We start from the raw sequence: 127925 nt of genomic DNA, 5'->3' as shown, positions 1-127925 counted from the left end.
TTCTCACTTACCAACATAAATATGTAAATTCAGTCTTAAACACCAGATGGCCTAGAAGACTGAATTTATAAATTTCTGTTGCCATCTCCCGTTGGTGATTTACGTTCTGAATTCATATATTTAAGAGGATTAACTGATTTTATAAATTAAATCATAGACTAACAGGGTAGCACAGTGATTGGAATGCAGTATTGTGGGCAAACTCTGCCCATTGGCAGCAGTTCGATCCTGACCGGCTCAAGTTGGACTCAGCCTTCCATCCTTCCGAGATTGGTCAAATGAGGACCCAGATTGTTGGGAGAAATATGCTGACTCTGTAAACTGCTCAGTATATAAATCTAAGTGGCATTGCTATTGCTAACCAAACAGACTTGATTCATACGAGAGTTTTCCTCACCTCCTCCTTAGCTGTGTGAATTCCTGGGTTTGTAATCAGCCTGATTAAGCCAATTGTGTTGGACCTATTTAATATATATACATATATATATCAGGAACTCATGCCAGTCTTTTGAGGAACCTGTTCCTAAATTCTCGTTCCAACTTGCAAGGTTATTCTAAGTGGCAACCGTCCAATCGCGGTGAACTGAGCTGCAGAGGGCCTGAGGAACGCTATTTCAAATTTTCTCCACCAGATATTTCAAGGAAGAAAACACTTGGTTTGGCTCTGCAACCCAACAAGACAGACACAGACTTCAGAGGATAATTAGAAATGCAGAAAAAACAATGGCTACCAACCTGCCTTCCACTGAGGACCTGTATACTGCATGAGTCAAAAAGAGGGCTGTGAAAATATCTACATACCCCTCACATCCTGGACATAAATTGTTTTAACTCTTACCCTCAAAACGACGCTATAGAGCACTGCACACCAGAACAACTAGACACAAGAACAGTTTTCCCCCGAACGCCATCACTCTGCTAAACAAATACTCCCTCAACACTGTCAAACTATTCATTAAGTCTGCACTACTATTAATCTCATCGTTCTTATCAGCCATCTCCGTCCATTTATGACTGTATGGCTGTAACTTTGTTGCTTGTATCCTTATGATTTATATTGACTGTTTCCTAATATGATTTGATTGCTTATTTGTACCCTGTGACTATCATTAAGTGTTGTATCTTATGATTCTTAATGAATGTATCTTGTCTTTTTATGTACACTGAGAGCGTATGCACAAAAGACAAATTCCTTGTGTGTCCAATCACACTTGGCCAATAAAAAATTCTATTCTATTCTATTGAGGTGGCTGAGCCAGCTTATAACTTCATTTTGCCAGAAATCCTGGCAGTTAATCCCGTGTTTTTGTACTAGGCTCAGGTGTACCTTCGACACCCATGACTGAAATGACTGAAATCCCTCTCGGATTAGCTATTACTATCACTCATTTCCTCCCACTTATGTCTGTATGACTGTAACTTCTTGCTTGTATCCTTACAATTTATATTGATAGTTTCCTAGTATGATTTGATTGCTTATTTGTACCTTATGACTATCATTAAGTGTTGTACCTTATGATTCTTAACGAATGTATCTTGTCTTTTTATGTACACTGAGCATATCCACCAAAGACAAATTCCTTGTGTGTCCAATCACACTTGGCCAATAAAGAATTCTAATCTAATCTAATCTAATCTAATCTAATCTAATCTAATCTAATCTAATCTAATCTAATCTAATCTAATCTTATCTTATCTTATCTTATCTTATCTTATCTTATCTTATCTTATCACAGTCTTCCAATATTTGAGGGGCTGCCACAAAGAAGAGGAAATCAAGCTGTTCTCCAAAGCCCCTGAGGGCAGGACAAGAATGGACGGAAACGAATCAAGGAGAGAAACAACTTAGAACTGAGGAGAAATTTCCTGACAGAACAAATCAGTGGAACTTCTAAAACTTGCCTTTTAGAAGTTGTGGGTGCTTTAATACTGGAGGCTTTTGAGAAGTCATTTCTCTGAAATGATACAGGGTCTCCTGTTTGAGCAGGGGGTCGGACTAGAAGACCTCTAAGGTCCCTTCCAGCTCTACTACTCTATTCTGATTGTAGGTAGAAGACTACCTCCATCTTCCGGTTAGCATTTTGCAAAGGGTAGGCTAAAGACTTCCATCCCTTTTGGAAATGATATCCCCGTTGCCTTTATTTTCTGCACCTCTCTGGGTTTTTACAAGGGATTGCAAAATGTTTGCAGCAGGAAGCGTGCCCGGCGTATAGCAAGTTCCATTGCTACTATTATTTGTCCACACAATTCTTTACAGGCGATTCACTCCCACAAAGGCCTCAAGCTCGGAGCTTTATTTCCAACCAATCAAGCAGTTTCCTAGGGCAAACAATGATTTTTTTTTAAAAAAACGAGAAAGGCGCATAACCAAAGAATCAATATTGCGTCATGGATAAGAAATCTCCTTGGGTCGTGCCAAGAACTATAAGGGAACGTGGATCCCCTTAAAAGTGCAGTGTCTCAAAAACCTCCTGCATTTTGTCTTATGGAGCACATGTCGCTTGTTCTTGCGATGATGATGACGATGATGATGATGATTGCGGTGTTCTGAAAGGGAACAGAGAAAAAATAAAATAAATTAGTGCATCTTTTAGTCGGTCAATTGAAGACTGAACGGTAGAAGATAATCCTCCACTTAGGACCGCAATTGAGTCGTATATTTCCGTTGCTAAGCGAGACCGTTGATAAGGGAGCTTTGTCCCATTTTACGACCTTTCTCGCCACCGTTGTTAAGCGAACCACTGCAACTGTTAAGTTAGTAACGCGGTTGTTAAGGGAATCTGATTTCCCCATTGACTTTGCTTGTTGTGGCACCGCCAGCTGTCAGCAGAGCTGGCGGTAGACTTGGATGATGAGGAAGTTGCGGAGGAACTTGGGCCAGTGCTGGAGTCTGGAGGAGGCTCCGATGGATGCTCTCCATCTGACGCAGAGATAGAGCCAGTCGGTCTACGACGGTCGCAGTGTCCTGGGGGTCACATGATCCCTTTTTGTGACCTTCTCACCAGGAAAGTCAACGGGAAAGCCAAATTCACTTAACAACCGTGTTATTAATTTATCAGCTGCAGTGATTCACTTAACAAACGTGGCAAGAAAGGTCGTAAAACGAGGCAAAACTCACTTAACCGATGTCTCGCTTAGCCACAGCAATTTTGGGTTCAATTGTTGATATTACTATCTGTACCATGTTTCCCAGTGGTGAAATCTAAAATTTGTTACTACCGGTTCTGTGGGCGTGGCTTGGTGGTGGTGGTGGTGGTGGTGGGGAAATGTGATTGGGTGGGCGTGGCCAATTTTTTTTTAAAGTTTTAAAACCATTTTTTCGACAACCTCTTCGGCGAAGAGGTTGTAAAAAAGTGCTTTCAAAAGGCTCTGATGATCCCAGCTGAGTTGCCTGATCGGCAGAGAATTTTTTTCTTTTAAATGCCTCTGACGATCAGGCAACTCAGCTTGGATCGTCTGAGGCATTTAAAAGAAAAAAAGCTTCTGATGATCGCGTGGTTCAGCTGGGCATGGGGGGGGCAGGGATTTTTGCTACCGGTTCTCCGAACCACCCGCCTCCATCGCTACCGGATCGGGCGATCCGGTCCGAACTGGGAGCATTTCATCCCTGATGTTTCCCCGAAAATAAGACCCTGTCTTATATTTTTTTGAACCCTGAAATAAGCGCTTGGCCTTATTTTCAGGGAGGTCTTATTATTTTTGGGGCACATGGAGCGAGACGGGGCTCCTCTTGCCGTCTTACCTGATTTCCAGCTCTGTCTCCCTAACCCTAAACAGAGGAAATGGCGGGGACTGGCTGTGCCTGTGGTTAAATATTTTCAGGGAGGGCTTATTTTCAGGGGGGCGGTTTATTTTAGCGCTTATGCTCAAAAGCCTGATTGGGCGTATTATCAGGGGATGTCTTATTTTCAGGGAAGCAGTATCCTGCACAATGAAAAGTGATTTTAATCGGCGGACAAAATTAAAACGAGCCAGTATTCTAGAAAAGTCCCAATGGGTGGTTTCTGATTTCTTCCTTTCATCCACGCCTAAGAAGATGCTACACCCATGGACCCATCTTCCTTTACCTTCCACACGAGTTACACCCAGGAGCATTTTCTTACCTGACAAACTACGTAAGCTGAATCCATCACAGGGACAGGCATGTTCATGTTTCTTTGGATGTTGGCGTTCATTTAAATCTAAAAGCAATTAGGAACCATCATTAGAAGGACGTCGGGGGTGGTGCGGTGGCGGTAGAGCTCTCACCTCACAATCAGGAGGCTGTGAGTTCGATCCTAGGTAGAGGCAGATCTTTCTCTCTCTGGGCACAATGAGAATATATCTGCTGAATAAAAACTCTGCATCGGCAATAAGAAGGGCATTTTTTTTTATTTTTTTTTTTTAATTTGATTTATATGCCGCCCTTCTCCGAAGACTCAGGGCGGCTTACAATGTGCTCAGCAATTTGGCCAGTAAAACGCTCTGCTAGCTCCATTCAGTTGCCCAGACTCTTACCTCCCAAGGGATTATGGAATCGTTAAAAGAAGATGATTAGAAAGATGTCAGGAAGAGAAAACATTGAGGTTCCTCATCCTGACCCACAGGTCCCCCCCTTGAAGAAATGCAACCCTCAAACGAGAAACCATGATTAACAACATAGCTTGTTTGCTTTTGAGCAACAGGCACCTAAGAACAGAGAGAGAAAAAACCCAGAGACAACCCATGAACAAACAACCACACAATCTTGGCGCCGGAAGAACCTAAAGCAGTGATGATTAACCTTTTTGGTGCCGAGTGCCCAAAGCATGCGCGTGCCCAAATGCATGTGCGCGTGCCCAAACCCCTGTCACCATACATGCTCCCTGGCCTCCCCACGTATGTTCCCTGTCCCCCCCATCCCCCGTTTTGGCTTCCAGGTTGGTGCAAGAGGCTTTCCAGTGTTCTGTCCCCGTCTCACACACACACACAAACAGACAGCCAGGGGTTAAATAAACTGGCAGACAACAAATTCTTTCGATAAAAGGATTGGCAGCAACCCAGTAGCTGCTTGCCAAGAACTTTACTCATAAACAAGATACACACAGTTCAAGAATTGTCAAGTCCAGTCCATAATTAAATCCAAGGCAGATAACCTTGTTTCCAAAGATGCAATGTGACTCGATAGTAGTTAGTTTTGTCCGTCACAGAGTCTGAATGGCCACCTCACTCCCTTATATCCCCTGTGGGGTGTGGTCCAGTGACTCAGCTTAATCTCTGGCATGCCTCTTCTTCTGTTGAGTGCGCTTGTCTCTCCGACGCTGGCGTGGATCCAGCCAAGACTTATCCCCTTCACTGTCCGACTGTGAGGAGATACTTGGCTCCTGGTCAATCTCTTCTCCTACGGGAGACACCTGAGGCATTGCCAGAGAGGAGGGTCCTGGAGAGGAAGGCCTGGCCAACTCCTCTCCTTCATGTTCGGAGCCTTCTCCCTCTGATAAGTCGGCCTCGGGGGTCGGAGCCACAACATCCAGGCCCAAAACAGGGCGTGCACCCCCAAAATGCAATGCAAGCGCCCCCATGAATTCACACCCGGTGCATGCGTCCTACCCCCATGTATGTACGCGTGCACCCCCGCATATGCCCCGTCCCACGCGCATGCACGGCAGAGGCCCGAAGAGCAGCTGGCTGGCGAGAAGCGCGCGTGCTTCAGTGGTGGGTTGCCCCCGGTTCGGACCGGTTCTATAGAACCGGTAATAAAACCGGTGGAAGGATCCGCCCCCTGACCCTGACATTGTCAGAAGTTTCTGCGCATGCGCAGAAGCAAGACACATGCGCGAGTGAAATGAGTTGCACATGGGCAATCCTGTTGCGAACCAGTAGTAAAGGTAAATAGAACCCGAATCCTGGCGTGCATGTGCGGTGCAGCTGGGCTGGGGCAACGGCTGGCGTGCCCACAGAGAGGGGTCTGCATGCCACCTGTAGCACGCGTGTCATAGGTTCGCCATCACAGACCTAAAGTAATCCCTCAGGCGAATTTTCTCCCAACTCTCCCATGGAGATCCAGAGATGAGACTCACCTGGACAAGGACAGGACGGATGCCACAACTTGCTTCGTTTCGACCTGCTCAGCAAACTCTCTTTTCCTTCGCCGTAGCTTCCACCTGGACGCCCCCCCCCCCCCAAAAGGAGAAAGACGGGATCAGGTTGGAAGGGGCTATGAGGGATGAAAGCAGCCACCAAATGTGGTTCAAGAAGCTATCGTGGACTTGGCGATCTTGGAGAAAGGATGACCAACTCTCCCCGCTCCCTTCAACCGAGGTAGGGGAGGTGGGTGCCCTTCTTTGTGTGTGTGGGGGGGTGATCTTCCCAGTTCGTCCCTCTTTCTTTCACACCATCCCACTGGGAACAGGTGAGAAAAAGAAAAGGAGGAGAACTATGGAGGAGTGCACCCCAAAATCTTTTATTTCCAGCTACCTAATTAAAAAATTATCATCCACCAAAAAAGTGTGATTTTTGGGGGAGGGGGTTCCCCCTTCCTTCCTTCCTCCCTCCCTCCCTCCCTCCCTCCCTCCCACCTTCTCTTTCTTTCTCCCCTCCCCTCCCCTTCCTTCCTCCCTCCCTCCCTCCCTCCCTCCCTCCCTCCTTCTCTTTCTTTCTCCCCTCCCCTTCCTTCCTCCCTTTCCACCTTCCCTCCCTCCCTCCCTCCCTCCTGCCTTCTCTTTCTTTCTCCCCTCCCCTCCCTCCCTCCGTTCCTTCCTTCCTTCCTTCCTTCCTCACTCCCTTCCACCCTCCCTCCTTCCCTCCCTCCCTCCTTCTTTCTTTCTCTCCTTCCTTCCTCCCTTTCTTTCTCTCCTTCCTTCCCTCCCTCCCACCTTCTCTTTCTTTCTCCCCTCCCCTCCCCTTCCTTCCTCCCTCCCTCCCGCCTTCTCTTTCTTTCTCCCCTCCCCTCCTCTTCCTTCCTCCCTCCCTCCCTCCCTTCCTCCCTTCCCCCCTTCCCTCCCTCCCTCCCTCCCACCTTCTTTCTTTCTCCCCTCCCCTCCCTCCCTCCCTCCTTCCGTTCCTTTCTTGATCCCTCCCTCCTTTCCTCCCTCCCTCCTTCTCTTTCTTTCTCTCCTTCCTTCCCTCCCTCCCTCCCACCTTCTCTTTCTTTCTCCCCTCCCCTCCCTTCCTCCCTCCCTCCCTCCCACCTTCTCTTTCTTTCTCCCCTCCCCTCCCCTCCCCTCCCCTCCCCTCCCCTCTTCCTTCCTTCCTTCCTTCCTTCCTTCCTTCCTTCCTTCCTTCCTTCCTTCCTTCCTTCCCTCCTTCCTTCCTTCCTTCCTGATCCTTGGTTCAAGATCCTTGAGAAGACTTATGTAGCCTTCTCACATAGGTTGAACCAGCTCCACTACAAACTCAATGACTGTACGATACATTAAACTTAAGGAGTGGTTATTTTTTTCCTGGGCGTTGTATGATTCTGAGTACCATGACTTAATAACATTTAGTGCAGGGGTGAGTTTCTACCGGTTCGCCCCAGTTCAGGCTGTTTACCCGCCTGGACGTCATCCAGCATAGCTGGCTGGAGAATTCTGGGGGTTGAAGTCCACAAGTCTTAAAGCTGCCAAGTGTGAAGACCTCTGCCCTACACCGTTTCTGCCCTTCCTCTCCTTTCTTCTCATCCAACAATCTAATAACCCTCTCCAAACCCTCTTACCTGTTTCTGAGCGACAAAGCAAGCCAACAGAGAGCGCTAACATCAGAAAGATGAAGAATCGGTCCATTTTGAGAGCAACGTCCTTGGCGTTCTCGATCAATGGCCGCTGCTTCCGCTAATAACTTTTCGTACTTGAACCAATCAACTTGTATTATATATTTTTTTTTGTTTGCATTTTTTCTCTCTCCTCCCAGCTAGGTAATATTTCTGGGAAAGGTTTCTGTAAAAGTAAGAAATCATATCGTGGGCAATCCCCAAGCCATTGTGCAAACTTTGTTTTTCCCTTCCTGTAATTCTACCTTAATATTTACTGATTTAGAGAGCTGCCAGATAATTTCCTTCTGCAGCGATGAGAGACCGAGAGAACAAAAAAAAAAAAAAAATTAAATCGATGTGGTTTTTGGAGAGTTGTGGTTGGCAAGGATCCAAATGCACAGGTATTAGAATAGGTGGGCCCTTGCTCAACGGTAAGATAGGTAGTCCCTGACTTACAATCAGTGGTGGGTTTCACATTTTTTTACTACCTACACTGTGGGTGTGGCTTGATGGGCGTGGCAGGGGAAGGATACTGTAAGATCTCCATTCCCACCCCACTCCAGGGAAAGGATACTGTAAAATCTCCATTTCCTCCTGATCAGCTGGGACTTGGGAGGCAGAGAATAGATGGGGGCAGGGCAGCGGTGGGATTCAAATAATTTAACAACCGGTTCTCTGCCCTAATGATTTTTTCCAACAACTGGTTCACCAAACTGTTCAGAAAGCTAACAACCGGTTCTCTCGAAGTGGTGCGAACCGGCTGAATCCCACCACTGCTTACAACAGTTTTACTGACTGTTAACGAATAGCTCACTTAGCAACAGAAATGTTAGCCTCAGTTTTGGTGATAAATTGAGGGACTACATGTAACAGAATAACAGAGTTATGAGGGACCTTACAGGTCATCTAATCCAACCCCGTGCTCAAGCAGGAGGCCTTATACCCGTGATGGTGAACCTATGGCATGCGTGCCACAGGTGGCATGTGAGCTCAGTTCCGCCAGTTGATTTTTGGGCCTTCTGGGCCACTTGGAAGTAGGGAAACAGGCTGTTTCCTGCCTCCAGACGGCCTGCAGGGGTGGGGAAGGACCGTTTTTTTGCTCTCCCCAGGCTCCAGAGCCTCTCTAGAAGCCTGGGGAGGGTGAAAATGGTCTTCCCCACCCCCTAGAGGCCCTCTGGAGGCAGGAAGTGGCCTGTTTGCCAACTTCCGGAAGTCGGCAAACAGGCTGTTTCCGGACTCCGGGGGATTGGGGAAGGCCTTTTTTGCCCTCCCCAGGCTCCTAGAGAGGCTCTGGAGCCTGGGGAGGTCTCATGTCAAAAGCGTGGGGAGCGTGGGGCGCATAGAATTATGGGTGTGGGCACGCGCAGGCTTGACCACCCCCCCCACGCTTCCCCCGTCTTTTGGCACACGATGGCAAAAAGGTTAGCCATCACCATTTTTTTTAAATTTGATTTATATGCCGCCCTTCTCCGGAGACTCAGGGCGGCTTACAGCGCGTTAAGCAATAGCCTTCATACTTTTGTATATTTTTATACAAAGTCAGCTTATTGTCCCCACAAACTGGGTCCTCAATTTACCTACCTTTGAAAGGATGGAAGGCTGAGTCAACCTTGAGCCTGGCGAGATTCGAACTTACAGTAATTGCAGACAGCTGGTGTTAAATTACAATGCATTAATCTGCAGAGCTATCATTTCCACTTGCTGTCCAGCCTCTCTTTGAAAGCCTCTAATGATGAAGCACCCACAACTTCTGGAGGCAAGTTGTTCCACTGGTTAATTGTTCTCACTGTCAGAAATAAATTTTCCTTAATTCTAGGTTGAATCTCTCCTTGATTAGTTTCCCACCCGTTGTTTCTTGTCTGGCCTTCAGGTGCTTTGGAAAATAAGTTGACCTCCCACTCCTCCTCTCTGTGGCAGCCCCTCAAATATTGGAGGACAGGACCAGAAGCAACAGGTAGAAGCTTTATTCAAGGGGGGAATCTAAACTAGACAGAAGGAGAAATGTCCTGAAAGCGAGAGCAATTAATCAGTGGAAGTGCCTGCCTCCTGGGCTGCTCCTTTGGCTGGAGGTTTTAAAAGAAATGATTGGACAGCCATTTGTCCGGGATAAAATAAAAACTGCTGCCCCGAATAGAGGGTTAGACTAGAAGATCTCCAAGGTCCCTTCCAGGTCTAGGTATTCTATGGATGCCAAAGGAGAAGGTCAGGTCAAATTTGTCAGATGCCAATCTGATCCAACGGAAGATGCGTGGCCCATTTCCAAGGTAAGTTGGCCCTTCAACCTCATCATGGAAAGGAATTCAATGCAGGAGTTAAAACATGAAATATTTGATGGAGCTGTAAGCAACCAATAGAAACAGTCAAATCTCTTTCAACACCGGATGATTTTATGGGCATGTCCATTCAGTTTTTCTTGAGAGCCGTTTATTATCCTAAATCCCCAGGATTTACTGCTAAAGTCTCACCCAATACAAGCTAAACCCTATTGAGCTTCTAAAGAATGCTTGCCCCAGTTTAGACAAGTTGAGAGAAGCCAGGTGTTTCTCAACCTTGGAAGCTTGAAGAGGGGTGGACTTCAACTCCCAGAATCCCCCAGCCACCAAAAAAGTGTGATTTTTGGGGGGAGAGGGCTGTCCAGTATAGTTTCCCCCCTTCCTTCCTTCCTCCCTCCCTCCCTCCTTCTCTTTCTTTCTCTCCTTCCTTCCTTCCTCCCTCCTTCTCTTTCTTTCTCTCCTTCCTTCCTCCCTCCCTCCTTCTTTCTTTCTCTCCTTTCTTCCTTTCTTCCTTCCTCCCTCCCTCCCTCCCTCCTTCTCTTTCTTTCTCTCCTTCCTTTCTTCCTTCCTTCCTTCCTTCCTTCCTTCCTTTCCTTCCCTTCCCTTCCCTTCCCTTCCCTTCCCTTCCCTTTCCTTTCCTTTCCTTCTCTCCCTCCCGCCTTCTCTTTCTTTCTCCCCTCCCCTCCCCTCTCCTTCCTTCCTTCCTTCCTTCCTTCCTTCCTTCCTTCCTTCCTTCCTTCCTTCCTTCCTGATTTTTTTTAAAAAATTATAATCTACCAAAAAAGTGTGATTTTTGGGGGGAGAAGGCTGCCCATTATAGTTCCCCCTTCCTTCCTTCCTTCCTCCCTCCCTCCCTCCCTCCCTCCCTCCCTCCCTCCTTCTCTTTCTTTCTCTTTCCTTCCTTCCTTCCTTCCCTCCCTCCCGCCTTCTCTTTCTTTTTCCCCTCCCTCCCTTCTTTCTCTTTCTTTCTTTCTTTCTTTCTTTCTTTCTTTCTTTCTTTCTTTCTTTCTTTCTTTCTTTCTTTTTTTCTCCCCCCCTTGGGTTTTCCCCCAGTTAAAAATAAAGCTTTTTCTCCCTGTCCATGCAAATCCATCATGTGGTCCAATCAGGTCCCGGTCCAAGGGTCACTAGGTCTCAGATCCCACGTCCTTGCACCTGGTGGGAAAGTCCTTGGTTCTCAGAGGAAAGAATTTTATTTTGGCTATGATCCTCCAGCTATCTCTACCTCCCCTCCCACCCCCATTCCCACAGCTCGACTCATCTCTGCTGTGGCAGCCTTGAAGGTGCCAGGGGGGAAATGGCTTCAGGGCTGACACTAAGAAACATGCATCGTATTTTTAAAATTTATTTTATGTGCTGCCTTTATTATAAACAACACAAGGCAGTGTATGTAACATATGTAATGTTCCTTCCTCTTCCTCTTTTCCTCACAAGAACATCTCTGTGAAATAGATTGGGCTGGAATGGAGGGACTGGCCCAAAGTCACCCAGCTAGCTTTCATGCCTAAGGCAGGACTAGAACTCACAGTTTCTTGGTGATTGGCCCAAAGTCACCCAGCCAGCTTTCATGCCTAAAGTGAAACTAGAATTTATCAATTTCCTGGTGATCGTCCCAAAGTCACCCAGCTGGCTTTCATGCCTAAGGCAGGACTAGAACTCCCCCTCTCTTAGTTATTGACCCAAAGTCACCCAGCTGGCTTTCATGCCTAAGGCAGGACTAGAACTCCCCCTCTCTTAGTTATTGACCCAAAGTCACCCAGCTGGCTTTCATGCCTAAAGTGAAACTAGAATTCATCAATCTCCTGGTGATCGTCCCAAAGTCACCCAGTTCGCTTTTGGCAGGGGCAGGATGTTCTTTTGTGCAACGTGACCAGACGTCCCGCTTTTGGCGGTACAGTCCCGATTTTTAACAATTTGTCCCGCGTCCCGCGGCGTTTTAAAAAAGTCCCGATTTTTGGAAAGAATGCACGACAAGCTAGGGAACGGCGGGAGAACGGGAAGGGAATACACAGTTTTCGGCGGCCATGTGGCTATTTAGCCAGGATAACTTACGTTGAAATTTAAAAAAATATATTACAATACTATTTTTGCGTTCTATGAAAATTTTTGTTGCTCCATATAGACCAAATTTTTATTCAAGAACCCTTTTATTCAAGAACCACCACACAATGGTGTTCCGCTTTACCAATGTTAAAATCTGGTCACCTTACTTTTGTGGGGAAACTGAATGGGCCAAAGCAGAAGTGGCCTCTTGAACAAAAAAAACCCCCACACACTTTCCTCAAAATGAATGCACCCTTGTACACACTCAAACACAAGTGGAATTTGAGCAGTAGTAGGGACGTGACAGTTGGTTCAGGGCGGGGGTGTTGAAAGGGTTGATATCGGATGACTGTACACACAGCCTATTGTGCACGAAGCTCTTAAGACTGGTCCCCCTTTCTCTCTTTTTTTCATCCTCAGTCAGCTCGTTTGGCAAAGAGGGACTGCAAACTTAAAATTGTTGAGCACATTGTAAGCCGCCCTGAGTCTTTGGAGAAGGGCGGCATATAAATCAAATTAAAAAAAAAAAAATACCGTCCGTTTTCACTGGCCTAATCAACTGATCGCAGCTATGGCAACACAAGATTTGCCATAGCTACTTTTGCTTTTCAAAATATATCATTGCACAATGCGGCATATGTTTTTGTGGCTTCAGACCCAGAATATCCTTAAGGAAAAAGAACAACAACAACAAAAAAATCCAAGCACTAAAAACAAACGAACTGAAAATCTGGAGAAAGCCTTAAAAAAAAAAAAACACTAGAAGGGGGCTCAGATACGCTACATATTTTTCACATTACAAAGCTATTGATAGCTGCTGCTACGATTACTGGGATTCAGTACGGTCTCAGTTTGTGTGTGTGTGTCTGTGTGTCTGTGTGACTTTAAAACAGAGCAAATAAACCCACTCCCTCCTTCTGTTAAGTTTGTCTCTGCCAGAAGCCCCACATTTTTGTTCTGAGGTGACACAGCGATGCCAGGTTTTATTTCCCCAGTAAAAGGAAGCTGAAGAAGAGAGCGTTCATATAATTATTATTATTATTATTTTTAAAAGTCAAGCTATTCTCCAAAACACCTGAAGGAAGGACAAGAAGCAATGGACGGAAAATTAATCAAGGAGAGAAGCAACTTAGAACGAAGGAGAAATTTCCTGACAGTTAGAACAATTAACCAGTGGAACAACTTTGCCTCCAGAAGTTGTGAATGCTCCAACACTGGAAGTTTTTAAGAAGAGGTTGGATAACCATTTTGTCTGAAGTGGTGTAGGGTTTCCTGCCTGAGCTGGGGGTTGGACTAGAAGACCTCCAAGGTCCCTTCCAACTCTGTTATTCTATTCTATTCTATTCTATTCTATTCTATTCTATTCTATTCTATTCTAATTTTCTATTTTATTTTCTATTTTCTATTTTCTATTTTCTATTTTCTATTTTCTATTCTATTCTACTCTATTTTTATTCTATTCTATTCTATTCTATTCTATTCTATTCTATTCTATTCTAATTTTCTATTTTCTATTTTATTTTCTATTCTATTCTACTCTATTTTTATTCTATTCTAATTTTCTATTATTTTCTATTTTCTATTCTATTCTATTCTATTCTATTCTATTCTATTCTATTCTATTCTATTCTATTCTATTCTATTCTATTCTATTCTATTCTATCATCAGGAGACCGTGAGTTCTACTCCCACCTTTAGAGATGAAAGCTGGCTGATGGACTTTGGGCCAATCACTCTCTCTCTCTCTCCTCAGATTTACACAGGGTCCTAAAAAGGGAGTTTTAGTACGACTTACTTTGAACTGAAAAGAAAAAATGAAACTCTAAGAAAGGAAGTTTTTTTTAAAAAGCTGCAGGTCCAGGTTTGGCCACTAGGTGGCAGACTAACATCACATACAAAAATATGCCGATTATTTCAATATTTCTATGTAGTCCCGTTTGTTTAAAGTGACACTTAATTCCTAATCCCCAAACATTTCTCTTCTGTCCATGAATTTAGAGACCTGTGACGGAGCTGAAAATCCATCAGGATCTGCACAGAAAACTTAGGAGGGTTCGTCCCCAACCTTGGCCAAGACAGTTTGGTTCAAATCCAGATATTTCTATCAAAACTATCAATGGTTATGACAATTTATCAGTAGTCCTCGACTTTCAAGAGTTTGTTTAGTGACCGTTCAAAGTTACAACGGCCCTGGAAAAAAAAAAAAGACTTGTGGCCATTTTTCACACGACCGTTGCAGCATCCCCCATGTTCACGGTGATCAAAATTCAGATACTTGGCAACTGTCTCATATTTATGATGGCTGCAGTGTCTCGGAGTCATACGATCCCCTTTTGCAACCTTCTCCTGAGCAAAGTCAGGTTCACTTCATAACTGCGTGGCTAACTTAGCCCCTGCGATGATTAGCTTAACAATTTGTGGCAAGAACAATCGTAAAACGGGCCACAAAACTCACTTTAACAAATGTCTCGCTTAGCAACGTAAAATTGAGGACGACCTGTATTGTAAAAGCTAGAGAGAGTGGGACCGATTCTACATATAATAAGCAGAGACTTTTGTTTTGTTCATAAGGGACATGGTGGCTCAGGGACTAAGACGCTGAGCTTGTCGATCGAAAGGTCGGCAGTTCAGCGGTTCGAATCCCTAGTGCTCCCATTCCTTGTCCCAGCTTCTGCCAACTAGCAGTTCGAAAGCACGTAAAAAATGCAAGTAGGAAAATAGGGACCACCTTCGGTGGGAAGGTAACAGCGTTCTGTGCGTCTTTGGCGTTTAGTCATGCCGGCCACATGACCATAGAGATGTCTTTGGACAGCGCTGGCTCTTCGGCTTTGAAACGGAGATGAGCACCGCCCCCTAGAGTCGGGAAAAAAACTAGCACATACTGTATGTGCAAGGGGAACCTTTATCTTTACCTTTTACCTCTGTTTTGTTCGAAGAATGCAACCTGCACTCCAAATTTATATTATTATTATTATTATTATTATTATTATTATTATTATTATTATTATTATTATTATTATTATTATTATTATTCAAATTTCTATACCGCCCTTCTCCTTTCGGACTCAGGGCGGTGAACAGCCAAAATAAAACATTTATACATAAAGTGCGATTAAAAAATAGATTTAAAATAATTAAATTTGGCCCATAGTTTAAAATTTATCAATTTAAAATCCATATCAAAATTTAAAATCAACCATAAAATCATAATCATATATATTGTCCTCACCCTTTTCTCTTGGGACCCATGAGGTCTAGAAACTTGCCGGTTTGGATTGTCCCTTTAAAAAAAAAAAATCACCTTGCATTCCATATAGGTGAGACGCTACACAATCAGTGAGTAGACTGCCTGTTCTCCCATGGCACCCCTCCATAATTGTCCAGAGGAGTGGCACTTTATTAGCTGTTATTCAGAGGGCCATGAAATACTCCCAGTTGCTAAAACAATTCCGTAAATGGAGAGAGGACTCTATTGAGTTGGTTTCTAACGACGGGATCGGCTTACCCCGTGTGGGTCTCCGGCTTGTTTGATGACAGGGAAGTTACTTTGCAATTATGTTCTATATCAAGTGAATTGGAAACATCAACCCGGTTGAATTCAGATGCAAAATGGATTTAGAAAAACGTCTTTGTGTGGCTGTCTGAGAATTTACCTGGACTTGAGCTGCGCAAAGCGAGCTTTGGTCATAAATGCTAGAAATTGGTGGGACCATTACTCCTTATTTTGAAACAGGAAACACTTTCCCACAAATGGCCTACGGCAGTGATGGCTAACCTTTTTGCCATCGCGTGCCAAAAGCTGGGGGAGTACGGGGTGGTTGCGCGCGTGTGTGCCCACACCCATAATTCTATGTGCCCTGCCCCCCCCATGCATGCGTGCACGACCCACCCATGCTCCCCCTGCTTTTGGCATGTGATGGCACAGTGGGCCCGGTAGTCCCGTTTTTTTGCCCTCCCCAGGCTCCAGAGGCTTTGTAGGAGCCTGGGGAGGGCAAAAACAGCCTTCCCCACCTCCCTGGAGAAGAGAAAGAGAAGAGACAAGAAAGAGAAAAGGAGAGGAGAGAGAAGAGACGAGAAAGAAAAGAAGAGAAAGAGAAGAGACAAGAAAGAGAAAAGGAGAGGAGAGAGAAGAGACGAGAAAGAAAAGAAGAGAAAGAGAGAGACAAGAAAGAGAAAAGGAGAGGAGAGAGAAGAGACGAGAAAGAAAAGAAGAGAAAGAGAAGAGACAAGAAAGAGAAAAGGAGAGAGAAGAGAAGAGAGGTTAAAGAGAAAAGAGGAGAGAGGAAAGAAAAGAGACGACAAAGAAAAGTTGAGGAGGTGAGGGAAAGAGAAAAGGAGAAGAGAGAAGAGAGAAGAGAAAGAGGAGACGACAAAGAAAAGGAGAGGAGGAGAAGAGAAAAGAAAAGAGAAAGAGAAGAGACAACAAGGAGAAAAAGAAGAGAAGAGAGAACAGAAGAGAAGGGAAGGGAAGAGACGACAAAGAAAAGGAGGGGAGGGGAAGGGAAGGGAACAGCAAGAGAAGAGAAGAGAAGAGAAGAGAAGAGAAGAGAAGAGAAGAGAAAGAGAAAGAGAAAGAGAAAGAGAAACGAAGAGAGAAAGAAAAGAGAAGAGAAGATTTGCTGTTGAATTAGCCTTAGGAAGGAACAAGTGAAGGAGAAAAAGGAATTTATGTGCTTGCTTTTTCCACACACGTTGCTTCACGCACAAGGTCAGGTTAATGCATAATCAGCTACCCCTTGCAACCTGTTGCCTCCCAGTCTGGAATGAGGCCACTCTGCTCTTGTAGCCAAAACGGTTCAAAAGTTCTGAGGTTAACTTCTTCTCTGCAGGCCAATGGTTTGAAAAAGACACAACACCAAAGGAAGAGGGATGGGGAAGGAGAAGGAAAAAAAAGCAAGGCCCCCCCCCCCCCGGTGGGAAATGGCCAAGCAAAGTGCCCATGGCGTTGCTTAGAAAAAAATAATAATAAAAGAATGCGATTGCTACCCGTTGTAAGTTGTCTCTGTTCTAAAGTTCCCTTAAAGTCCTCTTCCTCAACAAATAGGGGTGGAGGTGTTTCATTTTTTAACTACCATTTTAACACACAACCAACAATGCTTTTGTTGTTGGCCCGAATTCATAGGAATTATAAAGGGGTGGCCTGCCTTAGCCAAACATCGTAAATCTCTTCCTCGCCCTGAAATCCTCTCTTAAAAGCTGTGTCAGAGTTACTTCCCAGATTTAACTAGATAAGGTGAGGTGTCATCAGGGTGTTTTTGACTCCTAGCAACCACATCAGTAGATTTTTCCCCTGGAGCATCAGTTCCCTCCGTCCCCTAACTTGGTTCTTTAACAGATTAACAGAGTTGGAAGGGACCTTGTAGGTCATTTGCTGGACCACCTTCTGCCACCAGTAGCCTCCCACCGGCCAGTACGCTCCCACAGAGAGGGACTCCTTAGGGTGCCGTCAGCTAGGCAGTGTCGGCTGGCGACCCCCAGGGGGAGGGCCTTCTCTGTGGCAGCACCTGCCCTCTGGAACGATTTGCCCCCGGAGATACGGAGGATATCAGATCTCCGGGCTTTTCGCCGTGCCCTAAAAACTTTTCTCTTCCATCAAGCAGGGCTGGCGTGAAACCCCCGCACCCCCGTTTTTGAGATATTAAATTTTTAATTGTTTAATGGGTTTTAGTCGTAAGGTTATTAATTTTTGGCCAAAGTTTTTAAATTTTGTATTGGATGTTTTTTACTTGGCTGTGCACCGCCCTGAGTCCACCAGGAGAAGGGCGGTATATAAATTTAAATAAAATAAATAAAATAAATCTAGTCCAACCTGCCAGCCAAGCAGGAGATCCTACACCATGGGTATCAAACTCGGTTTCATTGAGGGCCACATCAAGGTTGTGTTTGACCTCTGGGGCCCAGGGTGGGCATGGCCAGCTCAAAGTCACTCGTGTTGGAGGCGCCTGTGGTGGCCTGAGCACTCTGCCAGTGAAAATGGGCTCCCAAGCTCCATTTTCAGCTGCAATGGCCTCCTGCAACCCTCTGCCAGTGAAAATTGTGAAGAACTGGGCTGTGGCACAAAGGCAACACAGCCAGAAAACCGATATGAGTCCCTTTATTGGCATCAATTTTGCCCCCAACGTCCCGTTTATTCTCCAGCCTGGAGAAAAGCTCTCCCACAAACCTGCAACAGCTTCTGTCTGCAGATACTCCAGTCCAAATGCTGTACGCAGAATGACTGCAATCGATCACTCCAGCAGGGCAAGATAATGAGTCCCGGAAGCCAGAAATAATTCCAGCAAGCCAAGATAAGCACACAGAAGCACGGCAGTAATTCAAGCAGTCAGGAGGAATGCCAGGAATGCAGGCCACAACTCTCAACACTAGAAGAATTCAGTGTTTGTTCCCGACAAACACCCTTCCCAACTGCCTCTCCTTTAAACTCCATCCCCAGGTGTGCCTTGTGAAGGGAATCGGGGTCCTTTCCTTCCTCGTAAGCCACGCAACCCACGTTGCTCTCTTCTGCGTACTTCCCTGAGTGCCCTAGGATGAGGAGGGGGTGGGCCTTGGTCTTCATCTGAACCCCTTCTCTCTTGTCCTACCTCTCCCCTGCTCTGCCTAGCCTGACTTTGCCCTTCCCCAGTTTCCCCCACAGCCAACGGAGCCACTCTCCCGCTCTCTGTCAGCTGTTTGTCTTCCGTCTCAGATTCAGACTCCGACGGGGGCATGACAGAAAATGGAGTCCGGGAGGGCCTCCTGTAGCCCTCCCAAGCTCCGTTTTCGCTGGCAGAGGCACTGCGGGCTAGTCCTTTGCTGCTTCCAGGGTAGCCCCATGGGCCACATCTAAGCACCCCATGGACCAGATCCAGCTCCCAGGGCCAGATCTAAGCAGCCTGCAGGCCGGATCTGGCCCCGAGTCCTTGAGTTTGACACCTCTGCCCTACACCACTTTTGACAGATAGCAGTCCAGTCTCTTCTTGAAAGCTTCCAGCAATGAAGCTTTCCCTTGGCTACCGTGACCGAGTCTTTCCTTGCTGAGTTGTCTTCTTCTCTTGCCTTCCGTGCGCCTTTGGCGTTGAGTCATGCCGGCCACATGACCATGGAGACGTCTTCGGACAGCGCTGGCTCTTCGGCTTTGAAACGGAGATGAGCACTGCTCCCTAGAGTCGGGGAAAAAAACTAGCACATACTGTATGTGCGAGGGGAACCTTTATCTTTACCTTTTACCTTTGTTTTGTTCGAAGAATGCAACCTGCACTCCAAATATATATATTGTCCTCACCCTTTTCTCTTGGGACCCATGAGGACTAGCACCTATGTGCGAGGGGAACCTTTACCTTATGACAAATTCAGCACTCAGGAGACAGAAATTTTGGGGGCCATTCCTGTTCTTCTAAAACACCTCTCTTTTTGTGCCTCGTTTTGGGGGAATTGGGGTGGGTGGTCCCTTAAAAAAGCACACATACCCGCAAACGCCCCCACCAAAGCCGACCCCTAAGCCCGAAGCCTGCCCACCCTCTCTTTAAATAGATCCTTCCAACACGACAGATGAATGGGGCCTGAGGTCAGCTAGCACTTTCTAAAATTACCTCCTTCTCTCCTCCTTTACATTCAACGCGGAGGCCGCCTTCGGAGTTAAACTATTTTAGAAATCCAAAGTGTGCTGCCCACCCGCCAACCCCCAAACTGGGAGGATAGGGGGGGGGGAAAGAAATATGCATATGCTTCCTTGTCCCAATTTATCGAGGAGAGCTCCCATTTGCCTCATCCTCCCTCTCTCTGCTTGCTTTGATTGCCTTGCCTTGCCAATGCTTAACGTTAATGGTTCCCTAATGGCGAGTTCAGATTCCTTGGCTGTGTGTCTGTGCGTGGAAGGGGTCCATCCAGAAATTAAATTTCCGAGTGGGAGGCATGGCCACCGTTATTTGCGAAAGCCCCGCGTGCCATTGCCCGCCGCGGCGCCAAAAGCAACCTGCTGCTTTGCACATCGAGATGATGTTTTCAAACCGTGGGAGATTTATGTCAAGACAGTCTTTCCTTGCCTAGCAATGCTGGGGACAGAAATATCCCTGTTTCTATCACTTTTTCTGCACTGGGGCGTGAGTCACGCAAAGGCCCTGTCGGCTGCATTGGACTACAACTGCCATCGTCCCCAGCCAGCAACATTTTCTCCAACTTCAGGCAGGTGTGGAAAAATGTCAGAAAAGTTGCCTAGAGCCAATCTCCCTAAAAGGGGGGGGGGGAATCAATCAGAAGAGAGCTGAAAGCAGTGGTGGGTTTCAAAATTTTTTACTACCGGTTCTGTGGGTGTGGCTTGATGGGCGTGACAGGGGAAGGATACTGCAAAATCTTCATTCCCACCCCACTCCAGGGGAAGGATACTGCAAAATCTTCATTCCCACCCCACTCCAGGGGAAGGATACTGCAAAATCTCCATTCCCACCCCACTCCAGGGGAAGGATACTGCAAAAGTCCCCATTTCCTCCTGATCAGCTGGGAGTCGAGAGGCAGAGAATAGATGGAGGCGGTGAGTTCTAGTCCCACCTTAGGCATGAAAGCTGTCTGGGTGGCTTTAGGCCAATCACCAGGAGATGGTGAGTTCTAGTCCCACCAACTGGGCGACTTTGGGCCAGTCCTTCTCTCTCAATTGTTGTTGTGTGGGGAAAATAGGAGAGAGGGAGGTGTGTTGGATATATTCGCTGCCTTGAATTATTTGTAAACAGAACGAAGACGGGATACAAATAACGAAATAAGCAAAATGTACAAGGATCACAAACATTCTGTGTACTATACGGACTGCAGAGAAACCGCTTAATTATACACTGCAGGATAATTATGGAGTGCCGTATAAGTGTTTAGGTATGTAAGGAGTTACTGTTATCTGAAAGAACTGTGGTTTGTTAAATAGCCCTGTCAAAACTTGTGCCTGCCTTAGGACTGTCTCCCACCACCCACCCTCAAAAAGATTTGTGACTTACCAAGTTGAATGCAAGCCAATATATACACATTAACATTTCTGGTCACTTGGTAACCTCAGATAGCAATTTCCTCCTTGCAATGGTTTTTTTTGCAGCCGCCCCATGCATGCAATCCAAAGAGAGGAAGAGGCTATGAATTTTGGGGGGGAAGAATCTGCTCTCCCCGCAATCTGAGGGGTCCTTGATGCTCTCTGAGCTCAGTTGTTTTCCTACAGATGTTTCATGACCCAACTAGATAACATCACCAGTGCTAGAAGGGAGTGGGGTTTGCGGAGAGGACGACGACTGTGGGGTCCTTGATGCTTTCTGAGCTTGGTTGTTTTCTTGCAGATGTTTCATTACTAGTGACACGGATGACGTTATCCAGCTGGGTCATGAGACGTCTGCAGGAAAACCACCAAGCTCAAGAGAGCACCAAGGACCCCACAGTCCTCCTCCTCCTCTCCGCAAACCCCACTCCTGTCTAGCACTGATGACGTTACCTAGTTGGGTCATAAAATGTCTGCAGGAAAACATCCAAGCTCAGAGAGCACCCAGGAGCCCTCATTTCAATCCTAAATTGCAAATATTCTCCTTTATTGCCCCTCCCCCCCCAATCTACAAGGCAACAAACTGGATGTGAATATTTGTTGGTTCCCCCGCAACAGAGACAGGGCTGGGATTCAGCCGGTTCGGACTGGTTTGGGCGAATCGGATGCTAATTTTACATCTGTTTCGCCGAACCAGTAGTTGCAAGGACTGGCTGACCCCGCTCACCCCTCCCCTCCCGGGAGTCTCCACGCGGCCCGTTTTGGATGACAGGTAAGTGCAGGGGCCACGTGGAGGTTCTGTGAGGGCAAAGAACGGGCCTACCGGAAGTACTAGAAGTTCAGAAACGGGCCCATTTCCGGCCTCCGGAGCCCGGGGGAGGCTGTTTTCGCTCTCCCGGAGGCTCAAAAAATGCCTCCGGAACCTGGGGAGGGCAAAAACACCCCCACCACTGTGGTGCAGGAGGCCGACTAGGTCCACCCACCATGGCCACGCCTACCCAACAACTGGGCAGAGAACCCCTTGCTAAAATGTTTGAATCCCACCCCTGAACAAAGAGCAGTTCTGATTTTTTCTTTTTAAGGGCTGACGATATACAAACTCGCCTCTTCTTTTCCCCTCCGTTTTATTTTTTTTATTTAAATTAAAAAAAGATATCCAGACACATCCATCGAAAATCAGCTTCAAGCCACGGGGAAACCACCCGCCAAGCCAAACACGACAATTTACATGAGGTCTCTCGATCTTCCTTCTCAGATTCCGCTTTTTCCAGAAAAGATAGGATGACAGATGATGGTTTCATTTGGAGACCGGGGAAGGTTACATGCGACGTCCTTATTCCCAAAACACTGTGCCATTGTCCTCTTGCTCCAAAGCTTCGTTGTGCGATCACAAGCTGCGCGGCCACACCTGACAATTAATTGTGCGAGGCTCCGGTTGTGTGAGATGCTATCGTGCCAGGTAGGGGGAGGCTGGCGGGTTTTATTTTTTTGATCAAAGGAAAGAAACAGGGAAGGGGAAAGGGAGGGGAGCCCTAAACTGGCTATCCTAACGTCGAGCAGTGGATATTTAAAATAAATTTTTCTTCTCTCCTGTTCCAGACCTTAAATGGCCTGCATTTGGAGGCAAGGCAGACCGGTTAATTCTAATACCATGAAGTGGAAGCAAGGCAGACCGTTTAACTGTTAAGTTGCTTCCCCGCCCCCCTCCCCACCAAAATGAAGAGACACCCTTGGCTAAACACACCTTTTCTCCATGCTTGGATGCCTTCAACGAGGCAGCCTTCCTTTTCTGCCTAGCTCAAGCATTTTTCTGCAGCGGGGGAGTTCATCTGACATTTGGGCCCTGCATTTTTCAATTCTTCTACGCTGGCAGGTCATTGAAAAGCTTCTTCTTCTCATCGTAGCTCCGTGCAGTATCCCAAACTGTCCTAACAAGCTGTCGATCTGAAGAGCTGGGACCAGCCCAAAAGAGATGGGACTGCCAAGCTTTTTCCGCAGAAAGTTCATCCAAAGTTCTGGAATTGTCAACAAAGACATTTTCATCTGGTGCTCAAGAGTTATGGAAAACCTCACCGGGGTAATAACTAAATCTCTGTCTGCCTGGGGCTCACTTTTTTCCTTCCCTCCTGCCCAGCAAATGCCAGTTTGCAGGAGAAAAATAAATAAATAAACCTGGGAAAAAAATATTTTTCAAACAGGAACCTCATTGCTCCCGTCACTATCTGGCTCCTGATCGTTCTTCGTTTGTTTGTCTCTTCTAATTGGTGTAGCCGATCTGGAGAAAACAAGGAACAGTTCCAGAAGGAAAATCACAATGCCCTTTTGTCGTCACCGCCTCCCACCGCAACCTCCGGGGACAGAGGCCCAACTGATCTACCTATTGATTTAAAAAAAAAAAATGCCAAGAGATATTTGAGGATCTAGAAGCGGCAGGAATCTATCTGGGGGAAAAAAAATCAGCTCCTCTGGCTTCTGAAAAAACAGCGAGGACCAGCAAGCACGTCATATGCTTTTCTGAAGAAACGAGACCTTTTTGTTTTTTTAAAATTATTTTTCACGTGGCACGAAAAAGCCCAGGAGGGTTAGGAGCCACAGCTGGCTTGCAAACACCAAACTCAAATTGCAAAACAAAACAAAAGAACCGTTTGGCACCACTCAGGAATCGCAGCGAGGATGAGAATGGGAGGGGAAGGCAGAGAACCCAAAATACAACTTCTTGTTTTGCTTCCTGCCCTGTTTGAGGAGGGGGAATGAAATAGCCTCCCCACTGCCCGCACGGAAGTCTTAACATGATAAAAAAAATGTACGTGTTGGCTCTCGCACGAGGCTGCCAACCCTTTCATTACATCCTGGAGAGAAACTCCGCTGTTGTTGCTGTTTTGCATCCAACTTGAGAGGCTGGGCGGCATCTGGACAGTAAACGATCATGTGGGAAGAGGTTTCTTGCCCTTCCTTTCTTGGGAGAAGATCATTTTTATCCTCCCTTCTTCCCCATCAAAGCTCGCCACCAGAATCCAGCCGAAAGAGGAAGGAAGCCGAAGGAGGGGGGGGGAAGCTCCTGGGTTAAATAACCTCCCCCCCCTCCAGACAAAGATCAAGCCGCAATCATTTTTTCTTGATTTCAGAATAAATGATACCGCTGTCCAAAGGCCGGGGGGATTTTGAGAGTGGTTGAGAAGCAGTTTTTGTGTTGAAAGCTAGTGTTGAATATTGTATGTCTTCTTCACCCTGTAAAAGAGGAAGGCGGAGGGAAGGGGGAAGAGACGGAGAGATTAGAACACAGGACATAGAACAATAGGAGAAACGGACAACATGCGCTCTCTCTCTTTCTCAATCCTCAGGGTGGAAATCTGTGCAAAATTGGCCCCTTCCCTTTGCATCGTCAGCTCTCCACTGAAGGAAGAAACGAGAAACAGGAATAGCAACGGCGACACAACAACATGTGCCTTTGGAGACAGATACCAAACAAGGCATGCAAACGTTAATTCAGCATTTTCACAGCAAACCTCGTTCTTCCCTTCCAAACGGCAAATGATTCGGGAAGCACGAGAAGTCCGTTTTAAAATACGCACACACACACAAAAAAAAAAATCACAAAAACAAAACCGCATGTAATTTGTCAAGCTGTGATTTAAATACTCATGCTTTTCTATTTTAATTCTTTTTTGCATCTTGCTCCTGTTTTCTCTAGAGGTTTTTATGGTCGTTCTGCTTGGATTCTGCTTATTTAAAGCATCACTACCCCCAAGAGTTGTGCCCAGTTAAAAGGTACTGGAGCACAAAAAGAAAGCGGCAACTCTTCCTGAATTTGTAGAGGCCCAGAAAACTGGCACTACAAATATCTATATACCCTGTTTCCCCTAAAATAAGACAGCCACTGATAATAAGCCCGATCGGGCTTTTGAGTGCATGCGCTAAAATAAGCCCCCCCCTGAAAATAACCCCTCCCCGAAAATATTAAAATGCATGTCCAGCCGGTCCCCGCCATTTCCTCTGGTTAGGGTTAGGGAGACAGAGCTGGAAATCAGGTAAGACGGCAAGAGGAGCCCCGTCTTGCTCCACCCGCCCCAAAATAATAAGACCTCCCCGAAAATAAGGCCAAGCACTTATTTCGGGGTTCAAAAAAAAATATAAGACAGGGTCTTATTTTCGGGGAAACACGGTAGTTTCCTAACAGTTTTTTTCCCCAACAGCTTTGGAAATTCTCTAATTATCTGCAAGGGTTTTATTTGAATCTGGTTTTCTTAAAACTCTTCTTGGATCTCTGTGGCCAACAACTGACTATATTACAGAAATATTTAACTTACCCAAACTTACCCAAGAGTAAAAAAAAAAAAGGACCCTCTTGATTGTCTCAACTGGGACTATACTTTACTCACCTTGTATTCAGTACTGCTCAGGTTCCTGAGTCTTTAGAATCCATTAAGGTTATGATGACCCAGGAAATAATTGATATTGATAAAATAATAATAATGACAATAATACAATGCACCTTAGTAGCAACTCCGTCTACAGGATACAGCAAGTTCTTATTTGGCTTGGGTTCTTTTAGTTTTCAAATAATCTGGACATATGTACAGGCAGTCACGACTGGCCAGCATGACTAAATGCCAAAGGCGCACAGAACGCTGTTCCCTTCCCACCAAAGGTGGTCCCTATTTTTCTACTTGCATTTTTTAACGTGCTTTCGAACTGCTAGGTTGGCAGAAGCTGGGACAAGTAATGGGAGCTCACCCCGTTACGCAGCGCTAGGGATTTGAACCCCTGAACTGCCGACCTTTCGATCGACAAGCTCAGCGCCTTAGCGACTGAGCCACCACGTCCCCCTTCTAAAGTTAGAGCCTCAACGTTTCCAGTTTTCTAACTCGACCTTCTTTCCACCTTGAAATCTGGACACGATAGAAATGAGAAGGGTTCCATTCTTACCAGTTTGGACTTGGTATCAGTGGCCTGGTCTGAAATGACAGAGACAGAGAGGATAGAGAGAGAGAGAGAGAAAAAAAAATCAGGGAACTGGAACAAACACAATTGCATCCATGCCCTTATGAGAGACACACAGAGGCGTGGACTCTGTCTGAAACCACATATGCTGGCGAGGAAGTCCCTCCCGATTTAAGAGATGTGGCAGGGCATGGAGAAAGTACCAAGTTTCTTCTCTCCGTGCCAAGGTCATCTCCAACTGAATTCATTTTTCTCCCCCTAGATCAGAGGTCCTCAGACTTGGCAGCTTTAAGACTTGTGGACCTCAACTGCCAGAATTCTCCAGCCAGCATAGCTGGCTGGAGAATTCTGGCAGTTGAAGTCCACAAGTCTTAAAGCTGCCAAGTCTGAGGACCCCTGCTCTAGATTATTATCTCCAACTAAAGGCCAGGAGAAGGAAGAATGCTAAGATGGTCAAAGTCCCTTCCGGTGGTGTTCTTGAAGGCACTCTAAGCTTGGTGGTTTCAGTGTAGAGTTGGGTCATGAAACAAGAAAGTCATCAAGCTCAGAGGGCACCAAGAAGTCCACTGTTCAATCCCAAGCAAACGGATTCACTTCTGTTGAATGGTCCTTCCATTCTTAAAAGAACTTCAGGAAAGCCCAGATGGTGGAAGATCAGCAGAAGTCCATTGTTGATTTGACAAAAGGGACTGGAGAGTTCTAGAATGGGGATCTTCTCACCTCTCCCATGGTTCAACCCACCTATCTTCCCCTTCCTACCTGAGTCCAGGTCCGGACCATCCAAGCCAATGCAGGGGTAGACAACGGAGGTCAACAGCTTCCCACCCCCACATGCCTTCTTCAGGCTTGTATCCAGGTAGCAGAAGCTCAACGGAGATGAAGAACCATTTCTCCAAATGACCATCCTGCCTAATCTCACCACTTCTGGGGAGCTGTGGGGTTTTATCCCTCCACCCCCCCACGAAATTATCATGTAATATAGCAGCAGAAATCCCAAATGATTCGGGCTTTGAGGGCAAGTGAGGACAGAAGGAGAACCAAAGATGGACAGATGGGAGAAGAAGAGAGGTGAACCCCAACAAAAGCAGTAGCTTTTTCCAGAAACCAAGATGCCAGGAGTAAAGTCAGAGAAGAATTCTCCCCTTGTAAACAGGAGCCAGAGCAGCTGGGAAAAAGCCCACCCCGTACCTAAAGAGCATGCAGGAAATTCCCAGGATGCATTTGGGCTGTCGATGGAGACACCTACTCTCCTACGCTCTGGCTCTAAAGCAGTACTTCCTCAACCCACCGATATTTTAAGACGCGTGGACTCCAACTCCCAGAATCCCCCAGTCATGCAGGAATTTCCCCAGGATGCATTAGGGCTGTGGATGGAGAAACCTGTTTTCCTACACTCCAACTCTACAGCAATGTTTCTCAACCCACTGATATTTTAAGACGTGTGGACTCCAACTCCCAGAATCCCCCAGTCATGCAGGAATTTCCCCAGGATGCATTAGGGCTGTGGATGGAGAAACCTGTTTTCCTACACTCCAACTCTACAGCAATGTTTCTCAACCCACCGATATTTTAAGACGCGTGGACTTCAACTCCCAGAATCCCCCAGTCATGCAGGAATTTCCCCAGGATGCATTAGGGCTGTGGATGGAGAAACCTGCTCTCCGGCTCTCAAGCAGTGTTTCTCAACTGCTGGCATTTTAAGAGGTGTGGGACTTCAATTCCCAGAATTCCCCAGCCAGTCAGGTTGGCTGGGGAATTCTGGGAGTTGAAGTCCACACCTCTTAAAATGCCAAGGGTTGAGAAACACTGCTCTAAAGAGTGCGGGAAATTCTCCTCCACCTTTTCTCCAGCGTTAGTGAGGCTCCCCTAAATTGTGAGGCGACGTGTTAGTAGCGGGGAGACCGTATCACAAATACAGACATGCGCCACACAGATCCTGGCCCGGCCCAAGGGCTGATACTTACTGTGGCCGGGTGCCGAGGGTATGTTTCCATTGGATGCGTGCTGTTCCTTCTTCCTAAATAAACAGCAGACACGTGTGACCCCAAACAAAGCGGGGATCTGTTTCCCGACACCGCCAGACAGTTATTTATAATCCTGCACTACTAACCCCCCAACCCCTTCTTAGAAATTCACCCGGGGTTTCCCTTCCTTGCTGTTTATCTGGCCAGAGTCAGTAGCTTTCATTTTTTTTAAGTTTTCTATTTTTACGGCATCTGTATTTGCAGAGGAAGCTCTGCATGGAAGGAGTCCAAAAAAAAAAAATAATCAAGATAATAGTAGTGGGATTGTGATGAAAGACCGATGTTTTGGTATACGGGCATGCCTCTGCCATCTTTGCCAGTTTGATTTATTTACTTATTTATTTAAATTTCTATACCGCCCTACTCCCGAAGGACTCAGGGCGGTGAACAGCCCCAGGATAAAACACATAAATACAAAAAATTTAAAATAGAATAAAAACGAATTAAATAATTTGGCTGAATTTAAAATAACCCCATAATTTAAAAACGAATTAAAATTTACATTTAAAAAGGGGAGAAGATTTAGGCTTGATGAAATAAAAAAGTCTTAAGCGCAAGACGGAAGGTGCGCTGATCCGGGATCCTCCGTATCTCCGGGGGAAGCCCGTTCCAGATCGTAGGTGCCCCCACAGAGAAGGCTCTCCCCCTGGGGGCCGCCAGTCAACATTGTTTGGCCGACGGCACCCGGAGGAGCCCCTCTCTATGGGAGCGTACTGGCCGGTGGGAGACTATTGGTGGTAGCAGGTGGTCCTGTAGATAACCAGGTCCTAAACCATGATGCTTTCCTGCAGATGCTGCTGCTAAGGGGATTCAGGCTGCAGAACTCAAAGACTTGGTTCACTCCATGGGAAGACGCTGTAAGGCTGTAATTCATGCTAAAGGTTATCCAGCTAAGTATGAACTGACCTGGTGATCATTTTTGCATATCTTAAGTTTTTTCTACGTGTTTTACTTTTCTTCTTTATACTGTAACTGCTGTTCTAATAGCAAATCCTTCATAAAAGTTATTGCATTACATTCTTGATTAAATTATCTTTCCATTGATATATCATTTTAGGGTACTACTCAAAAAAATAAAAAAAAGTGGTATTATTAGCTAGTTTTAGAAAATACACTTTCCCCAAAAGGTTTCCACAATTTTGGCCACTACTTAACAGAGAAAGGGCATTTTTTTTTTCCAGAGAAATTTCTCTGACATTGGTTTGAGAAATTGGTTTTCAAACATTGGTTTTACAAACCAATATGTAAGGGCTGGCTGTGAGGGCTGGGAATTCTGGAAGTTGTAGTTACAGTGTGCTGTAACTACAATCCCCAGAATTCCCAGCCCTCACAGCCAGCCCTTACATACTGCATCTGCATGGCATAAGATCAGTGTGAGTAAAACGTTTGGTCGCTATTTCCTTGCTAATACCCCAAATTGTGCCCTCCCGTATATTTCTCCCCTAATTTGACCCTTTTCTCCCCAATTAGGATCTTTCAAATATTATAATTACAAATATATATATATATATATATATATATATATATATATATATATATATATATATATATATATAAAAGATTTATAAATTCTATGCAAACTGCCCTCCTCCCCAGAAATCCAATGTCTTAATATTTTATAATAGTTAAGACATTAGGAAAGACTCCGGTCTTTCCCAAAGATGAACTGGGACTACAGCTCCCAGTATCCCCAGCCAGCACACCTGTTGGCTCATCCATGGGGATTATAGCTCCACGTACCTGCAAGGTTCAGATATTGAAATACATCCGGCTGAGGTTAGTCTGTTCTTATGGCCCATTGTGCTCCGGTCTATGAGAATTATTAGATTCAGCAATGGGCACTGAATCTAATCCCAGATCTACTGGGATGTGGATACCTGCTCTGTTCCTTAGGGGATCCCATTCTGAATCTAGAGTAAGCCTGGTTAGAGCTGGTGTGCCTGCCATTTGCCCCCTTAAGGGCTTCCATAAGGTTGTACCAGGATAGATTCTGATCCAAGGTGAAGAAGGAGGAAAGAAAACAACAATTGGTGAAATTGGTGCCATGAGCCCCTTAGAGTGCAAGTCCAAAGTTAAGTGAAGCCAGGCACCCAAGAGGAGGAAGGACCTAGAGAAGTTCAAGAAGATTGGGAACGCCGACTCGGTGGGAGACTTACCAACAGGAAACCTTGGTCCACAGGATATAGACAACGATCACGCAAAGCACCACTCCGGCCACAGAACCGATAGTTGTCCCAGCAATGGCTGCAACCGACATACGGGGCTGTATGGCACTCTCGTCTGTCAGAGAAGACATGTGAAGGTTGGAGAGCACAAAGCCATGGACATGATTTCTCTATTTTGTTGAGTAAATCAATGGGGGAAGGGCGGGTAGATTTCAGTGGAAGTCCCACTCTGTGCCTGGGACCTTCTGAACACGAAGCTAAGATGGGAATCTAACAGAATAACAGAGTTGGAAGAGATCCTTGGAGGTCTTCTAATCCAACCCTCTGCTCAAGCACTAGATCCTATACCGTTTCAAGCAAATGGTTGTCCCATCTCTTCTTAAAAACCTCCAGTGATGGAGTAGCTACAACTTCTAGAGGCTGGTTAATTGTTCTCGCTGTCATGAAAATTTCAATGGAGCTGTAGCCTTGAAGAATAGACCTTTCTCTAGTAACCGTACATTGTTTCCCAAGCTTGGCCATTTTTAGGATATGGACTTCAACTGCAAGAATTCTTATCGGTGGCCATGCTGGCAGTGGAATTCTGAGAAGTCCACCTATCCAGAAATGATCAAGGTTGGGAAACACTGCCTTGGTGGGAGAAAGGATAACATAAAAGCTTTGGATGCTAACACAACCCTTGTTGTGGCTCTGTTATCTGAGCCTGTGTCATCGGCAGGAGAGGACTCCGAGAGTGAAGGAGAGGAGTTGGCAAGACCTCCCTCTCCAGGACCCTCCTCTCTGGCAATGCCTTCGGTGTCCGCCGAAGGTCAAGAGATAGGCCCGGGGCCAAGCATGTCCACGCAGCCACAGGTGGACAGTAATGAGGGAGATGAGTCTTGGCTGGATCCTCGGCAGCGTCGCAGAGATAAGCGCGCACAATAGAAGAAGAGGCGTGCCAGAGATTAAGCTGAGTCACTGGACCACACCCCACAGGGTATAAAAGGGGGTGAGGTGGCCATTCAGACTCTGTGACGGACAAAACTAACTACTATCGAGTCACATTGCATCTTTGGAAACAACATTATCTGCCTTGGATTTAATTACGGACTGGACTTGACAATTCTTGAACTGTGTGTATCTTGTTTATGAATAAAGTTCTTGGCAAGCAGCTACTGGGTTGCTGCCAATCCTCTTATCGAAAGAATTGGTTGTCTGCCAGTTTATTTAACCGCCGGCTGTCTGTTTGTGTGCGTGTGTGAGACGGGGACAGAACAACCCTGTACACACACACAAAAATACCCAGCTTGTCACCTCCACTTTCCACACCCGATTTAGCTTCTGAACACTGACATACAAGGAGAAGTTGTGACACTGCAGGAGATAACGTGAGAATGATGGCTTTTGCCATACTTGCTCAAAACCATCCCAGTGAACACTTTGGTGCAGTGGAGAAAGAATTTCCATGACTACCTTATTTAAAAGTTGACTGTCATTCTAGATTCACAAATTCTTATCAATTGGTAGTGCTAAAACAACACAACGGAGATTTCCACGGTGCAAGCGGAAAAGCATTTAATATCTATATGCTATTGAAACTCTCTTTCCTGTTAAGCTTTAACTGGGCATCGCAGGACAAAAACCAAGCCACCTCAAATAAGCTAACTTACAGAATGCATCCAAACTCCGGAACCCATGACTCTTACGGTATTAACATTTTATAAAATATTTTATAACATTCAATGATCACCAAATAATTTTAATGACAAAATGTGGGAGAAGGAGTGGCAGAACCAAGGGGCGGGTGGAGTCAAGAGAGCAATCAGCCTAGTGTCCCTACGCAGCCACAAATGGACTAATCCAGGGTTCTGCAACCTTAAGCGCTCAAAGAGCCATTTGGACCCGTTTCCCACAGAAAAGAAAACACCGGGAGCCACAAAACCTGGGTGGGTGTGGCCAATTCGATGTCACTCACTTCCACCAGTCACATGACCCCCCCTGGCCACGCCTACCCAGCTGGTCATTAGGGCAGAGAACCAGTTGTTAAAAAACACCGGGAACCACAAAACCCTTTTGACATTTCTCTCTTTCCCCCCTCCATTCCCGCCCCCTCTCTGTATCTCTTTATGTCCCTTTTTCTCCCACTCTCTCTGTATCTCTTTATGTCCCTTTTTCTCCCTCTCTCTCTGTATCTCTATGTCCCTTTTTCTCCCACTCTCTCTGTATCTCGCTGTCTCTGCCCTGGCCGCTTCTCCATCTCCTGCCGTCACCCTTATCTTCTCAGGCCAGGTGAGGAGTAACTGGGAGGGGAGGGCGAGGGGCGGGGCCAGCCAGTGGTGGGATCACCCGACAGGGAGCCACAGCAGAGGGCCCAAAGAGCTGCATGTGGCTCCAGAGCCACAGGTTGCTGACCCCTGGACTAATCTAACTCTTTTTTTTTTTTTTAATTTGATTTATATGCCGCCCTTCTCCGGAGACTCAGGGCGGCTTACAATGTGCTCAGCAATATTGAATTTGAATTTCTTTGACTCTTATCTGATGCCAAGATAAACCGTTAGTTAAGAATATTTCTGGGCATACACTTAAAACATCCGTTTAATTGGACCTTCACATCTGGGTCTGATATTTCACATCTGACATATAATACAATACGTCATAAAATATTTCCTGGTCTGATGCTGTGCTGTACAATTCAACAGGAGCTATTTTGCAGAGAAATATATCTCTGAACGTATCACAACTATTCCAGGGAAGATCATACATCAGAAGTTCTGTCACGGTTGCAGATATTAAAGAAACTAGTAATGAAATATGTCTGAAAGAATAAATTAGCAGGTCACGTGTTTTCTAGTCTCTTTTAACATTATCCCCACAACAGCAATCCTGTGAAGGAAGTTTGACCAAGAGAGAAAATGGCCTAAAATCACCAAATGTTCAGGTTCAAGGTGGACTTGAAACTTGGTTCTTATCTTAACCCCCATTTGGGCAGGGGGTTGGACTAGAAGATCTTCAAGGACCCTTCCAACTCTGTTGTGCTGTTATTAACCAGGTTAAAAACCTTGCTGAGCATTTCAAGATCATCCGAGATTGGCTGGGTGCTATCACTCCCCTCGTCTGTTTGTTTGTTTTTTCCCTTGAAAACGTTTCGCTTTTCCTCTAAGAACCGAAGAAGCTTCTGGAATGAGAAGCAAAAGGTCCTCAAGGAAAAACGAAGGAAGTCTAGTTGCCTCTTGAAAAAGCACCTTTGGGACAACCACGGACGTGGATGAACTGAGAATAAGACGTTCCTTTGTTACGCAGCAGATTGCAAATCCTAGAAAAATGTGAAGCAAAGCAAGGAATGATAGAATCTCCTGCCATGGTTTCCTGCCATGGGCAGAGGGTTGGACTAGATGACCTCCAAGGTCCCTTCCAGCCCTCGGATTCTATGATTCTATCCCCTCCTCCACCACCACCACGTCCACAGTGGCTCCTAATAGCCCAATTCTTAAAGTCACAGCAAGATTGACCAACTCATGGAGAATCCCAAATCCGTATGCAATAGAAGAGGTATTATATGCCCCTTAACCCAAAATACACCTTTATCACACCTTCTCAGCCAATGTTTTCCCTGACAAACACACCACAAACCACTTATGCATGCTCCAGTTCAGAACATTAGTAACCCACAATGCAAAAATCTATTTGGGGAGAACGTTGCTCCGATATTTTATTCAGCAGCAAAGATAAAAGGCCTCGATGGGTACTCCCGACGACCACAGAGAATCAGCAGGTTAATTTTTCTACATGCGGAGCTTTGTAAATCAAAAACTACCCGACCACAATTTTATTTACTTAGCTTTTCTTATCTGGTTTTCTTTTCTTTAACTAACATGCCGAGGTTGGCAAAGAGAAGGAAAAATGCTCATGTCTCCTACTGTTTTGTTCCATTTCTGCATTTGGAATCTCTGACGATTAATTTTTCCTATCAGGGCATTGATTTTCTTTTTGTGTGTGTGTGTGTGTGTTTGCTTGTCCCGTAAATTCGGTTTTTTTGGTCAACTGGGAACGTTTGAAGAACAAAGCATGAAAAGCACCTTATTTGCAATGCAGTGAAGTGTAAAGAACAAAAATCATATATCAACAACACCGCAATAAAGAAATTACATACATTACAGGAGGGGGTTTAGTAGCACCGTTTCCGATGAATGCATTTTTAAAAAAAATACTACATATCATTTTTAAAAAGCTTTCTGACTTTTATTGCATCGAAAATGGTTAGATGGAAAAGGCGCCACCCAATCCTTCCAGATTTTTTTAGCACCAGAGATTATGCTGATGCTCCTCTTACAATACATGGCAGCCATGAAAACATGCTGAACTTAAGGGCGGGAAAAAGATTACGGAGTAAATAAAGCCAAATATAAAATCCATGGCATACCAATATAAAATTAATCCAGTCCTAAAACCTGCTCTTAAATGTAGAGCAGTGTCTCTCAAACTCAGCCACTTTAAGCTGTGTAGACTTTAAATGCCAGAATTCCCCCAGGCAGCCGGCTGGGGAATTCTGGGAGTTGAAGTCCACACTGCTTAAAGTGGCCAAGGTTGAAAAATATTAATTTAGACCAGGGATTGTCAAACTCGATTTCATTGAGGGCCGCATTGGGGTTGTGTTTGACCTCTGGGGGCCGGGGTGGGATATGGCCAGGGTGGGTGGGGCTAGCTTGACGTCACTCGTGTCGGGGGCGCCTGTGGGGGGTCCGAGCGCTCTGCCAGTGAAAACGGAATCCCGAGCTCCGTTTTCGGCTGCAACAGCCTCCTGCAACCCTCTGCCAGTGAAAACGGAACTCGGGAAGGCTGTGGGCAGCCCTCCCCAGCTCCATTTTCACTGGCAGAGGCACCACAGGCTGGTCCTTTGCTGTTTTTGCGGGCTGGATCCAGCCCCCAGGTCCTGGTGTGAGTTTGACACCCCTGATCTAGACCATATAGAAACATATGGCTCCCATCCTCAGACATTTTATTAACAGATTCTCTTTGTTGAGCCCTGGACTTTGCCCCAAGAAGTCTGTTCATGCAGATACTTGTACTCAGTTCCTTATAGTGTCATCTGGAATGATAGAGAATATAAACCTGGATTCACACCTCCCTTTGGCATGAGGCTTGTTATACTATCCTACCCAGGATATAATCTCCAGCCTCAAATCATTTGACCCATGAAGAACTCGGAGGAGCCAAAAACTTGGGAGGAACCAGAAAGGATCATGGATGGGTGGTCGATTCCAAAAAACCGGACTTCTCACCTGTCAATTTCACATAGACAGAGGCTGAAGTCGTGTGGGTGGTGAAGGGGTTCATAGCCTGGCAGGTGTAATTGCCTTCATCTTCCCAGTCCTTCAAGTGAACATTGAGCGTGTCCTCCGTCCCATTCTTGACTGTGTTATTGAAGAACCACTCAAACTTGGCCCGAGGCACGGATTCCGCAGAACACTGGAGAACCAATTCAGAACCCAGGGGTTCCTCTATGGTTCCTGTCCGGTTCAGCTGAGCAGACCTGGGCCCGTCTAGAAAGGAAAGGAGGTAGAATCAGGGCAAAGGGGTGGAAGAGAAGGAGGCCCAGCTGGTAAGCAGGAGGAACGTACCCCACCCCACAAATCAGCAAGATTATTAGGGCAACTGTTGGGTTCAGGAATGGGGCTTATCATGGTTCCAACATAAATTTTGGTGGCGGGATTTCATCTCAGCATCCGAGAAGGTTGCCTCGAGTCTCTGCAGAGGTCCTTCCCTCCTTTGGAAGGTCTTCTTCAGCTGTCTTCCAAGAAGGTTTGGAGGAAGAGGGCTCATCTCTTGTCAACTAAGAATCCCCGTATTTTTCATTTTGGAGATGGGAAAGAAAACTCTAGTAGCCATATCTTCACCATGAAGCAGGAAGAAAGGCCCCGTCAAAGGGGAGATTACTTACATGCCAGTGTAAGTATACTGGGGTCGCTTGTGGCGGTGCTGAGAAGGTGCTTGGCCGTACAAGTATAGGTCCCTGCATCTGGTTGTTGGAATTTGCGCAGTGTGAGGGTTCGGTTTTCATGGTCAAATTCTACATTTGTTGGGAAAGGTTTACTGTCCTTGGACCAGGTGACTTTGACCGTGGAACTACTGGAGGTGCTACAATTCAGCGTGAAACGTGTGTTCTCAGCCACAAGAGAGTTTGAAGGCCACAGGATTGGCTTTGAGAGTTTTTCTGCACACAAAACACAACAAGGGTCATTGACTGAGTACTTACAGCTTCTGGTACTTGGCTTGTCCAGCAAGGTAGGTCACCATCTAGGATCGCCAGAGTTGGGAAGTTTTGAGAGCTCTCCTCTGTTTGGAGAAGCTTACAAAGACTCAGGTGCTTCAAACAACAACAACAACAACAACAGTAGGTGTGTTATCTTACCCCCTTCCCCTTCACGCCAACATGGCCAATGGACCAAATCAGGGAGACGGGTAGCACCAACAACTTTCTGCTAAGAAGTTCCTACAAGAATCCTAGATTTGAGTCCACGAGCAAACCGTGCACCAGGAAGACACTGGGTTGGGTTGGGTTGAGAATGGCTCATGCTGCCCGCTTTGAATCCAACAATTAAGTGGAATCATTTATCATGAGCTTTCAGAAAATGGAATTTTAATGGTTTCTTTCCTTCTCTTTGATTGAACGAGCTGGGCATTCTCTCTTATACTGGTTCAGAGAAGCTAGTTCCTTTTCTTGATAAGGACACAGAGAGCCAAGGATTGAAGGAAGGCGTTGGACATTCCCTCCTCCCCATCCCCTATTTTAACCTGAAGCAGGACACGGAGGAGCGGAGGGCAGAAAAGGGTGGGCTTCCTTCTGAGCAGATCTACTTCTGGACTTGCCATTTTTGGGGGCCCAGCTGGCCCCAGCCTTACAAGAGGAGATAAAACTGGGAAAGACAATTGAACCTTCTTCTTGATCTCTGAACCTGCTTTATTGGCAGGTTAGTGGCCATGGGCATCCAGATGGTGGCAGCAAGCAAAAATAGGGATGGGAGCAGTGGTGGATTTCTACTGGTTCGCCCCAGTTCGGGCGAACTGGTAGCGGTGGTGGCTCCGCCCACTCGCCTGGACGCCATCACGGATGCTCTGTGCAGAAGCACCGCACACAAGCGGAACAAGCGCACATGCGCCCGCTCACAGTTCCAAACTGGTAGCGAAGGTAAGTGAAACTCACTACTGGGTGGAAGATGAGGGAAGGCACCCCCCCCTTTTGGGATTTAGACGACTACTAGAAGAGTTCTCACAAAATGGCTGCCACTGGCCATTGCAAAACCCCCATCAATCTGAAAGGAAACAAGTGAGGTCTGCTGCTTCCTACGTTTTAAAATCCCAATTGACCTCTCGGCTTTGAAATTTTGAGCCCAAAAGTTCTGTTGCTAAGCGGGACATTTGTTAAGTGATTTTGGCCCCATTTTTACAACTTTTCTCGCCACAGCCGTGAAGTGAATCTTGACTTTGCTTGCCAGGAGGCTACAAGAGGGGAATCACGTCATTCCAGGAGGCTGCCCTAAATAGGAGTCATTTGCCAAGGGTCTGAATTTTGATCTCGTGACCGTGGGAATACTGCAACGGTTGTAAGTGAGAAAAAGGGCCATAATTCTTTCCCGGCCACAATTGTTAAGTGAATCATTACAGTTGCTAAGTTAGCAACACAATTATTAAGTGAACCTGACTTTGTCAGAAGGTTGCAAAAAGTGGTCGTATGACCCCGGGGTTATTGCAACCGTCATAAATGACCGTCAACTATTGCAATGCTCTCTACATGGGGCTCCCCTTGAGGAGCACCCGGAGGCTCCAACTGGTCCAGAATGCGGCCGCGCGGGTGGTGACGGGAGCGACGTGGCGCTCCCATGTGACCCCCCTCTTGCGCGAGCTGCACTGGCTCCCAGTGGTCTTCCGGGTGCGCTTCAAGGTTTTGGTTACCACCTTTAGAGCGCTCCATGGCTCAGGACCAGGGTACTTACGAGACCGCCTTCTGCCACCAGTAGCCTCTCACCGACCAGTTCGCTCCCATAGCGAGGGGCTCCTCAGGGTGCCGTCGGCCAAACAATGCCGACTGGCGGCCCCCAGGGGGAGAGCCTTCTCTGTGGGGGCACCTGCCATCTGGAACGAGCTCCCCCCGGAGATACGGAGGATCCAAGACTTACGCATCTTCCGCCGCGCCCTAAAAACGTTTTTATTCCAACAGGCTGCTCTGGCCTAACTCTCCCTTTTAAATTGGGTTTTAAATGTTTTTAGAGAAATTGGATGTCTTAAAATAGTTTTTTGAGCCCAAATTATTTAATCTATTTTTAATAGTTTTTAACTTTTGTATGTTCTTTGTATTTTTATCTTGGCTATTCACCGGCCTGAGTCCTCCGGGAGTAGGGCGGTATACAAATATGATAAATAAATAAATAAATAAATAAACAAATAAATAAATAAATAAATAAATGCGAAGCATCTGAATTTTGAGCATGTGGCCATGGGCCACAAGTCACTTTTTTCAGGGCTCTTGTAGCTTTGAAAATGAACTGTTGTAAGTAGAGGACTTCCTACTGTGTGTTTCTCGGTAGTCTCCTTGAGAAAAAACTGGGCTGTAGCCCAAAATCCATGCATTGATTGATGCCCAATGAAGCTGACCAACTTAACCTCCCATCTATTGATTCAGAACACTCAGCCACTCCACCGAGCTTTAAAGGCAGTCCTCTATTTACGACCAAAAATTGGGATCAAAATTTCTTTTGCTAAGCAAAAGAAAAAGAGCGAGCTCTCTGATACTGACTGACTTTTTCAGTCTTAAGATTTTAGACTGCACGTTTTATGGAGAATTTTAAAAGCCCAAGAGAAAGTTTTTTAAAGAAGAAATACTAGCTTATTCTCTTTTCCTACGTCCTACTTTCTAACTTTTACTGGGTGTTTCATTTGTTTAGAAAAAGGATCCAGAGATTATTTTGCTGCGGGGAAGAGACAATGGAAGACATAAATAATAATTACGCAGCTCTTGTTTTCTTGAAGAGCTGAACGCATTCAAAACAATCATAAAAGAAAGAAAGAATGAGAGAAAGAAAAGCAATACATAACATCCTACGGATATTATTATTCACGGGGGGAAAAATCCTTTTACAAAATTTCCCTCCACAGAAGACACATACAGGAATTTTCTCAAACAGCAGCTATATTTTCAGCACAAGCATCGGTCCTCTCTCTCTCTCTCTTTTTTTTTAATAACAATTCTAGTAAGCATTGGCATCATTTCATAAGCTGAGGATGAGATGGTTCCTGTGATCAGTGCAGTATATTGCCAACATGGACTTCTGCCAACATAAAAGGGCATAATATCAGAATTTATTTTAAAAAAGAAGAGTAATTAAACACAATGGCTTCCATCCAGACATGTCTGCATTAGCCAGGATGTTCCCTGGTGGCTCTAGAAACCATCACACTGTCTCATATCTTAGTAATTGAATTTCATGAGTCCAATGAAGGGGAAAAAAACCCCCAAGAAAACAAAATACAGATATATAAATTGCAGCATTGGCTACAATATTATTCAGGATGCCTTATTTTGCTGGTATCAATGGCGGAATTTAAATAATTTAACAACCGGTTCTCTGGCTTGGTAGGTGTGGCCCGGTGGTCATGTGACTGGGTGGGTGTGGCCAACTCAACATCACTCATCACACCCAGCCCCGCCTCCCGGCCACTCGCCTCAAAGGCAGAGGTGGGATTCAGCAATTCTGACCGGTTCGGACTAATCCCACCACTGGCTGGCCCCGCCCATTTTATGGGCCATTTTCCGGTCGTTTTTCAGGCTGAAAAACAGCCCAAAAATCGCCAAAAAAGGGTAGAAAAACACCCCCAAAACAGCTGATAAAACCCCCCAAAATGGCCCCAAAACTGGGCAAAAAATGGGTGGGGGCGGGGCCAGCCAGGGGTGGGATTGTGCGGTTCGCCGAACTGGGCAGAATTTTAACAACCGGTTTGCCCAAACTGGTCCGAACCGGCTGAATCCCACCTCTGGCTGGTATGTATGTCCGGGTGTTGAAATTATGATACTGGGGAAAATCATTCCACCACCCCACCCCCAATAGCCATGTTAGGAACACGGGGATGGTCTGGGGTGAGACACAAATGAAAGGGTGCATCAGGTCAGCCTCAAAGCAAAGAAAGATGCCAGGAAATAAAAAGAGCACCCAAACCCTTGGAGGAATCATCTTTAGATATTATCGCTCTCATTAGCTTCTTCCCTTCGGTCTAATTTGCTGTTTAGCTTCTCTTGCCAAGAAATAATCTCACAATGGTACAAAGTCCTAGAAGGCACGTTATAAGATCACCAGGGACAATAGAAAGCACCAAGCATCGGTCTGGTGAAAACCTCCTGAAGGCTGGTGGGAACCAGAATCTGATTCCGCAGGAAAAAAATGTTTCTAGGACCTTGTGGTCCATTACCGCAAGGCCTGTTTATCATTATTGAAGGTGCTTGTACAAAGGCGGGACTGACAGATAGTTTCTTCTCTATTTTCAGAGAAGCTCTATCTGGCTTCCCCGTTGCTCTATATAGCCTTCCATCTCTGTTCCAAAGCAGCCTCGCATTTGATTTCTAATTATCTTTTCTTGCAATAAACGTAAAGGTAAAGGTTCCCCTCGTACATATGTGCTAGTCGTTCCTGACTCTAGGGGGCGGTGCTCATCTCCGTTTCAAAGCCGAAGAGCCAGCGCTGTCCGAAGACGTCTCCGGGGTCATGTGGCCGGCATGACTCAACGCCAAAGGCGCACAGAACGCTGTTCCCTTCCCACCAAAGGTGGTCCCTATTTTTCTACTTGCATTTTTTTTTTAAAAAAGTGCTTTCGAACTGCTAGGTTGGCAGAAGCTGGGGCAAGGAACGGGAGCTCACCCCATTACGTGGCACTAGGGATTCGAACCGCTGAACTGCCGACCTTTCGATCGACAAGCTCAGCGTCTTAGCCACTGAGCCACCATGTCCCTTTTCTTCCAATAGTAACTCCATATCTACAGTAATTTTGGGTTTTGCTGGTTAAAAAAAAAACCCCACAATCATTTTGCATGGTTTTCTTCATGGCCTTCTACTGTTTGAGATTTTTCAAGCACATTCAGATGTAGGATCAAACTGCCTGATCTGGAGACCTCTCTTATTATCTTCATCCAATTCCACATTTCTAGCAATGTCTGGTTTATCAGCTCTCCTCAGCGTTTCTTCTGGGTGGGAATTCATATGGTGGAACATCTACCAGCTAAGTAGAATTTAGCAGAACTTCCGAGTTGGAAGGGACCTTGGAGGTCTTCTCCTGTTCAAGCAGGAGATCCTATACCATTTCAGACAAATGGCTATCTAATCTCTTCTTGAAAACCTCAACATCTGGAGGCAAGTCATTCCATTGATTAACTGTTCTCACTGACAGGAAATTTCTCCTTAGATCTAGATTGGTTTTCTCTCCTTGGTTAGTTTCCATCCGTTGCTTCTTGTCCTGCCTTCAGGCCAGTGATGGGTTCCTCCCGGTTCGGTCCGGTTCGGCCGAGCCAGTAGCGGTGACGATAAACCGGTTCTCCCCCCCCCGCCCTCCCACCCCCGTTATTCTTACCTTTTATTTGGTCCCACCCCCAATCTATTGCTGCCTCCTGAGTCCCAGCTGATGACTAGAGGGAAAGAAACTGTTTAAACTCTTGCCGCGGGGCTTCAAAGGGCCGCCCTACAGCTGATCAGTGTTAAAAGCAAACAAATGAGTCTGGTCGTAAGTGTGAGGACTGGTCGTAAGTGCGAGGACCTTCCAGAAATGACTCTGACCAACTAGCCATGCCCACCTAGTCACATGACCTCCAAGCCACACCCACAGAACCGGTAGTAAAAAAATTTAGAACCCACCCCTGCTTCAGGCGCTTTGGAGAAGAGGTTGACTATTAATGTGAAGTTACTCTACTAAAGCTTAACTGCCGTTAACATAACCTTATTACCAGGGGAGAGCTTCAAAAATTTTTAGCAAGGGGTACTCTTCCTGGTTGCTGGGTGGGTGTGGACATGGTGGACATGGCCTCGTCGGCCTCCTGCACCATGGCGGGTGGTGCGTTTTTGCCCTCCCCAGACTTCGGAGGCTTTCCTCGAGCCTTCGGTAGGGCAAAAACGGCCTCCCCAGGCTCCAGAGGCCCTCTGGAGGCCGGAAACGGGCTAGTTTCCAAACTTCTGTTTGGGGATTGTTATGTGTGTTGGACCTAGTCTTTCGGTGTTAAGTGAATTTCGCTGTATGGGTATACTGTGTATACACGTACAATGACAATAAAGTTATTATTATTATTCTGGTAGGCCCATTTTTCGCCCTCCCCCGAGCCTCCGAGCCTCCCTGCACTTACCTGCATCCAAAATGGGACACATGGGGACTCCTGGGAGGGGCAGGGTAGGCGGGGCCAGCCAGAAGTGGGATTTGGGGGTTCTCCGAACTGCACAGAATCTTAGCTAGAGGTTCTCCCGAACCCCAGCAGCCCACCCCTGCTTATTCCCCCACGACAGTAATTTTGAAATGGATAAAAACTAATTCATATACATGTCTTTTCGGAAGAGCATCTTACCTTCATTCATTCTTTCGAGGACATTCGAGAACTAAGACTAATGGGAAAGGAATGATCAGACACAACTTTCAACCTTCAGAATTATTCTATTTTATTACAGATAAAACTTTCTAAAGAAGAACATCCCCAAAGCGATGAGACTTTCTAAGGTGGTGGGTGTTTACTGTTAAGATAATATTGGAAAATAGCAACGATAAAATTAGACATTTTCTCCGTAAGAGAAAGAAACAGTTGAGAAAAGGAAGAAAATACCACATGAATGGTTTTCTAAACTTCAGTTCCCTCAATATAGTTTAAGGATGACCAAAAGGACAAAAAAAAGAGAGATCACAACACTATATACTTTGACATAAATGCAACAATATCGGAGAATTTTGAAGATGGAGATGGAGACAAGTGAATTTCTAATATTCATCGTACAAACTTCCCAATTATCAACTTAAGAAAGGACGACAGCAAAAGAGGGTGAACTCCAAGCCTTTGAAGGAAACAGTAAACAGTTGCATCAAAACTGAAATCCAGTTACAGGACACAAGAATGTATCTTAGGAAGAACAGTCACAAACACAAACCATGCAAGGATTTGGCTAAAGCAACGAGATTTCGTGAGGGAAAAAGAAACCCCAATGAAAAGTGGTGCTCCAGTGTTGACTTTTGAAGATTTCGTCGTGAGGCAGACAGTTTAAATCCAACCCAGTCACGCGGGATCATTTGGGGACAGAACCCCTGTCAACACACTCAAAAGAGTCGTAGATGGAGGAGGAGGAGCTGTCAAAGAAACAAGAATACCCAAACAGGTACAATAAATAGAATGGAACGCGAAAAAGAGATGTTGGGACTGGATCTGGATGATTCCAGGCAAGTCCCATGGAGATAGGAAATACAGAATACAAAATAACAGAGTTGGAAGGGATCTTGGAGGACTTCTAGTCCAACCGCCTGCTCAGGCAGAAGATCCTATGCCATTCTGGACCAATAGCTGTCAAATCTCCCATCGATCTCCAGTGATGGAGCATCCACAACTTCTGGAGGCAAGTCGTTCATATATATAAATTACTAGCCTCAGAAAAGCTCAACCCAGTTAAGAGACGTCATTTATGGAGACCAGAAGTCCATACAACCATGAATATACTCACCCAGGACACAGATTGGCTGGACTTTAGACTGGGAGAGTTTGGTCTCGTTGTTGGAGGCCTCACATGTATAGGTCCCATTGTTGGCAGAAGACAAGCGAAAGAGCTGATAGATCCCCCCTGAATGGGTAGAGTTCTTGAAGGACCATGTATAGTTGGCGGGTGGATTGGAGTCAGCTTGGCAGGAGAGGGTGAGATTGGAGCCTTCTGCATAAAACTGCCCACTGGGGCTGATGACTGGGGCATCAGGCCCATCTGGAGCAAATATAGGAGAGTTACAGGTTGAAGAAGGCCAGGGAACTTGAGGGAGGAGAATTTTCAGAATGTCACGTTCTATCTTCGGCTGAAGAAGTTGTAGGAAAAAAAATGCTTTTAAAAGCCTCTTACGATCCCAGCTGAGTTGCCTGATCGTCAGAGGCTTTTAAAAGCATTTTTTAAACAACCTCTTCAGCCGAAGAGGTTGTAGAAAAAATGCTTTTAAAAATAATAATAAAAAAAAGTTGTCCTAGCCCACGCAGTCACATTACCCCACCACCACCAAGCCACGCCCACAGAACCGGTAGTAACAAATTTTACATTTCACCACTGCGCCTAATGTACACAGTTTAACATTCTCACGGTACCCAGGGACCAGTGGTGAAATCAATTTTTTTTTTACTACCGGTTCTGTGGGTGTGGCTTCGTGGGCGTGGTGTGGCTTGGTGAGCGTAGCTTGGTGGGCATGGCAGGGGAAGGATACTGCAAAATCCCCATTCCCACCCCACTCTGGGGCCAGCTAGAGATGGTATTTGCCGGTTCTCCGAAATGGCTCAAAATTTCCACTACCGGTTCTCTGAACTGCTCAAAATTTCCGCTACTGGTTCTCCAGAACTTGTCAGAACCTGCTGGATTTTACCCCTGCCAGGGACCGTCCTTTGGGGTACCCTGGCCAGACAGAGAAGCAAAACAGGGAAGCTATCATGGACAGCTAAGCCAGCTAGAAGGAGTGGGGGGTGGAGTGGGGGTCCAATTCCTCTTTTACGTCATGCTAGTTTCATCAGCCTGATGTTACTTTCTCAAGTTACAGGTGGCCTGTAAGCCAACCCCCTATCTCTCCACAGAAAGCCTTAAACTGCATTTCGAGAATAATAAGCCCGGGTGGGGCATTGAAGAAACTGGAAAACAAAACTGCCTTTTAAATATGCAGAAGAAGTAATTACTTCTCCTGTTTCTTTGGGTGTGGGCTGTAAGCAGCGGTTTGCAAAAGGGACTCTGCAAACTGTAAAACAAAAAGAAATCGGGTTCCCCCCCCCCCGCTAAAATAACATTTTGGCAAGGAAGCTACCTATTTCATGTAGCAGGTAGAAGTAACATACGGGAAGTTGCAAAAGGTGTACAGAATGCCTCGCAGTGCTGTAAAGGGCGGCTTGCTTATAGCAAGGACTCACATTTCGTCAATTGATGACATCTCTACTTCAAGTAAAAAAACATCCCCCTTGAAGAGAGATTGTGTTGTGCAGTGAAGGAATAATTGATGGAACATGTTATTCTCTATGGCTGTACCGTGTTTCCCTGAAAATAAGACCCTGTCTCGTATTTTTTTTGAACCCCGAAATAAGCACTTGGCCTTATTTTCGGGGAGGTATTATGATTTTGGGGCACCTGGAGGAAACCAGAGGAAATGGCGGGGACCGGCTGCATGTGCGTTTAAATATTTTCAGGGAGGGCTTATTTTAGTGCATGCGCTCAAAAGCCCGATTGGGCTTATTATCAGGGGATGTCTTGTTTTCGGGGTAGATGAAGGCAGGGTCAAATGTATCATCAGTTTGGAATCATTACGCTCCCACAAATTATTTGCCTCAACCATCTGTGGATCAGATTCTTGTGTACAGGTAGCATGTAAGAAACGCAAAGGGCTTCGAACTCAACTCCTGTTCCTGGTTACATGTCCTGACAATTGTCATCTTGTCACTGACTTGTGTCACCAGGAATTATAATTTCCGCTCTGGACTAAATATCCTGCTCGTTCTGATGTGCTTTAATCACCAAATGATATTATCGGATCAATCTGATTTTATTTCCTTGACCGCAGGACTACCTGTATTAACTCTAACCCTTTTGAGATAGTTTAGAATAACTATGTCCCCCCCTCTTATCTTAAGTAATTGTTTTATTTGCTGATCTATGATGGGGGAAAAAAAGTTTTGATTGATTGATTCTGATTGATTGGACTGACTGATCACTCTCTACTTAAGGATTTTAAGAGTTTTTGCCCAGGCTGCTGGAGAGATTCCAAACTGCCCATACAGATGGTGAGTTTCATACTAGGCCGATGCCTGGATTGTCTCCGTTTCACCCAGATCCTTGAGGTTCAAGGGAGACGGTTGTCCCAGGGATTTTTTGAGTTTCCCACAAACAAGCTGTGTCCTCCTCCATTCAACCTACAACTGGCAGATGACTCTTAATGCTTGCTCAGGATTCGTGTTTGCAATTATATTATTATATGTAGCCCGAGGTTATCCTCTCATCCTGTCTAATGATAGGCTTCTCCTGTTTAGTCAGATTATTATATTTGGGAGTGATGCAATTTCTCAAACGGATTGACCTGCTAGATACAAGCGACACAGCTCCAGATCAAAGTGAATCTTGCAAGATGACCTATCTAAACAGTTACTCGAGGGGTTTGCATAACAGGGCAGGTAGTCCTCGACTTACAGCCACCACAGAGCCCCCCCAATGTCCGTTGTTAATGGAGACATTTATTTAAGGGAATCTTGCTCCCATTCTACGACCTTTCTTGCCTCAGTCGTTAAATGAATCGCAGCACAGTTGATAAGTGGGTAACTCGGTTGTTAAGTGAAACCGGTTCCCCTATGGTCTTGGCTTGTCAGGAGGTCGCAAAAGGGGATCACGTGACCCCCCCCTTCCAGGGACATGGCAGCCATCATAAACATGAATGGGTTGCCAAGCGTCCTGAGTTTTGATCACACGATCTCGCGGATGCTTGCAGAGGTTGTAACTGTGGAAAACGGGTCATAAATCACCTTTTTCCCCCAGTGCCGTTGTATGTTAGAATGGTCACTAAACAAACTGTTGTAAGGCGAGGACTACCTGTAGGGGTTGGTGCGTGGCAAGGGAGAGAAAAGTGACCGGATCAAGGGAAGGCACTCAGAATACTGGATCCCTCGAACGAATCGATTCAATGTCTCTTATATATCCCCAATTTAGAAGCAAACCTGATGGCAAACCTTTTTGGCACCTAGTGCCAAAGGGAGTACACGCCCGTCTGGGCTGTAACCCGGAAGAGAAGCTGCCCAGGGCACATGCGCGCGCCTGAAAATGAACTTCCTGTTTCAGCTGATGAACTTCCTGTTTCAGCCAGCTACTCTTCCAGGTTTCTGGCGCGCAAGCTCACACGACAATCAGCTGGCTGGCATGCATGCTCACACAGGAAAATGGAAGACCAGCTAGAAGATCATCTAATTTCCGGCACTGCCGCATGCAAAAAGCCTAGCTGATCATCGCGCGGGCATGCGCACCAAAAACCCGGAAGAGGAACGGGCAATGCCACGCGTGCCAGGCGACATGGCTCCATGTGCCACTTCGGGCACACATGCCATAGATTCGCCATCACGGAGTTAGACTCTTACACAAGCTTTCCTCAGGGAGCTCCTTCCCCAAATCCCCAAATCTCTACAACACCCCCACCCCCCAGGGCAAAACCAGACTTACAAAAGACATTCAGTGTGTAGTTGGCGGAGTTGTTAGAGAAACTGTTAATCCCACTGCAAGTATAGAGTCCCGAGTCCTGACGGCTTGTTCGACTCAAGCTAAGGTTTCGACCATTACTGCTTAAAGATATGTGGCCTCCTGCCTGCAGCTTCTGGTTCCCCTTAAGCCAATAGTAGGAAACATTAAAGCCAGAGGCTGTGCAGATGAGATATGTGGTGCTATTCTCGACAACCTTGCCAGGGTCTCTGATGGAGATATGATTGATGGCCTCTGTTAGAAAGAGAGAAAAAAGTGGGACATCATTGTTATTTAAGACAAAACGTCTGACGTGGCCATCAAGACTTTTCATCATGGTTCATTGACTCAGGACTTCAAGATCTAATCTTGAATTTCCATTCAGAAGGGGCTGGGCAGTCAGATCTGTGGCTGAGAGGTAAGCCTCTATGCATTTAGGAAATGTTGGTTAATGTTGGACTCTTGAGGTACAAAGCAATGGTAAAGATAAAGGTTCCCCTTGCACATATGTGCTAGTCGTTCCCGACTCTAGGGGACGGTGCTCAACTCCGTTTCAAAGCCGAAGAGCCAGCGCTGTCCGAAGACGTCTCCGTGGTCATGTGGTCGGCATGACTCAACACCAAAGGCGCACGGAACGCTGTTCCCTTCCCACCAAAGGTGGTCCCTATTTTTCTACTTGCATTTTTTACCTGCTTTCGAACTGCTAGGTTGGCAGAAGCTGGGGCAAGTAATGGGAGCTCACCCCATTATGCGGCACTAGGGATTCGAACCGCTGAACTGCCGACCTTTCGATCGACAAGCTCAGCGTCTTAGCTACTGAGCCACCGCATCCCTTAAAGCAATGGTAACAGAACAAACAAACAAAAAAATAGATGGAGAATTTTGATATAAATCAATTATTTTCTCCTGGACTCTTGGATTTTGTCAAGATGATTCAAATGTTCCATGGAGGACGATGGCTAAAATGGGAAGTTGGGAAAAGACGAGGCCAAAATGAGATTAAGCTGAAAATTTTAGCAATAAAAAAAAAAAAGGAAATATGAGGTTTACTGTATGTTTTCAGGAACAACATCTGTGTTGCTTCACTGTAAAACAAGTAGCGAGTTTCTGAACCACTTCTGAGACATTCCACAACCACCAAGAAGGAAAGTGGTGGAGTTAAATTTCAAATGAGGCAGGTTTGAGGCAGATAAAATAAATGGAAGAAAATAATATCGAACAGTTATAGAGTCCGAGTGAATATCAATGGGCGGGCTTGAAAATTTAGCTAGAATCTGGCCAGTTGGTAGCACCAAAGATATGAACGAAACAGGGTTAAAGAGAAGGTACACGAAAAAGAAAAAAAGACTAACAAAAAATTGCACAACTGTTTTAGCTATTTGGGTTCTCACAACGGTGAGGAAAGAAAATACAAGGTCACAGTACTGGAAATACACACAAGGAAAAGAACTACGTTTGAGTAACCACCAGAACAGGCTCAAAAGAGGCCAGTATCTGAACTACAGTGACCATAAAGAAGAAGTTTTGAAGGTGACATGTTGGAAGGGACAACATATAGGATCTCATTTCTACTGGAATGACTTTAGGTCCTTAGAGCAATCTGATGGAATCTAGTCTACCAAGATCACAGATAGAGAGTAAGAGAAAGAATCAAAATAAATGAGGAATAGTCTGTTGAGATAATGAATCATGGTAAAATTCCAGGATGGAGTACCATGTTAAGAAAACTCAAAACGAAAATGCAGGAACGTCCAAAACCAAATCCATGCAGAGCTCTGAAACCGACGTTCCAAGATGACAGGAAGCGAAGACAAGAGTCCACACACCAAAAAGATACCCAGACACTGCAAGTCCTCCAAAAGATCTGAGTGAGCTTGGCCATCCACCAAGCTACTCACCCCGAATGCTGATCTCCAGAATGGCGGTGTTCGAAAGTCCAGTTTCAACATTGGTAACTTTACAAGTATAGTTTCCAGCGTTCTTCAGAGTAAGACGCTGGGTCAGGTGAGAATCGTTGTGTTGTTGCAAAAGTTCTCCATTAAGATACCAAGAAAACTTTGCAGGTGGATTAGAGACGGCAGAGCAGAAGAGGTTCAGAGTGGAATGCTCATTGTAAACTCGTTGTAGGGGGCTGATTACGGGGTGTTCAGGCCCGTCTGGAGCAAACATAGGAAAGTCATATGTTGGAAAAAAATCATGCTGCTTAGGAAAACTACCAGTGCTATTATGGCATTATATCCGAAAACGGAATAGGACAACTTCACCCGCGGCCAACATTTTGTGGGACAAACTCGCTGCGGGACAATTCAACAAATACAAAAGTTAAATTAATGTTGACGGATCTGTGGCCCATTATAACAACATAAAGAAGCCAATCCATAAATAAAAGAGTTACAATAATTTCAACAGGAACGTGGTGTCACCAATAATCAAAATACCTGAATGAAACGATTAAATACAGCATTTAATTGGAGAGTTGTCCTCCTGTGAGTTGGCCATGGTGAGTTGTCCTAGACCCATCTGAAAATACAATCCTACATTTTTGGCGTAACTGTACGCTGGCTCTATAGGGAGGAGTCCCAGGGAGTGGAAGACTAGGGAATGTCTGAATAAAATCAAGAAAAACAACAACAACAACAATCTCTCAAAATATTACTTGGCTCTGTTTTCTGGGTCATCTTTTATTTCTTGCTCGTTTTCAAGCTCAAAGCTTTAATTCCAGCTAGTTTGGCTCAATGAAGAAGCTGGGCTTTTCTTTAGCATCCATTTGTGGAGCAAAGAGCTGGTTAGATGGTCCTTTGAGGAGCAGGTTGGGTTGAAGGAGAGTTACTAGACCAAAATCACCCAGCTGGTTTTCAAGGTTAAGGCAGTACTTGAACTCACGGCCTCGCACTTTCTATAGCCTGATGCCTTAACCCCTAGATCAATGATGGCTAACCTTTTTGCCATCGCGTGCCAAAATGGGGGGAGTGCGGGGTGTGTATGTCATGCACGTGTAATTTTATGCACCCCACCCCTGTGCATTCACATGCGATCCCCGCACGCTTCCCCCATTTTTGGCACGTGATGGTACGGTGGGTCTGGTAGGCCTGTTTTTTGCTCTCCCCAGGCTCCAGAGCCTTTTTAGGAGCCTGGGGAGGGCGAAAATTGCCTTCCCCATCCCCCAGGCTCTCCAGAGGCAGGAAACAGCCTGTTTCCCTACTTTCAGTGGGTCCAGAAGGCCCGAAAATCAGCTGGCTGTCGCGTGCATGCGTGCCGGAGCTGAGCTCGCGTGCCCACCGATATGGCTCCACGTGCCACCTGTGGCACGCGTGCCATAAGTTCGCCATCATGGCCCTAGACCAAACTGGCTCTTTATGCTTGTTGGCCATTGGTAATAAATTACAGGACTGGATCCTGAATTCAAATCACCAACATTTCCTGCCTTCAGGTTCAGCATGAATTTCTTTCAACTCCCTGGGCTGAAAGCAGCATTGCCACATAGGGCAGGTCAGGGAGAAAAAAAATAAATGAAATAGAAGGGCCGAAGTCTCATCCTTTCCTTGGACGCAGATTAACCAGAAATCAGCCATTCCAAGGAAAGGCAGAGAAAGATTAAAACCAAGCACACGGTTAAGCTAGCAAATTTATTTGAGGTTGGTTCTCCTTCCTTCTAAAGCCAGCTGTCTTCAGTTAGCCAGGGGACAAAATAGAGTGTCAAAAGGCATTTTATAGTGGTACCTCGGTACTCAGTTGCTTTGAAACTCATCGAATTTGGTAATCAACGCATCTTGCTGAGAAAATTTTGTCCCGGTACTTGTTATTTGTTCGGTACTAAACATACAAGCTAGAATTTGTTAGTGTCAATTGCCCTTTCACACAGTAGCTCTTGACCTGTGCACACCCCCTTGCTGTCTTATTCTAGCTTTTGCGGTCATTTTTGTGTAGTTTTGTGCTTCTCCACCCCCCTCATCAGTACAGGCAAAGTGAAGTTTTTATTTTATATTTAATCCAAGCATGTCTTAATTTTTAAGCTTATTTCTCATGTAAAGTAATGATATCTGACCCTATCTTTTTACAGATTGCCTTAAAAATGTACATTGTCTTTGGTTTGGGAAGACATGAAATTTATTTACATTATTCCTTATGAGAAAAATTTGTTTCGTACTCATTGTTTTTGGTATGCCTCCCGGAACCAATGAACGATGAATACCAAGGTATCACTGTATCTTCTATTGAGAGTCTATTAAAAATATAAGTTTCCCTTGTCCAGTTGTGTCTAACTCATCATCATTTTTTGACCGAGGGACTCAGCATTGTCAGAAAACATTTTCTGTGGTCATGGGGCCAGCATAGCTATATGCCAAAGGCACACGGAATACTGTTACTTTCCCCCCAAAGTGGTACCTATTTATCTACTCGCGGTTGCTTTCAAACTGCTAGATGGGCCGGAACTGGGGCAAGTAGTGGGAGCTCACCCCGTCTCGCGGTGCTCGGGTCTCGAACCCAGGCTGTCAGCTTTCCAGTTGACAAGCTCAGTGTCCTTAACCAGTGAGCCATCGCACCCTCCCGAGGATCTATTAAAAGGGACCAACTGATGGTGAGCCATTAGAGTGGTGCGGTGGCCTAGAGGTGGAGCTCTCGCCTCACAATCAGGAGGCTGTGAGTTTGATCCTAGGTAGAGGCAGATATTTCTCTCTCTGGGCACACTGAGAATATATCTGCCAGAAAAAAACCTCCGCACTGGAGACAGGAAGGGCATCCGGCCATTAAAAACATTCAGCTCCATTCAATGGCCCAGACTCCACCCACAAGGGATTATGGGGTCATTTAAAAGAAGATGAACTGGGTGGGAAGGGACACCTCCAGCCTAAACTTACAGAAGATTTCAAGCCGGTGAGGCTCACTGTTGTTGGCCGAGAAGCTATTTTGCCCAGAACAGGTATAGCTGGTTGCATCACTCCGAGAAGTTGAAAGGAGCGTGAGGTTGTTGTTCTCCACAAGGACCTTCCCTCCTGCTTCAATCGGTTGGCCTCCCTTCAACCAGGAGTAGGAAACATTGAAACCCAAAGAGGAACAATGAAAAGTGACAGGTTGGTTTTCTACCACATGAGAAGGCCCGGTGACGGTGACTTTAAGGACAGCACCTGTGAGGATAGAAAAGGGGCAGAAGAGGCTCCAGATAGCTGGGGGAATCAAATCGTCCACCCACCACCACCAAGTCCAGTAAAAGAACCAAGCACCTCTTACAATCAGACCCAGATACCAACAGTCACAAGGACAATCAATTGGTGAACATTACAGAGAAGCACATTGTAAAACGACAGCATTTAACAGCTGCAGGAGAAGTCCGGAGACAGAGAAATACAGCTAGTCCTCGACTTACAACAGCTCGTTTAGTGGCCGAAGTTACAATGGCACTGAAACAAGTGACTTAGGATTGTTTTTCTATAGTAAAGAAAATATGTATCTGATTATACATGTAATAACTGCAGCGAGGATTGTATTTGCACAAAATTGGAAAGCAGAAAAAAATCCCTACAGAGGGAGAAGTAATTTAAGAAAATATTGGAATGTGCAGAAATGAATAGGTTAACATTGGCAGTTAAAGGAAAGGAAGAATCGGAGTATTACAGGATATGGGGGCAATCTTATCAATGGATAGCGATGAGATATAATAAAAATTAATATAAATGCAAGAGATTTGGAAAAAATGTTGTAATAAATTAAATTAAAATGTAAAAGTAAGATAGAAAGGTAGTAAGAAAATGATGGTAAAGGAGGAATATGACGACACACAAATATGTACTCAGATGACACAATGAATAATTAATGATGTATTGTTTGTTTAAACATAAAAATAAAAAAAACTTTTTATTAAAAAAAAAAAGGATTGTTTTTCACACTTATGACCACAGTCACGCGATCAAAATTCAGATGCTTAGCGACCGACTCATATTTATGACAGTTGCAGTGTCCCAGGGTCGTGTTTGATGATCTTCCAACCAGCAGAGTCAACGGGGAAGTCAGATTCACTTAACAACCGTGTTACTAACTGAACAGCTGCAGTGATTCACTTAACAACGGTGGCCAGAAAGGTCGTAAAATGGAACAAAACTCCCTTAACCGCTGTCTTGCTTAGAAATGGAAATTTATCGATGGTAAATTGAGGATTACCTGTATTCAGGACTTAAAAACGGGGGGCAAAGTAACCAAGGAACCACGTCATCTGAATTACATTGAAAAAAATTCTTCGTTTATAGAGTGGCAACATGAGATAATCCTACGGAGTGGAATGGAGACCACTGTATAAGACAACAGATTCCAGCAAACACAGAGAAAGTGTAAAGGTTCACTTTACACATTCGCCCGAAAGAGATAACAAACGCCCTTTGCCAAATGCCTTTTTTTTGTGGGGGGGGGTCATTGCTCAATTTGTTCAGCTTTTTATGGACCTGGTCAAACACGCAACAGATTAACAAAGTGCATCTTAAAACACAGAGGAACCAAAAGTGAAACCATTAAACCAAAAACGATCCGAGTCAACTTCGGAAAGTTATAGTTAGGGCTGGAAAATCTGGCAACCGTTTCCAGCCTTTGGCCCAGTTAACCATCAGTATATTTATGCAAGACACAGATGTTTTATGGCTTGTCGTTAAAACACAATACAACCTTGCATTTTACTACTGTGCAATCCTCCTGCTTCTTTTTCCATCCAGGGTTACAGTCAGGAGGGTCTGCACTGCAGTCAGGACGGTGGTCTCAAATCACCTGATCGAAGCCCTTCCTGGGGTTTTGATGTGCATCGTTGACGTGTAGCTTGGACTGGCGTGTCGTGACCACAAGCTTCTAACACCTGCACACTAGAGCTTGCTGTGGACCGACTAGCCAAGGGGTCGGCAACCTTAAACACTCAAAAGAGCCACAAAAGTCTTAACTGGAAGCCGCCCCAACCCCCATTCAATTCTGGAGCCGACCGGAAGTCCAGTTCCCCCACCATAGAGTCTCCTCCTAGCGTGGCATATTTTTTCCTCTACCTGTCCTAACTGAAAGCCCTATCAATTGTGGAGCTGACCGGAAAAGAGCCTGGGTGGTGCAGCGGACTAAGTGCTAATAATAATAATAATAATAATAATAATAATAATAATTTTATTTCTATACCGCCCTTCTCCCGAAGGACTCAGGGCGGGGTACAGCCTATTTAAAAACACAAACAAAACAATGATATAAAATTTAAAATAATTAAATAAATGGCTCAAATTTAAAACCCCAATAAATTTAAATACCCCAATTTAAAACTATTGTATTGATAGTCCGGCCTGGCGGAACAACAGGGTCTTCAATGCGCAGCGAAACACCCGGAGGTCAGATATCTTACGAATTTCCGGGGGCAGTTCATTCCACAGGGCTGGGGCTCCCACAGAGAAGGCCCTCCCCCTGGGCGTCGCCAGCCGACATAACTTGGCTGACGGCACCCTGAGGAGACCCTCTCTGTGGGAACGAACTGGTCGTTATGTAGCATTTAGCTGCCAGCTGCCTGCAATTAGTGCGAGTTCAAATCTCACCAGGCTCAAGGTTGACTCAGCCTTCCATCCTTCTGAGATAGGTAAATTACTACTGCAATGCTCTCTACATGGGGCTCCCCTTGAGGAGCACCCGGAGGCTCCAGCTGGTCCAGAATGCAGCCGTGCAGGTGGTTATGGGAGCGGCATCGCGCTACCATGTGATCCCCCCTCCTGCGCGAGCTGTACTGGCTCCCGGTGGTCTTCCGGGTGCGCTTCAAGGTATTGGTTCTCATCTTCAAAGCGCTCCATGGCTTAGGGCCTGGGTATTTACGAGACCACCTTCTGCCACCGATAACCTCCCACCGGCCAATCCGCTCCCACAGAGAGGGTCTCCTCAGGGTGCCGTCAGTCAAGCAATGTCGACTGACGACCCCCAGGGGGAGAGCCTTCTCTGTGGGGGCACCCGCCCTCTGGAACGAGCTACTCCCAGGAATACGACTGATCCCGGACCTCCGTACTTTCTTTCGAGCTTTGAAGACCTTCCTATTTCAGCAAGCCGGGCTGGCTTAAAATTTTAATGGGTTATTTTATGGGCAAAGGGTTTTAAATTTTGGGAAGCCAATTTGATTTAATTCTGTTTTAATTTATTTTAATTTTTATATTGTATGTATTTTAATCTTGGCTGTTCCCCGCCCTGAGTCCTTCGGGAGAAGGGCGGTATACAAATTTAATAAATCTAATCTAATCTAATCTAAATTGAGGGAGAACCCCTTGCATACTTCCACCTCTCACAATACTAGACCACACAGTATCAACAGTAGAGACTTTCAAAATTCTAGGTTCGACCATATCTCAAGACCTAAAATGGACAGCTAACATCGAAAACATCATCGAAAAAGCACAACAGAGAATGTTCTTTCTGTGCCAACTCAGGAAGCCCAAATTGTCCAAGGAGCTGCTGATCCAGTTCTACAGAGGAATTATTGAGTCTGTCATCTGCACCTCTATAACCGTCTGGTTTGGTTCTGCAACCCAACAAGACAGACACAGATTTCAGAGGATCATTAGAACTGTAGAAAAAACAATGGCTACCAACCTGCCTTCCATTGAGGACCTGTATACTGCATGAGTCAAAAAGAGGGCTGTGAAAATATCTACAAACCAGTGATGGGTTTCAATTTTTTTTACTACCAGTTCTGTGGGTGTGGCTTGGTGGGCGTGCCTTGGTAGGCGTGGCATGGGAAGGCTACTGTAAAATCTCCATTCCCACCCCAACTCCACAGGAAGGATACTGTAAAATCTCCATTCCCTCCCCAATCCAGGGGAAGGTTACTGCAAAATCCCCATTTCCTCCCGATCAGCTGGGACTGGGAGGCAAAGAATAGATGCGGGCGGGGCCAGTCAGAATTTTTACTACCGCTTCTCCGAACTACTCAAAATTTCCGCTACCGGTTCTCCAGAACTGGTCAGAACCTGCTGAAGCCCATCTCTGCTACAGACCCCTCACATCCTGGACATAAATTGTTTCAACTCCTACCCTCAAAACGACGCTATAGAGCACTGCACACCAGAACAACTAGACACAAGGACAGTTTTTTCCCGAACGCCATCACTCTGCTAAACAAATACTCCCTCAACACTGTCAAACTATTCACTAAGTCTGCATTACTATTCATCTTCTCATCGTTCCTATCACCCATCTCCTCCCACTTATGACTGTATGACTGTATCCTTGTTGCTGGTATCCTTAAGATTGATATTGATATTGTTTCCTACTATGATTTGATTGCTTATTTGTACCCTATGACTATCATTAAGTGTTGTACCTTATGATTCTTGATGAATGTATCTTGTCTTTTTATGTACACAGAGAGCATATACACCAAAGACAAATTCCTTGTGTGTCCAATCACACTTGGCCAATAAAAAATTCTATTCTATTCTATTCTATTCTATTCTATTCTATTCTATTCTATGCTATGCTATGCTATGCTATGCTATGCTATGCTATGCTATGCTATGCTATGCTATGCTATGCTATGCTATGCTATGCTATGCTTTCCTATCCTATCCTATTCTATTCTCTTTGATCTGGTGCTGACGATTTCCCCTCACCTATTACTGAAAAGCTGCACAGAACACACAATTATTTGCATTTGAGGATTTTCAACACTGTTCTTCTTGTTTTGACCTCTTGTCCCGCTGGCACCATTTTCAGGCACGGCTGCTCTTCTACTTCCTTGCTTTCCGAGGGAATTGCAAGGTCTTGTTAGGTGATGAAATAAAGTAGCACCTGGGACCACCTCTATCCACTGGGGATCTAGAAGCTTATGAACGGCCTCAGCAGGATTTGTGCCACAACATATTGCAGAAAGGCGCAGGAAGCTGTAGCACTCAGCTAACTTTCAGCTCAGAAAAGCTAAGTACAGGTACGCAGAATAACCGAGTTGGAAGGGACCTTGGAGGTCTTCTAGTCCAACCCCCTGCTCAGGCAGGAGAGGAGACCCTCTACCAGTTCAGACAAACAGCTGTCCTATCTCTTCTTAGAAACTTCCAGTGTTGGAGCATCCACAACTTCTGGAGGCAAGTTGTTCCACTGGTTAATTATTCTAAATTGCAGAAAATGTCTCCTTAGTTCTAGATTGCTTCTCTCCTTGATTAGTTTCCACCCACTGCTTCTTGTCCTGCCTTCAGGTGCTTTGGAGAATAGCTTGACTCCCTCTTCTTTGGGGCAGCCCCTGAGATATCGGAAGACTGCTATCATGTCTCCCCTAGTCCTTCTTTTCATTAAACTGGACATACCCAGTTCCTGCAACCGTTCTTCGTATGTTTTAGTCTCCAGTCTCCTAATCATCTTCGTTGCTCTTCTCTACACTCTTTCCAAAGTCTCAACATCTTTTTTTAATATCGTGGTGACCAAAACTGGATGCAGTATTAGACTTCGTTCTAGTCCTTGATTTACGACAACAACTGAGACCCAAATCCCCATGGCTAAGCGAGGCAGTAGTTAAGTGAATCATGCCTCATTTTAGGACCTTTTGCCATAGTTGTTAAGTGAAACATGCCATCGTTAAGCAAAACGGGCCTCCCCCATCGTCTTTGCTTGTCGCAAGATGGCTGGGAAGGTTAGAAACGGGGCTCACGTGACCCCGGGACATGGCATGGCAGTTCCCAACTGGCGAATTCTGATCACACGTTCATGGGAATACTGCAATGGTTGTTAAGTGTGGAAAAAGGATCATAAGTTACTTTTTTCAGTGCTGTCGTAACTTCGGTCACTAAACGGAATCCTAGAGTTGGAAGGAACCTTGGAAGTCTTCTAGTCCAACCAAACTTTTTTTACTACCGGTTCTGTGGGCATGGCTTGGTGGGCATGGTGTGGCTTGGTGGGCATGGCAGGGGGAAGGATACTGCAAAATCCCCATTCCCACCCCACTCCTGGGGGAAGGATACTGCAAAATCCCCATTCCCTCCCCACTCCTGGGGGAAGGATACTGTGAAATCCCCATTCCCACCCCACTCCTGGGGCCAGCCAGAGGTGGTATTTGCCGGTTCTCTGAACTGCTCAAAATTTCCGCTGCCGGTTCTCCAGAACCTGTCAGAACCTGCTGGATTTCATCTCTGAGTCCAAACCCCTGCTTTAGGCCATTTCAGACAACCTGTAGAGTTGGACGGAATGTGACAGAGCAGACTGAAAGTTGAAAAACCTTTTGTAAGTCGGCAGTGGCAAATTATTTTCTGTACGGTGGCAAAGAAAACAACACAGGTCGGGTGTATCCACAAAGTCCCCAGGAATTTCAGCTTCATGTCAAGAATTGTCTGATGTTTTTTCTTCCGCTATAAAAAGATAAGGTCTCTTTCTCTAAAAGAGACCTTATCTTTTTATAGCGGAAGAAAAAACATCAGACAATTCTTGACACGCATGAATCTTGCCTACCCAATCTTGATATACTGTATCTAACCAGGACGGGATTTATATTTCTTTATTCCTTCCTTCCAAGACAAGGTGAGAAGGTGCTCATCACGAGCGTAACATACAGGCAGTCCTTGTTTTACGGCCATATGTCTAACCAACGTTCAAAGTTACAACGGTGCAGGGAAAAAAAAAAAGAGACTTACAGCTAGTCCTTGCACTTGCCCCACTGAGTCACAATGATCCAGATTTGGACAATTGATAATTGAGATGTATTTGCAACAGTCCCAATGTCACAATTTGCAACCTTCCAAGCTGAGTCTACCAAAGTCAACGAGGGAAACTGGATTCACTTAAACGGCCTAACAACCGTTGCAAAAAAAACCCCACAAGGTTGTAAAATGAAGCATGACTCACTCAACAGCTACTCTGCTTAGCAACGGAAATTCTGATCCCAATTGTGGTCGGAAGCAGAGGACTAGCTGTATGCTGATCTATTTTTGGTCTGGCGTGCAAATTGAGCAAACCGATTCATTCTTTGGATATGAAATGTGCTCTAATCACAACCAGAAATCTTTACTTTGCCAAGCTCCGTGTTTCATCATTAAAAATTATCATTCCACAGCCAGAGACTGCACTTTGGTGGCGACAATAAATTCCTTGGTCTCTGATTAAAATTTTTGCCCTAGTTGACAAACACTGCTGGGAAACTGGCTATGAAAACTCAGGCCAAAAATAAAAAGTGACTTTTTAAAGTTTGCAGACAATTTCATTTTAAAGGCTTTTTTCCAAGTGCTCGGCTAACAGGCAAGACAGAGGAAAAAGTTATTGTTTAGTTAAAGAAAAGAGAATAAATGGCTTCTGGAGGGCCATTTCTGAATAAATAATAGATAAGCGTCTCTGGATTGCTTCATTTTCAACGCACAGCCTGGGATAAATAAATCTCAATTTTTGTCCTTTGCCAACGTCAACCAAAGAAAATGGCGCAGTTCCTTCTGGATCTTAAAGGCTGCCCAATTTAATCTTTCCTACTGGTGCATATGGGGGCAATGTTCCTGATGCCAGCAATCTTATCTAGGCCTGGTGCCAGCCAATTAAAAAAAAAAAAAAGCTGTTGGGTTAATGAAAAACAAGGAAAGAGAAGGAATGTGCAGGACTTGGCAAAGGGAGGGAAAAATAACAGGTAGCGTGAATCTCCGTGGGCCCTTTCGCACTTCCAACTCTTGTGAGAAACTATATTGAGAGATCCCCGTTTTCCCGAAACTGCTGACCCCACTTTCTGACTAATCCTTTTTGCAGAATCTGTCACGAGAACAGAAGAAGGAAAAAGAGAGTAAGTAAGGCAGGCTTGAAGTATCAACGAAACTAGTCAAATGAACAGGAAACAAGATGTTTCTCTGATCCTCCTTTGCCACGTGTTGATTAACGGACTCAAAATTCAGAATAATGAGAACTCGTCTCGTGCAACTATAAGTGTCTTCTCTTGGTCAATAGAATACAATCACTCGCCTTGAAAAACAGTCTTATAAATGTGGCAGAGGCATTTTCTCAAGGACCTGGAGATAATATTGGAACAATGTTGATTTTATTATTTCACTAATGCTTCCTCAGGCACTTAACATGCTTTCTTTTCCTTCCTTCCTTTCTTCCTTCTTCTTTCCTTCCTTTCTCTCTCTCTCTTTCCTTCTTTCCCTCTCCTTCCTTCCTTTCTTCCTTTGTTTCTCTTTCCTTCTCTTTTCCTTTTCCTTCCTTCCTTCCCTTCCTTCCCTCCTTCCTTTCTTTCTCTTTCCTTCTTTCTCTCTCCTTCCTTTTCCTTCCTTCCTTCCCTCCTTCCTTTCTCTCTCTCTTTCCTTCTTTCTCTCTCTTCCTTCATTCCTTCCTTCCACCCACCCTTTCCTTCCTTCCTTGATAAATAATTCAAGATGGCAAACATATTTACTCTTTCCTCCTCCTATTTTCCCTGTAACAACAACTCTGTGCGATTAAGTGGGGATAGGGTTGGTGATTGTCCCAAATCACCTAGGTGGGACTAGAACTCACTGTCTCCTGGCAAGTGGCTCAAAAATCACCCAGCTGGCTTTCATGCCAAAAGTGGGACTAGAACTCCCAGTCTCCTGATGATTGTTCCAAAGTCACCCAGCCAGCTTTCATGCTTGAAACGGGACTAGAACTCACAGTCTCCTGATTTCTGGGCCAGCACATTCACCACGAAACCAAACTGGGTCTTTCATTACTGCAGACCAGCAATAGTTTGAAACAACATTACCCTTCAGAACTTCCACACAAAATTTTGTAAAAGCAATGCTGGGTGAGGATTATGGGACTTGAACTCAACGCACCCAGATCAGCAAAGGCTGATGTACAGTAAGAAGGTACCTATTGCTATTAAAAGAGTCTCTTTGGATAGCGAGACGGACACACGCACAGAGGTGGTATTCAGCCGGTTTAAACCAGTTTGAGCGAACCGGTAGCGCCGACGATCAGCTGGCCCCACCCACCCGCCTGATCCTGCGGTTTATTTCCTTCTTTCTGGCTCAGCTGATTCGCGCAGCACAGCTGATTTCCGCGCCTCCGCTGTTCTACTTAACGGGGCTGTCTTAGAAGGTAAGCAGCTGAGTTTCAAAATGCTGTATTTTGAACGCTGCACGCAAGCACAAGCGCACGCTCACCAAACCGGTTGTTAAACCAGTTGCATCCCACCACCACACACACACACACATTTAATAACTAATGAAAAAATACAATGAAATTGTGGGTCTCAGTCATCACACCTTGGGGGCGGTGGGAAGAAAAAGTAAAAAAAAAATCTACAAACATTCTTCCTTGGCTCAAAAGAGACAGAACGTTCCGGGTGAGGGAAATTAAGTCTGTTCAAGGACGTCAGTTGTTTAACCAAACAAATCTCGTATTTACACTGCGGTTGTGCAGCCCAAACAACAGTTGAAGATTCCCTCTCTCAGGAAGGACAGAGGCAAAAATGCCGAGAAACGAGGAGACTCCATCAAGTGGGGCCCATGGAACGAAAGGACTCGGCATATTGGAAGTTTTAAAAGAGCATATGCTGAAGAGGTGGTTGCCATATCTAAACCAGCAGGCAATAAAAATGATGCATTTTTGCATCGTCCCCTCACTTTTTCTTGAGATCTGAAAGGGCCTCCTCTGTTTCTTTCAGAACAAGCTTGCAGCATCGGCTGGGTCGAGACTGACTGGCCCAAAGCCATCCAAGGAGCTTTGTGATTAACTGAAGGTCTGTTATACTATTTAATATAATAAATAAAATCTCTCCCTCCCTCTCGCTCTGTCTCTGTCTCTTTCTCTCTGTCTCTCTCTCACACACACACCCCTCAATCTAATAAGCACCCAATATGAACTCCCCACACTTCCATTGTTGGTCTTAATAGGCTGTACACCACCCTGAGTCCTTCGGGAGAAGGGCGGTATAGAAATAAAATTATTCTATTCTATTCTTATTCTATTCTTCACTATCCACCCTTGGTAGAAACTGCAACAGCTGTATGATAGACAGAGGACGACTGGATCTTGGGTTGCAAATGAAGAAGATGGAAGGATGACCAGTTTGGTCAAGTGGCTAAGGCACCAGGCTAGACACCTGGAGACTGTGAGTTCTAGTTCCACCTTTGCCACGAAAGCTGGATGGGTGACCTTGGGCTAATCACCAGGAGACAGTGAATTCTAGTCCTGCTTTAGGCATGAAAACTGACCGGGTGAGTTTGGCCAATCACCAGGAGATTGGGAGTTCTAGTCCCACCACAGGCATGGAAGCCAGTTGGGTGTCTTTAGGCCAATCACCAGGAGACAATGAATTCTATTCCCGCCCTAGACATGAAAGCTGACTGGGTGAGTTTGGGCTGATCACCAGGAGAAGACTGGGAGTTCTAGTCCCACCACAGGCATGAAAACCAGTTGGGTGCCTTTAGGCCAATCACCAGGAGACTGGGAGTTCTAGTCCCACCATACGCATGAAAACTAGATAGGTGCCTTTAAGCCAATCGCCAGGAGACTAGGAGTTCTAGTTCTGCCGGAGCAATGAAAGCAGGCTGTGTGACTTTGGGCCAGTCACTTTCTCTCAGCCCAACCAACCTCATAGGGTTCTTGCTGTGAGGAAAACAGGAGGAGGGAGCAGTGTTACCTATGTTCTCCACCTGGAGTTATTTCAAACAATAATAAAGATGGGATATAAACTGGCTTGAGTTAAATTTTAAATTGATTTTAAATTGGGTTGTTTTAATTTACGGCCAAAATATTTAATTATTTTAAATTGCTTTTAAATTTTGTATGTTCTGTTTTTTACTCTGGCTGTTCACCGCCCTGAGTCCTATTGGAGAAGGGCGGTATAGAAATGGAAACAAATAAATAAAATAAATAAATAAACAAACAAACAAACAAATAAATAAATATAAATGGGGAAGGGGGCAACAAAGGTAGTAATACAATAATACAGGGGCAACAAAGGTAGTAATACAGAACTGAGAAGCGATCAGGGGTTCACCAGTATAATTTAACGGGTCCAATCAAACCATCTGCACAGAATCTGCTCAGCAGCTCGCAATATGGAGGGGGGGGTGTCCTTTCACACATGCATTTAAGGACATAAATTAACACCTTGCAAGAAGAAATCAAACCTTATTGGAAAAGAATTCCGGTATCCCACTTAAATCACATCCAACACAACACTTTCCAGTGGACGCCCACACGTGTATAACTGCGGGAAATCAAGTATTGTATGTTTTTTAATTTTGCTGTTCACCGCCCCGAGTCCTTCGGGAGAGGGGGCGGTATAAAAATTTAAAAAATAAAGTAAATAAATAAAATAAGTATTGAATAACCAAGCAAGAAGTCCAATCTCCCAAACCAAGCCTACCTTGGTTTTAATACTATGTCGATGGTGGATCATGTATGTTATTTTTCAGTGAACATTCGATGCTAGAGGCTTTGCCGCATCCAGGAAATATAACAGAATAACGAAGTTGGAAGGGACCTTGGAGGTCTTCTAATCTAACCCCCTGCTCAGGCCAGAGACCCTACACCCGTGATGGCGAACCTATGGCAGGTGTAGCACAGGTGGCACGCGTAGCCATATCTGCGGGCACGCGACTGTTGTCCTAGCACATGCATGCAGTGGCCAGCTGAATTTCGGCTGGCTCTGCCCATGCCACCCCCCTCCTCCAAGGAGTCTCCACGCGGCCCATTTTGGATGCCAGGTAAGTACAGGGCTCACATGAAGTTTCTGGGAGGGTGTTTTCAGCCTCCGGAGGGCCTCCGGGGGAGTGGGGGAGGCCGTTTTTGCCCTCCCCAGGCTCCAGGAAAGCTTCTGGAGCCTGAGAAGGGCAAAAAAACGGGCCTACTGGGCCCACTGGAAGTCGGGAAATGGGCCATTTCTGGCCTCTGGAGGGCCTCTGAGGGGGTGGGGGAGGCAAAAAAATGGGATACTGTAAAATCTCCATTCCCACCCCAATCCAGGGGAAGGTTACTGCAAAATCCCCATTTCCTCCTGATCAGCTGGGACTAGGGAGGCAGAGAATAGATGGGGGTGGGGCCAGTCAGAATTTTTACTACCGGTTCTCCGAACTACTCAAAATGTCCACTATCGGTTCTCCAGAACTGGTGAGAACCTGCTGAAACCCACCTCTGTTACAGCCCCCTCTAAGCCGTTTACAGTGTCAGCCTATTGCCCCCAACAATCTGGGTCCTCCTTTGACCGACCTCGGAAGGACGGAAAGCTGAGTCACGAAGACCTCCAAGGTACCTCCCAACTCTGTTATTCTATATTCTGTGTAGGCAAGCAGAACCGAATTTTCACTCATCTATCATGTGAGTATGTTTCATTTTTTCTCACAATTAAGAATCACTCAGCTGGATTTAAAGTATCCAAATCAACCAAAGAGGATTAAAAACAGCACCAGCTGGCCAGCGAGCATGTGTGCGCTGGAAACCAGAAGAGCAGCTGCCGAGAGCGTGCGTGCCCACAGAGAGGGCTATGCGTGGCACCTTTTTATTTATTATTATTATTATTATTATTATTATTATTATTATTATTATTATTATTATTAATCATATTTCTATGCCGCCCACTCTCCGAGGACTCTGGGCGGCTTACAACAATCGACAGTATATTAAATAGCATATTGCCCCCCTAACAATCTGGGTCCTCATTTTACCCACCTCGGAAGGATGGAAGGCTGAGTCAACCTTGAGCCGGTGAGATTTGATCCACTGATCTGCTGAACTAGCAGTCAGCTGAAGGAGCTGCAGTACAGCACTCTAACCACTGCGCCACCTCGGCTCTTTTTTCACCTCTGGCATGCGTGCCATAGGTTCACCATCACGGCCCTAAGCCAACGTTTCTCAACTTTAGCAACTTGAAGATGTGAAGGATTTCAACTCCCAGAATTCCCCAGTCGGCACTGGGAATTCTGGGAGTTGAAAGTTCACACATCTTCTTCAGGCTGCTAAGGTTGAGAAACTATGCCCTAAAGCAGTGTTTCCCAAACTTGGCTATTTTAAGATGCATGGACTTCAACTCCCAGAATTCCCCAGCCAGTATGCCTGGTTGAGGAATAGTATGCCTGGTTGAGGAATTCTGGGAGTTGAAGTCCATACATCTTCAAAGGGTCAAGTTTGGGAAACACTGCCCTAAAGCCATACTTAGTTTTTAATCACATCTGGCTGCTGAAGCCAGGACAGCCGAGTTCACATTCTGAGCCAAACCATAACATGTTAGAACATATAACAACAGGATTGGAAGGGACTTCTACTCCATCACCTAGAGGTCATCTAGTCCAACTCCCTGCTTGAGCAGGAGATCCTATACCATCCCGGACAAATGGTTATCCAATCTCTTCTTGAAAACCTCCAGTTGCACCCACAACTTCTGGAGGCAAGCCCTGCACGCTGTCAGAAAATTTCTCCTTAGTCCTAGGTTCGAACTCTCTTTAACTAGCTTCCACCCATTACCAATTTCGCTGTATATATGATGTACAATGACAATAAAGGATATACCAGTGATGGCTAACCTTTTTGCCATCGCGTGCCAGGAGGAGGGGGATGGGGGCACACACACCCATAATTCTATGCACCCCACCCCTGGAAATGCACGCATGACACCCCCCCCCCCCCCCCGCTCCCAGCACGCGATGACTCGGTAGGCCCGTTTTTCTCTCTCACCTGGCACCAGAGCCTTTCTAGGAGTCTGGGGAGGGCGAAAACAGCCTTCCCCACCCGCCCAGAGCTCTCTGGAGATCAGAAACGGCCCGTTTGCCAACTTCCAATTGGACCGGAAGATTGAGCAATCATTTGTCTGAAATGGAGGACCAGACTCCAGGATCCCTTCCAACTCTGTTACACTGAGTAAGGAAGAAGAGTATTTCAAGTCATTTGGAAGAAGAATCCCAACATAATTTTGGAATGACAGGTGACAATTCTTCCAAGGTTCAGCAGAAACGGAAACGGCTTTAGACCGCACTAGAGAAGGTAAACCATACCTAAGACTTGTATTTTTACATCTCCTTTCCCGTGCACCGAAGGTCCGTTCATGGTCACCACGTAGGTTCCAGAGTCGTTCAAATGTAAGTCATTAATGAATAGAGAGCAGCCAAAGCCTGCAACTTCACGCCCGGTGTAGGAAGGCCCAGTCGTGTTTCCATTGATCGGCGGTAGGTAGAAAGTGACAATCAAATTTTCTTTAACGTCGGTCCCTCGGTACCAGTTGCAGAAAGCAAAATTGGCCGCGTTGTATTTGAGGGTCAGATTGACAGTCTGCCCTTCTAATGCCACTGGTGGGTCCATGAAGATCGTGATGTTGTAAGTGGTTGTTTTACTTAACGATGGTTGGCCCTGAGCCAACAGGAAGGAAAAACTGAGGACGAAAGCTAGAAAGTAGAAAGGGGGGGGGGGAGAAAGGAGAGAAGGCTCATTTCAAGCAAAATACCCGTTCTGACCACACCAGTTATACCCTGTCGATAGAGATTCTCGGACATCCAGATCAGGTGCTTTTTCAAGAGGTGCCTGGATGTTCTTTTGTTTTTCCTTGAAGACGTTTCGCTTCTCATCCAATAAGTGTTGGCAGAGCTGGCAACAGACTCGGACGATGAGGAGGTTGGGGAGGAACTTGGACCAGTGCTGGAGTCTGGGGAAGACTCCGATGGATGCTCTGCGTCGGACGCAGAGATAGAGCCGGGGCCATCCGACATTTCCCAGCCACCGGAGAGGCAGCTGCCTTTGGAGGCTGAGATGAGTGAGGAGGAAGAACAGCTGGGGCCTGTTCCAGATGCACGTATGCGCAGAGCAGTTAGGAGAGGTGGACAAGGAGTCGATTCGGAAGCAAAGCACACATGGATGCTGAATGGCCCTTCCCTGGCTGGGGAATAAATAGAAGGAAAGGGGAGTGGTGGTCGTAGGAGACAACCATTCGTATTTCTGAAGGTTTTGCTCATTGCGTTTCGTGCCACAAAGACTGCTTGCCGGAACTTAATTTGCAGCCTTTCGGCTGGGAGCTCACGGCCTTGCAATTATCGCAAGGAACTGATAAGGTCTGATACTGCCGTTATCTCCTTGAAGGACTCTTGCCTGGATTTTTTGGTGGGTGAATGCCATTCGTTCACAAGAGGTAAATAAAGAGGGATTTTTTGTGACAAGGAGTCTGTTTCTTGCTTCTGCTAAGGCTGGGTCAGAACAGGAAGCTGTCAAAAGAAGAACAAAGACCCTCCTCTCCCTTTTGAAAGCCAAGAGAAGAGTTCTTCTTCAGAACTGAAGAAGCTTCTTGGATGAGAAGCAAAATGTCTTCAGGGAAAAAAGAAAGCCCTGTTGCCTCTGGAAAAAGCCCCTTTGGGATTCGCCAAAAAGAATCTCAGCCGATCAACACATGCCTAATTCCTCAAACTACTCATAAATTTACTCTCGTTCAAAATTGGTAACCCTAATAATCATGGCGAGAAATACCCTAAAGATGCAAAGACAGACATTCCCCAAACATTTGTCAGAAAATTATAAAATATAAAAATAAGGGAAAAGATTTTTTTTTTAAAAAAAAAGGGAAAAAAAGACAGTGGAGCTTATTTATTTATTTCGTCTGGTGTAACAAAACGCAACCTAATGCATAAAACTCCCAGAAACGACCTATCAAATGTGTAGCCAATAGTTGAGCTAAAGGATCTAAAATCTATAGTGTGTTTTATTTTTTTCCTCTTCTTTTCACAATAAGATAGCTTCCTTCCTCCTGGTCCTTTCCAAATACAGTGGAACTTAATTTCTGCAACTCAACAACATTCTCAGGGCTTAGATTTCTGGAAATTGTCGCAGGGGGGGAAATGAGACTGTAGCCTGCTTATTTTGTATCCATCTTTTGACAACTATTATCACACAGGGGGTTTTCCTAGAAGAGAAATCAGTAGTCAGGTAGGTCTACTGGTGTTAAATTCTAAATTTAATCCGGAATTAGAATTTGCGGACAAGATTCTACAATGAATGTTCAGGATTTTCTAAGTTCGCTGTTACCGAACTGGCTTGTACTGTACATATTATTATAGAAGAGTAAAAAATTGAGGCTTCGTGTTATTGTCTTATCCTACTGCACAAAAATCAGTCGGAAATCAATTCCTTCTTATTCTTATTCCCCCTCTCTTTCCTACACATTTCTCGCTTCCCCTCCCTTCCCTCCTTTATTGGACCGTTTTATTTTCATTTTTCTTCGCGTTCCTGCGTTTTATATTTTGGTCAACCAATAAACCTTTTGAAATTAAAACACCACCACAATATTCAGGATTTTTCTTGATAGAAGAACATTCCCGACACGTGAAAACAAAACCATAACAATTGTTTTTTTCTGCCACACACCATTAACAGATGTTCATGTTTAACGGGGTACAAAAACTACATTTTGGATTTGCTAACACTTTTTTTTTTTAAATGCCCCCAGGAACAATGGCTAAAAGTGCTGCTAGGCGCATCCTTTGAATGGCCGGCCAGCTGGCTTCAAATAGACCAGGCTAAGCTTGTCCAGCAACAGGGAGGCACGGAGTTCGAATTCTCCCTCTCTCTGGTAGATTTCTAGCTATTCCCGCTAGGTTGGCAGCTTCCAGGATCTCGTGGGCACTTACCATCTTAGCAGGTTGGCTGAAGCAGATGTTGCTTTTAAGCCCTTCTTTTTATTTATATATTCAGGCGCGGCCGCTTATGAGAATTTAGCAACTGTGTTTTATGAAGCTGAGCCTAGGAGTTAGGTCTGCTGCGGTGCCCAAATGCCCTCTGCAATATGGCACCCGGCTTCTCTCCACGATTCGTGGGGCTCAGAAAAGGATTAAAAAGTGGGTTGTTTCCCCCTTCCCAAGCCCTGATACAGGATGGACACAGAGTCAACCCACCAGTAAAGTTTGGGGTTTTGAATTGAATTTCTAGCCTGCTCACACTATTTTTTTTATTTTTTTTGTGGTTGTTCTTGCACAAACCTTGAAAAACGGATTGAATAAAGAAACCAACACACTCCGCAGCTTGCAGACAAGCAGGTAAGATAAAAAGGAATAACAGCCGCATATTCTAAATTTGCAATTTAGGGGGGGGGAAATGGCAAACCTTTGGGGGAAGGCCTGGGCTCAGATGGGAAGGAGAGACTCCCCCCCACTCCCCACCTCTCCCTTTTGGAAGCCGGCTTGCTTTGCAGATGTGCTTGGGATACCCCCCCTCCCAATTCTCACGCTCGGCAGCCAGCACAACCAACGATCGGGGATCTGGGTTAAAGGCTCGGGAAAGTTGGTCAGAGTCCAGCTGGGACTAACCTGACCCGGACCAAACCAGAGTTTCCACGGCCAGCAAGGATTTTCGGGGATTCCCGAGGGTCCCCGGGGACCTTTCCGTGGGGGAAACCCCCCCCCCACAAACATCTGGAGTTCCAACTTCAAAGGGTCGACCCGACGGGACCCCCTACCCCCCACCCCTTTTACCTGCCAGGAACCCCGTTCTCCAGGGTCGCGTCCATCCGGGAGGGTCCCCAGGGCGACGGCGCCCACCTTCTGCCTGCCACCACTCCATGCTGGGCCGGCTCCGCTCTACCGTCCACCCGCCGGCAGCAGCGCCTAGTGGTTTCTGCGCCCCCCAACCGCCTGGCCGAGAGTGGCAACCGGGCGCCCGGCCCCACCCAGCTCGGTCGGTCCGCCTTCTGGGTGGAACCACAGCGATGGGGCCCGATCCCTCCGCTTTGCCAGCTCAGATAGGATCCCGGGCACCTCAGATAGGATCCCGGGCAGAGAAGGGGACGAGAATCCGATCCGCGGCTCCGGTGGGTGGGTGGGTCGGTGGGTGGGTGGTGGGCTCGTCTGGCTGGGCGCCCTTTGCAAGCGGACGTGAGCCTCAGTTTCCCCTCGGGAAACCCGCTGGCTGCCCCATGAATGGATAAGGCAAGGTTGGCCAAGAAATCCGGGGTCTTGCCGGGTTTTTTTGGGGGGGGGGGCGATCCCTGGCTGTGCGCGGATCGGGTGGGCGGGATGCGGGCAGCAGGAGAAAGCGAGGCGGGTCTTCTCTCCCCCCCCCTTCCCTCCCTCCCACTCCCCGCCTTGCGCTAAGACCGATTTTGGGGGAAGGAAACGCGGGGCTCGGGGAAGAGGGGGGGGGTCCCTCCGCTCGAGGGCTTTTTGCGCGCAACGGGGAACGAGCCCCCCACCTACCCACCCAACCCCCCGGTCTGAATGTGAGCTGGGGGAACAGCAATGAGTCGCCAATTAGTCGTGCCCCCCCTTCTCCCCAAGACATTTTTTTTAATAGTTTTTTTTTTTAAATTACTTTATAATACAGCATGCAAAGAAAATACAGAAGTAAAAAATAGCAGGGGGGGAAACAGGGAAGGGAAAAGGGAAAGGAAAAGCGAGGGAAAAGAAAAGGGGGGAAAAGAAGGAAAAACAAAAAAAAAAGGCACTGACTTCCGACTTTACTTTGATGCGGGAGAAGAAGGCGCGAACATCAAAGCTCAACTTTTTGGCTTTGATCTGTTCAACAAGGCGGTAAAAAACAAAAACAACGAACAGATTTCGTATTGACTCGTCAGTACCAAACTTGCATTGTTTAAACCAGGGGGTCTCCAAACTTAGCAAATTTAAGCCTGGAGGACTTCAACTCCCAGAATTCCTGGCTGGGGAATTCTGGGAGTTGAAGTCCTCCAGGCTTAAAGTTGCCCATAGTTGGAGACCCCCCTGGTTTAAATTATTAAAGGGGACTCAACACTTAAAATGCGGTCCTGTGACCACAGGAGGGGGCAATTGTCGGACTTTAAATCAGTGGTCACCAACCTTGGCAACTTTAAGCCTGGCGGACTTCAACTCCCAGAATTCAGCAGCTTTGCTGGCTGGGGAATTCTGGGAGTTGAAGTCCTCCAGGCTTAAAGTTGCCCAAGGTTGGAGACCCCCTGGTTTAAATTATTAAAGGGGACTCACTGTTTCCAATGTTTACTTTTTTTTTTTAATTTGATTTATATTCCGCCCTTCTCCGGAGACTCAGGGCGGCTTACAATGCGTTAAGCAATAACTTTGACATATAATCATATTAACTAGCCAATTTCTATAACAAACCCCCTCACCCCCTGCAAGGCTTTTAAGGGACCCCCACACCAGCCCCTTGAGCAATTCCCCCCTCGCCATTCACTCCCCCCCCCGTGTCTACCCACAAGCCATCATTCGTGGTTTGCTTAAAAGTTAAAACTTGACGCTGAAGGCGAGCCGACTTTAAGGTGGATCTGGGTTAGGATGACGCAGCCTGGCTTCGCAATTCCAGGAAGGATGGGTGGGTGGGATGGAGGTTTCCAGGAACGAGGCCATGCCAAGCAGCAGAGACCCCCGTCAGACTTTTCGCCTTTCCAAGCCGACGAAGCCAGCATCGCCCGGCCTCTGCAGGACGCCCATCTTCCCTGCCTGCCGCGGATTATGGGCACGATCCCTGCCTAGGACCCGGAGCTAGAGAAACCTCGAGGGAATTGCTCTCCCCTCCCCAGAATTTCCCCCTCCCCGGAATTTCCCCCACCCTCCCGCAATCTTTGGCACCGGCTGCGGTGCGCGTAACTTCCAAAACTTGCGGCTCGTTGATTCCACAGCGGGAGAGAAAAGCCTCGCTTTACGGCGCAAAACCGAAGGGAATTAGCCTAGTGGCTAAAGACGCTGAGCTTGTCGATCAGAAAGGTCGGCAGTTCGGTGGTTCGAATCTCTAGTATGCGTCTCCTGCGTGAGCAGGGGGTTGGACTAGATGACCTCCAAGCACCCTTCCAACTCTGTTATACTGGTATAAGGCAGGAAGAGAGACGAAGGGGAGAGGGGGGGGAAAACAGGGGAACCCCGCAGGATGCGGTCAAAAAAAGTCACCACCGGATGGTGTGACTAAAGCTCCAGCTGCGACTTAGCTAAAAAAACCTTCGGGGCCTCCATTTTGACTTTTTTGACTACAGCTGCGGACATAACTTATAAAAGTGGAGAGAATGTGACTTTGGATGTTGACAGATGCAGTGAGTTCAAACCACGTCCTAAGGCTAAGCCACAGTTTGGCCAAGTTAAGTGACTGTACTAGTGGCCCAAATTGTGGAAACTTTTTTTGAGGTTTGATGTCTAATAACGCCACTTTTTTTTTTGGAGTTTCAAGAGAATCCTAGTCCACTGCTGGAATGGCCTGGGAATAGGCCAGACCTTCACCCAATTGAGAATCTATGGAGCCGACTAAAGAAACTGGTTAGTCAGAAGCCACCCAGCAATAAAACCCAATTAATAGAAGCCATCATTAAATCTTGGTTTCACATGATAACAGCTGCAGGACTAAAAGACTTGGTTCACTCCATGGGAAGACGTTGTAAGGCCGTCATTCATGCCAAAGGTTACCCAACGAAGTATTAACTGACCTGGTGTTCATTTTTGTATATCTCACTTTTCTTCTTTGTACTGTAACTGCTATTCTAATAGCAAATCCTTCATAAAAGTTATTGCATTACATTCTTGATTAAATTATCTTTCCATTGATATATAATTTTATGGTACTACTCCAAAAAAAAAGTGGTGCTATTAGCTAGAAAATACACTTTTCCCAAAAGGTTTTCCACAATTTTGGCCACTACTGTAGCTAAAAAAACTTCGGGGCCTCCCTCCATTTTGACTTTTTTGACCACAGCTTGCGGACATAACTTATAAAAGTGGAGAGAATGTGACTTTGGATGTTGACAAATGGAGTGAGTTCAAACCACGTTGTAAGGCTTAAGCCACAGTTTGGCCAAGCAAAGTGACTAACTTGCTAAAATTAAGTCTAACTTGCTAAAAATCCTGCGGTTGGAAGAAGGAAGATAAGTGTGAGTAGATAAAGGAATTTGGGATGGTGCCCTGAGATTGGGGTGGTGGTGGGTTTATAGGAATGATTTAAAGCAGGGGTCTCCAATCTTGGCAACTTTAAGCCTGGAGGACTTCAACTCCCAGAATTCCCCAGCCAGCAAAGCTACTGAATTCTGGGAGTTGAAGTCCACCAGGCTTAAAGTTGCCAAGGTTGGTGACCACTGATTTAAAGTCCTACAATTGCCCCCTCCTGTGGTCACAGGACTGCATTTTAAGTGCTCCACAACTAGGCTCCATTTAGAGCTAAGGTAGTCCTCGTCTTTCAACAGTTGATATAAAATAGAATAGAATAGAATTCTTTATTCCTTGTGTGATTGGACACACAAGGAATTTGTCTTTGGTGCATATGCTCTCAGTGCACATAAAGAAAAAATAAAATATATTCATCAAGAATCGTAAGAAGCGAGCGAGGAGGAAGGCAGCGGCAAAGAGAGAGAGAAAAACCTCATTTTCAGTCAAAGCAAGTTTTCACTCCAGCAAAAAGAAAAGAAAAAACTTCCTAGACAAAAATATTTAACCAGGAGACAGCGAGTTCAAGTCCTGCCTTAGGCATGAAAGCCGGCAAAATGGAGGGGGGGGGATTTGAGGCTGGTCAATCTCTTTTGCAGCCCAATCTACCTCACAGGATTGTTGTGCGGAGAAAAATAAAAGGCGGGTGTATTAAGCATGTTTGCCACTTGCCGAGATAGATGTGGGTGGATGGATGGATGGATGGATAATGGAGATAGATAGATAGATAGATAATAGATAGATAGATAGATAGATAGATAGATAGATATAAAGATATAAAGATATAAATAGAAATTATAGACAGAGAGATAGGGATGGATGGCTAGATAGATAGAGGGGGATAGAGATAGACAGACAGACAGATTATACACAGATTACTGATAGTGATAGATAGATAGATAGATAGATAGATAGATAGATAGATAGATACATACATACATACATACATACAGTAGATAGATATAAAGATAGAGATTATAAATAGAGGGATGGATAGATCTATTATCTATCTATTCTTTATCTCTCTCTCATCTATCTATTATCTCTGTATCTATCTCTATCTATCTATTTATCTATCTATCTATCTATCTATCTATCTATCTATCTATCTATCTATCATCTGTCTGTTTATCTATCGTTTATCTATCTATTATCTATCTATCTATCTATCTATCTATCTATCTATCTATCTAGCTATCTCTCTAATCTATCATCCATCCATTATCCATCTATCTAATCTGTCATCCATCCATCTATTATCTATCTATCTATCTATCTATCTATCTATCTATCTATCTATCTATCTGCATCATCCATCTATCCATCCATCTGCAGGAAATAAGAAAATTGAAAAATAAAAATAGTATGTATATAGGTCAGAAATGCATATAAACATTCTTCTGCTTTAAGATACTTGGAGAAAAGACATGTTGAAAGTATACAAAAATATATGTAACAGTGTAACAAGTGTTGGTTAGAAATAGATGTTCTTTTGTTTTAGGACTGTTAAGGGGACATTCCTTAATGCCAAGGAGAGGGAGATTAAAAAAAAGCCAGGCTTGCAAAATATTTTATGGGTAGTTATGGGGAGGTCTTGATGAACATGTAATTAGAGAAAGAGACGATGTAGCCTCTGAAGGTGCCCTGGATTAGCTGTGATCGGTCACTGGATCCGATGTAGGAGGGGTATGGGGGGGGACGTTGGAATAGAGAACTATAAAATGTAATGCGTTTGAAATTTTAAGGTGTGGCTTCCTGGCTCAAAGATCCTTATTCAGGTCTCTGCTGGGATATCCACTGCCTTTTTGCAAACTGCGATTATTATTTTCTCTTAATAAAGTCTCTGTTTTTACTGATTCAAGTTTTGGTGGTGGAAGTCATTTCCAACACATCTATCTATGTATCTTTGTATCTATCTATCTCTCTATCTCTCTATCTCTCTATCTCTCTATCTGCCTACCTACCTACCTACCTACCTACCTACCTATCTATCATCTCCACATATTTGAAAGAGGCACAGTATTCCTATATCTGTTTGGATGGAGAACTTCACAAAAATGAACTTTGGAGAACAAAGGGACTGTTCTGAACATCCCCTATGCAATGGCCTAGATCTGCAAAGATCATTCCAGATTCTTAGGGACGGACAGAAATTCCTCCTTTTTGCTAGATATGTAAGTAAATTAAAATTAGCATAGCCAGTCTGATGGGAATCTTTAAAGCTTACTTCTTTGAGTTGTATATTAAGCCAAGGAGGCATATCAAAAGGTAGCTTCCTGCTATTTGCAGAACTAGTCAACTGAAGAAGCTGCTGGGGAACCAGATTTATGTCCGTTCACCATAGAAACAAACTAGAGTAATTGGAAGGAAAAGTTCTCATCCTTAAAGAGAATGATATTTAGTTAGATTTATGACAAGGAAATACACTAACAGTAGTTTATACACTGCTCAAACAACTAAAGGGAACACAAAACTGTATGTAACGAACAAAGTATTTAATAAGGCTATTTCATTCATTCAGATCTCGGATGTCTTCTGCTTGAGTTCCCTTTATTTTTTTGAGCAGTATACTTTCATTTAATTAAGGGTACGTCTGTTTCATCACAAAATCTGCTTTATTTCTTTTTCTTTTCTTGGAAAAGTGCCTCTTCCTTCTGTGACGTCAATAGCCCCAACATTAATCATTCTTCTTCTTCTCCTTCTCCTTCTCCTTCTCCTTCTCCTTCTCCTTCTCCTTCTCCTTCTCCTTCTCCTTCTCCTTCTCCTTCTCCTCCTCCTCCTCCTCCTCCTCCCCCCTCCTCCTCCTTCTCCTTCCCTATGAAGAATTCAAGTAGGGAAACCTCTGTCATATGTTTCCTTATATTTCTTATATCTTCATAAAGGGTAATGGAAAAGAAATAGAATTGAATAGATTTAGAACTAGAGAGGTTTTTATCTGTAAAAAGAACATGAGTGCGAATAATTGAGCAACGAAAGCATCTTTTTTTGATTCTGCCTAAGGGCAAGATGTTCCATAAGATGTTATTTGTTCTGTTAGGAAATTTCTCCTTAGTTCTAGGTTGCTTCTCTCCTTGATTAGTTTCCATCCATTGCTTCTTGCCCGGCCTTCAGGTGCTTTGAAGAATAGCTTGACCCCCTCTTCTTTGGGGCAGCCCCTTAGATATTGGAAGACTGCTATCATGCCACCCTTAGTCCTTCTTTTCTCCAGACTAGTCATATCCAATTCCTTTAATCGTCCAAGTTGCTCTTTGCATTTTTCCCAAAGTCTCAACATCTTTTTTGTGACCAAAACTGGATGCAGTATTCTATCTAAGTGTGGTCTTACTAAGGTTTTTATAAAATGGTACTCATGATCAAGGAGAGAAGCAACCTAGAACTAAGAAGAAATTTCCTGAACAGTTAGAACAATTAACCAGTGGAACAACTTGCCTCCAGAAGTTGTGAATTCTCCAACACTGGAAGTTTTTAAGAAGAGATTGGACGGCCATTTGTCTGGAATAGTACTGTATAAGGTTTCCTGCCTGAGCAGGGGGTTGGACTATAAGACCTCCAAGGTCCCTTCCAACTGTGTTATTCTAAATGTATAAGATGTTTTTGAACCTGTGGGATAATTGCTCATAGGATATACCCTAGCTAAGGATATACCCAAAAGATCCACGAGAACAGCATGACAACAATGAGAGTATAAACAAATTCAACACTATGCCAACAGCTCAATGGGAAAGATTTATTGAATACAGATTTCTGTGCTTCTCTGTGCATTTTTGATTAACTGCACACATTTGCTTTCCAGAGGGGAGAATGAGAAATCATATGCAAGTATTGGGAATGAATACCTTTTCATAAGAACTTAAACAAAGCAAGGACATTTTCCTGTAATGTATGAAAAACAAATGATTCAAAGCACTTTTAAAATGTAATTAGGAGATCCGAATCCTCTGCCTTGAGAATAAAATTGCCACCTTAATACATAGTGATCAAGAATTGCTTTTACTTAGGGCAGGGATCGGCAACCTTAAACACTCAAAGAGCCATTTGGACCCATTTCCCACAGAAAAGAAAACACCGGGAGCCACAAAACCCTTCCCGTGCCTGACTATGTCTTGAGCGGCCACAAAACTAGCATATGTAGTTGAATTAAACGTTCTGTTTTCTTCTGAAGCTTTTCTTTTCTTGGATTTATCCATGGTTGGCCTATCGGGGGTTGAAAAGCTCAATAAATCGCGTGCCGGCGGATGTCGCACATTGGCTGTTGTGACGCATATTTTGAGTGACAGGGAGCCGCAGCAGAGGAGTGAAAGAGCCACATGCGGCTCCAGAGCCACAGGTTGCTGACTCTTGACTTAGGGTATTTAAGTATTTGCATGATATTTGCATGGATAAGGTCTCCAGGGATTCGGCTTTAAAGAGGGAGGTACAGATTTCAGAAAAATCAAAATGATTTTGAAGCAGATGGAGCCTCAAATAGGCTGCTGTTCTTACATTCTTCTGCCTTGATATTTTCCACCAGATATCAGAGAATGGAAGCTGAAAGGAAAATAAATAATCTATTAGATGCAATTTTTATTCCACCTCTTGGTTTTAAAACTCTGCTGGAAAGTTTGATTTTAATTACAGGTGTGGGTTTACGCATCCTGAGTTGTAGTAAGGATTAGCTATTAGGGAAAAGAGGAGTAGTTACAACTGAGTAAGAAATAATGGAGCATCATGTTGCTGCTGTCTTTTGTAGTAACCTATCATTTCTTACATAAGAAAGACGTTACAAAGAATGTTTTTATGGATTTTATGAAACTGGTTACTGTATTAAGTTTGTTTCTGGGTTCAATGCAAGATGCTTCAATCCTTTTTTGGCAATCAAAGCTTTTTAATTTGATTGCTTTTGATACTTTTATTGCTTTATATTTTTTTTTGCTGTACGTTGTCCAGAATCACTTGTTATGAAATGGGAGGCCATATAAAGTTGATTGACAGATGGACAGATGGATAAATAGATACAATAGATAGATGATAGATCGATAGATCGATAGATAGATCGATAGATAGATAGACGATAGATAGATAGATGGATAGAGAGATGGATAGATAGAGAGATGGATGGAGAGATAGATAGATGATAGACAGATAGGAAAATAAAAACTTGGGGAAACTAGAGCAAATGAATAATTCCTAAATATTTTCTGTAGAATTGATACTTACATCATTGTCTTTTCATCCTTCATTTTTATTTTAGGCTTTTAAACTTTCCTAAAAAGAGAAAAAGAGAAAGAGACCTCAACAATGTTATAAGTAATTATAAGAAACACCTTCAGTCCCAAGGCGCAGACTCCTCAATCTATTTGGCTGTGTGTGTGCGTGTATGTCCTCCAAACTTGGCAATTTTAAAACTGTGGACTCAACTCCCAGAATTCCCTGGCTGGCTGGGGAATTCTGGGAGTTGAAGTCCACAAGTCTTAAATGTTGCCAAATTTGGAGATCCCTGAATTTGGCAAATGATCAGGAGTTCCCAGTTCTGACTACTCACTTTTCATGTCGATTTTCAAAGTGGTTTTTCTCTTTGAGAAAGAGATCGTATTTTTCACACTACAAGTATAATTTCCAGAATTCTCTGGACTAATATTCAGAAAGAGAATCGTATCGTTCAATTTCATTCCATTGTAAAACCAAGTATAAACGGCAGAAGGAAACACAACAGCTTTGCAAGTCAATTTGACTTGTGCTTGTGGGACATCAATAGTCTCGTTGATAATCGGAGGGTCAGGTCCATCTGGAAGAAACATGCATATTTAGGATTATTTTTAAGCAGAAGAACATTTATCAAAAGAACATCCTTGCAACTTTCTGAAGTACCAAGAACTTTCCCTTTTTATTTTATTTTATTTTATTTTATTTGATTTATATGCCGCCCTTCTCCGGAGACTCAGGGCGGCTTACAATTTTATTTCATGTGTCAATTCAAAGGACTACCTTGGTCAGTAACTGGACCAATGTTTCTACACTTGGCAAGTTTAAGACTTCAGCTTCCAGATCCCTAGTCACCATCTTAGCAAATTTAACATGTATGGACTTCATCTCCCAGCATTCCCTAACCAACCATCTTGGCAAGTTTAAAACATGTGGACTTCATCTCCCAGCATTCCACAGCCAGCCATCTTGTCAAGTTTAACACATGTGGACTTCAACTCCCAGCATTCCCCAGCCAGCCATCTTGGCAAGTTTAACTTCATCTCCCAGCATTTCCCAGCCAGCCATCTTGTCAAGTTTAACACATGTGGAGTTCATCTCCCAGCATTTCCCAGCCAGCCATCTTGGCAAGTTTAACTTCATCTCCCAGCATTCCCCAGCCAGCCATCTTGTCAAGTTTAACACATGTGGACTTCATGTCCCAGAATTCCCCAGCCATCTTGGCAAGTTTGATAAACACTGAACCAGAATGACCCAAGTCCAACTGAAGTAAAAAAAACAACACAGAATTAACCCAGTTTCTGGGTCCTGCACTGAAAACTGACCAGTACACTAATCAATTGGATTGAGATTATAAAAAATGGCAAACCACTGAGTAAGAAGGTTAAGTACTCAAGAAGGTCTCCCAACTCTTAACTGCAAAGCAGACAGTAAAAAAGATAATGGGCGCAGTGGTTAGAGTGCAGTACTGCAGGCTACTTCTGCTGCCTGCCGGCTGCCTGCAATTTGGCAATTCAAATCTCACCAGGCTCAAGGTTGACTCAGCCTTCCGTCCTTCCGAGGTGGGTAAAATGAGGACCCAGATTGTTGGGGGCAATAGGCTGACTCGGTAAACCACTTAGAGAGGGCTGTAAAATGCTATGGAACTGTATATAATAAGTCTAAGTGCTATTGCTATTGCTAATGTTGAATTTACAGATCGCTGGCAGCGTGCCATTTCTTAAAACAGGAAGATCAGACTTACAGATAATGTCTAAGCGATAGGGTTTGCTCTCGTTGGAAGAGATGCTGTTGGAACCATGGCAGGTATAATTCGCAGCATCGCTTCGGTACCCTGGATTCAATTCAAGGGTCTGGTTGTTGTTTTTCAAAGAGATGTGGCCGCCTGCATGGACCAACTGGCTCCCGTTGGTCCAGAAATATGAAACTTTGTCACCTTTTGATGTGCAGGTCAAGGAGATTAGCCTGCCCTCGATGGCCTCAGGTGGACCAGTGATGGTGACATTGCTTACACGACCTGCAGGAAGGGAAAAAGGGCAAATGATAATGTTGAAGGTCTCGCCAGGAGAGGAAGGCCTGGAGTGGCGCATGAAAAGCAAATGGCAGGAGTGGATAGGACGAAGGATCATAACGCGGGAAAATCAGTGACGGGGAAGCTTAGGTGGACACCGCTACAGGTAGTCCTCGTTTAGTGACCATTCGAAGTTACAAGGGCACTGAAAACGTGGACTTATGACTGGCCCTCACATGTATGGCCATTGCGGCTTCCCTCCAGTCTTACGATGAACGTCCCTCTGCTTGGCAACTGGAATGGATTTATGACAGTTGTGCTTTCTAGGGGTCATGAACCACAAGAGCCGTGGTGGCGCAGTGGTTAGAATGCAGTATTGCAGGCTAATTCTGCTGACTGCTGACTGCCAGCAGTTCAGCAGTTCGAATCTCACCGTGTTCTGACCCAGCTCCCCAAACACGACCAACCCTCTGTAGTTAAATCAATGATTCCTTTATTAGGAGCGCCAGCAGCCCCGGCAAAAAGTTTCTCTCTCACCGCAGGCTAACAGAGCTGTCTGGCAGGGAGATGAATAGTTGTCTGCCACATCTATTCATCTCCACTCCCTGCCTTTTATCCCCAGAGCTAGGGTGGAGCTCCACTAGCAACAGTGGCTCTTCCCTCCCAAGGACCAGCTCATAGATTTCCACTGCTCTCCTCTCCTCTGCCTTCTGCGCATCCGTGCGTCAGGCACTGGACCCAGCTGTTCCTCCTCTTCCTTATCAGCCATCTCCAGACTTGGGGGCTATTGAGTCTCCATCTGAGGGCTGATGGATGGCCCAGGCTCTGCCTCTCTCTCTCTCTCCGACAGCTCCATTCCCTCTTCCCCCTCGGAGCTCTCAGGTTGCTTTGATGCTGACCCTGATTCTCACACCTCCTCCTCCTCTGATTCGGCTGCTGGAGGGGCTGCCGGCTGACAGGCCACAACATACTGAGTCAAGGTTGACTCAGCCTTCCCTCCTTCCGAGGTCGGTAAAATGAGGACCCAGATTGTTGGGGGCCATAGGCTGACTCTGTAAACTGCTGAAAGAGGACTGTAAAGCACTGTGAAACGGTATATGTCTACAGTAGTGGCTAAAATTGTGGAAACCTTTTGGGAAAAGTTTATTTTTGAGGTTTGATGGCTAATAACACCACTTTTTTTTTTTTTTTTTTTGGAGTTTCAAGATAATCCTATTCCACTGCTGGAGAAGAGCCCAGACCTTCACCCAATTGAAAATCTATGGAGCCGACTAAAGAAACTAGTTAGTCAGAAGCGACCCAGCAATAAAACCCAGTTAATAGAAGCCATCATTCAATCTTGGTTTCACATTATAACAGCTACAGAACTAAAAGACTTGGTTCAATCCACGGGAAGACGTTGTAAAGCCCTAATTTATGCTAATGGTTACCCAACTAAGTATTAACTGATATGATGATCATTTTTGTATATCTCGTTTTTGCTATGGTGATCATTTTTGTATATCTTGTTTTTTTCTACGTGATTCACTTTTCTTCTTTATACTGTAGCTGCTATTCTAATAGCAAATCCTTCATAAGAGTTATTGCATTACATTCTTGATTCAATTATCTTTCCATTGATATATAATTTTATGGTACTACTAAAAAAAAAAAAAGTGGTGTTATTAGCTAGTTTTAGAAAATACACTTTCCCCAAAAGGTTTCCACAATTTTGGCCATTACTGTAAGTGCTATTGCCATTGCTATTCATAACCTTCCCAGCTGATATTTGACAAGCAAAGTCAATGGAGAAAGCCAGATATGCTTAACAACTGCATGAGTCACTGAAAAACTGTAGTAATTCACTTAACAAGCTTGGCAAAAAAAAAAGTCATAAAATGGAGCAAAACTGGTTTAACGACTGCCTTGCCCAAAGCAATGGAGGCTTTGGGATCAGCTGTGTTCATAAGTCGAAGACTAACTGTGAGTCTAAAGATTGTCTACTTTCAGGGAAAACACAGACACAAGCCTTACAACGATTGTGGCCTCTCCTCCATGGTCATGTGATAAAAATTTGGGTGCTTGGCAACTGGCAGGTATTTCTTACAGTTGCACATCCCCCAGCAAAGTCAATGGGGGAAGGTGTGATTCACTTAACAACTGAATGTTTCATTTAACAACCACAGCGATCCACTTAACAAAAGTGGATCCACGTAGCAAAAAAAAAAAAGGTCATAAAATCCTGTCCAGCTCACTTAACAATCGCCTTGCTTAACAACGGAAAGTCTGGTCCCAATTGTGGTCGTAGGTCGAGGACTGCATATAGTGGCTACGGATAACTACTTTTAACTCCACCTTGGTTACTCACTTTTTTCCAAGTAAATCTCCAGGCTGCTGCTGTTTTTTTTCCTTTGAAAGAATTCATTCTCAGCTTGGCAGATATAGCTCCCCGTTTTGTCTTCCGTGAAATCTTCCAGGAATAATTTCTCCCCCGTGTCTACTTGCTTTCCGTTATGAAACCAAACGTATCGTGGCTGGGGAACTGAATCGGCGTTGCAAGTGAGCACGACATTGGCGTGTTCGTTATAATATCGTTGGGTTGGCTGGATTTCAGGTTTACCTGGACCATCTTGGGAAAATATATTGTTGGAATTCATTGTTGGGATGTATTTTTTTTTTTAATGCAACAACTACAGTAGTATTTCGCAAGTAGATGGCAGTGTTTACAAATTTGGATCTATGGCAGAGGTGGGATTCACTTACCTTCCCTACCGGTTTGCAAATGCGAGCGTGCCACCTCATTGCTCTCGTGTGTTCTTTCAGCACATGCTCACGGCCTCCAAAACATGGTGAAATAGAATGGCATTACATCCAGGCAGGTGGGTGTGGCCTACCGCAGTAGCACCTACTGGTTCGCCCGAACTGGACAGAACCGGCTGAATCCCACCACTGATCTATGGTATATACTCTATATCTGTGGTGGTGAACCTATGGCATGCGTGCCAGAGGTGGAACTCAGAGCTCTCTCTTGGGCACGCACGCCATCACCTCAGCCCAGCTCCATTGCATTTCTCAGTCACGTTTCTCACCATTGTGGGCAGGGAAACAAAAGTTTGTGGGACGAAGAAAAAAAGTTCAATCAATTCCAACTTCTTGCGAAAGAAAAAGATCTCACGAAGTTGGAATTGATTGAGTGAACCTTTTTTTTTTAGTCCCATAAACTTTCATTTCCCTGCACACTATGGCGAGAAACACGACGGAGAAATGTAACAGAGCTGGAAATCAGGTAGGCGAAGAAATGCTGTTTATGTTCTTTTGTACTAAGCAGTTTCCTGTTTCCTGTTACAGTTGAGCAGTTGAGCAGTAAAACACATGGTTACTGTGTTCTTTGTTCTGTGGTGCTATATATAAGCAGAATCTCTAACATACATATAGATATGAATTGCATACCTTCCCTCTGCTATTTCAGTCTGAAAGACCCCTTTCACAGATCAGAGCAGTGTTTGGCAACTTGAAGATAGGTGGACTACAATTCCCAGAATTCCCCAGCCAGTCTTGCAGGCTGGGGAATTCTGGGAGTTGAAGTCCACTCATCCAGTTGCCATAGATGGGAAAATACTGGATTAGATAGAACACATGGATGATAATTTGAAGTAATTAAAAAATAACAAAAACAGCAATTCAGTGGGAGTGAGGTGTGTCCCATAAAATCTAGGCATGCTATGCTGTGGATGACCCTTCAGATTCTTAGTTCTCACCCCTAGATCAGCCAGTTATTTCTACCCACTAACACTTTGGGATCCATGCATGGATGTTTGGGCATGTATGACAGTCTGTAGTGCCCATAGAAACAAATGAAGTTAAAGAAAACGAGAGATTGTTGCCTCCAGAAATACAGAACAGCACCTGGTAATCGGCCCAAAGTCATCCGGTTGGCTTTCATTCTTAAGGTGACACTAGAACTCAACATCTCCTGGTGATTAGCCCAAAATCATCCAGCTGGTTTTCATGGCTAAGGTAGAATTAGAACTCAGTGTCTCCTGGTGATTGGCCCAAAGTCACTCAGATGTCTTTCATGCCCAAAGTGGGACTAGAACTCCCAATCTCCCAGTATGTAGTCTGATGCCTTAATGATACACCGAACTGAATTTTAACTCAATACACCAAATTTAGTTTTAACACAAATGCCGAGAATAGACTCTTTTGGAAATTGTATCTAAGTCCTCATTGGGCCAGTCCTGTTCAGGTTAGGGAATGGCTACTGGGCAGTACTGCCTCTCTTTATAGGAAAGGGATGGGCCCCATTTGGTCATGGAGTTCTGGTAGATCGACCAGCTGGGTGTTTTCCAAGTGGCTGGGTGTTGCCTGCTCTTCTCTGCTTTTACCAACATCATAAATTCCCTACTTTATGACTTTCAGATCTCTTTTGGAGACAAGGCAGGGCCAAATTAATCACACGCAATAAGGAAACAAATCCTTCTTAAAGGACATAAAACCTTTGATGAAAATCTTTGCCCACCCGTTTAAAGAGAATTTAAATTTTCTCTTTTCCTCCCCCACCCCCTCCCTGCACAGAATGGTGTGACTCTTATTAAAAAAAAATACTTTCGTTTTCTGATATAACACCAAACTTTCCTGCCTGTGGCAAGCGGCCATACTTGGCCTCCAAGCAGAGCAGCCCCATTTCAAGGACCTGAGGCAGGGGAGAGCAACTATGGCCACTTTATGATCCGTGGACTTCAGTTCCCAGAATGCCATGTTGGCTGTGGACTTCAACTCCCAGAATTCCATATTGGCCATGGACATCTACTCCCAGAATTCCATATTGGCCATGGACATCTACTCCCAGAATTCCATATTGGCCATGGATTTCAACTCCCAGAATTCCATGCTGTCTATGGATTTCTACTCCCAGAATTCCATATTGGCCATGGACATCTACTCCCAGAATTCCATATTGGCCATGGACATCAACTCCCAGAATTCCATGCTGTCTATGGACTTCACGTTCCAGAATTCCATATCAACTGTGGACTTCAACTCCCAGAATTCCATGCTGGCTCAAGAATTCTGGGAGGTGAAGTCCACAGGTCGTATAGTTTCCATAGCCCTCCCGTCCCTGCCCCATCCCTGGTCCTGAGGGATGAGGTTAGGAGAACATCTCAGAGCTGGTGAACCTGCGAGCTAAGACCAAGCTAGATATCTTGAAAGCCAAATACTTACAGACAACTATGAGGTTGAGAATGTCACTGATTCTCGTGCTGGTGTGGTTGGTAATTTGGCACTGATATCCCCCAGCATCACTCTTGGATACATATGGAATGAAAAGAGTCTCATTATTGTTCATGAGGTGGGACACGTTGGTGTAATGTTTTCCATCTTTTAACCATGTAATATTTAGGTCTTTTGGTGCACTGCAGTGGAGATGAACTGGAAACAATTCCTCAATGAAATTGCTTGGGTCCGCAGTCACATTTGGCTTGGGCAGAAAATCTGCAGAGAGGAAAGAGAGAGCGTTATTACGAGCAATTTTTTAAAAACTTATGTGCACACATTTATTTATTTGTATCCCACCTTTATTATTTTTACAAACAACTCAAAGTGGCGAACATATCCAACGTACTTTCCTTCTCCTGTATTCCCCACAACAACCACCCTGTGAGCTCAGTTGGGCTGAAAGAGAGTGATTGGCCCAAAGTCACCCAGACAGCTTTCATGCCTAAATCAGGACTAGAACTCACTGCCTCCTGGTGATTGGCCCAAAGTCACCCAGATGGCTTTCATACCTAAGGCAGCACTAGAACTCACTGCCTCCTGGTGATTGGCCCAAAGTCACCCGGATGGCCTTCATGCCTAAGGCAAGACTAGAACTCACTGCCTCCTGGTGATTGGCCCAAAGTTACCCAGACAGCTTTCATGCCTAAATCAGGACTAGAACTCACTTCCTCCTGGTGATTGGCCCAAAATCACTCAGATGGCTTTCATGCCTAAAGCAGGACTAGAACTCACTGCCTCCTGGTTTCTAGGCCAGCACCTTCGCCTTTCTAGCGGGAAATCCTTGCGCACAACTGGAAGCCCCATGGCCATGCTTCAATTATGTCTTCTAGAAATCCCAGAAGCTAATTCAGAATTGTGGAGTCCTGGATGTTCTCTGAGCTGAGGTAGTTTTCTTGCAGATGTTTTGGTACCCAATTGCATAATGTGATCAGTGCTAGAATGGGATGGGGTTATAAACAGAGAGCAAATCCCACTCCTGTCTAGTACTGAAGAAATTACCTAGTTCTTTTTTTTTTTTTTAATTGATTTATATGCCGCCCTTCTCCGGAGACTCAGGGCGGCTTACAATGCGCTAAGCAATAGCCTTCATCCTTTTGTATATTTATACAAAGTCAGCTTATTGCCCCACAAACTGGGTCCTCAATTTACCTACCTTAGAAAGGATGGAAGGCTGAGCCAACCTTAAGCCTGGCGAGATTCGAACCTGCAGTAATTGCAGGCAGCTGGTCTTAATAACAGGGTGCTTTAGACCACTGTACTACCAAGGCTCCTTGTTGGGTAATGAAACATCTACAAGAAAACAACCAAGCTCAGAGACCACCAAGGAACTCACAGTTCAACCCGGAGCTATTCTCTTCTATCGGTGTTACAAAATTGTAATTATTTAACCTAAGAGAGAGAGAGGGGGGGAAAGGTTTATTATTTATTAATTTACTGTCCAAAACCAAATCATCAAAAGTGAAAAGCTGCGCAGCACAAATCACATTTAATGCAAGCGGGGATCAATTGTGGAGGCTCTTCAATTCCTCCAGGGTTTTCTCTTGCAATATAGAATTGAACTGGAGTAAAACTGGAGTAAACCAGATAATCCAGATGCTGCAACGGTCATAAGTGTGAAAAAGGGTCATAGGTCATTTTTTTTCACTGCCGTTGTAACTTCCAACGGTCACTAAATGAATGGCTGTGAATTAGATTTAACAGATTAACAGAGTTGGAAGGGACCTTGTAGGTCATCTAGTCCAACCCCCCGCCCAAGCAGGAGACCCTACGCCATTTCTGACAGATGGCAGTCTAGTCTCTTCTTGAAAGCCTCCAGGGATGAAGCTCCCACAACTTCCGAAGTCAACTTCTGTTCCATGGGTTGATTGTTCTCCCTGTCAGAAAGTTCCTCCTCATTTCCAGGTTGAATCTCTCCTTGGTCAGTTTTCCTCCATTATTCCTTGTCTGGCCTTATGGTGCTTTGGAAAATAGCTTGACCCCCTCTTCTCTGGGGCAGCCCCTCAAATATTAGAACAACTGCTATCATGTCTCCCCTAGTCCTTCTCTTCACTAAACCAGCCATGCCCAGTTCCTGCAACCGTTCATCGTATGTTTTAGCCTCCAGTCCCCTAATCATCCTGGTTGCTCTTCTCTGCACTCTTTCTAGAATCTTCTCAACATCTTTTTTATAGCATGGTGACCAAAACTGGATGCAGTACTCTAGGCGTGGCCTTACTAAGGCTTTATAGCGGTGTTTCTCAACCTTGGAAGCTTGAAGATGGGTGGACTTCAACTCCCAGAATCCCCCAGCCAGCGATGGGAAGTCCACCCATCTTCAAGCTTCCAAGGTTGAGAAACACTGCTTTATAGAATCAAGGACTACCTGTATTATTATGCCAGAACAGAAGCTCTTTGCCTGCACAAAGTGGGCCCAGCCTTCTTAGCATGTTATTTGCACAAGATCTCAGAAAACAGCAATAAAAATGATATTGAGCCTACCTACAACTTTTATGTTTGCATAACCTACAATAAAATGTCCAGGTCCTCCTTCTATCAACAGGTAGTTTACCGAATCTTGGAATGTTAAATTGCTGATGGAAAGGGAACAATTCGGGTAAATGTCCTCCCGTCCCGTATATTTCGGTCCTTGGTTAGACCCATTTATTGGGGGCAGGAATCTTATTCCAATTTCCTCCATTGTTTCTGGAGAGTGGCCCTTAGACCAGCTGCAGTAGACAATCCCATATACCGGTTTTGGTGGATCGAACATAACATGAAGTTTCTCCATGGGAACGGGAGGATTTAACTCAATAGGGACTGTCTCTTCAGCTCCGGTCGGATGGAAGATGGCGGCTGCAGTAGAGGAGGAAAGAGAAAAAGAGAGAGAGAGAGAAAAAAAATGACTCTTAGCAAAATAAATTTTAAGCAGAGAGCCCAAATGATGGACTGTACTGAAATGAGTAAATTGACATTTGAAAGAAGAGAACAGGAAGATAACCAATATTATTTGATATGGGGGTTTGTTCTACCAATGGATAGATCATAAAATGTGGAGATTATGAAATATGAAGTAAAAGTTAAGACAAAATGTACAAATTTTTTTTTTCTAAATGGGGAAAAGAAGCCTGTGTTATATATTTATAATTTGACGATTCTACAAGCACAAAAAGAGGTTAACCGATCGATACGCTGTCTGTAATTGTTTGAAATGATGATGCTTTTAAGCTGTTTTTGTTTTTTGTTTTGTTTGAAAATAAAAAATTGTTTTCCAAAAAAAATAAAATAAATTTAAGCAGAAAGCCCATTGAATCACAGGAAATCCTCGATGTACAACTGTTCCATTTAGTACCCGTTCAAAGTTATAATCGCAGTAAGAAAAGTGATTTCCTCCCCGCCCCCCCCAAACACACAACTTCCCTGAACAAAATTCAGATGCGTCACAACTGGCTCCCATTTATGACGGTTGCAGTGTCCCAGGCTGAGATGTCATCCCCCTTTTGTGACCTTGTGATAAGCAAATTCAATGAGAAAACCAGATTCACTTAATAAACTGTGGCAAGAAAGGTCGTAAAATGGGGCAGAACTCCCTTAACAAATGTCTCGCTTAGCAACGAAAATTTGGGGCTCATTTGTGGCCGTAAGCTGAGGGCTATCTGTAATTACCTTTTTCGTAAAAACAAATGTTGGCAAATGTTCTCGCAAATGATGACTTGCAATATAGGTAGTCCTCGACTTTGGACCACAATTGAGTCCAAAATGTATGTTGCTAAGTGAGATATTTGTTAAGTGAGTTTTGCCCCATTTTATGACCTGTCTTGTCACAGTTGTTAAGCGAATCATTGCGGTTGTTTAGTTAGTAGCACGGGTGTTAAGTGAATCTGGCTTCCTCATTGCTTGCCAGAAGGTCGCAAAAGGAGTTCGTGTGATCCCGGCCGCTGCAACCGTCATAAATGTGAGACAGTTGCCAACAGTCTTAATTTTGATTACATGACCATGGGGAAGCTGCAACGGTCGTACGTGTGAAAAATGGTCATAAGTCACTTTTTTAGTGATATTGTAACTTTTAACCAGTGGTGGGTTCCTCCCGGTTCAGTCCAGTTCTACAGAACCGGTAGTAAAACTGGCGGAATTCTAATTTGAATTATTATTAATAATTAGATTAAATGTTGCAGTCCACTCTATTTTTCTTTATTTTTTTTTATTTTTTTTTTAATTTGATTTATATGCCGCCCTTCTCCGGAGACTCAGGGCGGCTTACAATGCGTTAAGCAATAGCCTTCATCCTTTTGTATATTTATACAAAGTCAGCTTATTGCCCCCACAAACTGGGTCCTCAATTTACCTACCTTAGAAAGGATGGAAGGCTGAGTCAACCTTGAGCCTGGCGAGATTCGAACCTGCAGTAATTGCAGGCAGCTGTGTTAATGACAGGGTGCACTAAACCACTGTACTATCAAGGCTCTTTATTTACAACATTAAAAAAACTGCTTGTCTTTCAACCAAATCTGGGCAGCTCCCCATCATATGAATGCTATAAAACTCAACTGATTAAAATGTTAAGAACAAGTGAAATCTGGTGCCAAATCAGTTCTCCGGGCAGCTTACAAAAAATGATACTATATTAAACCAATTAAGAACATAAATTAAACAAAACAGCTGGGATTAAGCAGCCATTAAAACTGGAGATGATCCAACCATCCACCTATATTCACATCCAGCCCTTCAGACATTGCCAAAAAACCCTCCCCAGATAGATGCATCAAGATTTCTAATGAAGACCCAACCCTCCAACCAAGGTCTCATCCAATCCTTGCAGACTCTGTTGTTTTTTTTTTTGAGGTTCTGATTCATACCTGCCCAAAGCACCGTCCACCAGGAACTTCTCCGTCCAAGAATACTACGGACTCCATTCATCAAGTAAGTTGGCTTTGTCTGCATTGTATAAGCAGAAGGTCTTCGGGCTTCTTGGTTCCAGAACCCAAATCTGGAACCATCGGAGATCCTGACCAAGCTTGATCCAACATGAGCTTGACAAACCAAATCTGGCCACCTCCTTAATTTTGCAGCTGAGGTGTGGCCACCTCCTCGACTCTCAACCTCCTCATTGCTAATCGAAGAGGTGTGGCTGGATTCAAAAACCGAAGAGGTGCAGTTGGATTCACAACCGGTAACGGGAAAGGATGAAAACTTCCATATTTAGAACTAGTAAAAATTTTTATTTGCTAAAAGAACATGAGTCACACAGTTTACTAGTCACAAAGAGCTATGGCAAAGTCCGACGTCATTTTTCTTTTACGAGGTTTTGTGATCGTTTGGCCTTTGACTGAATATTTTAGAAGCATCTCACCCCGTCTTCTAATTATTGATAATATGTGGGTTTGAAGCTGGGGTGAAATGCTACCGGTTTGGACCGGTTCAGCTGAACCGGTAGCAATGGCAGCGGGTGGTTCGGAGAACCGGTAGCTACAGCAGCACGAGGCTCCGCCCATCCGCCCGGTCATCGCTACTTCCTGGTTTTAACCAGGAAGTAACCTGCTTTTTACCCTCTGCACATGCGCAGAAGGGTTTGCGCATGCGTAGAGAATCCATGCGCGCACATGCACTTCCGAACCGGAAGTAGATTTCACCCCTGGTTTGAAGAATTGTTCCATTTTCCTGATCTATTTTAGATCAGCTTTATTCACAAAGTTGTGGAGGTTGCAGTGTCTCCATAATCAACATGATTTCTGACATTCCCTGACGGCTTCCCACAAATCCTTGGGGAAGCCAATAGGAAGTCGGAAGTCACTCCCACACCTGCTTTTTTGCCCACTTGTGGTTTGTCCTTCTGTTTCTCAATTCAGGAGAATAAGGAGATATTGATTTATTATTGAAGTGCATTTACCACTACTCCTATTTTCCTATTCATGATATATTTGGAATAAAAACATATGGTCAGCCTAAAATGTAAAGTCCGAAAGTTGCTTTTTCCAAAAGGGCACCTGTATTTTGTTTTCTTTGAAGACATTTCACTTCCCATCCACGAAACTTCTTCAGTTCTAGCACTGATGATGTTATCTAATTGGATAACGAAACATCTGCAAGGAAACAACCAAGCTCAGAGAGCACCAAGGACCCCTCGTTTCAACCCTGAGCTATAAATATTCTCCTTTATTGGATGAGAAGTGAAACGTTTTCAAAGACAAACAGCCAAGAAAGTCCCATTGCCTTTTAGAAAAAGCACCTGGATGATTGAGAATCTCCATAGACACCCCTAAAATTTAATGTTAATTGTGGTCACATTAGACTGTACTTACGTTCTCTCAAAGGGTGATCTAACATGCCACAGGGTTGTCTAGTTAGGAATAAAACCGATTGATCATGTCTCATGTTGTTGACTGACAGCTAAGGTGGCCAGGATGAGGTCCCTGGGTGTGTTACAAAGCACAGAATGCCAACTTATAGGTACTTTCTGGCAAATCTTTTGGAGAGAAAAATTGACTTTGGCCTACTCAGTCTGGCAGGGAGGAGGCATCAAACGTGTCCCTAGTCTAGAGTCACTCTGCAATCACAAAAGGCCTAGGACCGCTCTCCTCCCCTCCAAGTTCCTCGGACCCTTATCTAATTGTTACCAAGAGTTGGCTGGGAGATTATAGGCAGGACATTTTTTTATTTTTTATTTATTTTATTGAATTTGTATACCGCCCTACTCCCGAAGGACTCAGGGCGGTGAACAGCCATAGAATAAAACATATAAATACAAAATTTAAAATACAATAAAACGAATTAAATAATTTGGCTGAACAAATTTAAAACCCCAATAATTTAAAACCAAATTTAAAATTTCCATTTAAAAAGGGGAAAGACTTAGGTCAGGCCAGCTTGACGTAATACAGGAAGTCCTCGATTTACAACCATTCGTTTAGTGACCGTTCAAAGTTATAACGCCACTGAAAAAAGAGACTTATGACCATTTTTTTCACACATGACTGTTGCAGCATCTCCCTGATCACATGATCAAAATTTGGATGCTTGGCCACTGGTTCATATTTATAACAGTTGTAGTGTCCCAGGGTCATGTTTTGCGACCTTCTGACCATCAAAGGCCACAGGGAAGCCTGATTTAATTAACGACCGGGTTACTTACTTAACAACTGTAGTGATTTACTTAACCACTGTGGCAGGATAGGCTGTAAAATGGGGCAAAACTCACTTAAAAACAGTTTTCGCTTAGCAACAGTAATTTTGGGCTCATTTGTGGTCGTAAGCAGAGGACTATCTGTAAAGTAGTTAGCCTGAACTCTGCATGTGTGGTTCAGTTTATCCTGTATTATGTCTGGTTACTTTACTCTTTGTATTTTCTATTTATAGTTTATAGTTTACTTTATTGTCGTTGCACATGGTACAACGAAATTAAATGCCGTCTTCAGTGTACATTATAACTATAAAAATAAAACTTACATCAAACTTACATCCTCTACATTCTATATAATTGAAATTGAAAATGTTATGTATGTATCTATTTTGTGCGGGAGATTTGAAGGGTAGAATGTTTGTGATTGGTTAACGGTTATTTCAGAACTGTATATAAGGAGGGCTGTTGCCTGTGTGATTTGCTGAAGTCTCACCCGGAATTAAAGAGCTGTTGTCAGTAGCTTGCTTGTGCCTCTCGTTATTCCCGCGCTACAACAGAAAACCCAATATTGCACTATACCGTAGAATTCAATATAGTTACTGCCCTGGGATAGAAGCTGTTTTTCAGCCTATGTGTCCTTGTTTTTATTGACCTGTACCGTCTGCCAGATGGTAATAGTTCAAAAAAAAAAAAAGGGTGCCCAGGATGAGATGGATCTTTAAGAATGTTTTGAACTTTCTTAAGGCAGCGGGAGCTATAAAGCTCTTCCAAGCTATTTCTTCTCAATACAAACTGTCTCAAGGTTTATAAGAATGGGAAGTGGTCAACAAATCCATAAAATAAATAACCCAATGTGGTTGATCCCTACTAATGCAAAGTCCTGTTGCAGATTGAACGACGTTGGGGTAGAGATGTTATGAGTGTCTGAACCCTGAAGCTGACTTGACCGAGGCTATCCAAGTTAAAAGCTGGGATGTGAAGGCAGACAGGCTGGTTAAACAGTTCCATGACAAGTACCCCCAGAAGCCTAAGGCCCCCCCGGAGGGGTAATTGGACGGGGAAGCTAAGGTGAATATTGAGTAACCTCTCTGCAATCTTTTTTCTTTGCAGGAAGTCCTCTTCAATTAAGGGGGAGCCACCTGTCAACTCTGAAGCTAGTCTGACCGAGGCCATTTTGAGGCTTTAGTGTTGCCACACTGGAGCTGAGGGATAGGGAGGGGGGGAGGGGAATAGAGATAGAGGAGCCTGTAGCCAAAACAAAATACTTTCTCCTGGGAACCAAGGACATTCCCACCGGTGGCCGGAGCAGACAAGGTGCAATGTCGCCTGGCAACCAGACGGGACCTTGATTGGACCATGTGACTGACTGTTTGGGAACAGGGAGAAACTTTTACTTTTTAATTAGGTGAAAGCAGCGGGAATATTCAGCATCAAGTTTATGCCGATATGATATGTCCAATAAACCAATTCTTTGAGGAACCTACTTGCCTCGGAGCTCTGTTTATTATGGATGTATTACTTGGGACCCTGACATTGACTTTGTCAAATTGATGTGTGATTCAACGGTATCTGGGCCACCACAAAATTCTTTCTAGATAACCTTCCGTCCTACAGGTAATCCTAAAATTGTCTCCCAAGTTTTGGAGATGAGGCCATAATGGCCTTTTTTTAAAGGCCTAAGACAGGGCCAGCTTATGAGAATTTCAACCAATAATGGGCTGTGAAAATATTTACAGAGCCCTCGCATCCTGGATATAAACTGTTTTAACTCCTACCCTCAAAACGACACTATAGAGCACTGCACACCAGAACAAGTAGACACAAGGACAGCTTTTTCCCGAATGTCATCACTCTGCTGAACAAATAATTCCCTCAACGCTGTCAAACTATTTACTAAGTCTGCATTACTATTAATCTTCTCATCGTTCCTATCACCCATCTCCTCCCACTTATGACTGTATGACTGTTACCTTGTTGCTTGTATCCTTAAGATTTATATTGACTGTTTCTCTATGACTATCATTAAGTGTTGTACCTTATGATTCTTGACAAATGTATCTTTTCTTTTATGTACTCTGAGAGCGTATGCACCGAGACAAATTCCTTGTGTGTCCAATCACACTTGGCCAATAAAGAATTCTATTCTATTCTATTCTATTCTATTCTATTCTATTCTATTCTATTCTATTCTATTCTATTCTATTCTATTCTATTCTATTCTATTCTATTCTCTCCCGCGTAAAATTGGAGGTGTCTTGGCAACGTTTCGACAAAGTCTCATTCGTCATCTTCAGGCTGGTGTTTTCGGCTTCGTGCTTCTAGGAGCAATATATATATATGGTATTTAAAGGGGAAGGCTTCCACTGCAGAGGAAAGTGAGTTTGGGCCTTAAAGATTGTTTTTTATTTTGTTAAGATTTTTTAAAATGAAGTCCAGTTAATAATGCAGGTGTACATGAGTGATTCCAACACCACAGAATCAAGAGGTCAACCATACTGTATTTTGACGCTGATAACAACAGCCAAGCATCACCATTGCCAAAAAGAATGATTTATTGAGTGCAAATTTCCCTACTTCTCAATCCATCTGAATGACTGCATACATTCTTTCATTACGGAAAGGCAAATGATAACTGGGTATTGATATGATCCGTTGTTGGAATGTTAATGGAGGGGCAGGGGTGAGGAACTCTACAAGGTGGTTTCAACGTAGATTTTCAAAAAACTCAAAATTTAAAATGACGTAAAAACAGACGAAGCTTCAGCCTGCATCAGAAATCAGAGAGTAGAAACCTAAAAGAGAGAAAACGCCAGATGGTTAAAGCACAGTTTTTGTTCCCGGTTCTGGGGCCCTGTTTGAAAACGAAATGGGACAACATTCTGCAACCAACTTGCCATGGTGAACTTGCCACAGGACAAGTCGAAATAGTCAACTTGCCACGGGACAATTCAACAATTCAATTGAATCATTTAATTTGATTAGGGGGCTGGAGGCTAAAACATATAAAGAATGGTTGCTGGAATTGGGTATGTCTAGTTTGATGAAACGAAGGACTAAGGGTGACATGATAGCAGTCTTCCAATATCTCAGGGGCTCCACAAAGAAGAGGGAGCCAAGCTATTCTCCAAAACCCCTGAAGGCAGAGAAGAAGCAATGGGTGGAAACTAATCAAGGAGAGAAGCAACTTAGAACTAAGGAGAAATTTCCTGACAGTGAGAACAATTAATCAGTGGAACAACCTGCCTCTAGAAGTTGTAAATGCTCCAACACTGGAAGTTTTTAAGAAGATGTTGGATAACCATTTGTCTGAAGTGGGAAAGGGTTTCCTGCCTAAGCAGGGGGTTGGACTAGAAGACCTCCAAGGTCCCTTCCAGGGGTGAAATCCTCTGAAATCTGCTACCGGTTCTGTGAGTCTGCTACCAAGAGCGCACTTCACGCAGCGCTAAAAAAGGAACATTTTGAAGCCTTCCGAGTCTGCAAAGGTAAGTAGAAGAGCAAGTGGTGGGGACGGGGGATGGGACTCCACTGTGCCACGTGATTTAGATTAGCTAGAAAGCAGGAAATCCAATGATTCTAGCTAATATAAATTGCGCGTCACAACTGATTGTCGGAAATACCAGTTCGTCCGAACCGGTAGCATTTTTTACTACCGGTTCGTCCGAACTGGTCCGAACCAATAGCATTTCACCCCCGGTCCCTTCCAACTCTGTTATTCTAATTCTAATTTAAAATAATATTAAAAAATGATCTTAGTTTTTGCCATTCACATTTCACTCTGTTCCTCCTTTGGCATCCTTTCTTTAATGATTCTATTCCACCATTTCATCGATATTAGTGCAGATCTTGTGACGCGGCAAGTTGGCCATGGCGAGTTTTCCCGTGACGAGTTGGTGGTGGCGAGTTGTCCTAGACCAGGGGTGGGCAAATGTGGCTCTTTTACAACCTGTGGACTTCACATTTGCCCACCCCTGTCCTAGACCCATTCAAAAACAGCCTTTGGGGAATTTGATTTTAGTTACAGATGTGGGGGGCGTTGAAAAATAATGTTTACATACCCTGAGTTGTAGTAAGATTCCCCCTTTTTTTTGACACTGGGAAAAGTAATTTACAACTGGTCCTCACGCTTACAACCATCGTAGCACCTCCCCCAAACCCAACCCATTCTGACCACCTCCACGTGGTCAGAATTCAGATGCTTGGCAACTGGCACATGTTTATGATGGTTGCAGCATCCCAGGGTCATGTGATCACCATTCCCAGCAAGCTTCTGACAAACTAGGTCGGTGGAAGAAGTGGCAGTTGCTTAATCCCTGCGTGATCCACTTAACAACTGCAGCGATTTGCTTAACAACGCTTGCAAAAAAACCATAAAGCGGATTATCCCCTTAGCTGCTGCACGATTAACTTATCACAAAGGTCGTAAAATCGGGCAGCCTTGCTTAGCAGTGGAAATGATTCACAGGACTCGCTTAACAACTGCAGCGATTCACTTAACAACCACAGCAAAAACCTGGCATGACTCACTTAACAACTGCCTTTCTTGGGATCGGAAATTCTGGTTCCGATTGGGGTTGTCTAGTTCAGGGGTCTCCAACCTTGGCAACTTTAAGACGTGTGGACTTCAACTCTGTTCCTCCAAAGGAGGAGGAACTTTGGAGTTTCTCCAAAGCTGGCTGAGGAACTCTGGGCGTTGAAGTCCACAAGTCTTAAAGTTGCCAAGGTTGGAGACCCCTGATCTAGTTGAGGTCTACCAAAAAAAGTTAAGGGTGAAATCAGAGCTCTGGCTCATTTTTATGTGCATCGAACACGCTACTCAGATAAAACCAGGTGGACCTTCCATGTTGTGGCTGCCATCTTGATTGTCTTCGCCTACGTTATGGAGACCCCAGATGTGAGTCACCGATTCCTGCCCGGATGTCTTGCAAATATCACAACACTTGGGAAAACTAAGGTCATATAAACCATTCCTGAAGATTTTCTGAAAAAAACTCATACTTACAGTGCCCTCAACGGCGTCTTAAGCTTGTTCGTCTTTCTAATGAGAGAAAAAGAGATCACAAGGTAATATTAGGTGTGTCTTCATAGTCAATCCCCAGGCAGGAGCCCCTCAATTATTTTTTGCCACGGATTTTGCCTAGGGTTTTCCTTCCTTCTACTCACCTATCATGTCAATCTCCAGAGAGGTCTCGCGTGTTAACTTAGATCTGGGATTCGTTGCTCGACAAGTATAATTCCCAGAATTGTTTGAGATGATCTCCAGAATGAGCACCTCGGGGTTGTCCGGAACTAGCTCTCCATTGAAAAACCACTTATTCTCTGTGGCGGGAAAGGCAACAGCTACGCACATGAGGCTGATTTTTTCCTGGTTGATGTCAACTGTCTCATTGATAAAAGGAGCATCAGGTCCATCTGCAAGATAAAGACATCATTTAAAAGAGAGAAGAATATCTTTCACGGCCTTGCGATCTTCTGAAATACAAGGAAGAATGCTTCCATTTCATTTTGTGTAACGGGTCTGGGGAAGGGACGGCCCTGGATGTCACCTACCGTGTATTCCCGAAAATCAGACCCTGTCTTATATTTTTTTTGCATCCCGAAATAAGCGCTTGGCCTTATTTTTGGGGAGGTCTTATTATTTTGGGGCGCGTGGAACAAGATGGGGCTCCTCTTGCCGTCTTACCTGATTTCCAGCTCTGTCTCCCTAACCCTAACCAGAGGAAATGGCGGGGACCAGCTGTGCATGCGCTTAAATATTTTGGGGAGGGCTTATTATCCAGGGAGGTCTTATTTTCGGGGAAACACGGTAGGTCAGTCTTTCTTCAAAGTTGGCAATTTTCAGATGGGCGGACTTCAACTCCCAGAATTCCACAGCCAGCATGGGAAGTTGAACTGTGGGAGTTGAAGTCCACGCATCTGAAAATTAAACAACTTTGAAAAAAACATTGGCCTAGACTGACCTGAATGCCAATCTTGGCAAAACCTAAATCAACCCAGATTTGGGGCTGAGAAACAGGCTGGGTTCATAAAATGTGCTGATTTACTGAACCCCTCCCAAACAAACCAAGTTTAAAATGAACTCAGCTTACCACTTCATTTGAATGTAGCCCCTAGGTTGCCAAATGAGGTGGTGATTCCTGGGCAGTGGTGAAATTCAAATTTTTTTATTACTGGTTCTATGGGTGTGGCTTGGTGGGCGTGGCTTGGTGGACATGGCAGGGGAAGGATACTGCAAAATCTCCATTCCCATCCCACTCCTGGGGGAAGGATATTGCAAAATCTCCATTCCCTCCCCACTCTGGGGCCAGCCAGAGGTGATATTTGCTGGTTCTCTGAAACTACTCAAAATTTCCGCTACCGGTTCTCCAGAACCTGTCAGAACCTGCTGGATTTCACTCCTGTTCCTGGGCTATTTAGCGATGCAAGGCCTAAACCGCTACAATCCCTACACTGAGAATTGAATGTGTTCAAAACAGTAAGTTTGGAAGACCTCAGGATACAGAGAGTTTGCAAAAAGTTCACAACCTAGGTAGCTTCTGCATTTATCTGACGAAATTGGAAAGCTTGTGAGGCAAACATCCCTCTCTTCGTAGCCTGCACTCGGTTTTCTAGTTGCTGACTCTTTTCTTCCGTTCCAGAATAAGAAGGAAAAACAGAATAATAGAATAACAGTTGGAAGGGAGCTTGGAGGTCTTCTACTCCAACCCCCTGCTCAAGCAGGAAAGCCTATATGATATCTGACAAATGGTTGTCCAATCTCTTCTTAAAAACCTCCAGTGATGGAGCACCCACAATCTCTGGAGGCAAGTTGTTCCACTGATTAATTGTTCTAACAGTCAGGGAATTTCTCCTTAGTTCTAAGTTGCGTCTCTCCTTGATTAGTTTCCATCCGTTGCTTCTTGTTCTACCCTCAGGGGCTTTGGAAAATAGGTTGACCCCTCTTCTTTCTGGCAGCCCCTGGGATATTGGAAGACTCCTATCATGTCACCCCTAGTCCTTTTGACTAAACTAGATATATCCAATTCAGTCAATTCAGAATAGAGCTGGAAGGGATCTTGGCGGTCCAACTCCCTGCTCAAGTAGGAAACCCTACACCACTTCAGACAAATGGTTGTCCAACATCTTCTTAAAAACTTCCAGTGTTGGAGCATTCACAACTTCTGGAGGCAAATTGTTCCACTGATCAATTGTTCTCACTGTCAGGAAATTCCTCCTTAGTTCAGAGGTGCTTCTCTACTTGATTAGTTTCCATCCGTGGCTTCTTGTCCTGCCCTCAGGTGCTTTGGAGAATAAGTTGATCCCCTCTTCTTTATGGCAACCCCTGAGATATTGGGACACTGTTATCCTCTCACCCCTGGTCCTTCTTTTCATTAAACTAGAGCTGTCCAATTCCTGCAACCGTTCTTTGTATGTTTCAGCCTCCATATCAGTGGTGGGTTCCTCCCGGTTCGGTCCGGTTCGGCCGAGCCGGTAGCGGTGACGATATGACGTCACCAAACCGGTTCTCCCCCCTGCTCTCCCACATTATTCTTACCTTTTATTTGGTCCCACCCCCAATCTATTGCTGCCTCCTGAGTCCCAGCTGATGATTAGAGGGGAAAAAAACACTTTAAACTCTTGCCGCCCGGCTTCAAAGGGCCGCCCTACAGCTGATCAGTGTTAAAAGCAAACAAATGAGTCGGGTCGTAAGTGCGAGGACTGGTCGTAAGTGCAAGGACCTTCCAGAAATGACTCTGACCAGCTAGCCATGCCCACCTAGTCACATGACCTCCAAGCCACACCCACAAAATAAGCCACGCCCACAGAACCGGTAGTAAAAAAATTTAGAACCCACCCCTGCTCCATATGAGAGGTTGGCCCCTCTCTTAACCCAAACGCAAAGTAAGGCCCGTTGACTTACATACGATACTTAAGCCAAAGAAATCGCTTTCATCGGAAGAGTAGTCGTTGTGAGCGTGGCACTTATATTTAGCAGCATCAGCTCGATGACATGGATGGAAATTGAGAGTCTGGTTGTTGTTTGCAAAAGAGATATGTTCATCTTCATCCACCGGCTGGTTTTCTTTCATCCAAGAATACTGAACTTCATCACCTTTGGCTGTGCAGTCCAAGGAGATGTCTTTACCCTCTATGCCTTCTGATGGACCGCTGATAGTTACATTACTCACGCAACCTGCAAGGAGGGCAAAAGAGTTGATGATGCAGAAGGTCTCACCAGGAGAAAGAGACTTGGAGTGACACACAACAAAAGCAAAATGCAGGAATGGAGAAGGATAATGGAGAGGCAGTTCGGTCTAGTGCAGTGTTTCTCAACCTTGGAAGCTTGAAGATGGGTGGAATTCAACTCCCAGAATCCTCCAGCCAGCAGCGCTGGCTGGGGGATTCTGGGAGTTGAAGTCCACTCATCTTCAAGCTTCCAAGGTTGAGAAACACTGGTCTAGTGGTTGGGGCACCAGGCTAGAAACCTGGAGACCATGAGTTCTAGTCTCACCTTAGACATAAAAGACGGCTGTGGGACTTTGGGACAATCACCAGGAGATGATGAGTTCTAGTCTTGGCTTAGGTATGAAAGTCAGTTGAATGAGTTTGGGCCAATCATCAGGAGTTGGTGAGTTCTTGTTTTGCCTTAGATATGAAAGCCAGTTGAATACTTTTGGGCCAATCACCAAAGATGGTGAGTTCTAGTCCCATTTTAGGCATGAAAGATGGCTGCGGGACTTTGGGACAATCACCAGGAGATGATGAGTTCTAGTCTTGGCTTAGGTATGAAAACCAGCTGAATGACTTTGGGCCAATCACCAGGAGATGGTGACTTCTAGTCCTGCCTTAGACATGAAAGCCAGCTGGATGACCTTGGATTCTCCCCCCTCTCTCAGCCCAACCCACCTCACAGGATTGTTGTTGTGGGGAAAATAGGAAGAGGAAGGAGTTTTGGATATGTTTCGCACCTTGAGCGATTTGCAAAAACGATACAGGCGAGGTACAAGTAAACAAATAAATACATTTGTTTATTACAGGCAGTGTTTCTTCTCTTTCAACCACAATTGAGCCCAACATTTCTGTGGCTAAGCAAGACGGTTTTTAAATGAATTTTGCCCCATTCTGTGACCTTTCTTGCCACAGTTGTTAAGTGAATCACTGCAGTTGTCAAGTTAGTAACACGGTTGTTAAGTGAACCCCCACGACTTTGCTTGTCAGAAGGTCACCTGTCTAACAACTGTCTCACTTAGCAACAGATATTTTGGAGCCGATTGTGGTCATAAGTCGACGACTACCTCTACAATTGATCTCTAATAAACAATACCTTTCTCAACCAATGGAGCCAAGGATCGTTTCTATTTTGAGGTTTAAGTCAGGGATTCCCAACTCCTGGTCTGTGGACTGGCACTGGGCCACAGCATGCCAGCAACCGGGCCTCGCAAACAAGCAAAGCCCCATCCGTGGGATGCAGACAGCACACGAAACCACGGCCCTTCCAATCCACGGAAAAATCTCTCTCCAGACAGAACCAGTCCCTGATGCCTTAAAGACTGATTTAAGTTGTGGCAGGTGATCCCACAAACAGTGCTGGTGAAAGGAGCCTCGGCCCCAGACCCACAGTGACAACGGACCACAAGTGTTAAACCCACTGCTCATACGTACTTTCCTTCAAGCGAATGTGCTGAACGTTGCTTCTCGACCGTTTTTGAAGGAGCTCATTCATGGCTTCGCAGACGTAGATCCCGGTTTGATTCTCGTTGAAGTTTTCGATGAATAATTTGGGCCCGCTATCTATCCAGACACCATTACGGAACCAAGTATACTGAGGCTCGGGATAGGAAGCAGCCCGACAGGTGAGTATGATGTTTATGTGCCTTTCATTGCAGGCGTTATTTGGACTGATGACAGGTACCTCTGGACCATCTGGGGACAAAGATGCAATGCAGAAAAGTTTCGATTTGAACGGAACAATTTCGGCGGAATACTTCCAGCCGTTCACGCGCAAGAGCAAGCAGGATTGTCCCAAAGGTGATTTTTTTTTTCTCAAGAGGCAATTGGACTTCCTTCGTTTTCCTTGATCGGGGTCGGCAACCCGCAGCTCTGGAGCCACTTGTGGCTCTTTCATCCCTCTGCTGCGGCTCCCTGTTTTTATTTATTAGTCCAATTTATATGCCGCCCTTCTCGGTAGACTCAGGGCGTCTTACAATGCATTATAGCAATAGCCTGCATACTTTTTTTGTATATACCTACTTATTAGGGCTTTCAGCCCCCCCTAATCAGTGTTGTTCTATACAAAATTGGCTTATTGCCCCCACAATCCGGGTCCTCAATTTACCTACCTCGAAAGGATGGAAGGCTGAGTCAACCTTGAGCCTGGTGAGATTCGAACTTGCACTAATTGCAGGCAGCTGGCAGCTAAGTGCTAGCACTTAACAGCACTTTAGTCCGCTGCACCACCGAGGCTCCTGTTGCCGGTCAGCGCCACAATTTTGAGAGGAGGAGCTTCCAGTTAGGGGAGGGGGAAAGCAAGGCGCGCCAGGAGGAGACTTTATGGCAAGGGGCGGGTTTTTCAGTCAGCTCCACAATTGATTGGGCTTTCGGTTAGGACGGGTAGAGGAAAAAGGACGCCATGCTAGGAGGAGACTTTATGGTGGGGAAACCGGACTTCCGGTCAGCTCCAGAATTGAACGGGGGGCTTCCGGTTAGGATCTTTGTGGCTCTTTGAGTGTTTAAGGTTGCCGACCCCTGTCCTTGACAAAGTTTCATTTCTCATCCAAGAAGCCTCTTCAATTCTGACCGAATGGTGGAGGATGGAAGGATTTATATTCCTTGCAGTCATCTGGTCGTTAGTGCTCTTCCTGAGAGTCATTGAGGCCACATGGAGGTTTATCTCTGTGCCCTCAGGGTCTCCTGAATAGTGCAAATGGGTGTGGCACCTTCTTGGAACTGCTGAAAGGACCGTGTTGTAAACAGGAGACGGGTGATGTCTATTCTTCCCCTTCCCTTTGAGAGAGGGCTGTTCAATCTTAATGTAGATGGCCTCTTTGACCCCGCACTCTCAGGAAGAGCACTAACAACCAGAGGACTGCAAGGAATATATATCCTTCTACTCTCCACCATTCAGTCCGAACCGAGGAAGCTTCTTGGATGAGAAGCGAAACGTCTTCAAGAAAAAAAAACAAAGGAAGTCCAGTTGCCTCTTGAAAAAGGTTGGGACAACCACGACCAGGATGACTGAGAGTCTCCACAGACAAAGACGGTCTTGATTGTGAGGCCTCCATACCTTTAAGGACAAAAAAGGACGTCTGAATTGGGCCGCGTCATCAATGAAATTCCTTGTGAGCAAGGTAGCCTCAACCACCCCATCCCTGTCATGAATTTAGCTGCTGTGTTTTAACCAAAGCTCAGAGAAGAGACTCCTTCGGCAATGGTAGCTAAGTCCTCATTGGGGGCCATTCCTGTTGGTGTGAGGGACTGGTTACTAGGCAGTGCTGCCTCTCTTTATGGGCCAGGGATGGGTTCCATTTGGTCATGGAGTTCGGCCGGATTGCCCTGCCCTGTTCCTCACCTTCTCCAGCTGGTCTTTCTTCTGAGAGGCTGGGTGCTGCCTACGCTTCTCACTGCACTTACCAACATCATAAATGCTCTCCCCTCTGACCTTCAGAGGCTGTTTACCCCCACCGTGGGAGTCCTTTGCCCCAGTTAAGGTTCAAGCACTTTTTGAGTTGAGGCCGGACCAAATTACTCAGGTGCAATAAGGAAACAATCTCTCTGAGGGACATAAAGCCTTGATGAGAAAGAAATGGTCTTTGGGGCTCACCACACGTCCATAATCTTTTCTCCCTTCCTTTCGTTTATATTCCTTCCTTCCTTCCTTTGAATCTTTCCTTTGAATCTTTCCTTCCTTCTTCCTTCCTTTGAATCTTTCCTTTGAATCTTTCTTTCCTTCCCTCCCTCTCTCCCTCTCTCCTTCCTTCCTTTGAATCTTTCCCTTGAATCTTTCCTTTGAATCTTTCTTTCTTTCCTTCCCTCCCTCCCTTCCTCCCTCCCTCCTCCCTTCCTTCCTTTGAATCTTTCTTTCTTTCCTTCCCTCCCTCCTTCCTTCCTTCCTTTGAATCTTTCCTTTGAAACTTTCTTTCCTTACTTCCCTCCCTCCTTCCTTCCTTTGAATCTTTCCTTTGAATCTTTCCTTTGAATCTTTCCTTCCTTCCTTTGAATCTTTCCTTTCCTTTCCTTTCCTTTCCTTTCCTTTCCTTTCCTTTCCTTTCTTCCTTTCCTTTCCTTTCCTTTCTCCCTCCCTCCCTCCCTCCCTCCCTCCCTCCCTCCCTCTCTCTCTCTCTCTTTCTTTCTTCTTGATCAGGCTGTTTTTGAAAGAGTAGAACTTATTCTCTCTTTAGGTTGTCCCCCCTGCCGCCCCACACACACACATTATGACAGAGGACACCTCATGTGTCAGACGGATTTTAACATGTCCTCTACAGAGACCCTGCAATGTAAAATAACACCTCCATAGGTGACATGTGAAACTGAGCTGGAGGAGATGGACGCCAAATACTCACAGATCACACTGAGGTGTTCAGCTTTACTTGTGACTTCAATGATTCCATTGGAGACTCGGCACTGGTAGTCCCCGGTGTCATTCCGGGTGACCGAGTCGATGGAGAGGGTCCGGTTGGAATCTGTGAGACTGTAGCCAGGGTGGAGAGGTTTTCCGTCCTTTAACCAGCTAACGTTTTGAGTGATAGGTGTATCGCAGTGTAGCTGAACAGACTGAGACTCCATCAGGAAAGGGGTTGGAGTGATGGTGACAACCGGCTCCGGCACATACTCTGCAGACAGGAGAGAGACGATTATCACCAGCAAACTCGTGTGCAGTGATAGAAACCAGAGTGACAGGTGTCAAACTCAATGCCCGTGGGCCAGATCCGGCCTGCAGGGTTCTTAGATCTGGTCCGTGGGGCAGTGGTGGGTTTCAAATTTTTTTACTACTGGTTCTGTGGGCGTGGCTTGGTGGGCATGGCTTTCCTTTCCTTTCCTTTCCTTTCCTTTCCTTTCCTTTCCTTTCCTTTCCACACTTCCTCTCTCCTTCCCTTCTTCCCTCCCTCCCTCACTATCCTTCCTTCCTTCCTCCCTCACTATCCTTCCCTCCTTTCTTTCTTTCTTTCTTTCTTTCTTTCTTTCTTTCTTTCTTTCTTTCTTTCTTTCTTTCTTTCTTTCTTTCCTTCCTTCCTTCCTTCCTTCCTTCCTTCCTTCCTTCCTTCCTTCCTTCCTTCTTTCTTTCTTTCTTTCTTTCTTTCTTTCTTTCTTTCTTTCTTTCTTTCTAACAAATTTATAGGGTCACCCAACTCAAAATCTGTGACTCCAGGGCATGGTACCAGAGATGGTATTCATCAGGTTCTGACCAGTTCTGGAGAACCGGTAGCGGAAATTTTGAGTAGTTCGGAGAACCGGTAAATACCACCTCTGACTGGCCCCGCCCAGGGGTGGGTTCTACTTACCTTTACTACTGGTTTGCAACGGGATCATGCGCACGCTCTTGCTTCGCTCGCTCGCTCGCCAAGCTTCTGCGCATGCACAGATCGCCAATGACGACATCCGGGGCGGTGGACAGGGCCTCCTGTCAGTTTTACTACCGGTTCCTCTGAACCGGGGGCAACCCATCACTGGCCCCGCCCCCATATATTCTCTGCCTCTCGAGTCCCAGCTGATTGAGAGGAAATGGGGATTTTGCAGTATCCTTCCCCTGCCACGCCCACCAAGCCACGCCCACAGAACCGGTAGTAAAAAAATTTGAATCCCACCACTGCAGTGTACAGCATTAGAAATCAACCACGAGAAACACCCCCGCCCCATGAGTACCACAAACGCAATCATATAAGCCACTTGACTGGCTCCCCAAATCAACTTGGGGTCCCCAGGCCCGCTGACAAATGTCTTCAGATCCTTCTGGAAAAAAATCACAAGGAGGAAGGCACTCATTCGTGGAGGACTTCATGAGAAGTCCCCATCTGCAGCTGAATAACCTCCCTGTCTCAAAATTAATAATAATAATAGAAGGGTTAACAACTCTTACCTTGGACTTTTAAGCTTACATTTCCCGTATTAGAAGATGTAGCTCCTCCTGCTATAAGCATGTAGGTTGCAGTATCATTCAGTCCTAAGGGCTTGATGCGAAGGGAGCAGTTGGGGTAGGCCGTTTCTCTCCAAGTATATCCTGGTCCGGTTGTATTACTACCTGGTGGAAGCAGTACAACCGTCACGATTATTTGCGCCTGGGCTCCTGATAGCTTCCGTAACCAGGTGCAGGAGAAAGTATCATTTGGGAGAAATAGTGGGATCAACAGGACCTCTCCGTTCTCCATTGGTTCTGGAGGAACTACCACAAAAGGAATTGGCTCTTCAGCTTGAGCTGTGTGGAAACTGCCATGGAGGATGGCACCTGTAGGTTGAAAGGAGAAAGAGGGACGGAGGGAGGGAGGGAAACGAAAGAGTCTCAGTAAAACACATTTCATCAAGCAAAAGACCCCTTCCTAGAATTTAATTGCAGAAAAGGTAGTTCTGGACAATGTTTTGCCTGCTCCATCACAGGGGTCCAGATCCTCATATCAGTAAAATCATTCTTAGTATCCTGCAGGAGAAATTAGAAAATGCCATCAACCAATTAAAAAAGAAGAAGAAGAAAAAGCAACGTGGATAACACTTGAAGGAATTTAACACACACACACCAACACCTGGTGACCCCGTAATTTGTTTAACTTTGTGGTTAGTTGCAAAGTCATGTCTGACCCATTGCGACCCCATGGACAACGTTCCTCCAGGCCTTCCTGTCCGCTACCATCCTCTGGAGTCCATTTAAGCTCACGCCTTCTGCTTCAGTGACTCCATCCAGCCACCTTGTTCTCTGCCGTCCCCTTCTTCTTTTGCCCTCCATCTTTCCCAGCATTAGGCTCTTCTCCAGGGAGTCCTTCCTTCTCATTAGGTGGCCAAAGGATTTGAGTTTCATCTTCAGGAAATTTAACTAACAAATTAACAGCACTCCAGAGGGTTAACATCATTGCCCAGAGGATCATTGTTTGCCATCTCCCCTCCTTGGAAGAGCTGTGTAGCTCCCGCTGCCTTAAGAAAGTTCAAAAGATTCTTAAAGATCCATCTCATCCTGGGCACTCCCCCCCTCCTTTTTTTTTTGAACTATTACCATCTGGCAGACGGTACCGGATAATAAAGACAAGGACAAATAGGCTGAAAAACAGCTTCTATCCCGGAGCAGTAACTATATTGAACTCTACTGTATAGTGTAATATTAATGCAGTATCAGGGGTTTTCAATTCAATTACATATGGAATGTGAAGGATGTATGTTTTTGTTTTATTTTTATAGTTTCCTTATGTATGATGTACACGGAAGATGGCATTTAATTTCATTGTAGGAGGTGCAATGACAATAACCTAACCTAACCTAACCTAACCTAACCTAACCTAACCTAACCTAAACTAAACTAAACTAAACTAAACTAAACTAAACTAAACTAAACTAAACCAAACCACTGTGGTTGGTTTAGCATGACACGCTAATCCCAGATCAAGCAAGCTATGCTTAGGTTAAGGACCTTATAATGGCTAAATGTTAATTAAGGAAAACATTGATTGCCTTTTGAGATATGGAAAAGTGGACCTTTGGCACTTTCATGGATTTTGAGACTCCATAACCAAAACTAAATCAATAATAATCATCAGCAACACTGTTTGGACAACAATGGAAAAATGAAGAGATCCCTACAGATGAAAGTGTAATAAAAAAAAAAATTAGAAATGTGCAGAAATGAATAGAATAACACCTAAAATTAAGGAGAAGGAAGAAACAGAATACTTTTAAACATGGGATTTACCAATGGCTAATTACCCTGTTTCCCCAAAAATAAGACCTACCTGGATAATAAGCCCAATTGGGTTTTTGAGCGCATGCGCTAAAATAAACCTCCCTGAAAATAAGCCCCCCCCGAAAATATTTAACCGCATGAGCAGTCAGTCCCCGCCATTTCCTCTGGTTAGGGTGAGGGAGACAGAGCTGGAAATCAGGTAAGATGGCAAGAGGAGCCCCATCTTGCTCCACGCACCCCGAAATAATAAGACCTCCCCGAAAATAAGGCCAAGCGCTTATTTTGGGATTCAAAAAAATATAAGACAGGGTTTTATTTTTGGGGAAACACGGTAACAGAAACAGACTTTAGAAATTTAAACGCTTAAGAGAATGATCCATTATATAAGGAAGGTTTACTAAAATGGAAAAGCAAATACTATTATTATTATTATTATTATTATTATTATTATTATTATTATTATTATTATTATTATTATTATTATTATTATTATGTGATTATTATTAACGTTACGAATATCATTGTTATTATGATTATTATTATTTTTCAAAAATAACTGTACCCAGACAACACACTGTTTATGTAGACACTGAATTTTTTATGTTTAATAATAATAATAAAAAATCTATTTAAAAAAAATCATCGGCAATAAAGTCCCTGTTTTGTTTAGTTTTAGGTTTAGGTTTTATTAAATTTCTATACCGTCCTTCTCCTGAGGGACTCAGGGCGGTGTACAGCCATATTAAAACACATGAATTTATAAAATTTAAAACCAATTAAAGTCAGATATATAAAATTTGGCCCTCAATTTAAAACACACATACACCCATTTAAAATTCGTACTAGGCCAGTCCGGCTTGCTGGAACAGAAGGGTTTTAAGGGCGCGGCGAAAAGTGCGCAGGTTGGGGCTAAGACGAAGCTCTAGGGGCAGCTCATTCCAGAGGGCTGGTGCCCCCACAGAGAAGGCTCTCCCACTGGGTGTCACCAGTCGGCATTGTTTGGCCGACGGCACCCTGAGGAGCCCCTCTCTGTGGGAGCGTATTGGCCGGTGGGAGGTTGTTGATGGCAGAAGGCGGTCTCGTATATATCGTGAAATAAAGCCACCATGGATGTCATGCATCCAGCAGAATCCAGGTAGATACGCCAGGAAAAGAGCCTTGATAGTACAGTGGTCTAAGCACCCTGTTATTAACACAGCTGCCTGCAATTTACTGCTGGTTCGAATCTCTCCAAGGCTCAAGGTTGACTCAGCCTTCCATCCTTTCTAAGGTAGGTGAAATGAGGACCCAGTTTGAGGGGGCAATAAGCTTACTTTGTATAAATATACAAAAGTATGAAGGCTATTGCTTAACGCATTGTAAGCTGCCCTGAGTCTCCGGAGAAGGGCGGCATATAAATCAAATTTAAAAAAAAAATAAATTGAAATGAGGCCCTTATTACTCCACCAAATATCACATCCAGCCCTTGCTTACTCGAGCTTCTCATCCATACCTGCCCAAAGCACCATCCACCAGGAGCTTCTCCATCCAAGGTTATTGCATACACCGTCCATTGAGCAAGGTGACTTTCTCCGCACTGGGAGGCTGGTAAATCTTCCTCTTCTTTTGTTCAAAACCACAGCTGGTACCACCAGGAAGATTCCAGCTTTTATATGTCAGGAAACCAGTATGTGGTCACCTCTAGGCCACTCAACCTTCTCCAAATGAGCCAACACCTACCTGCCCTTCCCAGAAAGGTGTGGCTGGATGTCCAAGTTGTAATGGAAAAATAAGGAATGCATATTATGCAGTACATTCAGAATTAGTATATATATATATTAGTGTATATATTTATATTATTTGCTAAAAGAACATGAGTCATTCCAGTTCAGGCGAAAGCATCATTCGATGTTCATGACAGGTTTACTAGTTACAAAGGGCTCCAGTTTATGTATTTTGCTGCCTTTTGCACACATAATTTAGCCCCGACTCTAAAGGACAAAGACAAGGAGATGTTATATACTGTGCCTGTAATAAAGATTTAATTTGATTTCAAGTTATAGACCCAGCATTTCTCGCTATCATTCTCATTGTTGAAGGATGTCAAGAACATTATGTGTCAAGAACATGATAGCAGTGTTCCAATATCTCAGGGGCTGCCACAAAGAAGAGGGAGTAGTCAAGCTATTCTCCAAAGCACCCGAAGGCAGGACAAGAAGCAATGAGTGCAAGGAGAGAAGCCACTTAGAACTAAGGAGAAATTTCCTGACAGTTAGAACAATTCATCAGTGGAACAACTTGCCTCCAGAAGTTGTGAATGCTCCAACACTGGAAGTTTTTAAGATGTTGGATAACCATTGGTCTGAAGTAGTGTAGGGTTTCCTGCCTAGTAGAGGGTTGGACTAGAAGACCTCCAAGGTTCCTTCCAACTCTGTTATTCTATTCTATTACATAAAAAGAAAAAAGAAAACCCAGGTTTTAAAAAAATGCATCTACAAAGAGGTTCCAGGGTTACTCGTTCCAAGATGGTACTATCAAAAACCTATCCTCCAACCCACCCATCCCCAAAATAGCTGTTTTCAATTCCATTTAAAATAAGATAAAACAGTGTTTCTCAACCTTGGAAGCTTGAAGATGGGTGGACTTCAACTCCCAGAATCCCCCAGCCAGCGCTGCTGGCTGGGGGATTCTGGGAGTTGAAGTCCACCCATCTTCAAGCTACCAAGGTTGAGAAACACTGTTATAGTTGCTGAGGTTGCGCAACACAGCATTAAACCTAACAGGCCACAAGATGGCGGACGAGAATCCAGTGTTGCTGGCTGGGGGATTCTGGGAGTTGAAGTCTACCCATCTTCAAGCTTCCAAGGTTGAGAAACACTGAGATAAAACATTATATATACTGAAAAGGCTTCTGATCTTTCTTTTCTGCTCCTAAATGCAGGAAGTTCTCGACTTACAACGGTTTGTTCAGGGTCCGTTCAGTTGCAACGGCCCTGAAAAAATGTGACTTATACGACCGTTTTTCACACTTTACGACCTTTGCAGCTTCCCGGTGATCATGTGGTCAAAATGCAGACGCTTGGCAACTGACTCGTATTTATGATGACCACCGTGTCCCGTGGTCTTGTGAATCCTCTTTTGTGACCTTCTGACAAGCAAAGTCAACGGGGAAGCTGGATTCACCGAACAACCGGGTTAGCCTTCCATCCTTTCTAAGGTGGGTAAATTGAGGACCCAATTGTGGGGGCAATAAGCTGACTTTGTATAAATATACAAAAGGATGAAGGCTATTGCTTAACGCACTGTAAGCCGCCCTGAGTCTCCGGAGAAGGGCGGCATATAAATCAAATTAAAAAAAAAAAAAGTAACTTGATCAGATGCAGTGATTCACTTAACAACGGTGGCAAGAAAGGTCAGGGCTAAAACTCACTTAACAAACGTCTCACTTAGCAACAGAAATTTGGGGCTCAATTGTGATTGTAAGTCGAGGAGAACCTGTGCTTGCTTTTAAATATCGGGATGTCAGTTCCGTTCTTGTGCCTTTTGTTTTCTTTCTTCTACGTTGGTGGGTTTGTTTATATTCTGGGGTACATTGATATATATTTTTTTTTCTGTTTTACTATTTTCTTTCGTCCTGTATTACAGCAGGAACATCAGTTACAAACGAAGGCCAGCCTATTCCTGCTCTTACGGACAAAAGACAAAAGGAATACACAGCCCATGTTGTGATCCATAATATTGAAGCCTGTTGCGTCACAATATTATTTTCGTAGCACTCCCGGTTTTGCATTTGCAAAATAACTTTTGTGTCTGTGCAGGAGATAGTTTTAAGTCAGAAGGGTAAGGATGGAAGCAGCAGGATTCACTTTCCAGACTTGGGCAGAATTTGCTGGTTGTGACGGTTGCTAAAAGAATGCTTTGCTTGCTCTTATTTTATCATGCTATATATTGTCTGTCCTCTGGGCTGCAGGATCTGAAAACATCCAAAAGAAAAAAACAACAACAAAGGTGACGATCACAATAGATCATGACCAACAGGTGGCGCTTCAGTTGGCTGCCATCTTGACTTTTCTGACCACATGCCCTGTATAGGTATGTGCATAGATGTAGGGAGTGGGGAGCTTTCTGAAAAGATTCATTCATCTGAAAACCTGGTTCAATGTTTCTCTGAGTTAGCCATTTTAAGATGGATGAGCTTCCATTCCATCCAGTCTCTTCTTAAAAACTTCCAGTGTTGGAGCATTCACAACTTCTGAAGGCAAGTTGTTCCATTGATTAATTGTTCTAATTCTCAGGAAATTTCTCCTTTGTTCTAAGTTGCTTCTCTCCTTGATTAGTTTCCATCCATTGCTTCTTGTCCTGCCTTCAGGTGCTTTGGAGAATAGCTTGACTCCCTCTTCTTTGTGGCAGCCCCTCAGGTATTGGAACACTGCTATCAGGTCACCCCTAGTCCTTCTTTTCATTAAACTAGACATACCCAATTCCTGCAACCGTTCTTTATATGTTTTAGCCTCCAGTCCAGAGGTGGGTTTCAGCAGGTTCTGACCAATTCTGGAGAACCGGTAGCAGACATTTTGAATAGTTCGGAGAACTGGTAGTAAAAATTCTGACTGGCCCTGCCCGCATCTATTCTCTGCCTCCTATGTCCCAGCTGGAAATGGGGATTTTGCAGTATCCTTCCCCTGCCACTCCCACCAAGCCATGCCACGCCCACCAAGCCACACCCACAGAACCGGTAGTAAAAAAATTTGAAACTCATCACTGCTCCAGTCCCCTAATCAATTTTGTTGCTCTTCTCAAACATTTTGTTGCTCTTCTCAAACCAAGTTTTGGTGTATTCGGGTCTTTTCCCATGTAAGATTGAGAATATCTTGGCGACGTTTCGACGAGGTCCCACTCGTCATCTTCCCACTCGTCCCACTCGTCGAGGTCGCACTCGTTATCTTCAGGCTGGTGTCTTCGTCTTCGTGCTTCGTGCTTCGTGCTTCGTGCTTCGTGCTTTGTGCTTCGTGCTTTGTGCTTCGTGCTTCATGCTTCGTGCTTCGTGCTTTCTTCGCATAAGTACGAAGCCGAAGACACCAGCCTGAAGATGACGAGTGGGACCTGGTCAAAACATCGCTAAGATACTCTCAATCTTACACAGGAAAAGACCCAAATACACCAAAAACGTGCATACCTCTACCCGTGAAAATCTACGAAAACATAGATATAGATATAGATATAGATATAGATATAGATATAGATATAGATATAGATATAGATATAGATATAGATATAGATATAGATATAGATATAGATATTTGTTTTCTGGACATTGCTCCTAGAAGCATGAAGCCGAGAACACCAGCCTGAAGATGACGAATGAGACTTCGTCGAAACGGTGCCAAGACACCTCTAATTTTACGCGGGAGAAAACCCGAATAACCAAAGACCTACATATATATATATATGTAGCTACATATATATGTAGCTACAAAAAACCTTGGTTACGTAGGGAAAACCTGGCTAGAAGAAACACACACACACACACACACACACACACACATATATATATATATATATATTACACCAAATACACCCACCCACTACTCAGGAGAAACGAATAGCTTTGTCTCTGCTTGCATTTTGCAAACGTCTGAAAAACCACCATATCTTAGTGTGCTTTGGGCCCTTAGTTGTTTCTTTGCACATTGTCATATTTTAAACTTTATAGGATGATTGTCTTTTATATTTTATTTCTGTTGCTTTCCCCCACCCCCCACCCCTTCCTCCACAGTCCATTAGGCTCGGGCAGAATATTAATTTTGGAAACAAATAAAAGAATGGGATATGAACACAACATGATTCACTGCTCCAAGTGACAATCCAGTGGGATTTATTCTTCAAAACACAGCTCCTTTTATAAAAAACGATTGTGTGGCCAACTTTTCCCACAGGCACCGTTTTAGCATGATAAATTTCAGGCTTGAACGGCTGAAAAATGATCATTTTGTCTTTGTAAACACAAATATATATCCAGGGATAAGAAATCATCCATATATTAGTAAGAATAATGTAACACGGGGTGTTCTTGGTTTCGTTTTTATAGGCTAACAAGTAGTCCTCAACTTACGGCCACAATTAAGCCCAACATTTCTGTTGCTAAGCGAGACAGTTGTGAAGTGAATTTTGCCTCATATTACAACCTTTCTTGCCATAGTTATTAAGTGAATCAGTGGAGTTGTTAAATTAGTAACATGGTTGTTAAGTGAAACTTTTGCTTGTCAGAATAGCAATACCACATAGATTTACGTTACCATGTTTTCCCGAAAATAAGACCCTGTCTTATATTTTTTTGAACCCCGAAATAAGCACTTGGCCTTATTTCCAGGGAGGCCTTATTATTTTGGGGCATGTGGTATAAGACAGGGCTCTTCTTGTCGTCTTACCTGATTTCCAGCCTTGTCTCCCTAACCCTGAAATGGCGGGGACCAGCTGTACATGCGTTTAAATATTTTTGGGGAGGGCTTATTTTTGGAGAGGTCTTATTTTCAGGGAAACAGGGTATATACCGCTTCACAGTACTTTACAGCCCTCTCTAAATGGTTGCTCTTCTCTGCACTCTTTCTAGAGTCTAGGATAGAAATAAAATAACAGAATTGGAAGGGACCTTGGAGGTCTTCTATTCCAACCCCCTGCTTAGGCAGGAAACCCTACACCACTTCAGACAAAATCTGTGAAGAATTTCCTTGGCTAAACAAGACAGGTGTTAAATGACTCGCACCCGGTTTTAAAGACCTTTTGCTACTGGTGTTCAGCGAACCACTGCAGTTGTTAAATGAATCACAGGGTCATTAAGCGAATCCAGCTTCTCCCATTGGCTTTGTTTGCCCCGAAGCCGGCTAGGAAGATCGCAAGCGGCGATTGTGGGACCCAGGGACGCTGCCCTAAATACATGCTGGTTGTAAAGCATCTAAATTTTGATCACACGATCGTGAGGATGCTGCAATGGTCATAAGTATGAGGACTGGACCTAAGTCACTTTTTTCAGTGCTGTCGTAAATTTGAATGGTCATTAAGCGAATGGTTGCAAATTGAGTATTCTGTGAGAAGTAATTTTGGGTAGTGGTTAAAGGCACCAGGCTAGAAACTGAAAAATCAGAAGCCAGCTAATGTGATTTTGGGCCGTTCAAATTCTTAACACCTTCCTCATGGCAAGGGTGTGCAGGAGCCCTTTCACACACACACACACACAATTCATTGCCACATTTCCCAGCAACGGCACACCATAAACCGTTTTACGAAGGTGCTTTAGTAAACACCGTGAAAAAAGAAATACCCCCTAATATAAACCGTTCTGGCTTTTATTTTCTTTTTTTGCTTTAATTTATATGCTGCACTTCTCTGGAGATTCAGGGCGGCTTACAATGCATTAAGCAATAGCCTTCATACTTTTATATATTTATACAAAGCCAGCTTATTGCCCCCACAATCTGGGTCTTCATTTCACCTACCTTTGAAAGGATGGAAAGCTGAGTCAACCTTGAGCCTGGTGAGATTTGAACTTGCAGTAATTGCAAGCAGCAGATGTTAATTACAGTGCTTTAGTCCACTGTACTACAGGCTTTTCTTTCTGTTTTCTCTTTCTCTTCGCCTTTTTTTTGGAACTTTCTTTTTGTTTAGTTTCCCTTGTCTATTAAAATTTCTAATTAAAAAAAAAAAAGGCATACCGTGAGCCAGAAAAAAATAAAATATTTGCTCAGGGAATGAGATGTTTGAAGGAAGTAAAACTGAAAAAAAAAATTAAAATAAAAATGTCATCCCGGGAAAACCCCACCGTCTCAAATTTGGTGAAACACCTCAGCGTACTCATAAAAAGTGATGGCTTTTATGGTTTATTGCTAGGGCGGTGATCCTGAGACATCTAAAAATGGATCGGTTTCTGGCATTCCACATCGCTGACCGAGCTGTTTGCCTTGTGGTGAGCTGAGGACCAGGTTGGGACAAGAATGGGGTGTGGGCTCACTAGCTCTCTTTGACCCACTCTTCTCAAATTCCTTTGGGGCGTCCTCCATATTACCTGTTCAAATCTGGACAGTACTGGTTTCTAACGGGCAATTTTTAGTACACAGGTCGTCCTCGAAGTACGACCGCAATTCAGCCCAACGATTCCGTTGCTAAGCGTGACATTTGTTGAGCGAGTTTTGCTCCGTTTTACGACTTTCCTTGCCGCAGAGGTTGAGTTAGTAACACGGTTGTTAAGTGAATCTGGCTTCCCCGTTCGACGGAAGGTTGCAAAAAGTCCCGCCAGGCTCAAGGTTGACTCAGCCTTCCATCCTTCCTAAGGTAGGTAAATTGAGGACCCAGTTTGTGGGGGCAATAAGCTGACTTTGTATAAATATACAAAAGGATGAAGGCTATTGCTTAACACATTGTAAGGCGCCCTGAGTCTCCGGAGAAGGGCGGCATACAAATCAAATTAAAAAAAAAAAAGTAACTTGATCAGATGCAGTGATTCACTTAACAACGGTGGCAAGAAAACTCACTTAACAAACATCTCACTTAGCAACAGAAATTTGGGGCTCAATTGTGATCGTAAGTCGAGGAGAACCTGTGCTTGCTTTTAAATATCGGGATGTCAGTTCCGTTCTTGTGCCTTTTGTTTTCTTTCTTCTACGTTGGTAGGTTTGTTTATATTCTGGGGTACATTGAGGACCCAGTTTGTGGGGGCAATAAGCTGACTTTGTATAAATATACAAAAGGATGAAGGCTATTGCTTAGCGCATTGTAAGCCGCCCTGAGTCTCCGGAAAAGGGCAGCATATAAATCAAATTAAAAAAAAAAAAAGTGACATGATAAACGATTAGCTCAGAGAAAATATGGATTGAAGAGAAAAGTTCCTCTAAAGTTTGAAAAGGGGAGGAAGGATTTTGATACCCCTGCTCTCTGATAGGTTCTTCAGAGCTGGGTGTCGCGCAGTGGTGGGTTTCAAATTTTTTTACTACCGGTTCTGCTGGTGGGAGTGGCATGGCTTGGTGGGCGTGGCTTGGTGGGCGTGGCAGGGGAAGGATACTGTAAAACCTCCATTCCCACCATACTCCAGGGGAAGGAAACTGTAAAATCCCCATTTCCTCCCGATCAGCTGGGACTCGGGAGGCAGAGAATAGATGGGGTCAGGGCCAGCCAGAGGTGGTATTTGCCGGTTCTCCGAACTACTCAAAATTTCCGCTACCGGTTCTCCAGAACTGGTCAGAACCTGCTGAAACCCACCTCTGGCTGTCACGTATGGCAAAAAGTCTCAAAGTCTCCTTTAACTGATTTTTAGAGAGACGTGTTATTTATCATTTATTCATCCCATCATAATCATTGCGCCTTACTCAAGGTGGTACATAGACTGAATCAGAAATATTATTTGATAATCGGAAATGAGATAGGCAGGCTCGAGAGATCATTAGAGCATTCCAATGAGGAGTAGCTATAGAAGACAATGTTTGTAGATCAGAGTTGGACTGCGGGGGTTCCTCGGTGCCTTCTGAGCTTGGCTGCTTTCTTGCAGACATTTCATGACCCAATTAGGTAACATCATCAGTGCTAGAAGTGGGGTTCGGGGTGGAGGAGAAGGAGAAGGAGAAGGGGAGGAGGAGGAGGGGGGAGAAGGAGGAGGAAGGGGAAGAAGAAAGGGAAGAGGAAGAGGAGGAGGACTGTGTGTTTCTTCCTACTCTCTGAGCTTGGTTATTTTCTTGCAGATGTCCCATTACCCAATTAGGTAACATCATCAGTGCTAGAAGGGAGTGGGGTTTGTAAGGAGGAGGAGGAAGAAGAAGAGGGGAGGAGGAAGACTGTGGGGTCCTTGGTGCTCTCTGAGCTTGGTTGCAGACGTCCCATTACCCAATCAGGTAACATCATCAGTGCTAGAAGGGAGTGGGATTTGTGGCAGAGGAGGAGGAGGAGACTGGGAGGAGGAGAAAGAGGAGGAGGAGGGCGGAGAAGGAGGAGGAAGGGGAAGAGGAAGAGGAGGAGGACTGTGGGTTTCTTTGTACTCTCTGAGCTTGGTTGTCTTCATGCAAGATGTTCCATTACCCAGCCACATAACATCACCAGTGCTAGAAGAGAGTTGGGTTTATAAATAGAGAGCAAACGCCACTCCCTTCTAGCACTGATGATGTTAACTAGCTGGGTCATGAGACGTCTGCAAGAAAACAACCCAGCTCAGAGAACGCCGAGCACCCCAAAGCAAGCAATTCCAATTTGAGGTGTAGCAGACGCCACGGAAAAGTCATTGGCCACAGAAAGGTGGTTCTAAATAGCAATCTCAGCACCGGATAGTGGCTACGCAGCCGCTACTCAATCTCCAAAGTGGTGTTTTCCTTCCGCTGAGTGAAAGGATTCGTCGCCTGGCAAGTAAACGTCCCTGACTGAACGTTCTTGAGAAGAACTTCAGCGTTCTTGCTGAATTCCTCCCCGTTGTGGAACCAACGATACTCGGCTTCAGGAAACGAGCTGGCTTTGCAGTTAAGTCTTCGGTTGGAGGGTTGGGTGAGGAACTTGGCAGTCATCTTGATCACAGGAGCGTCTGGACCATCTGTGGAACATAATTTAGGGAGAGGTTGAGGGGCTTGTAGCAATTGGTCATCATCCCTTTTCCCCTTTAAGAACCTTAAAAGTTCTCCTAGATATTTTTTAAAAAATAATATTTGATAATATGGCAACCAAAACTGCATTAGGTTTTGGTCGCCCTATTATATAAAAAAGATGTAGAGATTCTGGAAAGAGTGCCGAGAAGAGCAACAAAGATGATTAGGGGACCGGAGGATAACTCTGATTCTGGGTTTTATTATTTATTAGTTAATTTGGTTTAAAATGGGATTTAGTTGTACATGTTTTTAACTCGTATTCTCTGCCCTGAGTCCTTCTGGAGAAGGGCGGCATATAAATACATGAAATAAATAAATAAACAAACAAACAAACAAACAAACAAATAAATAAATGCAGTGGTGAAATCCATTTTTTTTTTACTACTGGTTTTGTGGGCATGGCTTGGTGAGTGTGGTGTGGTTTGGTGGACGTGGCTTGGTGGGCATGGTAGGGGAAGGATACTGCAAAATCTCCATTTCCACCTCACTCCAGGGGAAGGATACTGCAAAATCCCCATTCCCACTTCACTCTGGGGCCAGCCAAAGGTGGTATTTGCCAGTTCTCCGAACTGCTCAAAATTTCCGGTACTGGTTCTCCAGAACCTGCTGGATTTCACCCCTGCAGGAACTGGGAATGTCTAATCTAGTGAAAAGAAGAACTAGGGATGACATGATAGCAGTGTTCCAATATCTACAGTAAGGGGCTGCCCCAAAGAAGAAGGGTCAACTTATTCTGCAAAGCACCAGAAAGCAGGACAAGAAGCAATGGATGGAAACTAATCAAGGAGAGAAGCAACCTAGAACTAAGGAGAAATTTCCTTATAGTGAGAAAAATTAACCAGTGGAACGACTGGCCTCCAGAAGTTGTGGGTGCTGAAACACTGGAAGTTTTTAAGAAGGGATTGGACAAATATTTGAAATGGTGTAGCAATAGCACTTAGATTTATATACCGCTTCATATTGCTTTACCGCACTCTCTGAGCAGTTTACAAATAACAGCATCTTGCCCCCAAACAATTTGGGTCCTTGTTTTACTGACCCCGGAAGGATGGAAGGATGAGTCAACCTTGAACCGGTCAGGATCGAACTGCTGGCAGTCGACAGAGTTAGCCTGCAATACTGCATTCTAACTACTGTGCAGGCAGGCAGGCAGGCAGGAAGGAAGGAGAAAAAAAAGAGCAGCAGCAGTAGCACTTAGATTTATATACCGCTTCACGATGCTTTACAGCCCTCTCCAAGCGGTTTACAGAGTCAGCCTATCGCCCCCCCAACAATCTGGGTCCTCATTTTACCGACCTCGGAAGGATGGAAGGCTGAGTCAACCTTGAACCAGTCAGGATCGAACTGCTGACAGTGGGCAGAGTTTGCCTGTCATACTGCATTCTAACCAATGCGCCACAACGGTTCTGTATAAAGTTCGCTGCTGGAGCAGCAGATTGGATTAAAGACCTCCAAGATCCCTTCCAACTCTTCTTCTTCTGTATTCTGAGGGACCCAGATTGTTGGGGGCGAGATGCTGATTCTGTAAACCGCTTAGAGAGGGCTGTAACGCGCCACGAAGCGGTATAAAAATTTAAGGACTGTTTTTATAGATCCCCACTCTTACACGTACTGATATGCAACCTATGGCAGATTTCTCTCAGGGAGAAAAAGCTGACCATTATGTGACTACTCACAGATCACAGAAATGGTGGTGGTGTCACTCCTTTGACCAGACAAGGGGTTGGAAATATGACACTGATACGCGCCAGCATCACGACGGAGAACGGGCTGTATGGTGAGGGTCTGATTATTATTGGACAGCTGGATCCGACGGCAGGCGTTGAGGGGTTTCCCATTCTGCAGCCAGATGATATTTGCAAACCTCACGGTTGTGTCACACTTGAGATGAACCGAATCCATATTCTCTCGGAAAAGCTGGACGATGGACATACTCGGCTTGGGCAGTAAGCCCGGAGCTGAAAGAGACAAAAAATGGCCACCGTGAGCATTGGGCGCATGGCTGATTAAGCCTCGAAATTTGACATCGGGTGGAATACAGCAGGGGTGAAATGCTACCGGTACGGACCGGTTCGGACGAATCGGTAGTGAGGGCGGTGGGAGGTTCGGAGAACCGGTAGCAACGGCAGCGTGAGGCTATACCCATCTGCCCGGTTATTGTTACTTCCTGGTTTTAACCAGGAAGTAACCTGTTTTTAACCTCTGCGCATGCGCAGAAGGGTCAAAGCGTGCACGTGCATTTCCGAACTGGTAGGGAAGGTAAGTAGATTTCACACCTGGAATACAGGTAATCCTCGTCTTACGATCTACAATTGAGCCCAAAATTTCTGGGGTTAAGGGAGACGATTGTTAAGTGAATTTTGCCCCGTCTCACGACAGTTGTTAAGCGAAATGCTGCATTTGATACATTAGGAATACGGTTGTTAAGTGAATCTGGCTTCCCTGTTGATTTTGCTTATCATTCCTGAGGGACAAATGGGCAAGGGGTTTACCAAGGGAGCCATTCAAAGCCAGCTGAAGCGGAAGGGAAGAGAAAATTCATACCTAGAACCTCTACGCTGAGTTCTCCTTTTCCGTGGACAGACGGTCCATCTTTGGTCACTGTGTAGGTTCCAGAGTCATCCTGGTTTAGATTTTCAATGTGGAGAGAGCAATTCGGGCCTACAGTTTCTCGCCCGGTGTAGGCAGATCCGAAGACGTTTCCGCTTAACGGAGGCAGGTAGACGGTGACGATCAAATTTTTTTGACTATCTGCCCCTCGATACCAATTGCAAATAATGAAGGCAGTCGAGGCAGAACCGATGGTCAAATTGATTCTGTCCCCTTCTATGGCATTTGAGGGGTTCATGAAAACGGGGAGGTTGTATTTGGTTACCTGGGCTTGGGTTGACAGGAAATTAGAGCTGAGGATGAAAACTATCACATGAAGAGGGGAAAAAAAAAGAGAGAGAGAGAGAGAGAGAGAGAAAAACACTCGTTCAATCAAAATGTTCATTCTATCCAAGCTGCATTTACCAAACGTATATGGAAGAGAGAACCCAGTGGTGAAATCCAAATTTTTTTTACTATCGGTTCTATGGACTTGGTGTGGCTTGGTGGGCGTGGCAGAGGAAGGATACTGCAAAATCTCCATTCCCACCCCACTCCAGGGCAAGGATATTGCACTGTCCGCTCCCATAGAGAGGGCCTCCTCGGGGTGCCATCAGCCAAACAATGCAACCAACTGCCCCCAGAGATTAGGAGAATCCAAGACCTCGGTGCCTTCCGCCGTGCCCTTAAAACTTTCTTTTTCCAGCAAGCCGGGCTGGCCTAACACTTTTTAAATGTTTTAATTGGTTTGTTACTGTTTTTAATTATGGGGCCAAATTTATATATATCTTTTAATGGTATTTTAATATTTGTACTCTATGTTTTTATGTGGCTGTACACCACCCTGAGTCCTTAGGGAGAAGGGCGGTATACAAATTCAAAAATAAATAATAAATAAAATAAAATCCCCATTCCCTCCCCACTCCAGGCAGCCCCTCAAGTATTGGAAGACTGCTATCATGTCACCCCGAGGTCCTTCTTTTCATTATTTTATTTTTTATTTTATTTTATTTTTATTTTATTTTGAATTTGTATACCGCCCTTCTCCCTGAGGACTCAGGGCGGTGAACAGCCAGATAAAAACATCAGATACAAATATTAAAACACATTTAAAAATATATATAGATTTGGCCCCATTAATTAAAACGATAAGCAAAACAGAACAATTAAAAAACCCTTAAAAAGAAATTAAGCCAGCCCGGCTTGTTGAAAAAAGAAAGTTTTAAGGGCACGGCGGAAGGCACTGAGGTCATGGATTCTCCTTATCTCAGGGGGCAACTGATTCCAGAGGGTAGGTGCCCCCACAGAGAAGGCCCTCCCCCTGGGGGTCACCAGCCTGCATTGTTTGGCTGATGGCACCCCGAGGAGGCCCTCTTTGTGGGAGCGCACGGGTCGGTGGGAGGTCGTCGGTGGCAGTAGGCGGTCTCGAAGATAGCTAGGCCCTATGCCATGGAGCGCTTTAAAGGTGATAACCAACACCTTGAAGCGCACCCGGAAGACCACCGGGAGCCAGTGCAGTTCACGCAGGAGCGGTGTTACATGGGAGCGCCATGCTGCTCCCGTCACTACCCGCGCTGCTGCGTTCTGGACCAGTTGGAGCCTCCGGGTGCTCCTCAAGGGGAGCCCCATGTAGAGAGCATTGCAGTAATCAAGGCGAGAGGTTACGAGGGCATGAGTGACTGTGCACAAGGAATCCCGATCAAGAAAGGGCCGCAACTGGCGAATCAGGCGAACCTGATAAAAGGTCCCCCTGGTTACAGCCGTCAGATGTTCCTCCAAGGACAGCTGCGTATCCAGGAGGACTCCCAGATTGCGAGCCCTCTCTGTGGGGGCCAAGGACTCGCCCCCAATGGTCAGTGATGGAGTCAACTGACCATATCGGGATGCCGGGAGCCACAGCCACTCAGTCTTGGAAGGGTTGAGCCTGAGCCTGTTCCTCCCCATCCAGATCCGTACAGCCTCCAGGCACTGGGACATCACTTCAAGGGCATCGTTGGGGTGGCCTGGCGTGGAGATGTCATTAAATTAGACCTACCCAATTCCAGCAACTGTTCTTTATAAGTTTTAGCCTCCAGTCCCCTAATCATCTTCGTCGCTCTTCTCTGCATTCTTTCCTGAGTCTCAGTGTCTTTTTTTTTTAATATCGTGGTGACCAAAACTTGATGCGGTATTCTGACATGCCCCCCCACATCTAAGTCCACACTCACATGGCTACCATTTCCTGTCTAGCCATGATCTCCAAACAATGTCGACTGGCGGCCCCCAGGGGGAGAACCTTCTCTGTGGGGGCACCTACGATCTGGAACGAGCTCCCCCCGGAGATACGGAGGATCCCAGATCTGCGCACCTTCCGTCGCGCGCTTAAGACTTTCTTATTCCATCAAGCTGGCCTGACCTAAGTCTTTCCCCTTTTTAAATGGAAATTTTAAATTTGGTTTTAAATTATTGGGGTTTTAAATTTGTTCAGCCAAATTTTATTTTTATTTATTTATTTTATTTTATTATTTTTATTAGATTTATATGCCGCCCTTCTCCGGAGACTCAGGGCGGCTTACAACGCGTTAAGCAATAGCCTTCATACTTTTGTATGTTTATACAAAGTCAGCTTATTGCCCCCACAAACTGGGTCTTCAATTTACCTACCTTAGAAAGGATGGAAGGCTGAGTCAACCTTGAGCCTGGCGAGATTCGAACCTGCAGTAATTGCAGGCAGCTGAATGTTAATAACAGGCTTTTAGTCTGTTGAGCTATCCAGGCTCAACGAATTATTTAATTCGTTTTAGTTTATTTTAAATTTTGTATCTATATGTTTTATTTAATTGAGGTATTTTAAATTTTTGGGGTTTTAAATCAGCCAAATCTATTTAATTATTTTAATTTTTAATTATTGTTGTGTCTTGTGTTTTTAAATTGGCTGTACACCGCCCTGAGTCCTTCGGGAGAAGGGCGGTATAGAAATAAAATTATTATTATTATTATTATTATTATTATTATTATTATTATTATTATTATTATTATTATTATTATTATTATTATTATTATTATTATTATTCTATGGCTGTTCACTGCCCTGAGTCCTTCGGGAGTAGGGCGGTATACAAATTCAATAAAATAAAAATAAAAAAAATAAATCTCAGGGGAACCCCAACAAACTTCACAACGACTCACCTGCTAAGTATGGCAACTTCCCACCAAGAGCAAAGGGTCCTTTCTCCATGGTGTAGGTTGACTTCTTCTAGAGCTCAGCGCCCAGCCGCAGGAAGAATTCCAGAATCCGTTCTCTGCCACCAGAACTACCAAGGTTGACGGACCAACTCTCCCCTCAGAAGGAAGAAGGTGTTTGCTCCCGGCTCTGACCCACGAAGTTTTACACCTTTTTTCCCAAGCGAACCGCCTCCTTTTCTCTGGCGTCATTCTTGCAAAGGGGGATGTCTGGATGGAGAAATGGAGACAAAAGTAGGGGAGAATGGAATGAGGAAGAGAAGTGCACACCTGGAACTGGACACGAGTCCTTTCCTACAGGTGCTGTCCCAGGAGCAAAGAACTCAGAATACCTTTGCATTCGCTTGCAACCATCAGGGCAAGACACATGATGGAGACTTCCTAACAGCGAGGAGAATTAACCAGTGGAACAGCTTGCCTCCAGAAATCATGGGTGCTACAACACTGGAGGTTTTTAAGAACAGACTGGATAGTCACTTGTCTGAGATGGTATAGGTCCGTGATGGTGAACCTATGGCATGCATGCCACAGGTGGCACACAGAGTAATATCTGTGGACACACGAGCGTTGCCCTAGCTAAGCTCCAGCACACATGCGCGCACCGGCCAGCTGATTTTTGGGCCTTCCGGGCCCACCAGAAGTCAGGAAACGGGCTGTTTTCTGCCTCCAGAGGGCCTCCGGGGCGTGGGGAAGGCCGTTTTCACCCTCCCCAGGCTCCTAGAAAGCTTCTGGAAGATGAGAATCACATCTACTCTACTCTATTCTACTCTATATTCTATTCTATTTTATTCTATTCTGTTCTATTCTGTTCTATTCTGTTCTATTCTATTCTATTCTACTCTACTCTACTCTACTCTACTCTACTCTACTCTACTCTACTCTACTCTACTCTACCCTACCCTACCCTACCCTACCCTACCCTACCCTACTCTACTCTACTCTATATTCTGTTCTGTTCTGTTCTGTTCTGTTCTGTTCTGTTCTGTTCTGTTCTGTTCTGTTCTGTTCTACTCTACTCTACTCTACTCTACTCTACTCTACTCTATATTCTATTCTGTTCTGTTCTGTTCTGTTCTGTTCTGTTCTATTCTATTCTATTCTATTCTACTCTACTCTACTCTACTCTACTCTACTCTACTCTACTCTACTCTACTCTATATTCTATTCTATTCTATTCTATTCTATTCTATTCTATTCTATTCTATTCTATTCTATTCTATTCTATTCTATTCTATTCTACTCTACTCTACTCTACTCTACTCTACTCTATATTCTCTTCTCTTCTCTTCTCTTCTACTCTACTCTACTCTACTCTACTCTACTCTACTCTACTCTACTCTACTCTACTCTACTCTATATTCTGTCCTATCCTGTCCTGTCCTGTCCTATCCTGTCCTGTCCTATCCTATCCTATCCTATCCTATCCTATCCTATCCTATCCTATCCTATCCTATCCTATCCTATCCTATCCTATCCTATTTATTTTGGGGGTATCCCCCTTCCTATGGACACCCTTGCTCCGATGATCCATGAATGCTGCTGTGTTGGAAACCTTCTCAGGATGACTTTTGTGGACTTGGCATTAGTTCATGGCAGGTGTGATGGGCGTTCGATCACACTCAACCTTCAGGGACAAAAGAGAAGTAATGTTCTCACAGCAATGAAAGTAGAAAGGACAATGAATCTCAAAGTTATTTCCTGAACAGCTGAGCTTCAGAAAAAACCCCACACCTCCTTGTTCCTCTCTCCATAATGTCTTGAATTGAACCGGCGGATGGGTTCGTGTGAGGTTGGGCAACACCCTCAAGGGTTCGATTTGTTCGTTAATTAACCCCCAGGAATTTTGTTTAGCCTTAACCAACAATTAGCAGGAGAAATGAAAAAATTTTCTCACGCAGGCTTTGAGAAGACCCCCAAAATAAAAGCAATGATATGCCTGGGAAACATAATCAAAGAACCCTAATTGCTCATTCTGACCTTCAAGAAAAAGAACCAGAGAGATAGAGCGGCCAAAAAAAGGGGAAATTTTCTATTGCAGGAAGTCCTCAATTTACAACTATTTGTTTAGTGGTCAAAATTGTGGAAACCTTTTGGGAAAAGTGTATTTTTGAGGTTTGATAGCTAATAACACCACTTTTTTTTTTTTTTTGAGTTTCAAGTTGATCCTATTCCACTGCTGGAATGGCCTGGGAATAGCCCAGACCTTCTTAACCCAATTGAAAATCTATGGAGCCGACTAAAGCCTCAATTTCATTGTGATTTCTTAACTTTTGGGCCAAAATTTATATATATTTTTAAATGTTTTTTAATATTTGTGTTCTATGTTTTTTTTATCTTGGCTGTACACCGCCCTGAGTCCTCAGGGAGAAGGGCGGTATATAAATTGGAAATTAAATTAAATTAAATTAAATTAAAGAAACTTGTTCATCAGAAGCGACCCAGCAATAAAACCCAGTTAATAGAAGCAATCCTTCAATCTTGATTTCACATTATAACAGCTGCAGAACTCAAAGGCTTGGTTCACTCCGTGGGAAGACGTTGTAAGGCCATCATTCATGCTAAAGGTAACCCAACGAAGTATTAATTGACATGGTGATCATTTCTGTATATCTCGTTCTTTCTACGTGTTTCACATTTCTTCTTTATACTGTAACTGCTATTCTAACAGCAAATCCTTCATAAAAGTGATTGCATTACATTCCTGATTAAATTCCCTTTCCATTGATATATAATTTTATGGTATTACTCCCCCCAAAAAAGTGGTGTTATGAGCTAGTTTTAGAAAATAACACTTTTCCCAAAAGGTTTCCA

The 127925-nt window shown here is 44.7% G+C and overlaps 2 protein-coding genes across 2 annotated transcripts; both read right to left on the bottom strand.

Moving 5' to 3' along the window:
• Positions 1-22115: 22115 nt before the first annotated feature.
• On the bottom strand, positions 22116-70010 carry LOC139320888 (cell adhesion molecule CEACAM5-like). The gene is made up of 12 exons (XM_070949379.1): positions 69901-70010; positions 66448-66834; positions 52408-52674; positions 49447-49704; positions 47534-47803; positions 43826-44077; positions 36040-36312; positions 35381-35641; positions 30114-30237; positions 27898-27950; positions 25919-25947; positions 22116-24220 (listed from the first exon to the last, which is right to left on the bottom strand). Exons 1-12 carry the CDS (start codon positions 69986-69988, stop codon positions 24098-24100), a joined length of 2385 nt encoding a protein of 794 aa, XP_070805480.1. The 5' UTR covers positions 69989-70010; the 3' UTR covers positions 22116-24097.
• A 27854-nt stretch (positions 70011-97864) lies between these two features.
• Positions 97865-125109, bottom strand: LOC139321332 (cell adhesion molecule CEACAM6-like). The gene is made up of 7 exons (XM_070950002.1): positions 125061-125109; positions 121848-122183; positions 120980-121261; positions 102498-102758; positions 100756-101028; positions 98019-98267; positions 97865-97893 (listed from the first exon to the last, which is right to left on the bottom strand). The coding sequence occupies exons 1-7, from the start codon at positions 125107-125109 to the stop codon at positions 97865-97867; spliced, it is 1479 nt and encodes a 492-aa protein (XP_070806103.1).
• Positions 125110-127925: the final 2816 nt, after the last annotated feature.

Source organism: Pituophis catenifer, unplaced genomic scaffold (assembly GCF_029215685.1).
Source record: "Pituophis catenifer annectens isolate HBS135680 unplaced genomic scaffold, rPitCat1.0.hap2 SCAF_9, whole genome shotgun sequence".
Classification (NCBI taxonomy): domain Eukaryota; kingdom Metazoa; phylum Chordata; class Lepidosauria; order Squamata; family Colubridae; genus Pituophis; species Pituophis catenifer.
Note: the sequence above shows the minus strand (reverse complement) of the source record. Positions and strands in the feature narration are given on the sequence as shown.

Coding starts and splice junctions, on each gene's coding strand:
- LOC139321332 (XM_070950002.1), bottom strand. CDS start 125,109: ATGGAGAAAGGACCCTTTGCTCTTGGTGGGAAGTTGCCATACTTAGCA. Junction 98,268..100,755: donor CTTTGGCTTAAGTATCGTAT/GTAAGTCAACGG, acceptor TTTATCTTGCAG/ATGGACCTGATGCTCCTTTT. Junction 97,894..98,018: donor TCTGGAGATTGACATGATAG/GTGAGTAGAAGG, acceptor TTCTCTCATTAG/AAAGACGAACAAGCTTAAGA.
- LOC139320888 (XM_070949379.1), bottom strand. CDS start 69,988: ATGGAGTGGTGGCAGGCAGAAGGTGGGCGCCGTCGCCCTGGGGACCCT. Junction 66,835..69,900: donor GAGAACGGGGTTCCTGGCAG/GTAAAAGGGGTG, acceptor TCTACTTTCTAG/CTTTCGTCCTCAGTTTTTCC. Junction 44,078..47,533: donor CTACACACTGAATGTCTTTT/GTAAGTCTGGTT, acceptor TATTTGCTCCAG/ATGGGCCTGATGCCCCAGTC.